The sequence below is a fragment of the Tubulanus polymorphus genome, chromosome 7 (assembly GCF_964204645.1).
Source record: "Tubulanus polymorphus chromosome 7, tnTubPoly1.2, whole genome shotgun sequence".
NCBI lineage: Eukaryota > Metazoa > Nemertea > Palaeonemertea > Tubulaniformes > Tubulanidae > Tubulanus > Tubulanus polymorphus.
In genome coordinates, this window is record NC_134031.1 from 16,019,685 (window position 1) to 16,142,028 (window position 122,344).

A 122,344-nucleotide genomic window follows, 5' to 3' on the forward strand; every position below is an offset into this window, starting at 1 on the left:
AATTCTAAAGCTTGTAAGTCTTAGATTGCGGTGTACTATACAACAAGCAGTTCTCTGTATAGGCTGTATAGCATTGTGTATTGGTTACCACAGGTTGAGCTTGTTATTCACTGTTCCATTTGGCCGAGGGTTCTGAAGGGAGAAGCGTTCATTGTACTCGGTTAATTGCGCCCGATATAAACGATGTTATATGTATGGAAAACACCGTGTAAAGTTTGAGTAAAAACTGCGAATTCGCGGATATTATCTAAACAAGTCTTTATAGCTTCCTGGATCAACGTGATCCGGTTGTTGGGAAGGTGAAATGTGCAAAATTAACTAAATCATTAAAAATTGATGGTAAATGGTCATTTTATAAAACTGAAATTAGTGCTTAAATTATTTAATAGGATGTAAAAGTAACTGTGAAATGTTAAACCGTTCTACAATGAAGAAGATTAGGCTTCCAGTCGGGTTGTTTTCTAATAGTTTGTAGTTTCTTAGGTAAAATTCCCCTTGACACCCTCGGCTAATGTATTATGCAGGCTGTGGCAGGTTTTTCATAGTTCAGAATATAGCAGCTGTCTTTCATTCTGGGCGACCTGCCAAATATCTAACACACAAGCTATATGCACGTTCGTTGGCATGCTATATCCTGTAGGCCTACACACTAGTGTTAGGTCTATGTGTGTGTGTTGTTCCCAGCGCACCATATTGTGTGCGGAACAAATATTTCAACCCTGTTTCTCTCTTCGATCTCCGTGTGTGTTTTTACCACTCGGAAAAATACCGGCATACATAAATCAATTAAAGACTGGCCGACATCATTTCTCAGGGCGTATTAGTCGGCATGCATGCTGTTCAAAAGCTCGATGTCGGAAATCCCGACGCGGTGTTACTTTTCTTTTTTTTTGTGTTGAATAGAACGTATCCCCTCATTATACTAGATATGATACACTAGATTGATATGATATGGATTGTTGGAATAGTTGTTGTATTGCATCATCCTGAGAACGCTCGCTCACTAGCTCGTTTGATATTGGCCCGATCTGTATTGATTAACATCTGATATGTATATAGTCTTTCTTCTCTGCGCCTGAAGGCTCGTTCCTTATTAGTAATGCGCGTCGTCGTCGCGGAGTTACTCTCATCGTGAATAAAGAGTTTATTACGGGTTTCCATCCAGCGCGTTGTGTGCGACGCATATATAGACGACGACTACCGATGCTTTCTCTGACTTGATTGAGTGTAACGCATCGCGCTGGTGTGCAACGACCAATAATCGCCATGTTTGTAGCCATTCGTCACGAACCGACGACGAGCAACGAGATGGAGTTTTCGGATTTGGTCGTAATAACGATGACGACTGGCTGGTAGCCATCGTGCCTCGTAAGAAAAACATTTTCGACCAATGCCGTATTCACGGCTGCTAGCGGAAATGCGCGACTTACGACGAGTATCGCGTTAGTCGTCGTATTCGGGTAGATCGTCGATTATGTTGATGACTTATGGTTCTCAGCAAATTGAATTCAGTAATACAAGTTGGAACTGAAAAATAGAGATGACTTATCAGATTACGACTTTTACCATACAACGCTGATATTGTATCAGATGATCTACATTTTGCAATTAAGATAGCTATTTTGATAATAATAGTCTCTACTTTGTAATGCATTAGAAATAAGTTGACCCCTGTAGACATTCGCTGCCTTCAGATAGGCATTTCAGATGGCTTTGTGTATCGTGTCTAGTTTAGCGAGGAGTTCCTCCTTCTCCGAGACATGACCTGGTTCGTTAGACAATGGCGTATTGTGTGCCCGAAATTCGAACAAAAGGTTGCTACGGGTACGTTTGGCCTCGAACAACCCTTGTTAGCAGACTGACTAGTTAGCTGACTATTTTTAGATGCCTTCATTCCCTTGTTTTCTTTTTTTTATTCCGAAGAAATCATCCTCGCTGCATGATTAGAAATTGATATCCACGAAATAGAAACCGAAGACGATGTTTTGAGTTGTGAAATCTGTGTAGGGTTCAGTTCAGGATCGATAGATAGCAAGACATATTTTGACGAGTATAAACATGAAACAACATGAAACACATAGTGTTTAAGTTTGAAGTTTAGTTTCTGAATGCTTGCTTATCGAATGCCTGTTGGTAAATTGTACGTATATGGAACTACTGAGAATCAAGCCGAGAAATGTTTAAAGAGATTTTCGCCAAGAACCTAACCCTGAGTAAAATATTGCACGCACCAAGTGTGTATGCTAGGATGTCATTGCTGTTATGTTATGTCATGTTTGCAATCTAAGATATTACTTTCTAAGATAATAGGTCAGGCCCTGAAGTTTCTTTGGTTCCATCAATTAACAGGGTAGCCACTTACCTCAAAGGATAGTCAGGGAAATTTTTTTTTCTTTAAATAAGTCAGGGGATAGTCAGGGAATTTTGTAAAAAGAAGCTAAAAAACAGGAAAGTTGGGGAAATTGGTGAGCTTGCCAGACGGTGCATAAAATCAATCAGTTTCCATCTATATCTTAAGTATTGACTGTGTTGATTTATTGGAATCTTAGCAGATAAAATCAGGGAAAATAACTGACATTCGGAAAATTCAGGAGAAAAAGTGTAATATAAGTCGCCGATGTGGTCATGTGTGTGGTCAGACCCGTCATTCCTTACAGAATTATCTTACTTGTTTTACAGATATGGTAAAATTCAAAGCGTGAAGTTGCGCAAAGATGCGGATGAGAATATCGCGGGCGCGCTCGTCGCGTTCACTGACATCAAATCGGCGTCGAAGGCCCACGGCGGCGAGAACGTTCTCGACGGTCACGTGCTCCACACCGAGTACAGCGAGCCGACCGCGACGACCGGCGGTAACATATCCCGACCGGCGATAGACCCGTCGTCGTACGCGCAGTCGCAACAACGAGGACGCACGGCAGCGCCACCGCCGCGTTATTCGTCGAGACCTGAAGGGTAAGTGCCCCCGGCCTCGGATCGCGCTATGAGGCGCGATGAATATATCCAAACACCTTAATACATATGATATAACGACCACTACATTTTTAAAAAATATCTAGTAGGCCTATATACACAATGCCTTTGATACAAGCGCTTAATAAATACAATGGTAATATTTATAATGATAAGTATAATAATAATAATAATTATAGTAATAATGATGATAATCATAATAATATATATGGTTAAATAATTTGTATATGATATGTTATCATTTCTATCCCGATCCCGTCTTGATTTAGGCCTAAAAAAACTTGAGAATAACTGTCCCCGATATTTTTCCATAAGTTTTATTACTGTTATGAAGTTGACCTCCTTCTTCTTCCGTAGCTGTTTTCATTTGTTTGTTTTGATGTTTCTAGCGCTACCACTACACTACCCGCCTGCCTGCTCTATACCTCAGTTTGATCCTTCGAACCTTTTCGGATTACCGAGACTGAGCGGGATTTATTCGGATTAAGAAACATATATATATGTAAAAAATATATATACGATTTTATTTGGATTATTATCCCTGTAATAAACTGGATGGTTGTGGATATCATATTATGTTTAATGTACACCTCACATGTTTTGTAGCTCGACTATAGCGCCTATACAATTCGACCATCCGATATATTTACCTTCGATGTTGTTTGTAAAATTTGATATTTTCTGTAATTAGTTCCGCGCGCTGTTGTTGTCGCTGGCCGCCCCGGGATTTAGAAAAAAAAAAACATTTTATAGCCGCGATTCTTTGTCGGATACTTTGTCGATAATAGGTGAATGACGATTTGACCTCGGATTATTGCGTGGAATTCGCCGACGCCCCGGATTACCGAGATCACACGGTTTATTGTTGATCTGATGATGTACGGATATGTATATATATGTATAAAGATATATATATATATATATGTATATTATACATTAAATTAGATCTTTCGGTCTCTTGCCAATAAAGACGGCTTGATTGAATTACGCTCGCCCGTTATTCCCTATAGACGTGTTCGGCGTGCTCGGATTATGGCGTTCATCTCGTTATAAACTCGTGGCGACTCGTAGGTCTATCGGATATATACAGATACAGGCGTACATATAGAGCAAGCGTAGACCGACGGTTGTTTCTGTCTCGGGAATTTTCGCGCGGCAGGGGGGGGGCATTTCGTTTTAGAAATATATGGCGAACAACGCGAAGATTATGAATTCGAATGATAGAATGTCAACTAGGTGAGCTGAGATACCGTGTGGTTTTCATTCTACTATACCCCCCCTAAACCTGCCCCGTTTATTCGAACAGGGAACGAAAATGCCTTGCTAGTTGCGTCTTGTTAGCGATATCGTTCCGTCCCCGCGAAATACGTCCCCGGCGCGCATGCGAATATGTTAACAATGCGTTTTGTGGGATTTTTTTTTCGGTATTTAAAAAAAAATGATTTATACATATTATTCTGTGACGCACACCCACTAGCCGCGTTTGATATCGACGTGTAGTCAGTGTATGCCAGGGTTTCATCACTTCAGGCGATACCGGTATTGTTTATATGTATATACATATATTATGAAAGCGTCGTCGTTGTCAGTTTGATATCGATTCCTCATGAAAATAGGCATAATTTGTATATCCTGAACATGATATATATGTCTATATACATTTATGTGTATTCTACATGAGGAGCCATGCAACCAACCACACCCGCTGAGTGACGTCAAAACAAGACAATTGAACTCGCTCTTCTAGAAGCGGCTTTTGTCTCATACACCATAGCTCCATCTCTTTACACATTGAAAGGTGTTAATGGCCACCCTTAGTTTATTGCTCATGCGCTTAGAGGCTGTATGATGCGAGTCCCTCCCTGTCTGTATAAATAAAATCATTTCATTTCGCTTTTATATTCGGTATTTCTATCATATAGGCGAGACGTTTTATTTTGGAGAGAGAGATGTAGGGAGAGATGTTCTATTTACTACAGGCTGCAGTCTATAATGAGGGTTGCTCACTGAAAGACTGGTTGTGTTGTTATTCTCTTTGTTTGGCCTTGGTACTCTCTGTTCGTAGTTCGTTTGCTATGTCTAATGTACACAACGCATTCACATGACTCATCATAGGTTCTCTTTATCCTGAAAATAACCCTCGCTCACGCTGCTTGCTATGTACCGAGCGTTGTTGTATTTTAGTATAGCTCGCTCGCTCGCTCGGCGCGCATTTATTTTCGGTTTACTTTGTGCGCGTTGTCCGACCTGACGCGCGGAGGAGAACCCGATGTAAAAACTACCAGCTGTTTCGTATCGGGCTAGGGTAGGACTGCAACGGCGTGGAAATGATATTGAACGTCGCCGGCTGCCATCAAAAACATGATTCGAGATATCAAAGAAAAATATGAGACGGAAACTATTTCAGAGCGAAGATCTCGCAGATCTCGCGTATATGCGAAATGCTAACAAAAATAGATTGGAAAACTAGAACATTTTGATCGCATTTCGCCGAATTCTGTATGAGATTAACACTATTTAAGTAATCAGTAGGGCCTTTTGAGCATGTGGATATATATAATTCATGTAGTTCTTATTTTGTTGTATGTTGGATGGATTCTCATGTTTGACCGCCACCAGAGAGAGAGAGAGCGCGCATTCATTATCAATGTATAGCAGGCTGTTCTCTCTCAGGTTTTAGTGTGGCGTGATAGTGGCTATTGCAGTGGCAACATGGCTGGGAAGAATGAAAGGGTCGTGTGCATAATATACGATTCGATCTGCGAGACATAACGCATTCAATAGAACCGGAACAACGCCGATGAATAGAAACTTGTCTTACAAAAATCCCGAAGCTCGAATACCGAGAAACGAAATACGACGTGTTTAAACCGGTTTATATTCCGTAGAAATCTGTGTACGGGCTTGTCCTCGATGGATTCTGGTTCCATGAGAAATGAAATAAAAATCGCGATCGGGTCTCGCGATTTCTGTTTTTGAATTAATCCGTACACACATGCGCACACACATGTTCATATATGTATGATTACCGATTTTTCTGTTGTTTTAGTAATGACTCATGTTCGGTAAACAGGATATCGAGTGCGCGCCGTGCTTTTTTCCGTTTCGTTACGTTGGGGGATTTTTTAGTGGCCACATCTGCGAGCTAGCTAGCTAGCCGTGTACACGTTTGTGTCGCTGGCTAACGTTTCGATTATTATTAATATGTTCGAGCTTATCTTGGTGAATGAATAAACGTACGACATCTGGCGATTTTGTATTTTAAATCCATACGCGGCGCGCACGCGGGCGCGAGGCCACGGCTGTTTTCTGCTTAGGCAAGCCGAATATGATGAAGAAGGATATTATGTATTATGATTATTATTCACGGATGACGTGACGTGATAATTCATCTTTAATACATGTTTTTCATCCGTTTTAACCCCCTAACATCTGTTCGTGATACGTGGAATATTTACGTCGCGAGTGGAATCCGGGTACATGTTTAGGGGAAATTCTGGCGTTCATCGTTGAAGAAATAAGATTACTGATGACAATTTTCTTAAGTTCTCCTGGGTGGCCCCTTCACAATTTCTTCTTTTTTTTTAAGTCGGGTAATAGTAAAGGAATTTTGTAAAAAAGTGTTTTAAGTCAGGAAAATTTGTTGAGATTGAAATCATACAGTTTCCTTTTTTATGTCTTACGTGTTTGAATGTTGTGTTAGAATAGATTGGATTCTTAACAGATCGAGTCGGGGAATGTCAGAGAATAGTCTGCGAAAAAGTGAAAGTGGAATTAAAGTGGCCATTCAAATTTATGAACTTCAAGGCTAACCAGTAAAAAAGGAAGGAAAATCTTCAGGGGCCTCGTAAACTGATCAGAAGCCGTGAAATGTCTCCTCCTCCATCTGATTTTCATTTTTTGGGGGGGGGGGGTCGGATACCTACTGGGACCCCTGACGAAAACTAAGTGCCTCATGACAGTTCCGCTTTTAAGAAATCGAATCCCCCAAAGATATGACCGGCGACAGCCTGGTGATATATTCGCGAACGAAAAGACTCGCGTTATATTAGAATTCGATTGATTGATTGTTTTCGCTGTATTTAGTTCCTGAGCTATCATCGGTAGTCGATATACACGTCATAATTAGATGAAAAGAACTGAACATAGTCTTTTACAAACGCGCGCACGCCCGTCGTCATACATCAATCGGTTGTTGCTATGGCGACGGGACTTCGTCGAGAGAACAGTACTTCGCTGTTGTATCGGTTAGGTTTTTTTTTTTCCTCGGAGCCGTGCGGCTCACTGCTCGCAGCTACTGCGAACTTCTTCTTTCTAAAATTATCGCGATCATATGCTGCTGCGTGTAGCGCGGCGGCCCTAGCATCGAAATCGAGCTACGGATCTACATAATACGCGGATGAAAAGCTTGTTATCGAACATGTCCCGCGGGAGTCCCCGTACGTAAATCAATTTCGTATTCGATAAAAGGATTTCCCCCGAAACTAGTCCCTGCAAGTCGTCGCGAGCGGCGGCGTACGCTGAGAACGTGACAGCTGAGCGATTTTTAATACGGCGCAATCCGAGTCAGAGTCAGAATCGAAAGATTCGTTCAATTATGTTCGCTTCATATCCTTGCATGGAAAATGAATGATTGTACGGGCACGCATATATATATATATATATATATATAACAATGACTAGCTCGCTGTACGTTTATTATTATCGAGTTTATCCAAAGATATTACTTCCCGCTTTCATTGTGCCCGCATAATACGCCATTTGTTGTTCGGGTGTCGTAGCGTTTCATCTGAACATAATAGCTGCTCTGGGGGCTATACTCATTGCTGTTCGTTGTATGTACTAGGCTATGCACGCATGCATGCATGCATGCTTTCCTGCGCGGCGCTCATTAAAATGCGCGTTGCACCACGACGCGCTGCAAAACCGGCTACCCTGGAACTTACGTACATGAATCATGCGCGCCGATCTATCTCGTGTATAATGATAATAATATGCATTACTTGCCTACGTGGCCACTCCATGTATCTACGATATTGATTCATCGATAAGGAAGAATGACAGTCGGGTGCCGTTAAGAAAATCAATTATTCAAATGGCAGTCTCGTGATAGCCGTGGCAACGGCTGCTGTTGTTTGCTGAATTCGGAGTCGTTGTTCGCCGAAAGATCTCCGCATTTGAAATAGGCCTAAGTTATCGTCACAGGATACGAAATGAAGTTCAATCAGTTATACATATAAACATATTATATGTATATATTTATATACTGGCAGCAGATATAGTACCCAGGTATAACTAGGCCATCGCTCCATGTACAATACTTAAACAAACGATAAGTTTTTAGATTGATATGACAATATCACAAGGTATATCGATTGATATCGCAATATGACAAGTTCAATATTACAGAATTCGCACTTCAATTATTCTTGAAGTTCGCACGAATTTAGAACGGCTCAGGCATTTGAGCAATGGGAAAGCACATTCCATTCTCTAGAACGTACGTACTATTTAGACCTTCCAAAAAAGACTGATCAAATCCAAATTCTAGATCAGACCATTTCTCTTATGCATGAATAGAAAATTTCGCAGTGTTTAACGTCCAGCTGGACCAGTGCGGCGTCTAGCTGGACCAGTGCTAACTGCTGATTTGAAAGCATGTGCGTACAGGCAGCATTGATTAGCACCTTCGAGGGTTCGAACCAAGTTTGATCGGATTAAGCGTGGATGCAGCTTGAACAATCCGACACCGCGTCCAGTTATATAGAGACTAAGATTTGATCGGTTACACGTTGAGCCTATTGCGCAGCGTAAAATGCCTGCGAAGTGCGCTCATAAGTTATTTTCAGAAGTGTTCTATGATGATCGGGAGAGAGACCGATAGAACAGCAGCAATCGTACGATGGTTTTTATGATTGAGATCTGTGATTGCCATCCATAACACCAGCAGCAGCAGCAGCAGCAGCAGCAGGCGTGTGCCGCACACGCGCTCGCTCTCCGAGTCTTTCTTCAGTCGTCATGGCGACGTTGTAATTCATTATAAATCAGTCGTATTGTTGCGTGTAGATTACCGGCGAGGACGACGATCCATCTTGCTAGGTCGAGAGCATCGTGATGATGATGATGCTGATGATGTAGTAGCGGGAGCTGCAGCCGGTTTCTCTCGATGATGATGATGATGATGAGAACATGTCAATTACGAATGATTCAACCGGTTGCCGCCGGTGCATACAACACAATGTCAGTCATCACGACGACGGCCACGATGGCAGTTATAAATGGAAATCTTTTTTTCCCGCGTCTCGTCTGTCGATGATAACCGCCTGAACGTTAATTAGAAACCTTTTGATTCGCGGTGATTAGATCATTCATTCAGCCGGTATCTATCAATCTACGCGTCGAATATGTGCGGAATGAAGAAATAATTAATTCGCCGTACAAACGTTGGGATTGGCCTCGCCCGAGAGGGGATGAAAAAATGAAAATGATTCCTTCTCTCTCCCCGTTAGAAAGGTACAAAAAATGAAAATAATTTGCCTAAAAAACATCCAAACTGCCCCGTCTCCATAGAAATGTACGAAATTCAAGATAATCCTCCCGAAAAATCTATTAGATTCCTGCAATCCCTCTCCCTCCCCCTTGAACGGAGCATAAGTGGAAATAAATCACTCGTATAAAACATCCAATCGCACTCTCTCTCCCTAGAACGGTACGAAATGAGTTTGCTATCAAACCATCCTATTCTTTCACTCGGCGTCCACCTATAAAAGGTGGACGAAAATGGAAATAATTTGCGGTTTTTAGTTATAATTCAGGACGATACTCTCTCGTATCGATATAATGTATAGGGAGCTATTTTCACCGTCGGTAAATAGACAAATGAACGGTGTACACACTTCCACGGATGGCGTTATTAATTATTACACACACACGTCCACCACTGCCACACCGCGAACCACCCTCGAAATGATTTCCTTTATTTCGCGTAATTATCCGCGTTTATCGGGCGGCGTTCTGTATTTAATAACACCGCCTCGCGTTCTATGTTTATATATTCGGTACAGTCGGTCATTATTCTGTCCCTCGTTCGCGCGTTTTAATGTTTTGCCGTCGGCATTGATGGCAATACGGCATTGATGGCAATACGGCATTGATGGCAATACCCAATTGCCGTCGCCGCCGAACTAATGCATGTCTCTCTCTATGCGCGTCGCGCTTCTTCTCGTTCTCCGGGTAATGGGCTTTTCGGTACTCGTCCGCTTTCATGCGAGCTCTTCCATCATCGAACTCCCCGATACGGCCTTATCATCCGGCGATACCATTAGTTACCATGGTAACTCGATTTTGCCGCCGCGCTGATAACCGGGGCGGGTGAACAGGACGACGTGGCGTACACGACAACGGCGCGCGATGTACTCCCCGAGCATAATTAGGTTTTATTATTTAATGCCGGTCGTATTGGAAGAGACTACGGCAGTCGTGTCGTGTATCCCGCATGCATAAAAACCCGGTTGGACGGCCATTAATGATTAAGCTCTCTCTCCTCTCGGCGGAGTTATTGATTCGGGCTCTCGTCGTGTTGTTGACTGTGACGTGGCCGTTTCCATTATCTCTTCATATGATAGGATATATATGTACTATTATATGTATATATATCTCCCTACATTAGACAGAGAATGAAATCAATAGTCATTCAGAGGATGAAACGTTTAGCCCTCCCCCTCGAAAGAGATCAATGAATTCATAGAAATCGCCGTGTCAGTCATGTCTATGGATCTTTGCTGAATTAAGAAGTCGAATTATTTATAGCCTTGAATCCGGCCGATAAATGGCTGTTCGGTTATAGCCGAATGTTTGGGGTATGAAAAAATTTTGGTTATTAAACTTATAGTTTTCGCGTGCGGGACTTATCTTTGTAATCATATTTTTCGTGGATAAGCACGCGTTTGATTTAAATCCAGTCGAAGTCTTCTCGGCGAATTGGAATCGGCTGAACTGAACCCGACAACAAAGAGAGCAGAGTAGAGTCTGATGATCGATTTAGAAAAAAGAAAGAAAAAAAAAACGATGACTACACGTTCTATCCACTACTGTAAGCATCGATTGTAGTCGAATCCCGTCGTCATTTCTGATTGAAGCACTGAAATGAAGTGCCCGAGTCGATAGCGCAGGTTCGCGTTGAAACTAATCCGTCTGGTCGTGTATACGTTCTGTCAATCGGGCAAGTTTAATGACGTACGTAAGCCGAACGTAGTCGGTGGAGTTGTTATGGATTGTTAATAAGCATATTTCGCTATTTCTCGTCGTGCGGAGATAATGAGAAAGATTTCGTCGCATAAAGCCGCCCGTCTAATGAGGTCTCGAAGCCAATTATACGGCGGTCGGCCATGTTTGCGATCAGACGTTGTTCGGCAGACGTATGAGACGACGACGACGACTCCTCGTAGCGCGCTGCTGTAATTGAATGCCAAATGTCAGCGTTGATTGTTATTATGAATCGTTAATATCAACTGCCATTCCGTCTGATCGAGTTTCTCGGCGCGGATCGATGATGAGGGTGGCGATCGCCCTTGATGTTAGTTCGAATATGAAATTCATTCCTCGGTGCGCGATATCATCGCTGTTCCATACATGTTGACTTACTGCCGGTTCCATATTACCGACTTATGTCCAAAAGTCTCAAAGTCTAAGATCATACTTAAAACTAAGATGGTCTTAAGTCTGAAGTTTAGTCTGAAGGTGGTTTTGAGTCTGAAGTCATGACTGTAGAAGCGGCCCTTTGACTTCGGACTATTTCAGGGTAGTTTCTACTCTTTCTAGGAGCTCAACTTGTCCCAAAAATGTCGAAATACTCGCCAAAATCAGAATCATTTCCAATTCATTATCCATTTAAACTACTATTTTTGATGTCGAATTAATCTCATTTTCTTTTGTGAAACTACTCCAATTAGAGATATCAGGTAGTCTGGTCTGCACAAGGGTTTTGATTTATAGGGGCAGTGGCTACCACCACCCTGTCATTTTCATATCCACCCCTCAGAGTACCCGGGTAATTCTTTCACTGAAGTTCTGAATTCGTGTTCTCATTTTATGTTTTGATTTTATTTTATCATTCGATGGCTTGATCGACGTTTTGAAATTCCGATTATTTTAACCGGTGTCGTGCGATTTGTGTATTTGTAGGTCGACGGACTTCGAGCGGCCCGGCGAATACTTCGGAAATCGGACCGCGTCGAGCGAGCAGTTCGACGGTCGACGCCAGTTGGAATACAACGATTCGGAGGAATATCAACAACAACAACAGCAACAACAACAACCACGCGGACGACAACGAGAACGGTATTCAGCGACCGCCGCGACTAATCGCAATACAGCCACTTATCCAGCTCCTCCGCCGCCTGCTAGAACATTCGAAAGGTACTTATGTCGGCCATCTTGTTTTTGCCATCTTCACCGGGCAAGGGATTCAAACCTGATGGCGTCGAGACTCACCACGGCACAAAACCCTGCCACACTAGACCGAGTGCGCAGCTACACACGCAACTTGGATGATGTCATTATTAGCCAATCGGCTATCCCGCTTTATTTTAGCCTGGGTTTTCCCGTTTATAGTTCTTCCATGAAATTTGCTTCAGCGATTATACAACGAGCAATCTGATCGGTGCTGCAAGTTTTCGCGCGGTAAACCTGCACATATTGTACCTGCGCACTCGGTCTAGTGTGGCAGGGTATTGTACGGTGGCTGAGTCTAGCGATGCCATCAGTTTTCGAATCCCTGCCCAGGGGGGTGGTTTTCGCGTGATTACCGCGTTTGAGTTTGATCCGAGAATTGAGACGATATGAAAGGCAGGTTTCGATTTTTGTCTCCACCGATTCCGGAATTCTCTTCCGGCGCGTTCGACCTATTCTGTACGAGCATAATCCGTATACCTGATAGAAACTGCCGGTAGAGAGTTAGTAATGCGGTTGTCCATTCTATTCTTTAAGGTTATTCTTTCAGTTCTTAATTGAAATCTGCAGTTTTTTGTCAGTAATAGAAACTGGATCGTTATACTCGTTACCCTCGCTGGTCGAATGGGATTACATATAGCATCAGTTCTAACGCGTCTTTCATCTTGAAATATTGCCCCTTTTTTGCGGAAGAACTCGAACTCCGGTTCATCTGCTCGTATCTGAATTATCGCCCGTTCGATTCAGCTGGAATATCTATCTCCGGCTATCAGCTATTCTGTGGTCTGCGTTGTCTGTTTTCGCTGATTTTCGATGTACTCGGCAGCGTTTATCTCTCTCTCTCTCTCTCTCTCTCTCTCTCTCTCTCTCTCTCTCTCTCTCTATTACTAAGACTCTAGTACTCGAAGATTACACACCTGGGCAAATGTTCATGTAAAAGGGGGAAACAATTCAGTGAATTTCTCATCGCGTTGCTATATTTCTGTGCATACGCACACATGTGTTAAGTATGTATGTTCGGTGCTCTCTCTTGTCAGTGTACTTATACCCGAGATAGGCTAGTTTATCTGAGTAATCCTACGGAGCTGGTGTACGAAAAGTTTTATCCTCTTTGCCAACAGTGGCGTGTTTGATTTTCCGCTTAGATTAACTCGTATTTGGATAAACCCCGAGAATTAAGCCTCTTCAACGATAAAGGCTCGAACCCCGATATCCCATTGTCTACAGTTCTGCAGATTATTTGTCGGGAGTTTATCGTTCTCTTTGTCTGTATTAAGCTCGGCAGCATCTGTGTTAGACCGAGATTCTTTTGTTTGCCGGATTCTTCGGGATAAGTAAACTATCCTATATTCAGCCTCTAGTAGTAGTAATAGTAAGTAGGGCAGACGTCTTCAGCGTACTGGGAAAAAACCCGAATCTATTGTTAGTACTAATCAATTGTGGGGGGCACCTCGTGATCGAATAAACATTGTTTACGAAAATTAGATCGTCATTTAGGTCAGACGCGTTCAAATATTTCCTAAACAATCGTGCGGTTGTGTTGGTGGAATTCCTCCATAATTAAGACATACCGGGTTTGCCATTTATTTTTTGGCGCCGGGTTTGCGACCTAGCTGCATACAAACTTTCCGTATATCGTGTTTAGTATTTCAGGGTCAGACATATAGCTGGTATTATTGTGTAATTGAAGAACATTGATAATAGGAGGAAATATGAAATGATTGACATTTTCAAAAATGACTGACATTTTCTCTCTTTATGCAGATAATCTTTCGCTGAATCTGAATCCCTCAAGTCGAGTATTGTTAGAATGTTAATTACAGGATTTTGAGATGTTGATAACTCTTCTTTTTTAGTCGGGACCAACCTAAAAGTACGATTGGCTATCAGCGATACGCCAGCGAAGAACAAGATGCCGAGAACGTGTCCGAACGCAGTAAACGACCGCAGTCGCAGGTCTACGCCGCGAAGAAGGGACAGAAATGGGGTCCTTCACCGTCGCAGAGTCGAAGTCGATCGTCCAGTTCGTCTAGTTCTCATTCGAGCAGCAGTTCGAGCAGCGGTTCTCATTCTCGAGCTCAGAGGTAAGATATCTACTGTATGGAACTGTGATCTATGGCCCAAATTAGGGCAGGGCTGCCAAATGGATCTGTAGAATAAAGGCCCGACCTGAAACGTCAAACCAGGCCCTTACCAAATTTAAGCGCGGGTCAAATTATTCCGCGTGTTAATTCTGGTTCTCTCGTTGTTTCTGGAACCAATCTGCAATCAGACGCAGAATAATATGACACGTGCTAAGATTTGATAAGATTCGATATGGATCCAATCCGCACCACTTTGATGCAAGCAAAATCGTCCGCGTGTGATCCTGGTTTATGTACGTGTCCCACAGTGACACAGTGTGTGAGCGGGTGGTAATTGTCGAATTGGTTTCGGGGCAAGATTCCAACGAGCAGGAAATTCATCATCGCGATTAATTCATATGTTCTGTCGGCCGTGGAAAAATTGCAATTGAATATCCGCGTATTTAGCATATGGGTGTATTGTTATTTTTCATTTGTTATTTTTCACACGTGTGTATATATATGTATGTATATATATACGCAGAAGGAAGTAATGAAAATTTTCATTAATTTCCGCCTAATATGACCTGCATACCACACTAGCTACCACAATATAGTTAATATCGTGTCTATATGAGCGGTTATGTTGTGCAGTGTTGTTTGTCTTTCATTATTTGGCCTCACGCGTTCCCGAGGGGTTCGATTTTCGACATACCAGACCTCCGTACGTACGTGTACATACGTTCGCATTGACGAATTCGATCGTACTTCAAACGTAATTTAATTCCAGTGTAACCTTTCCAGCATTAGCAGAGATTGGAATGCGTTATTATTATCGAACCTCGTCAATGACATATTCCATCCCATAGACGTGGCTATCGGTTATCAATATCGTGAACGTGGAGTAGAAATTTGAAATTTTCGCGTACCGGTTATCGGATGATTTTACTCGGAAGAATTCGCGAACAAATTCGACGGATGAATGTCGTATGATTTTTTTTTTCGGTTGTTGAGATGACGTTTAATGGATTTAATTTTTTTCCCTTATTCGCCGTAGTCGAAGCAGCAGTAACCAGAGACACGCGTCGCTCGTACAGAAAGTCGAAAGCGGCGAAGAAGAGAAAGGCCATCTCGGCATTCTGATCTCAAATCTTCCCATGCGTTCGTCGGATTCCAGTTTGCGCGACGGTCTTTTCCACGAATACAAGAAATTCGGAAAAGTGACGGCCGTGTCGATACAGGGTGAAGCAGATGGTCGCTTGGCTGTTATTAGTTTTAAAAAGTAAGTTGATATCCTATAAACAAATCCATCATTCTTAAAGCTTTCCATTCAAATAAGGTGAATGCACTATAGTGCATTTTATTCCTGATTTTCAGTATTTTGTTTCTGTTTGGCGCTGAATAATACTAACTTGATTTTTGTTACATACAGCTATGCGAAACATGTTACCGTGGGTTTTACCATTAATTCGAGCTATTTTCTTTTGAATTTCGATGAAATGTTCGTAAAAAAATGATTCGACTTGTTACACCGATGTTAGCTCTTTTAAGAAGTTGTCAGCCGTGGATATTAATATGATACAGTAAAGCTTTTATTTCGTTTTTTCAGACATGATGATGCTACGAAGGCATTGGAAGCTTCTCGAGATAAAACTTTCTTCGGTAAAAAGATCACCGCTCAAGCTCATGAAGGAATAGGTAATTTTGAACACACTGATATCATTATTATTATTATCATTAGGCCAAAAAAAAAAGATGTCTTGTTTCTCATGATTTTGAAATCCCGCCCGCATCGGAAAAATCATCGGCAAATTAGCGATAAAAATAAAGTCCGCCCTCCCGCATCATAGCTCGAAAATAAATTTGTTTTTCATAAAAATTAAAATCCGCCCACCCGCATTGATATAATACGCATATCATCATCTTTTTATCATTTTATTTCTCTACGAACGTATCGAGAAAAGTTGATCGTATAAATATCATCGGCACCACACTGGTGACTCGAACCCATATCAATGGAGTCGGTTACCGTAGGCCTAAATGTCAAATGCCAAGGTTGCTGTGGAGCTTGATTTCTGGCGTGATTCTTATTTCGAAGCGATTTCTCTTGGTAAAATGTGGTGCTAATAGCTTCCAAGATGTTGCTATCTGTTCAAATAATATTCCAAAAGGAGCCAATACTACGTTGGCCAATTCTACAAGTATCTCCAGAGTCAACAGTGATGGAACTTTTCGAAAATGCATTGGCCGGTTCTTACTCAAACTTGACAGTTAGTGAAGAAATGCGTGACGTTCACGAGAAGTATATAGAGTGTCCAGATTTACTGAAAGCCGATATTTCTAGGACCGTAGAAGGTGTTGCAATGGATTTTCAGGATTCACCAATCATTTTCAGGATTAAGCAGTGATTTTCCAGTAAAATAAAAATAAAAAACTACCTCCCGCATCTGAAGAAAATATGTCAGAGGGATATTTTTATTGATATAATAAAAAAAAAAAAGACACCTCCCGCATCTCCAAAAAAAATTCAAACAGTTCCTTTTATTTCTACTTTTTTTTTTTTAAAGTACATAAAAATAAAAACCGCCCGCCCTCGTCATAGTAAAAAAGAAAAGTGTGATGAGAAACAAGGCATCTTTTTTTTTGGCCTTAGGTATCATATTTTTTCCATTTTTCGTGATCTATTCAGTGTAAGACTCGGCTCTTAGCTACTAAACAACATTTTTAAAGTGTTTTTTTTTTCAAAAATCCAATTGATAAAAGTCAATTTATGGAAACCAAAATGCTAGAATATTAATATTATTATGACATTTTCAATATTTTTACATAAAACTTATTCCTGAGGCTCTAAGGCACTTTACAGATTATCAAGTTTCTCTGGATAAGCCATGTTCATCAATAAAACGTGAAGAGCAGTTTCCAAATCATAAGAATTTCTTATCAAAGAATTGTTGTCTTCTTGCCATCAAGGGATTGATACCGTTTTCTAACTGACCGTGTTTTTTCGTCCTTTAAAAACAGAGCCCGATGATTGTGAGTTCCGTCCACCAGAAGCAGAATTAGACGAGTACCATCCGAAAGCCACGCGCACGCTATTCGTCGGTAACCTTGAGAAAGACATTACGACTCAAGAGCTGCGTTCGATTTTCAAAGATTACGGAGATATTCTGGTACGTTGAAAAAACTATCTACCACGGGAATGATATAGAATACGGTAAAACTTGCCTAATTCGAACTTGTTAGGAAATACTGACAAATTGGTCATAGTCAAGCGAAAGTCTTCGGTTAAGGGGTTGGAAAATATGTTATGAAGTCGCAATGATTTTGTTTTTTGTCCGAGTTACTCAAAAGTCATCAGAGTTGGCCATGTCTGAGTTAGGCGAGATTTATTCCGCTAGATTTACTGAATTTCGACCGATTAGTTATATTTGGCAATTTCGCTTTTCGCAGGATGTTGATATCAAGAAACAGGGTGCCGTCTCCGCGTACGCGTTCGTACAATACACAGACATTACCAGCGTAGTGCGCGCGTTGCGAAAAATGGATGGGGAAAATATTGGTGCTAACAAAATTAAGGTGAGTTGCTAACGAACAGCTAGCGGCTAGCTACGCGTGTGATGTGTTTGTACATTAAGTAATTAACAGCTAGCTAGTGTGTTAATGTATGTGTAAGTAAAGCGATAACTAATCGCGTAGTATGCATTATACTTGATTAAGAATTGCATGTACTATCTTTGATGTACACGGCAGATATCGTTTCGCGTTTATGTCGAAAAGGCCAGACCACTCTCTCTGAAATTATGTCTGTTAACCTCATTTCGATGTATCTATTGTAATCAATTGCCTATTTCCATAGTTCATCTGCGTGTAGTTTAAACTGAGCGCGTGACTTATTGTCGAATGGTTGCGAACATATCCGGTATGATTGTGCCGCAAATCCTGATTCATGAAAAATGTATTCTGAACTATTCATGACTGGGCGTACAATGGTTGAAACGTTCAATATTCAGCTGTGAATTGCCATTCCTGTTTTTTCTAAACCAAAAGAGATGAAAATTTTCTGGAAAAAAAAAATGACGATATATGTTTTTTCAGTTGGGTTTTGGTAAGAGTATGCCTACCAATTGTATATGGCTGGACTGCGTGGCCGAGACGATCGTCGAGAAGTTTCTGATGCGTCATTTCGGTCGACACGGTCACGCGAGTCATTGCGTAATGGATCGCCACCTCGGACGGGCGCTGATTTTCTACGATTCGGTCGAATACGCGCAGTACGCTCTGAACGAAATGCGAGGACGCATACTCGGCGCCAAGAGAATTCAGGTAAGGCTCAAAGAGTCTGAAACATCTCTAAAAAAATCAGGAAATTTTGTAAAAAAAAAATCAGGGAATTCGGATGATGCTATTGATGCGTGTTTTTTATCAGTACATGATTCAATGAAAAATGAATGAATCGTAACATTTTAAATCTTGAGATTTCTCTGATTCGCTCTCAGGGAGTTTTGTTTAATCGTATGGAAAAATCAGGATTGTAAATTGGCAGAAAGTGGCCACCTTGACTTACCTCATTATATCTATTTATAAAATGATTAAAATAATAATGATGATAATAGTAATAATTAGTAATAATCTACTGCTTCCTAAATCTGTAACTTTGAAAAGTGAAGAATTTTCCCGACGATCTTGCCATTACAGATTGATTTCGCAAGTCGAGATTGTCAGACCGATTTCTACGATAAACTTGAAGCGACCGGACAGCTACGACCCGGCGATCGGCCCGAGGAGCGGCCACCAGCGGCGGGTAGCGTTAACCCTCCTGCGGCGGGCGGACGCTATAACCGCGCTCCTTCGGAACAGTAAGTTTTCGAAATGTGATACATTAAAATGTATCTCAATTGGTAGTGCTTAAACCTTTGATAGTTATTTCCAAATTTCGATGCTGGTTAAGGCTGGATGGAAAACTGTTGTAAGGTTTATAGGTGCCTAAATGTATTTTGCTTATTATGTACTCTACTGGTACTGTTTTATGTATCGGTTAGGTTTCTGTCTTGAAAAATGACCATAGCTCAAAAGCCCCTCAAATACCCCTGAAATTTCATATTGATGGTCGTGTAGGTACCGGAAAAACTGGAACTAAAAGATTTCCAATTTTGTTTATTTGACTGACCATCTAACCATCTGATTTCAAAATCAGACTCCCTTTTTCATTCTCAGCAGTTTTGGTGGGTTTGTAAGGAACTCCAAATCAAATCAATCAAATAGATAAGGGGTCAATCTCCTATTTCAAGATCATAAGCTAACCGACATCTATGGAACTGGTATGTCTGCCTGTCTTTTAATCACCTAATGTAATATTCCATTATAGATACGAGCCGCGGGGTTATCAGGCGTACGGTGATAATCGACCGAGTTATCGTAACAACGCGCAGAATCGGCCTGGACGCGCGCAGTTCCGAAACCGCGGTCGTAGTTTTTACAATTCCGAGTCGGGTTCGTATGATGACATCGGCGGTGAACGAAGGCGCAGGTAAGAATATCGAGTTACATCTTAAAAATGTTGAACGAACCGGGGGACATAAGTCATTCTGGATTAAACATTACGAAGAAATGGAGATTGAATTTACATGGTTTTGCATTGGCCTCCATCAATTTTTGGCGTAGATATCTTGAGCCTTGATAGACCCCTTCAATTTCACCCACTTATTTCATCAATTATGCTTTATGGAAAATATGAAGTGTATATTGTACGCCAGAAAATAGAAGGTATTTGTACTAACTAGCGTCTTTCCGAATGGTTGTTTTGCTTTGAAATCTGATGTCATTAGTTTTCCTCTTCCTTTTGCTTGTACTTTTCTGAAAATGCTGAACGCGTAAACGTTTTACATTTTCAGAAAAGTACAAACAATAAGAGAAAACAACCATAAGGCATCTATCTGTGAGATCAAATATTTTCGATTACAACATTTACAATATTTTCGATTACAACATTTACTATATATTTGTACGGATTTTAACCATTGATGAAACACTACATATAAAGAATCCCACGCTTATAAAACGAGAAAGATGAATTCCGAAAAGATTCCTTCAAGCTAATGATTTATTGATTCGACGTTTCGACTATAATCTAATAGTCATCTTTAGAAATACTGAAATATTGTACGGACTTCATTTCTCATTGTCTCGTCATGTCTGCTATTCACTGATCTAGTTTTGTGTGGTTGTATTTTTCAGACACTTCGATGAATTCAGTCAAGGGAGTAACACGTCGTTTATGAACGACGATTCATACGAACAGGAATTACGAGATTATAGTTTCGGACAGCGAGAACGACGCGATTTCGACGCGAGTCCGAGTCCGCCGCGGGAACGTCGTGTCGAGTCCCGCGACGGCAGCCCATTCCGTCGATTGCCGGCACAATACGAACAGTACGACCGCTACCCGGAGCGTTACGGCGAACGTTACCGCGACACGGACAGTCAGGGAGAGTTGGACAATGCGCGCGGTGGCGGCAGCGGCGGCGATCCGCGTCGCGATTTCCGCGATCGCTACGGCTTCGACGACAAACACGAACGAAAACCGCGGCACAGACGTTCGGAGTCGCTAGAAAGCGGCAGCAGCATGCGACGCAGTATGAGTCCGTCGGAACGACGCAAGGAGAAAGTGCGACGCGTCGCGCGAACTCTCGGCGAGCCGGTCGACGACTTCGCGCAGTCGCAGCGCTCGCACAGTCCGATGGACTTCGACGAAGCGTACCGGGAATACAAACACAAGGAACGGCGGATTAAAGAGAAAGAAGAGAGTGAACGGACGAAACATTCAACGGAATTACGCGGTAAAAAACTACGCGGCGTCGGCGGTGAGAATAACGCGGCGTCGTGGAAATCGGCGTACGATTCCGATTCATCGCGCAGCGACGCTTCGGACAGCGAACGCAAGTGGAGTACGGAGAAAGGCGGTGCCGCGAAGCGTCTGCGCGACGAGATACTCGAGGACAGCGAGGCGGCGTCGAATTGGAAATTATTACAACGTCAACATTCGTCGCGTAGTTTATCGAGTTCGGGCTCGCGCGGCAAAAAGGATATAGCCGCTACGGCCGCCGCTCCAGCGGAACCGATGGAGGCGTGTTCGTCGGCGGACGTCGTCGTCGTCGCCAGCGGTAAAACAGAACTGGATTTACACGAACGAACGCGTAAAGACGAAGCGGCGCGACGTCTTAAAGACGAGGACGAAGCGCTGAAAAACATACCTGCTGAATTCAGTCCGCCTAGTGATAATTCGGACCAAGACTCGGAGATCGACGAGTCGCAGCAGTCGAGCGTCGATCTGACGAAGTTGCAGAAGGAGAAGTTGCAGTTGTTGATGATGTTGAAGCAGCTCGACGACGGCGGCAGCGGCAGCGATAACGAACAGGGCGCCGGCGGCGACGACAAACGCGCGAATAAACGCGCGAAACTGGTCGAAGACGTTCTAGAGGATACGCGCAAATTCCAAAGGTAAGTCGTTATTGATTATTGTAAAATAGCCTCACTCGGACGTAGTGAGTAGATATTGGAATTCACTTATCTAAAAATAATCTAAAAGAATTAAAAACAATATATTTATCGAGAATTAATAGAGACTTAAAGGAGTCTTACATAGACTTTTGATTTCGATTGATTTCATTATTGTATTATCGGGTTGTATTGAAAACCCCAGCCCCGCCCCTCCTATCTGACCAGGCTGTCAGCAACGATGATTTGAATTATATTTATATCTAGTCCCGCGATGATAAGTCTTGATTAACAAATTTCGATCAATCAAAATATTGGAAAGTTCATTTTAGGCATTTTTAGCTTGTTTGATTTTTATACATTGTGGGTTTTGATCATTCTGATGATGATAATGATGAGGCTTATATAATGCAGCCTGTGCGCTCGGAGCGCTTGTCAGATATGTTTTTATTAATTGGTATCATTATTCCCCCAGCCTTTAACTCTAGCCATGTATCAATCATATCTCCCTGGGGAGAATTAACAACTCGAATTCAGTGCTACGAAGTCATCGGTCCAGGTATTCATTCACTCCTGGGTGGATAGGGGCAACAAGTATAAGTGTCTAACTCAGCAAATTACGAATTATTGATATTGCTAATTGGAAAGGAAAAATTGTATTAACATCTGTCGTAGGCTTTCTTCTCTTAAAAATCAATGGGTAATTGAAACGTTATTATGTGGCATGCGCGTCGTTTGCATATTATATCGGTAAATGGGTTTTTATAGGCTACGTGGTGAAATTGATAAAAAAATGTATACACATCAGGATATTATCGACCAGGAAGACTGGCTGCGCATAGACGACGCTTTATCATCGTCTCTTTAGAATAAACCTGAACAAACATTGATATCAATGATTTCGGAATAGATTCGCGATTTAGTTATTATTTTGTATCGCAATTGGGTTACGAGTCCATTGATCGCGGGGTGTCTTCTGCGAATTTCAGTCGAAAAGATTTACGGTCACCAAGTTCTTAACATGAACCAACCGGTTGTATTCATATGTATACATGTTTGCTCGATAAACCGCAGTATTTGGCTCTAGTTATTCTGCCCTCGTGCTATATTTAATGTATTTATATTTATGTGTACGTATGTAGCGAGACGTGTTTGTTGTGTATTAACATTTCTAAATATACCTGTGACAGGACGGTCATAATGAATGACTCATACATTGCTATCGTCGTCGACATTGCTAGACGCATTGCATTCAGCGATAACAACACCATATTTTATCAATGTTTGGAAAATTTTCCATTTTAATGTATTCATTAGGCCTATTTAGTGGCAGCTGTATGGAAAAAATTCTTGTAGGTTTAATTTGCGATGTGGGCGTACGGTGTATAATCAAAATTCACTATTTATGGGTGGAACAGTTTCATTTTTGCATTTCCGTTATTTTAATCTTTTTGTTTGGTTATAGACATGGTGACGATCACAAATCAGAGCAGAGCTACCGCAAACAGATGGAAGCTCGTCGCCATCAGATGGAAGAAGAGGTACGCGTTCTCAAGCAGAAGGCGAACAAGTTCGCGGCCGGAGATAAACACCGCGTCGACGTGGAAGAGGGCGAAATGGTTTCCGAAACGGAGCGCGACATCGCGCCCGATAATCTCGCGCGTAAAAAACGTAAATTCAGTGATATATCGCCGGACGTGAAGCCGAAACGTTCGTATCGGACTAAATCGAGTAGCGAAGGGATTATAAGCATGAGCGACGACGAGTTCGCGTCGCGTAACGCCGAACCGGACATGCACATATTCAAATCGCCGTCGGTGAACGAGGATCGTCCGACCGACATCCGAATCGAGGTCGGCGAGGACGGGAACTTGCGCCGGCCGGACGGCTCGTCGCGTAGTCCCGCGCGCGATCGTCGCCACCGCGATTTCGGCGACGATAAGCGAGAACTTTCGTTGCCGTTGCCGAAGTTCGCGTTGTTGCTGTGCAACATGTCCCCGCGTGTGCAGCAGCAACAGCAGCAGCAATCGTCCGAAAAACAGGCGTCGTCCCCGAAATTGATGTCGCCGCAGGTGCTCGTGTCGCCGGCGCCTTCGTCGACGGAGAAAACGACGCCGCAAGTGTCGCCCGATATTCCGAAACAAGACTCTGAAAACGACGAATCGCGCAAAGCGGATAGTACGGAAACCACGCCGAAAGCGCGGAGCAAAAAGAAACCGGATTCGCTGTCGTTGAGCGGTGCCGGTTTCGGCAGTCCGTTGACCGACGACAGTCTGTCGCCGAAATCACCATCTGAGATTTCGTTGGAGGAACGCATTCGTCGACTCGATGAGAAACTCAGTAAAACCGAGTCGGTACGCGCTCCGGTGGTCGAAACAGTCACGCCTCCCGCCCCGACGGCTGCCGTAACCACGCCGATAACGATCGATTACCAAAAATACAAAATCAAGAAACGACAAGACTCGACGAACTCGATGCCTCCGCCTCCGGAGAAGAAAGCCGAACCGTCGGATATCGTGAAGTCGTTACTGTCGCGCAGTAGTATATTCGACGAAGACGCCAAACGTCTCGAGCGGATTAACGAAAAATACGAACCGAAGGATTACACGAATCTGGAAGCCGATCGGTTGGGGTTTCGTCTGAGTACGACGGATCCTGAAAACAGCGACGACGTGATCGGCAACAATATCGATCACGTAACGGATTCGGTCGATCTGGAACAGGTGCCGGAGATAATCAGCAGCCACACGTCGGTTTCGCCAACGTCGATTTTGAAGAAATCTCCGATGAAAGAAAAGGATGTAGTCATGCCGAAGTTACCGCTTGTGGTACCAGCTAAAACGCAGGCTGTTGTGATGAATGTATTTGCGGATACACCGCCAGCAGCGGCGGCTGCATTGACTTCCGCAGCATCGTGTGAGATCGCTGCGTCTGAAAAAACTGATGACAATCTATTCGTGAAGCCAGAATCGCCGTTACTTCCTCCAAAAAAGTCTCCAGTCGCGCAGCCCCTTATAAAAAAGGAAGTTGTTTCACCTGTGAAACTGGAAACGGAGATCGAACGAAATATTCCGACGCCCGGGCTGAAAAAAGAAGTGGTAGAGTATTCAGAAACTGTAGAAGTGAAACAGGAAAATGTTGAAACTGTCGACGATGTAAATGTGAAAATTCCAGAACCACCAATTGAAGACTCAGATCAGCAAACAATGATTCACGACAATGCAGTAGAAGAGGCAATGGAAGTTCATGAAACTCCGCCTATTCCTGATGTTCCTTTAAAGCAAGAGACTAGGCCATCATTGCCGGAAGAAATTGTTAATGGCAATGATGATGCTCCGTCTCCACCAGTTGGGCGGGAGGTAAAAGAAGAAATACCTCCGCCTCCTCCTCCGCTGGAGTTACCAGTCGAGAAACCACCAGAACCTGCTGAATCTCCGGAACAAGAACGCACTCGCAAAACGACTCCCGACGATCCGGAGCCAAAAAACTTGCATGACATGGTCTCAGTTAAGAATGAGGAGAACAAAGACGTTTCCTTAGCTGAGGCCAGGCCTGACGAGGGCAAAAATCATTCTTCGAACAGTTCTCCTGTCAATTCAAAAAACCTTCAACTCCCGGTGGCAAAAAACGACGAAGCGCTACCGCCACCGAATACGGGAGGAGCGGTAGCGGCGATTACATCAAAGACCACCAGTGATTCTACAACTACAACAACAACGCCATCTGTGATATCAACTGCAATCGGTACCGGTAATACATCCACAATTCTCGGAAAACGAAAACATGAAGATAGCAACTCGCCGAAGGATTGCACAAAACCGAAGTCGTTCAAACCCGAACATCGACATACGAGCAGTTCGAATTCAAGTTCCAATTCAAAAACTGAGAAATCTGTTGATAAGCTCGCGCAGCAACACCAGCAGCAGTCCGATCACGACTTGAAAAAGTTGAAGAATTCCTCATCCGGTAGTGGTGGTAGTAATCATAGTCATTCGTCATCGTCCGTCGGATCAACTAGTAAAAACATGCCATCTGGGAATCACAGTAGCAAAGACAGAAAGGAATCATCGGCTTCAAAATCATCGTCATCTTCATCATCTACCTCCAGCAGTAGTAATAAATCTAGTCATCATAAAACTCATTCTAAGTCACCAGAGAAGAAAATAAAAACGCCTTCGACATCATCAACATCAGCGACGTCTTCCACATCTGTATCTTCTTCCAGTACAAAAGATAAGAATCGCGAAAATGAAAGGAAAGATATGTCGAAAAAAGATATCAGCAAATCATCATCATCGTCGTCGTCGTCATCATCATCGGCTACGAATTCACTTGAAAAGAAAGTTGACGATAAAGCCAAGATTGAAATGGAAAAAGAACGCAAACGGGAAGAAAATGATGTAAAGAAAGTCGACAAGAATAAACTCAAAGATAGTAGAATGGATAAGGTTAAAGTTGACAGTGGTAAATTTGTGAAAGATAAGAAGGATAGTAAATCCTCTGACGTGAAGAATGACAAAAAGCATGAAAAAGTAAAAAGTAATCGAATTGACATGGAAAAAAAGGAAATCAAAGTTAGTAAGCCAGTTGATCCACGGTGTAAAGATGATGATTCAAAAAAGGAAAAGAAATCGGAGTCTAAAAATTCTGAAGATGCCCAACAACACGGCAAGACCAAGTCTAACGAAGGAAAGATTAAAGAAGAAGAACCAAAGAAAAGTTCGAAAGATGATGAAATTAAGAAAAGCAAACCGGATTCAAAAATTGAGAAAAAGGATAGTAAAAATAAACTAAATGAGGCTAAGGGTAAGGAAGACCATTCAAAAAAGGAAGAAAAGAAGACAGATGTGAAGAAGCCTGTCACTTCATCTTCAAAAATCGAAAAAACGAATGATGAGCAGAAATTAAAGTTTTCAAAAACTGGAAATAAAGACAATAAACCTGACCAAAAAGAATCCGACTTGAAGAAAATTGCTGAAGAGAAGGATAAGAAAAAGAAGCAAGAAAAGGAAAAGAATGATAAGAAGGGTGATAAGAAAAAGGATTCAAAAAAGGACCGTAAGGATAAAGATCATGATGGTAAAGGTCCTGACGGATCGGGAAAGGATAAACCGAAAGATAATGATCACGACAAAGATAAAGAAAACCGAGAGAAAGATCGCGAAAAGAAAGATGATCGAAACGACGGCAGAGAACAAAAAGATAAAAGCAAGGATGAAACGAAAGATAAAGAGGCCGATAGTGGTAATAATAACAAAGAGGGTAAGAAAAAAATGAAAGATGACCGAAAAAAGAAAGAAAAAGAAAAGAAGGACGTGGTTGTAGACGACCCGACTAACGAGGACTGGCTCAAGAATATCCTTTTAGACGAACCGGAACAGTTCACGTCTATGTACGATAAAATCAAACGACGGTCGAGTAAAGAAGCTCCGAAAACAGGCAATGATAACGATGGGCATAAGTTCAAACAGCAGAAACGTAGCGGGAAGAATAACAACAAAAAGAGTAAGATGCCGGTGCGAATAGACTCCGACGATTCGGATTCAGAGAATTCCGATAATTCCATCGATGTCCCCAAGCGAAACAACAAAAAGAAAAAGATGGCGTTCGACTCCGATGAGTCGGATCTGGAGATATTTCGCGCGGCGCGACAAAAGAAGAAATCTACAATGAATAAATCAGCATTTCTGTCACAAGATTCCGACGAGTCGGACTTGGAAATAATACGCAATAAGAAGAAAAACAATGTGAAAACGATCATGCACGATTCCGATGCCTCGGACCTAGAGCTTTTTCGTGCAGCTCGCAATAAGAAGAAAATTTTGCATAAAACTGCCACGATAACCCGCGATTCCGACGATTCAGACCTCGAATTACTGAGAATGGCTCGTAAGAAGAAAAAGAACCTGCCAAAGACCCAAGCGAGTGCTAAGTTATTCATCAGTAGTACTTCAAGCAGTGACAGCGATGATGATCTCATCTTGCCGACGAAAAAGAAGCCCTTACCGCCTGTTGTTAATAAGAAGGAGAAGAAGGCTGATAACGCGATATACAGCAGTTCTGATTCCGAATCATTCACGCCGGTTAAATCTTCGAAATTGAAAGATCATAATAACAAGTCTGGCAAGAAGTCGATTTTGGCGAAATTAGACATGGAGTCGTCTTCGTCGGATGAAGATGATGATGATATTAAGCTGCCGCATCCTAAGAAGACCGTTACAGAATCTAAACCAAAAGTTCACAAGAAGGAAGTGAAACGAGACGAAAGTAAAGACAAATCTAAATTGATAAAAGAAAAGTCGCCGAATAAGTTGATAAAACTGGCCGATTTGGTGAAAGAAGAGAAATCACTCAATAAGAAAGACCTTTTGAAGAAAAAGGTTGTTCAGAAAGTACACCATGTTAGTAATGATTTACACCTAAAGTCGGATATGAAGAACAACAAAAAAGTCAAGAAAGACAAAAAGGAGTTTTCGGAAAATTCAGAGTGTACAGTCAAATCGGAGACAATCATGGATAAGAAGAAATCAAGTGAAACATTGCCCGATCATAGAAAACGTACCGAGTCCGGTGACCGTAAAACGAAAGATGATAAAATGCTAGGTCCACCCGTACTCGTAATGGAACCTAAAGACGATCAGAATAAACAACGCAAAGACGTGAAGAAAAAGAAGAAGGAAAAGAAACGCACGAAGAGCGTTGACGAGAAAGATAAGACGGAATCCGTGAAAGAGTCCTTGCCTCCTGAAATAAATGCGGAAATTATCTCGTCGAATGTTCGATTGGGTGGAGTGTCTAATCTGAATAATGACAATGATGATTCTGGAGTTCCATTCTTTTCGTCTTCGCTGATAGCTGACGATGACCTTTCACCACCTGATCTCACAAAAAGTGAAGAACCGACGGATAAATTAGAATGGATTCCGGCTGGTGTCACTAGTAGTAGCACGCACGATGTGTCCGATGATCTGAAAAAGTCGAATAAACATAAGAAGAAACAACATGTCGAAATCGATAAAACAAAGCACAGAAAGAAACCGAAGCCGGACGCCTTGAAGAAATTGGAAAGAGGTTTGCACGCTTCGGATACAGAGGGTGATATGTTTGAGAAGGTATCCATCTCGGAAAAGTCAGATGATCCGTTAGGAATTGACGATTCTTCGAATCTGGTCATAAGCGAAAAGGAAGAAACGGTAATCAGCGATTTTAACGTACCGTTCAGTGACATCGAAGCGTCGATGGCCGCGCCCGTGTTCTTAGTTAACAAGGTCGAACAAGAATCCGTTCAAGTCGACCACGTGATCCATTCGGTTGAAGAGACCGTGTCGACTACGTATCAAGAGCCGGAGGTCGACGCCGCGACTCAGTTGGCGCGCGCCGTGTCAGAATTACAGAAAGATGAACAGAAGCGTTACACGCCGGAGCCGCAGCTCATCGAAGAGGTGCCCGAATACCTGCACCTCGAACCGGTACCCGATCCCGAACAGTACCCGCAGGAGACGACCGTCTTCCAACAAGAAACCGACGACGCGGTCGCCGCTCTGATGGGTATGGAAACGACGATCGTTGACGCGACGCCTCCGATCGTGCCGGATACGCGTTTGCCGTTCAACGCGTCCGAGCAGCCGACTCCTGAGAAATCGTTCGCCGATCGATCGTACGACGGCGCCGATAAGTCATACGAAGTAACCGACGAACAACCGTATCTGATTGAAGAAGAAAAAGTGCCGGTTCCTCCGAGAACGCCCGAAGTAGTGATCGAAACGCCGAAGAAAACTGTCGTCGCTTCTTCTTCGTCGTCATCGTCACTGGCAGAATCGGCGATTATCACGAGTAGCGATATCGATACGAAACCGTTGGGCGGTACGGTGTTAGCTATACCAGAACACCCCGATGGAAAGGCGCAGAAGGCCCCAGCCGCCATCCCGCTGGCGACTGTGTGCGTGAAACCACCGGAACAAGAACAACAACAAGAGCCGACGACGGACCTCGATACGTCGTTCACAACGGATCAGTGGTCGGAACCGGAAACGCCTGCTAAACGAAAACGCAAAACCAAGCAACCCAAAGCCAGAAGTAGGAGGGATAGCAGACGCAGCTCAAGCAAAGAAGAACTGTTCCCTGAGCTTACTATTGAAGAAGGTAGATATCATAGATTTTCATTTGGTTCAATATTCGATCGTAGATATTGAATGAATTGTCATTATTTTATGCCTATTTTCTAGATACCGATCGTGTAAAAGACACCGAGGTCCAAGAAGAGCCAGCCTTGACGAATTACACGCCCCAGAAAGTTCATTCTACTGAATCGGAGAAAACGGGTACTCCTACTGCACCGCTGGAAAAAGATGACGCGCCATCAGCCGAATCAACTATCGTGGAGCCACACAAGTCAATGGCTCTTCCTTCAAAGCCAATTCCGAGTATCATGGATGATCCATGCGATGACTTTGAACCGGAATCTCCTGGTGCCTTGCACATCGATATGTCTGGTATTGAAGGTGACGAAAATGAAGCTCCAGATAATGATGATTCTGTCGCTGAAAGTTCTGAATTATCTCAGGTATGTTATATTCGACGAAGTCTGATGGTCTTATTGACGTCATCAGTTGTCAGGATGGCCATTGACCTGGGAAGGGAAACTCATAGAATCAGAAAAGCCTATGAAGAGTTTGGGAAAATTCAGGGAATTCGACAAATTTTGCAAAAGACCTGGAAAAATTACGGAATTTGGATATGTTTATTGACCGCATGTTTATTTATCCCATGTGATTCATTAGAAATGATAAATTGTAGAATTTTAAACCAAAAAATTCCTCTGATTTACGCCTCGGGAATTTTCTATTATAACATGGGAAAATTGGGGAATTTGTAAATTGGCGGAAAGTGACTACTCTGATTGTTCAAGTTTTCAATCTAATCGTTCTTGTTCTTACAGTTGTCCAATCAGCATACGCCGTCTGCCCGTCGTAAAGGCAAACGTAACAGACGTAACAACCAACGTAAAGATACTCGTCAGCGACCTGTTGCCGTCGTCGCACCGAATGAAATCGCTCCCACTCCCGAGAAAGTCGAAGAATTTCCCTCGAACATTCTGCAAGAAGAAAATCTCGAAAAAGACCCGAAGTTTTCCGAATCGAGTTCCGAAAGTTTTTACAGCGAGGAGAAAAGTCCGCGTATACTTTCAAAAGACAGTCCGCGTTCGGTGAGTCCGCGCGCCGGGCTGTTCCTCGATCGCGATAGCCCACGCCGTAAGAGCCCCGGACGTCAAGGTAACGTGACGCCGCCGATTTCGGATATAAAATCGCGATTGCGACCCGTCAGCAAACGTCGCCGGTCGCGCCGGTGTTCGTTCCCGGAGTACGACGATCGTGAGATCGTGCGCGACGCTCAAATACACGAAAAAGACGCGGACATCGACGCGATTGTCCGCGAAAAGAAACTCAGCGAGTACGACTTCCGAGACGACGACGAAGCTCTCGAGCCGACCGCATCGTTCAAAGAATTCGAAAGTAAAATGGAGCGATTCGAAAAGCTGGAGCCGTTCACCAAGTTGGAGATCAAGGAGGACTTCATGAACGAGAAAGACGATCAAGATATGGAGAAGTGGACGGAAGTTTCGTTGACGGATAACGGTATCAAACTGAAGCGCCATCGCAGGAATAAAGTACGCGTCGGTCGCGTGTTGGAGAATGTTCCACCGATCAGTAAAATGGATATCGCCGCCGATCTGGCCAATAAACTGCCGACCCCGCCATCCGAAAGCGGAAAAGAATTATTGCCACCGTACGTAAAACTCGAGAAGCTTCAGATCGTCGAGGAAAAATTGAAAAAGGAAGATCCGAAAACAAAAGAGGACGAGGAAGACCAGAAAATAGTCGCGGTCGAAGCGCAGGCCGATGCCGCTCCGGTGCCAGTCGAAGAAAGTAAAGTGGTCATACAGATGAAACCCGATGCTGCTGCAGCTGCGGTCGAGCAGTTGGCGCCGACGCTGTTATCGACACCTGTTTCGGCGCCGGTTGCCGCAGCCGGCGGGAAAGATCGTAAAAGCCGGCGCAATCGTAGAAAGAAGAGCTATCAGGGTGGCGCCGCGAGTCAAGCCGGCGGAGCCGACGAGCACAACGTCGATCTGTACGAATTCCGCGACGATTCCGAGTTGCAAGCGGAGGTTATCGAAATGGCGGCGCGAGCGGCGATCGAAGCCGCTGAGGATCATAAAGAAGGCGCACAAACCGGCAATGCGGTTCCTGCATCCGATGCGAAACCGGTCGCCGGAACTCCCGATCGCGAACTGATGCCGCCTCCTATCGGCACGTCGACCTCGATGACGATGTTGAAATCACCGCCGGCCGTTTCCAGCGCAGCGCATCAGACGAAATCTCCGCAACATATCAGCGGCCTCGATCAGGTTCTGATGGAAGAGGCGCGGTCGCCGTGTATTTCGTCGGACGGCAATCACTCGCAGGACGAACACGCTCTCGTCATCGATCGCGAACGACACGACAGCCACAGCAGCTCGGACCACGTCGAAGCGCACGTGCCGCCCGTGAAGGAGAAACGCCGACGAAAGAAAGAGAAGAAGGACAAGGAGAAGAAGGAAGGCGAAAGCGGCGAGACGTCGGTCGCGACGACGACCGCCGCGCCGCCGACCGCGAAAGAGAAAATGGACGAGGCGATGAAAAACGAGTTTCTCAGTAACATCGATCGGATCATCGAAGAAGTGTCGCGAGGGAACTTCGATAACAAGTCGATCGAAGACGACCCGGACGCGCCGCCTCGTAGACGCGGTTCACGGTCCAGTAGTAAACACGACATTCCACACGCGGAGAAACCGGTGGTTTCTAGTACACCAACAGCCGTAATACAACCTCTACACCAAGGTATTAATCACTCCATCTTGTTATCAGGGTTTTTACTGATCAGGGAAATCAGGGAATTCTGGATTTGTTATCTCCTGTACTTGGGGGGGGGGGGAAATCAGGGAATTCAGAAGGGATTTGAACTGAAGGACCCAGTTCCACAGTTGTGAGTTAAGATTTGTCTCGTGAGTTAACTTATTGAAATTGAACTAATTTTAACAGTTAACTCTAACTCAGAACTGTGGAACTGGATCAATGTGTCTTGTTCTTGCTGGTGATTTGTGGCACTAGGAAACTCTTATGAAGAAACAGCCCTCACTAAGGATATCTTACTATTTAACCAAGGAATTTTGGTTAAGGGTCAGGGAAATAGGGAATTTAGAATTCCTTGATCTGATCTGTAAGAACCACTTCTTATTCGAAAATTGCTGATTATTTATGAAAGAGTCTAATATCTTATACAATTACTTTCAGGTCCTCCTTTACCTCCTCAGAATCCATTGGTCGCTTTACAACAGCAAGGATTCTCGATACCTTCGATGGACGCGATGCAGGAGAAATCCGACGTTCCGGCGACATCGAAGTCCGACACGCACGGCGGTAATCAACCTTCGGTCGTTCACCAGTCGAACCATCGAAACGAACGAGAACGAGAGCGCGACACGTGTCGCCCGCCGTTTCCAGGGCATCATCCGCATTTACCGAATCAGCACGGAGACAAGAGCGTCATCTCGCCGATCACGCCGTCAACGCCGGTTTCGCAATATCAGGAGAGCATGAGTCGTATACAACACCAAGTAGCCGTGTCTCAAGCCGGTCAACCGGCGGCGATGAAGTCGCCGATCGGCGAACCGCAACACCCGCCCGTCGGCCAACCGTTCCCGCGTCCGGAGGAGTTAGGAAAGTTACCGCCGGGCGTCCCGGTGTCGTCGCATCAGTTGTTGCAGGACACGCACGCCGGCCGCCACCACATGATCGGCTACCCGTCGTCGGAACGTAGCGCCATCGAGAGACAAGTTCAAATGGAACGCTGCAATGACGAGCGTCGGTTGAGCGACCCGATGATGGATCGCGGACTGCCGCCCGGCGACCGTTTGACGCCGCAATCGGCTCACTACACGCAGTCGCAGTTCGGCGACCGCGTTCCGCCGCCGCACCACGGGCAGGAACGCGTGTTCAACTTTCAACACGACCGTCCTCCGCCGGGTAGTCTGTCGCGGCCGCCGCCCGAACGCTCGCCCGGCGGTCACCATCCGAACGACCGTTTGATGCCGCAGCAAGAGCGTCAACCGTCGAAATCGCCGACCGGTAAGATGTCGCCGCGTTCCGCGATGGGCGTGCACGTCGGCGTCGTGAAGGGACAGCCGTATCCCATCGGACAACGAGAGACGCTTCAAGGACAAGTGATCGAACGCGTTCCGAATCCGAACAATGGACAAGAACCGCCGAAACTACACAGTCCGAAAGGTGGAAATCAACCGTTACTGTCTCCAGACCAATGTAAGTATCAGATTGAACTTAGTTTGTTTATGTGCATTAATTTGCGACAAACGTGCATTAATTCGTGACATATTTTAACTTATTTCTTATGAAATCAAGGACCCAGTTCCACAGTTGATTTGACTCTGAATTAACTCGTTGAATATGAACTAGTTTTAACTCGGAGTTAACTCTAGCTGTTGAACTGGATCCAGTAATTTGTGATATTTTCTCGTCTTTTATTGGATTGCGTATTTTTTTGTAGTGAAACGCGATCAGCTTCACGCTCAACAGATGGCGTACGTGAAAAACAGCGAACTGCGCGCGATGTTGAGTCAGCCGTCGCGTCTCGCCGCGCAACACCAGCAACTCATACAACAACAACTACATCCGCCGAACGCCGAACATCACCGCCATTCGCCGAACACGGCGCAACATCGGATGCCATTCGCGATCCAGGACCGGCCATCGCACGCCGAGCCAAAGGGTCCGCTCGACCCGCGACACGCGCACGAAGCGAAACTGATGAACGACGTCGCTGTTCGTCATCCAGGCGTGAGCGCGTTCACGTCGCCCGACGTGCGCATGCCTCATCCGGATCATCATCCGAATCTACCGCCGGGTCATATCTTTCATCCGGAACTCGGTTTACAACATCCCGGTACGTTCTTACAGAATTTTGTTTGCAATAATTCATGACGATTCCGCTTCTGGGCGGCCACTGTCTGACCTGGAAAACCTGGAAAAAGTCAGGAATTGGAAAAAAATTATAGGAAATAATCAGGGAATTTGACAAATTTTACCAAAAACCTGTAAGACTGGAGGGAATTCTGGTAATGCTATTGACCCAATGTTTCTTTATCAATACATGATTCAATGAAAAGTTAATGAATTGTAACATTTGGAAACCTAAACATTTCTCAGATTCACTCAGGGAGTTTTGTGTAATCACTGGAAAACTCAGGGGAATTGTAAATGAAAAGTGGCGGCACCCTGCACTAAATGTTGTGGTTCAGCTCAAATGGATTTCTATATTTCGTCGTTTATTTCACAGGTATGCCGCCGTATCTCGGTGTTCCGCGAATGGGGATGGACCCGCGAATGATCTTCCCTCCCGGACAGCCACCGCCCGAGTATATCACTCACCAAGGGCAGCTGATGGTCGCGCCGCAGCAATACCTGCACCCGGATAACCGATTGACACCCGAAACGCGGCCACCATCGCGCCCGCTCTCAGCCCACGGGCCTCCACCCGGGCGTCCTCCGCTGCCAGAGCTTCCTAACCATCCAGACTCGCTGATGGTTTTACTGCAGGTTAGTATCCTTCGGTTAGCTTCACGAATAAACGCTAGAAAATTATAAGGAATACTCAAAAATCAGGAAAATCTTAACAAAATAAGGCATAACTGAGGGAATTTGACAAATTTTGTCAAAAACCTGGAAAATTCAGGGAATTTGTAAATGGTTGGGAAGTAGTTAGTTACCCTGTGTTACAACTGAAGTCGTCATTATTTAATTTGTCATTGAATGATTGTTTCAGAAATACCCAGTCATGTGGCAAGGCATCCTGGCGTTGAAGAACGATAACGCGGCCGTGCAAATGCACTTCGTCTCCGGGAACAGTACGTTAGTGAAACTATCGATGCCCGGTATCATCGAGGGTTTACCGGCTCCTCTACGAATAGCGCAACGAATGAGACTCGAGCCGACCCAACTGGACGGCGTTTCTAAACGAATGCAGGTTAGTGTTTGTAATGTTGCAGGGGTCAGGGGAATATCGCAGAATTTCGGATTCGCTGATTTGTATGAACCCTGAAATTCAACGTTTATCCTTAAACTCTTTCGATTTTTTTCGTACAACTGAAACTCATGCAAATATTCAAATTCGGTCTTGTCTTTTTAGAACGACGAGGATTATTGTATGTTATTGGCGTTACCGTGCGGCCGCGATCACATCGACGTGATGCAACAAACCAGACAGTTAACAATCGGATTTATCGACTACCTACGACAAAAACAGGCAGCCGGAATTGTCAACGTGCCAGGTCCCGGTTCCAATCAGGTATGTAATGATAGAAATACGTTTTCTATCTAACTTTTAGATTCTTTACTCGGACAATTTTGCGAGTCCCTGTTAGTTGAGTTAACTGTTGATGAATGAATCAATTATTTCGAAATTATGACTTTTCTAATCATAAATCGTATTCCTAACTCTGATTTTCTCTGTTTTTTTGCAGACGGCCTACGTCGTGCATATCTTCCCGCCGTGTGAGTTCTCGCGAGCGAATCTCGCGCAGCTAGCTCCCGACCTACTGCAGAGCGTCGCCGGCGTCACCGAGGTCGCTCACCTGCTCATAGTGATCGCGACCGTGTGAACGAAACGACCGGCACACGGGAGGATCCAGGAACGGAATAAAAATTCACGCGGGATAAAGTCGCGTATCGGAAATGACGACGAATCCCTGACCTATAGTACGCGCGTGCGTGCGCGCGCGCGCGACATAGTCGAATAATCGCGACTCTAAAGCCAGATTCATCCGCACCGGAATTATCGAAACGACTTTATTATCCGTGGAGATATTTATCGTTGAGAAAACAGGACGTATTTAAGCAGTGATAAAATAGAAGCACGTTATGATGCATGGATTACGTGTAATAATAGTTAAATGCTAGCGGAATAGTAAACATATTAACACAGACAAGAATATTGACGTATCGCGGATATATGTAATGTATCTAATGGTTGTGTGTATATATATATACATATATATATTGTTTGTTTAGATCACTAAATGTGTGCTGTTTTCGTGTCATCATCGGCGTCGATCGAAACGCGTTTCGGGGATTATAAAAAAGCGTTCGCGGTCGTTCCGCTTTGCGACCGGGGGGACGTGTTTCTCGATTTAAACGATGAAAAAAACATAAGTGTGCGTAAGTTGTTAGTGATATATTTGTATATATTATTCGTAAGGCGTTGTTTCATTAGCTCGCGCACCGCGTGTGTACACGCGTACGTGTCGCTTGCGCGCTGTAGTAGCCGGCACTGCCATCATTGTCACTCTTTTCGTTTCGATGACCGCCGAGGACGTTTTCATCGCCGATTCGTTCGGCTTACTCCGCGGAGAATTTGTAAATATTTCACAATCGAGCTGGGGTTTGGGTCACGTTAAGTAAACAATGGACCAGTTCGGGGGCGGGCGGTCGTACGTAAACGTGATTACGGGGGAAATTCAACAATTGCTGTACATAATTTTATCTCGAATGATTTTCGTATTTTGGGCCATATCTACTACGTACACTTCTAGCGAAAAAACGTAGTTCGTAAATTTTTTTTTTCTTTTTTGGTTAAGACTTATTCATTCAGATTCTTATATTTTTGCTAAAAGAAGGTTTGTGCATTTTCCTTAAAACACACGCACATACACGCGCATACACAAAATTTGTGCATAGTTTCATGTGAATATCATTAAGCTTGTGCATCCCCACTTTCTGCTACTAGAAATTAAGCAGTCGTCAATCGAGAGTGCCACCAGGGGGTGTGCAAATTAACGCCATCCGTCATCCTCATTATCATCGTCATTACGACCTTCATCTTCTCTTAAGGCAGCAGCAGATTTCGCTGTGTAAATAGTTAACCATATTATTGCTATTATTATTATCATTACCATTATCGATGATATTATTCGTGATCGATGAAATTTCTAGTTAGGATGTAATTTATTTCGTATCGGAAGAAAAGTGAAAGACCATTTGCGAATTTTCGATCACACCATTATTACGATTATTATTAGCATTATAAACTATGGCATCGAGGTAATTAGATGGCTAATTTATCATGCATACAAACACGCTGTATATAATTTATTATACTGAATTAGATGAAGAATAATAATAATAATGATAAAAGTTATTATTGTTATTATTATTACTATGGATAATGTGTTCAACATCATATAGTGTATATAGCTGGTACATACGAAAAACGCTAGTTTGTATAAAAAGTATATATGTATAATTTGTATATAGAGGTATATAAAGGATATATGTTCGAACATCAGCCGTTGGTGTGTATATCTGTGTACATAGAACGACGAAAACGGAAACGAAAAAACGGCTCGTCGCGAATTATCAGAGTTAATAAATTGATATTACGAAAAAAATGTGGGCTTTTTCTCCGCGCGGCGACCTCGCGCGTACGCCGTTCGAACTGTCGAGTAAAATCGGCGCCGAGAATTTTCAACGCGAAAGTACTTAAAAAACCGACCGCAGTCGGATATCCGGGCGGGCGGGCGAACTTACTCGCGAGGTCGCGTGCCGCACAATTATTTGTTATATTCCATGTGGCATAGCCTGTTCCCCCCCTCGAGGGCACCCTATTTCTTTTCATTAGTTCACGCCACACACCCATAGCAGCTTTCGCCTTCGGATAATGTTGAATATTTTGATTATTTTTCTTTTTTTTCCGGGTTTCGTAATCACATCGCTGAACGCTTCACTCCATTTGAAACTCCCCGAGTCTCGATAATCTAATTAATATATGATATATATGTAGCGTCTGTCCGTGTGCACGTTTCCATAGTTACCAGCTCGCTTCACACGCATTGATTATTGCGATAGATTTTTCCTTCCTTGTACACTCGCAAAATGATCAATTTGGTTTTTTAATCCTCTCGCAGTACGATGAACGTTTACGTATTTTTTCTTTTGCGCTACTGCTGCTGATTCTCGAGACAACGCGACGAAATTAGTGATTGAATTAATTAAATATCGCCGTAATAATAATAATCGCTATAGAATATTATCGAATTCGAAATACAAAAATGAGTGCAGTGTAAAATTAGTATAATATTGATTATCATGATATATATATACATATATATATATATATATATATATGTTAAAAATGAAAATGATCTCAGTTTTCTTTGTTCGGTTTATATAAAAATGAGTGTTTAGTGTGTATATTATGGGTGAATGATTAAATGATTGTTGTCGACACTGGTTGTCGTTTATCGGTGGTTTTACTGTGAGTAATTAGTACATTTAAAAAAAAAATGAACGAAATAGAAATATTCGAATCTACTGGTTTCAGGTGTGCAGGCTATGCTACATGTATGATTATTATTATTATTATTATTATTATGATTATGATAATTATATATTAAAACGTTTGGGTACGAACGACGCGTTGCGGAATGGCTGGGCCTCCCGAAACCGAGTCGTGGACACCAAAACCGACCGAGTCAAACGCTACAAGCTCAGAAACTTCGTAACTCGCTGTTCGTGCCCGAACGTATCTGTTAAAAACTATTATGTGTATGTACTAGTGTGTACAAGACCTTTCGTTGTCACCAGTCAGTACATAAACCGGCCGTAAGGTGGCAGCAGCTGTTCTCTCTATATATATATATATATATATGTTGAATCGGTGATGGAATCGAACGTAGAAAAGAATTCTCGACGTTCACGCTTCCGATACTCGAATCTTTCATCAGGGAGAATTTCCCACCTTTTATCCTAGATCATATACTCAAACGATAATTCTGAACGACACGCGGTCTCGTGTCCCCGGTTTAATACTCTTCGACGACGTCTTTTCGTTTTACCGCCGGAGTTTCTATTCGAAATCGCGAAATGTAATACCGAAACGTTTTCTTCGAGGACGCTGCTGCCAGCCGCACTTTTAACACCTTGCCACCCGATTCGTTGAAATCGTAGTACGGTTCTGTAGTACTAGTAATATAACCAACCCTCGGATGTTAAATCTTTGGTGCTAATGTATAAACATTGTAGTTCGTAGTTTCAGAAAATTATTACTATTATTATTATAGTTATGAATTAACTTTTGTGTCTTCTTTAATTATTATGTGTAAAATACGCAGCCTACAATTCACAGATTTGGATTTTGAGTTTTGTTTCGTTTTTTCGTATTTTTGAAGTTTTTCTTGAATTTGCTTTTCGCCAGATGTTTTTTTCTTCTTCATTCGTTCGGAATCCAGATGAAATAAACAAGACAGATTCTTATAGTGTTTGTAGCACTCGTGTGTATTATAGACGTATGAACATCTCGGCGTGTGTAGTTCTTCTGATGTATTAGTGTCATTCTGTGCTGACTGGTGGCGCCACATGTGTAGAATGTACGTACATGTAATTTGTGCAGTTTTTGTACAATACAACCGAATCTATATTTGTATTAAATAAAGTCTATTTTGACGCCGGGAACGAGTGCGAGTCGATGGCGTCGAATCTTAGAAAAATAAGACAGAAGAGAATAAAAAATTTATAAAACTATAAAAAAAGTTATCACGTTTATTTAGTTTGCTGAAGGATGCATTGTGCCTTCGCGGAGTTTGTCTTCACAGTTTGGAGTAATCATCTGAATTAAGGTCTAGTAATGGACGAGAATAGACGCAACAGCCACAGGAGTATGGGCAACTGGATCACATATTATTCAACTATCCGTCAACAGAAATAGCATGCATATATGCCCTGAATAATTTAGTCTCTACAAAATGTTCATTATCAACCTTTTTGATTACACCTGAAATGGTGAGGCTTGCCCTCGATACCTGTATTTTGACGAAATGAATTGGTCAAAGTTTGCATCTTGCCCCAATCCAAACAGATGGTACTGCTCCCGACTCAAAAGAGCATGCAGATTTTTGCTCCCGAATCCAAATGAAATATTTTCAAGCCCCCAAATTGAGGCTAAAGCACTTTTCAGCACATCTAGTGTGGGAAAAAGTTGCACTTTTCTAGTGAATTGCGCCCATGGTTGAAATCATGGTTGTCATGATTTGTGCGCAGGGGCTTGTATTATGTATTGTAATTAGTAGAAGGTAATCATTTTGGATCTAAGCAGCTAGTCTCCCAAACTAAAAATACGAGCTGTAACCCTCACTGGACAGACTGACCCTTTGACGAAAATCATAAGTCATATAAAACAAATTGAGGATCATTTATATTCATAAGTGGCTCCAGACTCTTAATCAACTGAGAGAATAATTTCATTAAGATATCGTTGTTCTTCGCCCGCCACAGTAAGATCAGCGATAATAGCATTTCAACTATCTAGTGCTGCCCCAATGTATAACGATAGCGGGGAAATCGTAAACTAACACAATACTCGCTTGCCATATGCTTTGAGCGTCGACAACTGTGGCAATTTTTTGATGATAGAATTATTCTGTAATACAGTAAATTTGTATCGGGGGTATTTCTATTTTTGTTTGGGAGGGGGCGAAGGGTGTTTTTTATTCAATGTTTTTGGATGGAAGTTCATTCAAAGATTTTAATGAATTTCAATGAATGATAATTCATTCTGTATATAAATACTAATTTATTGCGAGTTTTGCAAGGAATAACTTGTTCACGCTCAAACCCTACTCTAAATCTCCAATTCGATTAAAAAAAATAAGTTTAACAAGGTCGTGAACAAGTTATAAAATGGTAAGAGGGCGTGGGGAGAATATGAAATCCACTCCTAGAATGAATCAAAACTATCAACATATATATTTTGTAAGTGTTTTATTTCTGCACTTAATACACGTAACATGATTAAGACTGTCATGGTACAAATCCAGCTTAGTTATTCATAAGTTAACATAAGCTATTAATCTACTTATTACTGTTGCCATGATGATGATAATGATTCAGACGTTAGTTCAAAAATTCTACATTTTAGACAATTTTCATCAACAACCTAGGTACAAGTGTATTTCTTGATGATAAGCCTCAACTAAACTGGTTGTATATGCATTTATTATTGCTGGCTTTACACTATATACAACCACATCTTATGATACAGGATCGCCACTCTACTTAGCAAATTAAGTACCACAGTCTGTTTTTGGTCATTGGAAATTAAGAGATTAAACGATATAATATGTATATAACCAACCAGGTCAACGTGGTGACTTGGTAATGGTGAATTAATTGGGTACGTATATTTCTGTAGATTCCCTTTGTCACTCTGATACTCAAGTAATGCTTATTTCTATAAAACAATCATTGAGGAATTTATGTTATAGTTTATGATCTTAGAGATCTTTGAAATTCAAATTCACTAGAACTACTGCTAGAGACTGCTAATGAAATCAATGGGTAGCTATCTTAATCATCACGAAGAGACGATATGCCAGCATTGTTGTTTTGATATTTTGGGCCCTGATCAAGAAAACGACCCTTTGATTCCGTCAAACATAGCAAGACTTACCTAGTAATAGCCAACTAATGGTCTTACAACAAATTGACGACAAAAGGTTTTTAGAACTCTCAGAAGCTCAGACAGTAGCAGATGAAAATACATTTGCTACTCTATGGGCATTTGAAGGTCAGGTCGGTGCAAGGGGTTAAACAGGGGGTCATAAGGGGGATAACAACATTATGGGGCGGGGTGTGGTTGGGGATGTGCGTTACGACAATTAAAGCGTTTTTTTTTCGGTGAGTGTGAAGTGCAAACTGTAGATAGATAATTAGATAGAAATGCTAATTTAATACTGCGTGTGGTACAACGAATAGTGATACGAACGAAGCCGTGATTTACAAAGCGTTTTACAACATTACGGGGGACAGTTGGCAGAGATATAGACGAGAATACAACGAATAAAGTCAATACAACATGAAGGCATAAACTAAACTACGTATGATGATAGAGAATAGAAAGAGAGGTATCCAGGAGGATCGATTTTCTATGTTTTCAATCATTTATTCCACCCATGCGTCTATTTTTCAAAAGACTCTCCACTTTTCCACTTTTCTGACCTCTAAAAAGCCTATTTCTTGATACTTGCAGATTTGAGACTGAATTTTAATGATAAAACATCGATGAATGCGAGAACGAATGTTTTTTTTTTCATTGAGAATATTAATTTCTTTATCCGTGGTGCCTGGACCCATCCCAGAAAAAGGGGGGTAGGAAAGAGAACATGTAGAGGGTTGACCGACAACGTGCGAGACGACAGCGCATACCTAAAACACCTTAATTAACAAACTCCACTAATTGACTTTTACTGATAAATCCTGCCCTCTATTTAGTAGTCATGTGTCTAACTAATATCAGGGAACTGTCGCAAACAGCAAATGCTACGCATCGATTTACTTTTAGTGTTTCGAACAAGTACAAGCTCAAGATTATTATGTGGATACATTGATTTTTACCAGTCAGTACTGATACACTTAGCAATCTAAGTTGAAAACTAAAAGACACCACTCTCCAGTGAAAGCAAGCAATTTTCCGTTATCTGATTATTTACACCCTATATTAAAGTGGCATTGAATTCTTATAAAACATAATATGACCATACAATAAATATATAACAGACATAATCCACAGAAACGCAAATATCTCATGATGATAATGGTAATCATAATCATACGTTTTAAAAGATTTTAATAGAGCAATACATGTATATTCTATTGAAATGTATGTTAGTTACTGATAATGATTGAGATATAAAACGCTAGTTCGATCTTTTCGAAAGTCTTGGTTGAACGCTTTTAACGAGATTGTTACACAGGACACGAGATTCAGATTTATACTGGTTCGTAGCCAGTATTTCTTCGTACCAAAAAGGGAAAGTTTCCACCATAAAGACAAAAGGTCGAAATATAGTACTATTCACAGCTCTCCCAAGCTGCAACCTAGGAGCTGCAACACAGGACGCGAATCCTAGAGATCAGACAAGACTTTTAAACGTGGCATGCTAAAGACTTGGAGTGGCAGGCGAAGTTTGTCTGGTCAGTGTGGCGACCACTTAGCTATAAGGTGACGAGTCAATCTCGGCGACGTCACAAGCTCGCAGAGTTTTTAGCTGAACTGGACTTTTAACGGCGGTTCGTACGAACGAAAAAACGAATCCCCCATGGCTACGAGCCTGATGTAAAAGGCTTTATTTCGAAAAGCCTAGAAATGCCCCAATACGTACACTTACAACATTGGAATGATGGATTTAAATATATAATTATTGTGATAAGCGTGTAAAGAATTTTTCATATTGTCGATGTAAATCATCGATTCATATCTCCGCTGTTGTATTTGCTGAAAGGGGTCGATGTTAAAGGAGAATAAATGTTCAAATAGGGCCCGGCTGACCATATAGATGTGGATGACACTGTAAGAGCATTATAAAGATCAAGATGTTGTTCAATTCATCTTGATTGGTACCATTGCCGTGACATAAGCGTTTACGTTTAAGGTTTGCGCATTTTAATGTACAACATTTCTTAATATTAATAATCCCGCTTTGTTCCTGAATTTCTAAGGAAATATCATGATTCTCCCCCTCTTTCTAAATCGTTAATCTCTTAAACCTCATTCTTATTGACCATTCGAATGTCCACGGCTTTTTCATCGCCGGGTCAAATATGCAATACAATTCTAATGCTATATATAATATTTTTGATTTATTCCACAATGCAGCAAGAAGCCTACATCGTAAATGCATATTTCTCTTTATTTGCCACAACCACAACACAAACAATTTAGACAAACTAACAGCAAGTCGAATCCTTGAAAAAAAGATATTTTCAAGGAGACAGTTTCACAGGACGTCAAACTTCACAATTGGCCAGGTTTGTAAAGCAAGGTCCGGTAACTGGACGACAGATCCACGGGGAACTTAAGAATTTCTCTGGGGTTTTGTACACAAATAATAAATTTTTTTTACTTCTTAGATTAGCCACGACATTATGCTATAATTGATTATTATCATATATATTTATTATCACATTCAGCTCAAAATATCGCCCACAACGGCTGCATATGTGCCGCAATTGGAAAACTGTATTTTTTCTTCGAGTTCCCAGTCTCCTAGTTCGACGATTCATCCTCCTAAGTGTGCCGGTGTGTCACCACGTTGTGGACCAGTGAATATATTTGAACCTGAAATAAAAACAACGCAAGTCTTTAATATTTCAACGAAGGATAAAGTCGAGTATAGATTCTAGCGGACCTTACTTTTTACTTCTGTCAATTGAAATTTGGCAATTTGAAAGGCTTTAGAATACATTGTTATATTCTGAGATGTATGCTTTAATTCGTTTTGTTTTTAAGAAGATTTTGGCTGAAAAGGTTGTGAAATTAATGTCATAATTTGCCACAGAGAGTCTTTAAGTCGAAATTTTTCTTTTTTTAATGTCAGATTTCTTGTGCAGAATGTGCATAAATGGTTAAATTTCTATTTCAACCAGACAACACCGAATCAATGAGTGCAATAATCTAGCGAATTGTACCTGCAATCTGTATTTCTAGACTGAGTGAATGTTGCTATTGTTCACAGACAAATCACAAGACAAGACAACTATATATTCATGTAAATTAAGTCATATGTTTTTGGTTTAGTTTTCGAGTTTTGAAATCAATTGAATCAAATCAAATTCATCAAAACAGTTTTAAAACTTCGAACTAGTTTCTAAAAAAAATCCGCATAATTTTACATATCTTATTAGACGCCGATTATTCAAGATGATTTAAGAATTATTTAGAGTAGATTTGTCTCTAGCTGAATGATTCTCTTCGAAAAAAGGCCAAAAGACAATGAGATATAAAAGAAGCTGTTTGAATGTATATATGTAGAAGCTACTGACACAAATCACGGACACAATATCGAAATCCACTTTTTTGTGGATGAAGTTTACCGACGCTCCATCGCGTATCAATATGTATTACTCATAGAAAGAAGTTCTACACTAATTCATCATGATAATTATAGAAACACCTTAATTGATCGTAGTCGATCAATCTTAAGAACAACAGATGAATTTCTTACTATACGCCCTCTGCAGTTCTTCCCAACATATTGTTAATGTAGTCTATTTATTCATCTGCTATTCTCAATCAGCCAATTCAGAAACATCTTCATACAATTACAATGATCAGACAATTATTTTATTCAAACACATTTACCTCCTGCGAAAATGAAAAATAGATAATCCCCTCATACGACTGAGCACGGAAGTATATTACATCTTTTTTTCGTGCTCCGATTAAAAGAAAAATCAACCGAAATATTGAATAGTCGAAGTACGATTGGCCAAGATGAAAAAAGAACTCAGGCTATACCCTATTTTCTCTGGCTTGATGGATGACAAGGGATTTAAAAAAATCAAGTAAATGGTCAGCAAGTGAAAAGGGTTCATGCGTGGCTGCTCTACTTACTGTTTTGTGGATGTTTTATGTGATTTAGGTGTCGCTTGGGATGAAGTTGAAATTCTTCGGATTCGAGATCAAGAGATTCTTCGGGGGAAAATGAAATAAAAAACAACATCAAAATTCGCACGATAAACAAAATTCAAAAAAAAATCTAACTGAAAACATCGATGGGCTGTAATAGAAATATGAAAATGAATTACGTTTTTTATTTCAAAAGCGCCCTAGACATCGGGCATTCGTTTTGGAAACTAGAAAAATCAAGCAAATTGAAATGATCGTCTATCACCTAAGGGACGGATGGAGCGATAAGAAATTTACACGATTTCATGGTGGAAAACGGAGACAGTAAAGACAGACACAAGATTCCAAGGGAGCAACGATAGATACCATATCATCTTTAAAACTGAGGGAAAAGTGAAGTAATTTCAAACCCAATCCCAATTAACAGTTAGTTTTCGAATATATATATATATATAAGTAAAGATGATTGCAAAAGGCATATCAATATCACGATCCCTTGGAAATAGATATTTTATTGAACTGCAAGGAAAACGGGGAAGCTGAAAGTTGAAATCTCCAGCAATATTAAAAGTTAAGATTGTCATATAGGTTCAATGTGCTATATTTAAAGTGCAGTAGAATGGTTAAGTGCGTATGATACTTGAAAGCATGCTTCATTTGTGCAAAGGACAATAAATCACGACGACAGAGTTTTAGAATTAAAAAAAAACACATTTTCTCCTTCATTCTTCACCGGTGGTTACCTCGTAGAGAGAAATAGTTATCCTGACCGCGTCCGTTTTCAGTTAGGCTTAGCAGAAGAGACAGATATCAGTAGATTTTTAAAGCGGACAGTCAACAAGTAACGGGTCTGCATTCACGCCATCGCATGCTAGGTTTGGGCGTTCCAATGTGTCTGAAGCATATTAGCCGGTTTACAAAATGCATTTTCGCTTCTCTCATACTGAAGATCAAATATATTTTTGCTTCCCTCATGTGCGTACTGTCAAATACTGTCAAAATCAGCTCCAAAATGTTTAGAGTTTTCACGCTATTGTACATACATACAGTATGAGAGACATTCGAAAAATTTGAAGGCCAGGTATTCTAAGTAACAAACTTTGATGGGATGAAGGTGTTTACGAAGCAATATTAAGATTCCTTGCAGTTTTGATATTCATAAACATAGACTAGGACGCTGACCTACTATACATACATTTACATATAAAAGACTTGCACTGATTCACATGCGAAAAGTATTCAGTTTAGAACTGAATTCAAACTTCATGAACCAGTACAAGTACGAGTAATCGATCAATGTAGCAAAGGAGGGGAGGGTTAACATTAATTGATATGACCTTTCGTTAGTAAATTGGCCAGAAAATGTTAGTTGCAAAAACTTGCATCATTCACACACGTCGGCGAAAATGTTAAAAAAGATATTTGAAAACAAACAGCTGAAAAGGAATTTTGTCATTCACATCTTTATGCGTGGTTCGAGCAATGGAATTTTGTATTACCTTCTTTGGTTTGGCATTGCGCGCCGATCCAGCCCTCTTTACACTTACAGGCGCCCGTAACGGAATCACAGCCAGAACTGTTCTCGCAGTCGCAAGTGAATGTACAATTAGGGCCGTACCTCGCTCTCGGGCAATCTACAGAATATACAACAAGTCTTCATTCATTATTACCTTCAAATCGGCGTGGACACTGGATCAAATATTGCACGAGATCACAGATACGAACCTTTGAGACATTTATTACCCATTTTACCAGACGGGCAATCGCAGTCACCTGTGATAGGATTGCAAACGGCCACATTTCCTTCACATTTACATTTCTTCTTGCATTTTGGACCCCATTTACCATCTTTGCAGACTATAAACGACACGGGAATAGTGAAACGAACGGTAATTTACGTATGAAGTCTACGTTGAAAAATACTAAATTATATTTCGATTGATAACACACTCTATCCGTGTTGTGACGATAATGTAGAAAGAGTCCCACAATAATAACGAAAGAAGTTTACAATGTTTCCTGGAGCTAGTAGTTTATTCAACGTTTCCACTGTATTCTAATAGTCATCTTCAGGAATACTCAGTAATACAGGAATACAGTACTCCTGAAGATGACTATTAGGATATAGTCGAAACGTCGAATAAACTACTTGCTCCGGTAACATTTCTGTCTGTTTTTCGTTATTATTGTGGGATTCTCTCTACACTAAATTCTACTAATTTTTCAATATTTTACTGACCTTTTTCACATCTATTCCCACGATATCCATCTTTGCATATGCATTGTCCAGTTTCCGAGTCGCATACCGCGCCGTTTACGCAATCACAGCGTTTGCTACAAGACTCTCCGTACAATCCAGGCGGACAACCTTAAAGTGTGATTGAAAATGCTTGAATTTAACGATTAACTGAATTTCCATTGCACTGGACGTTTTGGGAAGTGTTTTCTTTTATAACTTACTGAATTCACACTGTTGCCCGTAAAATCCTGGTTTACAATTACAACAGCCAGAGAATCTACCGCAAGATGCGCCGTTCTGGCACTGGCAGTTCTGGGTGCAGTTGGGACCGAACAATCCATCTGGGCAGGGTTCTGTACACGCAGGACCCATCCAACCTATACCACAAGTGCACATGCCAGTCTCGGGATCGCAAAAACCGCTGTTCTTACATTGGCAAATACCGCTACAATCTGGTCCAAATGTGTTATCGGGGCAAGCTGAAAATATCAAAATTGATATAGGGAACAATAGTAAGTAAAATCCATAGGTGAACAACCTAATTTACTTAGCAACTTAGCTTTACCTCGATCGCAATTCTTTCCATAGTATCCCGACTGGCAGCCACACTGTCCTGTTACATGGTCACACGTGGCATCGTTCTCACACTTGCATTTCTTAGAGCACAAATGGCCGTAACTACCTTTCGGGCACTTGTGCTTGCACGTCGGCCCGACGAAGCCCACTGGGCAGACGCACTGACCGGTGACAATATCACACGACGCTCCGTTTTGGCATTTGCATTTCGACAGACAATCCGGTCCGTACATATTCACTTTACAACCTGGAAGAAGTATTCGTATATAGATAACGAATTCGTGAATAGATAATGTGTGATACTTCGGGCAGATCTTCAGGATCCAGGGCCCGGTTCCACAGTTGTGAGTTAGAGTTAACTACGAGTTAAAAAATCAGTTCATTTTCGATGTTTTAACTCTAGAGTCAGATTTAACTCAGAACTGTGGAACTGGATCCAGTTTAACAGTCGTGAGTTAGAGTTAACTCTTGGGTTAAAAATCAGTTCATCTTCAATGAACTAACTCCGAGTCAAATCTTAACTCACAACTGTGGAATTGGGTCCAGTAATTTACCTCTGTTACAATGTTTGCCTCTATGACCAGATCTACAGATGCAGTCGCCACTGATCGGGTCGCACATGTAGTTACGCCCGCACTTGCACTCATTACGACAATTCGGACCCCATTTATCTTTAGAGCAACCTGCAATAAACGCACGCAATCAGTATCAATGTCTTCAGATCTTAAGATAAGAAGAAAATGTTCGCATCTTACGTCTATCGCACGCGAGGCCGGTGAAACCAGCTGGACAATCACACTCTCCGCTGATATGATCACACGGTTCGCCTTGCGGGCAGCGACATTTCTGTTTACAATTCAGACCATAATAACCCGGTAAACAAGCTGCAAATCGAAAATAAACAACACATGATAGTCGTACGCAGGAACTAGAAAACAGCCATCCAACGATTTATACCTTTTTCGCAGAAGTGTCCTCTCCATCCAGCGCGGCAATGACAGTTACCAGTTTCAGAGTGACACTTCGCTTTATTCTGGCACATACATTTCTCCTGACAATCCTGACCATAGTAACCTTTCTTACATTCTACAATAACACGAATTAAAATGACTAACCTAACGCACGTGAACATGGGGTTTATGAAAGTTTACAAGTTTTTATGCAACATATCATAAGACAAGAGACAATTAGGACGTACTAGCATTGCATTTTTCTCCACCAAAGCCAGGGCGGCAGTGACACTGTCCAGTGAATCGATTGCAGGAGAGACCATTTACACATTCACATCGTTCAGTACAATTAGATCCATATCTCCCTTCACTGCAAGCTAGAATTTCGAAAATTTCGAAATCATTATGAGTCTTGTTTTCATTCGACGTACCAACCAAAAGGTCGTATAACTTACATAATTCACAAGCCATTCCTGTCCAACCGGCCGGGCAATTACACTCTCCTGATACAGGATGACAAACACCACTATTTACACAGATACAAGGTCTTGCGCAACCCTGTCCATGATAACCACTTGGGCAAGCTATGGAAATAAACCAGATTTAACTTTGGGTTCAAACCGTCAAATTTTAGAAGATGATTGCAGAGATCTAAGCTGCGCGCCTACCTTGTTCGCATTGTAATCCCCTCCAACCAGGTTTACATACGCACTGTCCTGTAATCGGGTCGCATGCCGCGCCGTTTTTGCACTTGCATTTATGTCTACAATCTCGACCCCATGTACTGGCCGGGCATCGTCGAAGACATCCTGAAAATTTAATCCTTCAACAGTAATTTGGATACGTTCATAGGAGCTTATATCGTCATCATGCGAGCGTTTGAATCTTCATCTTGTAATCGATGTTCGAATTGATATAATTTATACCTGTTCCAATCCAACCTGCCGCACAACTACACTGTCCGTCAACCGGACTACATCGGGCCCCGTTCTCGCAATTACAAACGTCTTTGCAATCGATGCCGAAAAATCCATCGGGACAAGGCTTTTCACAGTGAGTATCTCGCCAGCCGGGTCCACATCGACAAGCCCCGCTGATGTGGTCGCAATGGGCCCCATTCGCGCATTTACAAATACGCTTACAACCGGGTCCATATGTGCCGTTGTCGCATTCTGGTCAAAGCATAACGAGACTTATTATGAAATAATGAATTCAAACATCTTAGGGATGCATCTGGATGAATTGGGTCCCAAACTTACTTTCGTTGCAGCCAAGTCCGTGCCAGCCAGGAGCGCATATGCAATCTCCAGTTTGCGGGTCGCATTCAGCGCTATTTGAACAGTTACATCGCTGTTTACAATTGCGTCCGAAAGTTCCAGCCGGACAAGCTAAAATTTTACAAAACTTGTTATAAAATCGCGATATATGAAAATCTCATAATATACTGTCTTCAATCAGCGCTTTCATTCTTATATATAGTTTTAGGCATAGGTTTTATTTAAGTTTTAAGTCTCCGTCTAAATTTTTTCAATTTCAAAATTAGTTTCAGGAAAAATTAAAATCTTCGGTTAAAACACTTTATATTCATTCATATCATTGTTAAATGATTGGAATCATGATGTTTTTCGTTTTCGTTAAACCTCAAAAGAATTAGTCGATGAAAAGAGATGGAAATTCTAAAAAAAGATTATGCTAAAAGAAGTTTCTTTTGATTTGAGGTAAAATGATTTCAATTATTGGTTTAATCAACTTTTGCGACGATACAATCAAAAGATGAATCATTAAACGAAAGCCATGCAAAGTTTTGCCCAGTTAGGAAGAGAGTATGAAATAAGAGAAAATAGTAAAGCTATTTCTACGAAGTTTTATCTAAAAGAGACATTTACGTTTATAACAAATAATCGCATTTATCAAATCACAGTTACATTTAGCATTCACAAAAATACAAGAATCTGACGCCACAACTACGTAACATGAAGCGCAGGTTTTTCCTTTTAAAACTTATTGAATGTAAAAAAAATCTTTTTAAGATTTCTTTTCAAATCTTCAAACTTTATTCATACGAGATATTTTAGATAAAGATTGAATTAAAACCGAGAAAAACCAAGAAATTAATGAGATAAATTGAATAAAATTAAATCAAAAATATCGTTTTCTTAATCGATTTCACTGAGTTTGGTGAGATTCGTTAGCAAACTATCAGAATACGCAGTTTAAACACATTTTTAAACGATTTTAGAAATATAATTCCTATCAGATATTGAGCATTTCCACAGTTTTTTCAAGCATGTATCTCAACATTATATACATGACGTGTATAATAGACGGACAGTATACATTGTAACAATATCAACTGCTCTGGTCTCTAACAGTTCCGTACCTCCCGGCCCTGGCCGTGCTTCATTACATGAAAATTTCAGAGAACATACAATGAAAAATCGTCTTACCATCACCTCGGACATATATACAGAGCTTAGATTCTTGTTTCCATGGAAATCATGATACCAAGAAACACATGAATATACAATTTTCAAACGAAATAGAATTTGAAAAGTATATTTAGCTACAAGGCGAAAATGTATATGATATAAATATTTTTGAATTAACTTGAGACATCACGACATCGAGATTTCGCCAAAAAGGAATCGTCCAAAGTGAGGGGTCCACCCACCAATATCATTGTCAGTTAGCGGTGCCGCGGTTAAACCTGGTGTTTGTTCAGATTGTTGATGCATACCCCTATCGCATAGCTGACCAGTCCAACCGTTCGTGCAATTACATTTCCCCGACACCGGGTCGCACGTTCCTCCATTCTCGCAAAGACACCTCAACAAACACTGTGATCCATAGCGTCCCGGTGGACAACCTGAATTTGACGGAAAGCGTTGTTTTCAACGTAAAACTATCCCATACATTTCGAGGAATTATGATGTGACGCTGATGGAATTTCGTTGTTCCGACTCACCTTCTGAACAATGTTGTCCAAACCATCCCGGTTTGCAGACACATTCTCCGGTCTCGGGATTACACGTGGCACCGTTTTCACAACTACATTCATTCGCGCAGTTGATTCCCCATTTACCGGCAGCGCATTCTGCAAAACAAACCTCAAATCTGAATAGGTAATAAATGACATTTGATATCATCGAAAACCTGAATTCATCGTCCACTGATAATCAGTGATAGAAAAGAAGCTCTTCGTTTCAACAGGAAAATGCAATTTTCAATTTAAGATTATCTAGATTTCATTGATCGAAACAAATTCAAAAGATACAAGGAACAAGTAATTAGACTATCAAATACGGTTAAGTTAATTTTACAATTAGCAATACAGTATACATAATGCGTGTACAGAAATCGCGCGGAGTCCTGTATACGCAAGTTCATGAGGCTGCGTTCATGTGTAAAAGCAGAATTCGTAAGCAAACAGGGATCGATGAGAAAAAAGCAATCAAAATCTTCTAAAAATAGATAGAGAGATAGAGAAAAAATGGGATGGGTTGGGCACATTCAATGTGGATGGAATAAAGAACTATAGCGAAAATTACCTGCGCTTTCATCCGGGTCATCGACCGTCTGAAATGTACCTCTACACAACTACGTCATGAAATCGTCTACGATTTCACGCTAAACAATTATAAATCTGGTGGTAGTTTGTCACAGTTTGGTCAGTCACACGGTGACGGTATAGGTATATAAATATATATAGACATATATATATATATATATAGATACGGTTAGTTTGGATGTTGTTTGATATAATATGCAGTAGGAGTGAAAACTCTACGACCTACAGCGTTATATATACAGAATCTGAGACCACATGAAATCGTTCGATTCTCATAATTTCGGCAATGAATTTTTTCTTCGGAAATGTCCGCAGCATATTTCATTCGCTATGCATATAGGTTTACATTCGTTCGTTCGAAGTGAAAATCAACGACAGTTCAAGATCCATCGGTAAAAACGTTTGTTGGCAATATGATTACGAACTATATAGTTCAGACGATTCTGTTTCGGTCTCATTCTACAGAAGTTTTCTCCTTTCGACGGAGCGCTTCCGTATAATATCTTATGAGAATGAAAGCAAATTCAGTGCGGTCTTATCTACATACCAATATTCATATAACGTTCCTCTTCTTATATTTTTGTGAAATCAATATATATATACAGAGAGAAACTGAATTTAAATCTGATCTAATCATGTCAGATTACATCAGTATCAATTATCAAACCAATTTTGTTATGAATTGGTTTATTCATGTAAATAGAATGCATTTCATTCCACAAGCAGATTTAGGTATTTTTGTAAATTTACTTCTTGTCATGTACGTAGCATGTTAGTATTCTACAAAAAGCCATATAATGGAATATAGAATACGGAACGTGAATATAACGTCTAGAAATGTTTGTTTTTTCCATTATAAGTCTTTATTGTTTTGAGGAGACCATGATTAGTACTGCATGAAGCATATTTTCTGATAGAGCATATCATAACATATTCGCGGCGCGCACCCATGTGGTTAAAATAACATACTTCGCTATGCGGCGGGCTGTGAGGTAAAAGATAGGTGGGAAGACCGGGCAATCAGATCAATATTCTGGGCCCGGAATCATCGAAATTTGATGAGATCATGCTTGGCAAATCAAAATTTAAGTCCCTATGCGAATGAACCAGTCACATTTCGGCAGAACTGGAAATTTTTGATGTAATTTGCCCAGAATTTGTCGAAGTAATCAAATCTTAAACATCGTTTGGCTTTGTGGACCAGATTAGATAAAATTTACCGGTCTATCCCAATTATCCTTACGTGATCTGTGATGTGCTTTATATTTATTCACGTTATTCTATTGTTTTATTTATTTACCTTGTTTGCAGTGCGGGCCCGTGTGTCCGGCCTCGCATATACATTCACCCGTTTCTGGGTCACAGCCGCTCCCCTCGCAACGACAATCCTGGAGACAGTTCAAGCCCCAGCGACCCTTGATACACGCTGGACCGAACGAAAAGAGATTCAGTACACAACAATCAACATGAAAATGGATGGCTGAGGAAAATGGGAAAGCGCTGATGATATTTGGGAATCCAGAAGCAACTGTCTTGTTTTTTTATGTCCTGTTTTTTTCGTGTTTCTTTCTGTTTTTTTTTCTTTTTATTCGTAGTATAACAAGTGCAATGTCTGTGAGATGGTCGAGGCAAGTTTTGTATTCTATTGCCGACTTGATATTGCTGTATATCGGAAGGTGGATTCAGGTCGCTACGAAAGCTCTAGACACAAGCATGCAGACGATAATACAACATGGAAAAATTGTACGGAAGACAAAACAAAGACAAAGACGAAATAGCCTGCTACATCTGCACTAATGCCGGGGTTAATCGAAATGAATAGAATTCTAGATTTGGCGAGGTGATTTATCATCTATTCTGAAAGTTATTTCTTCAAACTAGTTATATATATTTCGAATTGAATTCATTCACCAGTTTTATACTGAATTTTATTTATAGGAAGGATGAAAAGTAATCGGATTTTGAATAGGGTAGACACACAATGGTGGTTTTAGATTACAAGCAGCAACAGTTGAAATACGGAGGAAAACAGTTAACTTATATTTCAAGCTTTTAAAGGTTGAGTTATATGAATTTCTTCTGTTTTATTCAAGGCTGTAAGACATTCGGCGAAAAGTCTTAGGGGTCGCTTTAAAAAAAAAGAATTCTTAAGTTGCCAGCGTTGAATTTCGATAGAATCACAAAAACACTAAAGGTTTTTATACATTCGGCGGCTAAAACCTACATTTTCTATAATGTGTTAAACAGACACTGCACTTATTTTTCTCTCGATATTTTCTTATTATTTATTCGCTTTTAGAGGACCTCGCATGCAGAAGGAAAACCATCATGCAGGTTTCATATCGCGGGAATTGGGTTCAGCGAAAAGTTTTAAACAAGACATTCTTTTTTGTTGGACCGTTTATGTCAGGAATTGGCAAAATGTTTATGGAAAGTGGCGAATATCACTGCTGGAATGAGGTTTTGATAGTTAGATCCGGATTAGGAGTCATCAGCAATGAATTCGTATTCATTGGACAATGCTACAATGAGCATTTTTAAAGTTTAATATTTATCTATTAATATGGAGCATTTTTGCATTGTCCAATGAACGTGAAATGATACATGAATCTGAAAACAAGAAATATATAGTTTATGAAATTTATAGAAATTTGATAACGCACCTTTAATCAATCAATAACTTTAATCATATATTTAGATGTTTTTAACTATGACATCGATGGCTTTTTGAGATAGATGCGCAATTAAGAAAATATTAAGTCATGGCCAAATTTCTTTTTATGGATTTTTTGATAGCAAATGTTGGAAAATTGAAGAAAGAATGATTAACAGCTCTTCACAACGGGCAAAATCAAAACAGTCATGTTTTCGTATAGGATTCCAAGAATACAAAAAGGACGAAGCAAAATGACCACGCATTTTCGCTGAGACTTTGCTTGGATTTTACCCGTTCGGTGTTGAAATACTGTTACGAAGAGAAAAAGCCAGAACGAGCAAAAAGATGAAAAAATTGGTAAGTCATAGGTCCCCTAAAAGTACCATTAACCTACACATGATAGTCCAGGCATGCCTACATGGCAGGCAGATCTCTTTTCAGAATAAAACCATCACCTAATTGTTTTCTACACTATTCGGGAGGGGACGCATGTCAAATATCATCAGAGCCAACTACCAAATATGCCTGATAACGATGCCTATCGCCTGACGCTAAACAAAGCTCGTGAAGCGTGTCTGGTTTGTACAAATTTGAAATCATCTTTCGTAGTTGACTCTGGTATAAAAATCGGATGCTAAAAGATCTCTAGAATCGTGGGAGTGATCGAAATAAAGAATCGAAAGTTCGCGTAGTAAGATATCGTCGACTTACGCTGATCGCAACGATCGCCGACCCATCCTATCGGACAATCCTGCATACATTGTCCAGTCTCGTGATCGCAGACGGTTCGCGAGCTACACTGGCACAATTTCGAACATCCTAAACCGTAGTAGCCATTACGGCATTTGCTGTTGCATCGGGCGCCTTCGTAACCTTTCTTGCATTTACAATCACCGGTCTGCAATTGATAATTTCAAACAATTTCGATTACGGAACTGATACTTTCCTAAACCACCCGGGCAAAGTCGGTACCACGTAACGCCAGGTTTTTTGTATGTTATACCTCAGCATCACAGCCGGTAGACCTCTCCTGGTTACATTTACACTGCTTAACGCAATTCGGCCCGTAGGTGTTTTTCGGGCACGGCAGGTTGCACTGAGGTCCGAAGAGTCCCGGGGCGCACTCGCAGTAACCGTACTTGCGATTACAATGGCCGCTAGCGCACGTCTGCGGGCAAGTCTTGTCGCAACTCGCTCCGTACTTTCCAGGCGGGCAGCCGTCCTCACAACTAGAGCCCTTCACCCCGGGAGGACATCGACACGCACCGGTAGCGGGGTCACATCTACCACCGTTTTGACAGGAACAGATTTGGTTGCACCCTTCGCCATACATTCCCTAGAAATACAGATTACCAGAAATTCCGCCAATGCCTGAGAAAATTCAGTTTCTACGTACGTACATGTTAACAGCAAATTATGAAAAGAAATTCTTTTCTTCATCTTAAAATTCTTGAATAGAATTCCACTTCAGGCGTTGAAACTTACCGTTGGACATGTATTATTGCACAGTTCCCCCATCCATCCAGGCTTACATTCGCAACCGTCCAGGGCTGCGTTACACATGCCACCATTAGCGCAGTCGCTACAACTGTATGTGCAATCCACACCAAACGTACCCGGTACACAAACTGCAATCACAGATTAAAACGATACCGAAATGAACGACCAAAAATGAACAAACACTTAATCGTTTGCCAGTATTACCTGGACAACTCGATTCATTCCCTTTTCGGGTGACATGAACAAAAGTGGATAGATAGGTGGGTGGGGAACAGAGGACTCTGGTTAGTTTTATGAAAGATTTTGATTAGTAGGAACAAATCAGGTTTTCAATGCAACATGCACCGTTCATATAAGCAATCATATCGTTATTCTAAACAATAAAATCTAAGTTTGGTTATAGAACCATTTTCCCAGAACACGGGCAACATTGTAAGTCTAGGATGTGAGTTATCCATTCATGCAGCGTACAAGCATCTATCTATTTGAATTCACCGAGAAATGTGTCTTTATTGTCAATTATTAAGTGTATTCATGTGCGCGATACAAAACAAAGTTTATTTCTAACTATGAGGCAAAAGCGGTGAATAGAACTTATAGATATAAGTCTATCTAGATTTCGATATTTAGAAATAAATCGAAAAAGAAACTTTTTTGTTTGTAACATAAATATAAAGGGTTTAAGCATTGCACCTGACTTCAACGATGGACTTTTGCGCGGTCCTTTTCTCTGAAAGAAAATCCCTTTGTATTCGATGTATATAAATAATGGTGCACGATTATAGAAAAACGCTCGAATAATGAAGAAAAAAAGAAGAAAATGAAACTGTGCATTTTGTGAGACGAATGATGCTTTAGTGTTTGAGGTTTACCTCGGTTCACTTTTATTCCTACTCGGCAACATTTATATAGCAGCCACGGCAGCAGCAGCAGCAGCAGCAGTAGTAAAGAAGAACATTGATATTAACATTGAAGGGTGTTGGAATATTGAGGCTATGAAAACTAACAATGATCGTGGTGTGGATTCTAGGTAAGGATAAACGATAACATGATGAAAGGTTTTTTGAATATTGGATCTTTTGAGAAAGCGGAGTTCGAGATTTTAATATGTTATGTTGAAATGTAGAGTTAAATGACGTAGACAAGTTCTATGCCTGAAAAAATCGGTTCAAAGTTATTAGAAGTGATATCATTTGCACGAAGAGACTTTGTATTTTCAATCGTCATTTCATGCGTGGAACGCGATCATGCAAAAATAGATATCATTTTGGGAGACTTCTTATTCTGATGGATGTTTTTGAAAAAAGATAAAAGAGTTTCATTCATTCCATTTATTTCAGTCATTGAAAAATGGGAAGAGAAAAACATTCGGTGCAAGAAGACAAACATGGTGAGATTGATCGGGAAAAGCTTGTGCTGAAAGCAGATTGTCCTCGCGGCTGGATTCATGCATGGACATAATATAGACGAAATGTCTTCATTTCACTGCGCGTTACGTTCGTCCAAAGCGCAGTTATAGAATGAATAAATCGTATACATCTTAATGCTGAAAACGTCACGATGCATGCACAAAAACATGACACAAACAACAAACGACCAAAACGTTAACAATGAAGGAGAAAAGACGAAGAAATCTATGACGTTAAATGACATGAAATTTTCAGGAAACAGGTGATTGCGGAATACCATCACGATACAGGCATAACCTTTATACCTCTATAGAGGTACAGTTTCTTCAAGTGAAATATTTGGAAGCTTCATATACTGATAACCATTTGTTCTTAAAGTTAATATCTTCTTCGATTCATTTTCTTAAACAGGTAAAACCCTTGGCATACTAATGACACTCTGTATGTGTACTATACCTTTGATTTTAATTCCTACATTTAGAAAGCGTAAAATGTACAGAAAGTCTAAATGATATATACTGATTAATATTGCCATCTTTTGTTATTGTATTATAAGTTCATTTCAAGAGAAATGATGACACTGTCTGTGTTACTAATATCAACTCTAAAAATGTCCCAAATGCAAAATCAAGTTTTAAACGCACAAATCCTTTGGAAATCCGGGGAATCATTTGAATCCGGTGCCAACGTTCTAGTTCCATATTTCTCACGGTGGAATTAAGAAGTATTCAAAACTATTGAACTGATTCTGAAAACCTTGCATTTGAAGCATTTTATCTGTTTTTTTTAAGCCATGCATATAAATTGCCAAAATTACTACATTTTAGATCTTCCGGAGACAACCGTTCCTTTTTCTGCACGGTATGGACATTTATATAGATAATACGCAATGATTCAACAACTAGAACGCTTGAAATTAAAACGCGTGCTTTCTAAATCTTGAGAAAATATTTGATAATGAACGAAAATATCGCATTGCTGGTGGTGGTTGTAGTGTACTTTCGGAAAAAGCAGGGGACTGTTTGATAATTTTAGATCCCAATTTGACTCAAGATTCAAAATCACACAACGTTTACATACGTTTGGAAAAATATGTGACACCAAATATCTGTTATAGATCCTGAACTAGAACATCGTGAATCCATTTATAATATCAGGACCGACTTCTCAACTGCGTGAACTTACCGACTTGAGTTGCCGGCTGCATCAACTCTTCGTGTAGATCGAGATTTTCGGTCATCGGAATGATAGCAGGCGGTGTCGTTTGGTATCGAATAGTGCCGGGTAACAGATCACCACGTACCGGTTCATTTTCATTACCTTTCAGAGAAGGAGCGGCTGAAATGGAAAATGAGTGTCGTTAAAGATACAAGGTCTACGTTTAGAAAACTTCGTTTTAACGTGTTCAGACATATCCCTCATTTCGTACGCATACCGATACATCGTTTTCCATCCTCAGCAATGATATAACCCGCGCTACATATACACTGATACGAGCCTTCAGAGTTGACACATTTCTGTTCACAACCGGCGCGATTATCTTCACATTCATTTATATCTGAATAAAAAATAACAAGAAATATCAATATTTGTATAGACGATGTTCTTTGTGAGATTGACGCCTCTTTTACTGAAAAATCTGGTAAAAACACGAGCATAATTCCTATCTATCATTACACGCACCTTCACAGCCGCAGCCATCTGAAGCCAAACGAAATCCTGGTTTACAACTACAACTGTATCGACCGACTGAATTATGACATAGTTGACTGCAGCAATCTGTCCCCTTGTTACATTCGTCAATGTCTGAAACAATCAAACATTCAAAATCCATATGATGACGTGAGTGAAGAAAATCGAGTTAGGAATAAAGAGACGCGAGATTAGATTATTCTCTATTGCTCCAAATTATACATAATTCTTTTTAGCACAAAGAAAGATAAGTATACCTTTGCACGTTTTCCCATCAGCTTGTAACATGTATCCCTTGTAACAGGAACAGATCGGGCCGCCAGCTCCGTGTTTACAAACGTGGTCACAATCGCCATTGTCGGTTTTACAGTCGTCGACCACTTCCACCTCAATTCCTGCGGATTAACAAAATACGTACAGATCTAAGATGCCATTTCTCGAAATCGTTTTATTTCGAGTATAATCGTACATATACGTAGTAATCGTTTACGGGACTTAAACCCCTCTATTTCTAGACATCTTACCTTGGGGTTTGTGATCTATTTTTATGCAGCGATAAAAATTCAAGAACAATTTGCATGTTTGATTATAACATGTATCGATGATAAATTACGAAACCTAGTCGCACAGCCGTGTATTAAATGCATATTACTTAGAATTTGAATTGACAGCTGCGGAACTTTACTAACTCGACTAATTGAACGTGCAAAGAAACAAGATATCTTAGGAAGTTTCTAATGCCTGATATTGTCATCAAGCAGTTAGGATTTACCAAGGCGATTACTGTGTTTTTTTCAGTTTTTATTTCAAATGTGATCGATCTACAAAAGCGTGAAATGATAGTGAAAATCGACATGCAATGAAAGCCTACATACCTGGCAGTTTTTTAGGTTTAGCTAAGTGCGGCAAAGGGCAAGACAAAAACAAGTGCATCTATCATTAGTAACTTGTTCTAAATGACGTTTAAAATGTTTTCGTTGTTAGCGAATTTCGTATAGGCGGGTTATACAAAATGCGGACGACACGGCTATTGATTTCTACATTCTAGCAGGATTTATGGTCGCCTGGTGATAACCACACATATCTACGTTAGGATGATGAGATTTTGATTTTTAAACAATTATGCATCTTCGGTTAAATGATTAGGGAGTTAGTTGGACAGGAATAGTCTTATGGCACCCTATCATGGAAAGGCGTGATTTCTTATTCTGATTTCAACATGGATACTTCGAAAGTGTTATAAATGCAAAATATGTGCAGTCAAAGCTCGTTATAACGCCAGTCCTGGGACTGTTAAAATTTTGGCGGTATAACGAGCTTTGACTGTATGCGTGTGCAAAAAAGCTTAATCACAACGCCAGGCCATGGTGAAGTTCCATTGAGAGTAATGAAAGACCAAACAGGCGCATACCACCATTTTTTGCGATGAATAATATCTCACGCTGAAATGCTCGTTTTCAGCATAACTTACGGTAACATTTTCCATCCATTCCAGGACTGAAGCCTGGCAAACACGTACAAGCGAAACTACCCTGAGTGTTTGCGCAGGCCTGGCTGCATCCACCATTAGCTGCTGCGCATTCATCTATATCTATTGAACCCAAACAAGGACAACCAGATTGAATAAAACGAAATGACAAAAATAGAAATTATATACCAATAAAAGAAGGAAACTTAACCGAACTCACTCGCTGGAGCAGAAAATCCAAAAATAGAGTAGGATTTCGAATTTTGACATACCGCTGCCAGTTTGAAATTTGGGAATTTACATTTGACTCTTGAGTTAGATATACTCTTACTCAGCTTCGGAGTCGAAATGTAACTAAAAATGTGGAACCTGGTTCGAAACCAGCTACAACTACTCCTGGACAAAATCAAACTAATATAAGGAGAAAGATAGGTAAAATAGTAGATGAACTATAGCAGCCACTATATCATCGCCTACCTTCACACGTTTTTTTATCTTGTCTCAGTCTGTACCCTTTATAACATTGACACCGAGCTTTTCCCGCGTAGTTGACACATTTCTGTTCGCAACCGGCGTTATTAACTTTACAAGGATTCACTTCTGTAAATAAGCGTTCGAAAAAAAGAACTCAGATAAAAAACTATAAGCTTAAGATTATATCGAACCCTTCATCTTCAAGAGTTCATTCACTAGGTCTTTTCTTTGGTTTCTCGTCAATTGACTTAATGTATGATTCAAGATTCGGAATGATTTAGATCCTGAAGTGTTTATGCAATCTTCCAAAAGATTCTAAGTAATCTGCTTCATATGAAACGGCGTAATTATAATGTCATAATATCATCACCGATTACTTACGTATATTAGCATTTACATCAGCAACTTTTAGTGTAAATACTTTTGAAACAACATTCCGTGGATAACAAATGACGCAATTCGAATGCAAATTCAAAAAGCAACGTACGATATTCAAAAGAAATTGGTGCAAAAATAAATGAATGAAAGGGACTCTTTTATATACACCTACCCTCACAGGACTTAGCGTCGGCAGCTAGTTGATAGCCCTGATTGCAGCCACATTGAAAATGTCCATTAAAGCCGGGCATGCAAAGCTGCTTGCATCCGCCGTTGTCAACGTGGCAACCACCATCCGCTAGATAACGAGGAAAACAGAAATAAAAGGGTGGAAATAAAACAAAAACAAGGGGAGAGGGTGGGTTCGAGCGAGAGAGAGAGAAATTACTGAAAATTCTGCGAGGGCAAAAGAATGGCACTAAGACTACACTCCGTAACTATTGATAGGAAGGCAACAGCTATTGGAACTATTGACACGAAGGGAAGTGAGCATTATAATAAACTACTGAATTTAGCTTGTTCTTTTCTTATTTTCGACGGAGCAATTACATCCCTTTATACATAATTGAGTTTGCTTGCTGTATTGGCGTTAAGGGTCGGTTTCCTATTCAACTGTGTTAACGCGGGAATTGGGCGATTCACGATAATTTGATTAATTAATGAAATGGGACTTATAGCCATCGTGGCGCGGTCAGATATACCGATTGATTTCTTTCCCTAGGGGGAAATAACTGATCGGACCGAAAGTTTAAACAGTGACCAGAAAATTCTTGTCTCATATGTTAATGGCTGAGCGTCTCCCGAGTAGCAACTGTTCGAAATCTGTAAGCATCTTTTGGGACATGTTTATTCATAAGTTGTCAAAGATTTCGTCTGTTGGCAAATATGACCTTTCGCATGTGGGGGAGGCTGTAGAAAATTCATATCGACCAGATATTCCTTCGTTTCTATATAGTATGATTAATGAAACATGGGAAATATATTCATTGGTAAATGTAGGCAAGACACTTCAAATCCGCACCCATTATTATCGAGATAGCAGGCGCGCCGAGCCGAAGTATTTTAAGAAGTCTATTAAAAGCGAAAATGCGTAAATCGACTTAATGGCTTTTGCTGTAAAACTGATGCTGTACTCGGTCGATTTTTCAGACTGGCGAATTAAAGACGAAATCCCGTCGTGACCGACACAATAGCCACGACTCGAGGCAAAATCTGCCGAAATTGCTTCCAACGTCACGAGTATGTATGCTATTCGAACAAACAACGAACGTCGATCATTCATCCGATTGGATTAGATCGGGAGATCCGTTGACATGGCTATTTGGATTAGTGTCGCAGAGATCAGTGAAACAGTCAACTAACGACGGATACACGCTTCACTTTGAAGTAGCCCATAGAACGACAATAGTTCCGCGTCCTGTTATACTAAAAAAACGTATACCAAGAAATACGAGCGGGCTTCGATGAGAACTCGTGCGAACTACTATTGAACAAAACTACAGACTCCGAACCACTTCGCTGCTGAAATCGTTGGTGAACCCGAAACACGGCAAATTAGAGAAATCAAGGACAAAAAGAGCGGCACTAAATATAAATGCTCTCTTTTTTCTCACACTTTTCACAGGGATATAGCAAATTATCAACTGCTGATATGAATTCTGATACATTATCTCTATACGCAGTGCAATAATTAACCGTTTTGTATCTCGTCTGTGACATAGAATCATCAAACGCGCGCGACATACACTGCGGTCAGCATGACGCCAGTCATCCGAACAAATCGATGCCGCATAGATTTTTTAGACAGTCAGATCGACTGATAAACTTCCGGTTACATTTGCAGCGTCAAAAAATGTTTGACATCACGCGATTTGATCGCCTAAAGCCGGGGCTTCATGAATAGCGGCAGTGAAACTCTCTGCCGCTATGAGCCACGGAAAACTGAACTTAGAATCATATTACCGCCGTATCTTATTCTTTTTTCTTTTCTCTTTTTTTAACACCCTCAACCTGCTAAGCGCCACGAAGGACATTATGAGTGGGTTTCTTTTTCCCAATGGGGAGAGACCAGAGAAGAACCTTCGACCAAGAAACTCTGTCGCCACCAGGGTTTGAATATCTTTTTCTTTCCGCCAGTTCCTTATTTATCATTTAAAAAAGCGATCCTAAATTTCAAGTATATCCAAGTTCATCGATTTCGATATGGGATTTTGCGCCTCAACTTTCGAAAAAGTAAACAGCCCGATACTATAAAGGCGGGTGACGCGAAGCGATTGCCGACAGTTGTAAGGCCGACTTACAACCGTCTCAATGCTTATCATCGTGGTATTTCATATAATTAGTTTTCCGGTTTATCATCATTACATGCGTTATCTATGTAGATTTTCTTTAATTCATCGTTAAAGCTTATAGTACTTAATACTAGAATACTTTTCGCCGAAAACTGTTTATCAAATATCACAGGGTCTTCGCCCGATCGATATTCTCTATCGAATTTGATTTCGAGTTCGATTTCTCTTTAATCGGCGCATTAAAATCTCACGTCATCTTTCCGACGACAAAAACGGTCGATAAATTTAATCATTGTTTGGCAACGCATCTTCCAATTACTGATACGAAACGACGACGGAAAATCTGTGACGTTTTCTTTCGATCCGTCGGCGTTATTGTTGACATCGGTGGCCAATCAGATTATAGGGTTTCGCAGACGCCGAATAAATCCAATACCGGGATACAGCGCCGAGGATCCTCCAGATTAATGGATAGCTACGTTGAACAAACAACGATTAAAACTGGCTATAATTGCGTTTTAGCCCAGACGATGACAAAAATATCAACCAGCTCATTAGACTTTGTTCGTTGGAACTTTTCAAAATGCGAAGAGCCTTTCGAGATATTCGCGCTTCATATCATACTGTAATTGTGAACATCGCGTGCAGCGTTTTTATGACCCAAAATCGATACATATTCGAAATATAAATGGAAGCAATAATGTTGTCTTTTACGAGCTATGTTCGTATAAAAGGCGCTGACGTGAAGAGGTTCTTGAATCCGTCATACGAATTGTGTAACATGACATTATTTCGGAATAAATTCGATCGAATGCGTTATTCTGATATATCACTATAATACAAAACAAGACCGTCTGGGGAAAATGATTTTCAGAGAATGTATACATGAACATGAACTGTATTTCGACTGGTAATATCCGGGATGCCGAAACTTATGCTATATATTTGAAGCAATCTATGACCAAGTTTGAGCTCAGAGAAGTTTTCTTTAAAGATAAGCTTAGGTCTGCCTCTAATGGCCACCAAAGAACCACCGAAGTCGGCTTACGTCTGGCTTTAAAGATGGAAAAATGTCCGCACAATCTTCAACGAATATCCTATTCAAAGATAATCAATCAACACGATATTAGACAACGAATCGAAAAGAACATCACCGCAACCGCCTGCGAACCATTGAAAATAAAGAGATTTCACGGCGTATCGGCCTCATGGACTTGTAACTTGACAACGGTCGCTTCGATTTATAATATAAAGTCAAATAGCGGCGATAGAATTAATTTCATCGTATACTAATACATCGTACTGGGAATAAATATCGACTTGTGATTCGCGTATAATTCGATCAAGTAGTTCCTCCGATGCGGAGGGATGAGCGCATCAATTGTATCCGCTGCGGCTGCGACAAATTCCGGCGCCCGATCAGTAAATGCTCGAATCGATATCCCCGCCGCCATGGTTATTCGTCATTCGCTGTTGTCGATATGAAAGTTAGAAAAAAAGCCTAGCAAAATCCTGACATTTCTGTATATGTATTTCTAATTCGCGTTTTGGAATGCATCGATAAGTTGTGTACTAGAGAAATGAATGTCATTACAGGGGCGGATCTAGGGTATGATTCAGGGAGGGGCGCACCCCCAAAATAGGGCATATCATATGATTAAAATAAAAGGGCATTGGAAAACATTAACTCGTTTTTTTGGAGATACAGAGAAGAAGTTATAATTAATGAATTTAAACTTATTTAGTGTAATGTTTCAATGTTTAATGTCAATTTAATGTTTTTGTTTTCCCGTAAAATTAAGGGCAACTTGATATTTTGACCCGCATCTGCATTCAAGTAGGTACATGGTTACTAAGCTCAGGGGCCCTTCAAAAGTTGGTTAAAGTAAACCATCCTTACAGTGGAGTTTTGTGTCAGTTTGTTTGTTAACTTCAACTTGTTATCTTCTAACTTATTTTTTCAAAAACTGCAGCTCCTGGGCTTTCTGGGTGAGCGCATCCATCCATGAAATCATTTACGATTCAGTGATGATCAATTTAAGATGAAATTCTCATGAATCTGATGAATCTACTCATTATCACGTTACAGATATCTGAGCAAACCCAGCGTTGATGATATAATTAACCAGTTGAGTAGCGTTGCTTCATTTCACAAGTATTTCATATCATTGGACTGCGAGCTTTACTGCTGCTGGGATCAAATGATAGTCGTACTATGCGATAATCCCATTCAGGGTTTCTCAAACGTATCATTGATAATCATTTCTGCCTAGGTTTCCAGAGAGCGAGGCACTGATTGGTCTATATCGAGAAATGAATCTTCTGATTGGTTAATGAGACTGTTGATTATTGGTTGAAGCTAATCCCTGATTGGTTGTTATCGACTGGTCTCGTCGGGGGCTATCGAGAATTCAGAGGTGAAAACTGAGTCATAACTTGTTATGCAGAGTGATCTAGGGGGTTTGTTGATATGTTTTTCTTGAGATTGTGTCAGTAAATAACACTGTCTGCAAACCTCGACCGCGAGATACTGTAAAAAAAATCGCCTGAAATCACGATTTATGGGACGGGTTTATTGATGAGTCGAGACTCAAACGCAGACGAACTTTCTTCATCTCTTTCACAATCGATATCAACCAGTTTGATAACTTTACGACCGCCGCGAGATCGCGCAGAGAAAATCATACGCGCTCTGATTTTTCATTTCTCAGAAAAATATTTTCCTTTCTTTGATCCCGTTCATTCGCATTGATTAATGGTGGCCATTACTGTGCGAAAACTGCGAATGAAAGAATTATTGCTGAATTTGAAAAAATCCATTTCGTAACAATTTTTCTGAATCATAGAACGCTAATAAAGATTTTTTCGAAAAGCATCTATTTAGCAGGGCTTTTAATTTTCGAAAACGATTTGGTAAATATTGAATCGATCGGAGCAGAAAGAAATTATATGAAATGATGAATTTCAATGAGCGTAATTTAAAAAAGATCCGTTCTTACGGTAACCCGTCAAAACGTGGCAGAAATGTTCGACTTGCCGCGAATGGATTAATGTTTGCTGATCATTATATTCTCGAGAGATGCTCGATCGTGATTGGTTGACACCGACGTTGTTTAATCAGACGAGATTGGATTAACCTGACTTTATGGGACAAGAGTAATCTCCCTTATCTCGTCACAGAGACCGTAAAAATAACCGCCGAGTAACCCCCTAATTTATCAACGCGGCTATATCCACAATCGGACACGAAAATGACAGCGTATTTCTCAAAGATACGATCACAATTCTAATGAAGTGCGGGATGAAATAAGATAGGTATCCCCATTAGTGGAGTCCTTGAAGAGACAAGCGATGCAATATTACTTACTACATGTCATTCGTTACATTAGATGTCCACGTCGACGCGAATGCAGCATTTTGACAGACGATTCATGAGAAATATTCCGCAAGCTCTTAAACGGTCCCCAGCTATTTATCGCCGCAATTTAATATTCACGAAACAAGATCCTTGGTGGAGGCCTATTTGCAGCTGGTTGGCTCTAGAACTTAATTTTTCATATTTTCAATGGTATAAGTAAGTATAGGGCCTGTATTTTGTATTTTGTAATTGATGTCAGAAGACCTACGTATATGAGGTGTATGAAAAGTAAGACAGAACAAAAAAGCGAAACGCACTTATTTTCAATCGACTGTATACGCGCTGATTGAGTTTGACAACTTCGGATGTAATAGAATAACGTTATCAGTTGATATTAGAGAAGTCAGCGGTGAAATAGAAACACAATACAAGCTACTGTTTCAAAAACAACAAATGACGCCAACGCATTAACAGCAACATATATAGCGACTTCAAAATAAAACCCGCTCTGTTTACAAGTATGGAACATTTTTACGATCATCGAAAACATTAAAAGCTGGTGAACATTGCCTTAGGAGGAAAACATGTTTCAAGATCGCAACTGTCTCTTGGCCACCCACAGAGAAACACTTAGTTCGTAGTTTGTATAGGTTTAGTCAGGGCCATCGACGACACGATCTTCATAATCGAAGAAATTGAAGACCTCTGATGAAATTTTAAGGACATTAACGTAACATCGAGGGGATTGACCCTGATTCATTAACCACCGAAGGACGGACATAACTGGCCGAATTCTGCGTAATCAATAATTTAGGTAACTAGGTTTGTTGTGTGCCTAATCAAAACGTTTCTAATCTACGAATCAATCGGTGTTAGTTGATACGAAACGTTCGCCATTCGTATCACACCTTGTTAAACGTTATTTGACAACGATTTTGATTTCGACGCCGATTACAAGACCAATATCGAACATCGGTAGTTCGTATTTCAAAAGTTTCAGCAAATGTTTATGTTTGACACTAAACTGTTTGATATCATATTCGTGTAAATATTTTCGTATGGCTCATTGTTGTTATTTGACTTCCTTATTACGAGTTCATTAAGGCTAGGATTGGAGACCTGGGCCTCGCGTTAAATTTATACAGCCAGAAATTGCAGATCTCAATATGATTAAATCAAATTATGTATTTCTGACAGATTCAATCTAATATACCGATTATTCTGGAACAATTTTCAATGTTATCTATTTTCAATTGTTATGTAACTTGGTAGTATCATGAATGGGGTGTAATGTGTATGGATGTGAGTGTGTGGCCGATTGGGCCTTCTAGGTCATAAGTTTCTTTTAACTTCACCAGTCGCCCAACGTCTTTTTACAATATTTTGTATAATCTTTGCCACTTCCTATTGTAATTTAATTTGTGAGTAAACATTATCATTATTACAACTCTCAATGAAAAAAAGTTAATGATAGAATATTTTTAGATACTATCCATCGCTTATTGAACTCTAACTTGTTATTGTTCGTTTATTTAACAAGAACCTGTACATTCCATAAATGAAGAGAACAAATAAATACATCCATCAAAAAGCCAATACCACGAAGTATTGAAATGATACGTACATTGAGAAAATAAACGCTTATATGTATTCAGCATATAAGAAATTCAAGAAATCGAACAGATTTTGTTGAGAACGAAAGTCGGAGAAAGGCTTAGATTTTCATATCGAATAGGCATCTAGATAGGAGAACCTATGGATCTATAGGTTTGGGATAGGTTATTGCTAAAAAAAGGTAAAGAGGAGCAAAGGAACGAAATAAATTCTAACTTACGGACACAGGATCTTCTGTCTGGACCGAGTCGTTGTCCAGCCGGACACTCACATCTGTAACCACCGTGAGTGTTCACACACCTACCCTGACATCCTCCATTCGCTTTGGCACACTCGTCAACATCTGGAAGTAAAACTCAATACGATAATACCATAAATATTGATATGAGAATCGTCTTGGTGAAGATAAAATTTCTTTAGACTTTCTGAATTTTGAATGCCCAAGTCAAATATGGATGCGAAAAGTGGGATATGCCATTACTGGATAACTAGGATATTGGGAGAGATATTTTGCATAATAGTTCTTAGATTAAAGATGTTCTGGGTCATCCATGCATATAGTAAAGAAGCTGAAAACCATAAATGATAAATGATACATTTTTTCAGCTTCATTGGACATGCTGGCTTACGATGGAATGATACGTTGATATCATAAAGACTATATAGGAATTATTTGTTTTTATAGTCTATCATAATACTTTTGTTCGGTGACAAGACAGTGATAGCTGTGTCAGATATTTCTGAGAAATGTTAGTTCCAACACCACGGACGAGTATAGTAACATGATGGAGCCATTACCAGAAATACAGGTCTGCTAGTGAGAGGTAAGTCCTCAAATGTGATACTAGTGATTCTCGAGTCGACTGATTACAGATACAATCTACGACATCTTTTCAACTATATCAGTCAACTCTTTGGCCCTAAGCCCCCACTGCATTTTTGGAAATGGCTCCACATTTCATTAACACAGGGAACACGGCACTCAGCGGACATTTTAGAATCACGGCAAACAAGGTTAGTTTTTACTTTTCGTTTAGCGATGCGATACCTTTACAATGAAAGCCATCCTCGGCCAATAATAACCCGGTCGGGCATTTACAAACGAATGACCCGACCGTGTTATGACACGTTATTTCGCAGCCTGCGTTATTCTCAGCACATTCGTTTACGTCTAAAATAGTAAATTTTTACAATCATTGAAATAATGACACGTGATGAACCATACGGAAGCCCATGTCTAAAGCCACGCGCTGCTTAGTCAGTTTTCGAATTGAAACAGTTTGAACTTTGATAAGGCGCTATAAAAATTTTCGAAACAGTTCAGACTGTCTAGAGGTTCAAATTTCTTTCACTACTCGGGACAATGATGGGCTCATCAAAATTATATGTGCAGCAGTATCGCTAAATCAGGTTTTCGAGTTCGATTTTTTTTCAAATTTTTGCTGATTCCAAATACCTCTCTACTGGCCGTTAATCGAGCAATTTCAGACACTGCGCCATTCATAGCGGCCTTATCAATCTCGGATGTAGTAAATTTGAAAACTGACTTTTTATATGAAGGCATCTGAATACATCGTAGCATTTTTGCAGCAGCAATGGTTAGCGCAGCCATGCAGCGAACCAGCGCCCGCTGGTCGAGGCAGTCAGTCAAGACAACGTACACAGGATTCGGGCGCGGGCTGGATACCTTTGCAATGGATACCGTCGTAAGCTAATACGAGACCAGCTGGACATTTACAGTAAAATGAACCGATTGTATTACAACAGTTCACTTCACAGCCGCCGTTGTTTTCAGCGCATTCATTTTTATCTAAAAACAACCAAACGGGAAAAACAACAAAAAGACACGACAACATCTTTTAAACAGAAAATGTTTTCTTTTTTCATACAGGATTTTCGTTGCTTCACAAATATTTTGGACACTTACCTTATGATATTCGGGGTTTGGGTGCGTATTTTTATTATCAATGGGGAATGATTTGGAAATTTATCCTAAATTGTGCACATCAAGCATAGTCATCTTTTATCTATATAATTTATGACATAACAAACTCTGGTTGATATAAAATCTTCAGAATCTTCGGAAAAAAATACCGCTGATTGTTTACTGATAGCCAAAGCACACGCTTTCATTTGGAACATTTTCAAGTATTTCGCGAAGAAAAAGTGGACGTTCTAAATTTAGCGAATGAATGTTACTGTTTACAAGTTTATGAAATAGATTCATTCTACCTGAAGTTGACTAACGCCTAGTATATGTAAAAACGAAAGTTCTTAAAAAGTTTCTTTAACTGTATATAAAAGTTCAATCGAAAAGTCTGCTAGATAGAACGTTCACTCATGCGTAATCTGGGTGTTTTAGTGGAGCATCCAATTCTGAATAAAATAAATGCGAACCTTAATATGTTAATAATGGGACTCGCTCTCTCTGAAGTGGATATGTATTTTCTAGGTATTTTAATGATTTTTCCTCCATACTGCGGCTAATTAGCATCGTTTAGCATAGAAATATTTCACCTGACCAGCACAAAAGCTTTGCCGCAGCATTCAGGAGAAAATAAGTCGCCTAATGATAACGTGTAGAGTAAACCTAGTTGAGAAGTCCATAATTCAGTCCCGGAATCCAGCGTACATTACAGTTTTATTCTGGCGTTGAATGATGCAACGAACTATGTTGATGTTAGCTTCGTCTGTACGGCTCTAATATAGAATCACTGACAAATATCATGATGTCAGTTTTGGTCTCGTTATGAGAATTGCAAGCAGGAATACACTCTCGTGAACCCGCATGGACACTCCTTATTAAGTGTAAAAGTGATATAAAGAAGCCGTATAATCCAGAGTGGTCTCATACAGATGAACGATCGTCTTAACAGTCCACTTCAACGCGATTGTTGGTCGATGTATATATACCCTGAGTAATGTCACCGTTTCTGTCGGCGTTGACTGTTAAAAGTATATCGACAAAAAATATCGATTTATGCACGAGCGTCTACTTTTCGAAAAAGATACGATTTATCAACTAAAAGCTTTTTCAAGTTGACACAAGTATGATGATTCATAAAACGAATCGGCAGAAAGGCCAATGAGGTCAAAGCTTCGATTGGGTAATTGCGCAATGTCGCGCTATTTCTGTTGATATTTCCCGAACGGAAATCCATCAACATTCTGTGATCAATTCATTGATGCACTTTAAATTCCTAATAGACATCTCGTGAACTGCGTTTTCCTGTCGGTGTTGCGGCAACAGGCGCCGTCGGTATCGTGTCAGTCAGATTATATAGTTCAGATTTTACGGAGGGTAGGAAATTATTGGTATCACAAACAATAAGCATAAGGAAGCAAACTGGTCTACAACTCATTTGAAGAAGAAACCACACAGAAAACTTCAAAAGTTTCGAAAATGGCTCTTGGCATTATAGGTCGAAACGTCAATACGTCAACCCTCTATTAGTTTATCTTCATAATTATGGGTTTTTCCAAGGGTCGAAAAGGAGTGCAAGGAACGTTTTCAATTTACAATTTGTGTCGATGTTGATTCACAGTTTTCACGGAAAATGGGAAAGTCCGTAAATATTTACTGGCTCAAATCTTATAACGGCTCGGCTAAGTGTTGTGTTGATATTTACTGATTAATACAACATTGTATATCACACAATAACACATACACAATCAAATTCAAAACCACGATAATTTCAGTAACTAAACATTTTGATATATAAGACCAGTCTGAGCCCGATCGGGTTCGACGAGAGCGTATAGAAAAGGCTACGGGAAGTTCAAGGCACTTGACTCGGCTGGACCATAACTTCCTCCGAGTTCAATCAGCGCTGATATGCGGCAAATGTTAAATCCCCATAACCTGATTAACTGTATATGTTAGAAATTCGATCAGTCATAACACTATATGATATCCAAAATCAGGGCCGCGGAGAAACTCTAGAATTCTGGTGGCTGTATTTAGAATGTAGAGGACCTCCAAAAGTATATCCGTAGGAACATCACTTTACAAACTATTTACCGGTGCATCAGATGTTTATACGATGGAGACAGTTATATTTTATATGATGCATTAAGAAAGCACGAAGAATGTACAACTTCAGGTTTCAAAACCAATGTTACTTTCATCGTGTAAACATTTTGCGGAACAAAAGTGATCCTCAAGGGCGATCAATCAGTCAGTAAAAAGTCTAGGTTTTGCCAGGTTTATCACATCAAATCCTTTTTAGCGAGCGGCTTACCGACGCGTTTACAAGTAAACATTTACACAATGCTCGGTAATCTTTCTACAATCAATCAAAAATACATCAGAATTAACATTTTATTGTGACAACAACGCTAGGAATACGTTTTTAACACCGGTAGAAATACAATTCAGTCTCTCAGGAAGGTTCTTTATTGGTTTGTGTTAATCTGTGACCGGCAATTTTGTTCCTATTCACAAAATCGTCGTTTTTGTTAGTCTTCTTTCCGCATAGACGTAAACACAAGTTTAAAAACACACGCAAGAAACAAACGAAGTCATAAATATGAAATCTACGCGTCTTGATGATGACGGAGGAACTATTTACGCAGGGTTTTAGTGGCGTGAAGTAGCGAGAAGTTACAAAAATAGAACATCTTGAACCTGTCCTATTAGTTACGCGTGTTGCGTAAGTGTCACTTTTACAACTTTTCCGCCGCGAAGAAATAAACCGGGTTTTCTGTAAGTTTGTATACTTTCCAGCGATAACTTCGCAATAACGTTAAGAATATATAATATGCGCATTTAATAACCACTTTGAACAAGGAGAAAACGCGAATGAGTTTCTGATCATAGTACGTAGGTTTTTCCTTAAAAAGAAACTGAGCTAGCTGCGTGCCAACTTTCAATAACATGGGAACCTTTTTCTAAAGAAATCTGGCGACATTATCGGTGATTCATTGCACATTTGTCCGGTTTTGAATGAATAGGAAACACCGCGTACGCTATTGTGACACTAGTCTGGTCAGCTCAGCAAGTTATTCATGTCACATGACGTACACACGCAACCGGTTTAGAAGTGGCCATTATCAAACCTGCGATATATATCCACTGCAGGTTGCTGTACCGCGCTACGCACGAACAGACTGACCGGACACCACCGTCAAATGACCAACCATACTTCGAATATTGATACAAACTCTACTTCAAACGATGAAAAGGGATAGGGCTTGAATAGTACGAATTATGCTAAGATATGTTTCCAATATTCTCTCCTGTTTCCAGACCTCATCCAAGGCCTCTCGTGTGTGATTTTTTCCCACCTGACGATGGTGTTCAGGAAGCGTTTGTAGTATCAGTCAACTTTTATGTAAAGATTACTGTCATTTCATGTTCAGATTTTATCTCGAATTTGTATCGTCTAATTTGATAGATCTACTTAATCACGTAACAACAACTTGAAGGAGGTGAGATATATTACTGAAGGTAATGGACCGAAAAGCATCCTGTCGACGATTGTTAGTAAACAACGATAAATTTGTAATATTTCATGGAAATGTATTTTACAATGAGTGACTTCTGTATAGACAGAAGAATATACAGAAATGGATAAAAAGGCTTTCAGCGCCAGTCGCAGTGGAAATAGGGAAAACAGAAAAAACTAAATCAACATGTACAAAGAAGCAATGAAAGAAAGTGATGGTGGCTGATTCGTATAGCAGGGATTTCTGGGACCTTTGTCATAAAAAAAAGGAAAATTGAAAACAACGGAATTACGATTCACAATAGTAAATGTTGAAATGAAAAGAAATTCATATCGCTTACCATATTGACACCTGGGTCCTTTGAATCCGGGGGCACATTGACACGGGTTATTCTGGTCGGCTGTACAGGTACCGCCATTAAAACATCGACTACTATCACAAATTTCTGCAAACAAGAAACCAACAAAATTCGTGATTAATGTTGATGCGAGCTCATTTACAATGTTAATGGTCTTGAACTTGAAAATCCGAGTGCGAACGGATTTTTGCTTTCAGACGAGGTAGATAAGGTATCGCTTAAAAAAATATAATTGCTTTGCTCTTCATAATTTCATTAATACAGCTTCATAAAAAGTTGGCCGTGCGAAACACGAGGATGATGAATGGGGTAAGCTTTAAGGTAATGTATAAAGGATGAAAAAAGACAATGGCAACGTTACATAAAACCATACACAAAAGCAACTCATGTACACAAGGTATACGGAATACAATCATAAAGTCATAACATATAACAGGTTATTACGTAAACCTTTTGTGTGAATTGCGCTAAAAATATGATACATGCCACATTAAAAACTACCATTCGTGCTGACAAATATCTCAAAGGTTTTTCCCGTAGACTTTTCCTAGTAATACGCACAGAAATATGTTTTGTCTGTCGGTCTTTTTTTCTACAAGAAATGTAGGGAAATTCTACCCGAAGTCTTCATAAAAACATTGATAGACTTCGTACTCATTTCTTCGATGTAAGTCTTCATTATCTTAGACAAAAACAGATGGCCCATTATCTATTTTCATAGAGTCTTTTGTAAAGCAAAAGATCCTGTTTTTGATAAGTTCATTTTAATTTCCCCCGCAACGCAGAAATTTGAAATTTAAAATCCAAACAGGTGAAGATGTTCCATCAAATGAAAGCCAGTACAAACTGTATCAGCGTATACAGAAACTCGGGAATACCGCATGACCTTGAGATACAAAATCGGTCAGATATACACCTTAAATCGATTCAGATCTCCTCACATCTTCTTACGCATCATTGATGTAAAAAAAACTCTCCGAGTTCAGGTATAAAAGATCCCGCGTTTCACACACTTGTTTTACAAGTTAACACCAAGTACTTTCCCCCTTTAAACATATACAACATCCAACAAGTAGCTCTCATAGTTCGCCGCACTGAAGGTGATGAAGTTTTTATCTCGGATCAAAGTGAAACTATTAAGTCATCGGAAGGACGAGTGTTTACATAAACTGTAGAAAACTGGTTTTCAGTTTTGAGTCGGTGGCGAATCGTGAGTTAGGTGTAAAAGTCTCAGTTAACTTTACACTAAATAACTCACCGACCATCGACCTACGAATCTATGTACCGGTAAATCGAAACGGATTCATTCAATGGAAAAGGAAATCGTTGAAAAATAGTTATCATATACACGGAAACGAAAAGGATCAGAAATCGGTGCAGAGCGTTGCACTGGCCCATATATACATAATACGATGGCAAATGAACCTCGATCTGTTGAATCGCGATTTATTTTAAGAACGGAATTTTCAAAAATAAAACACGTGATAACTCAAGACGCTATATCAAAAATAAAACATGTGTTGTTATACTGTGAACGTAAGGGAAGGTAAAACTATATAATGTCTGATCAAACATTACCCGCTATTTCTACTATCTAAGTCTGGATGTGAAAGAAACCGAAAAAACTTTACTACTTGCTTTTTAGATGATATTTCATACTTCAATCAGCGTTTTATACGAAAATGATACCAACATTATATAGTAACGTAGCTTGAGAAATTTTGAAAATTGTAGGAGTTGTTTAGGGGAGGGCATTTTTAATTCTGCGAGCACGTGTTTGCAATCGCGCGTATTTTTTCGACAGCTAATTGGCTTGTGGTGGAATCTTTACCTTCGACACACCTCGTTTGCCTGAAAAATTTGCCTAATTATGAGTAAATCTATTAGTATCATCGAAAATAAACTCATGGTTACCCGCATATAGACAGATAGGGCAGACACGTGCGGTAAGAAATAGTTGCTAACTACGAGGAAATAGAAAAATAATTCGCCTGCTAAATTGCTATGTAATCCCGCAGATTTCGGAGTTGTAAATGTTGCGCGAGACCCCCGTAGCGTAGGCGAATTTTTGAAATTATCGGTATGAACGTTGTGTCTGCCAATGGATAACAATATTGTTTTCATGGTTTAGAAAATGAAGCATATTGGAAAATTCTCGTGAATGAATTTAATTTGATAAATGTTGGTGTAAATGATATAAATAGAATTTTTAATGATATAGGTTGTCAATCGGAATTGGTAAATTTGGGGAAGTATATCCAATCGGGATTTGGATATTATATTTAATTTGATGCCTGTAGTTACAGTTTGTGCAGTACGGTGCTTGTCTCGTGCACTTTTTCTTTTAAATACTTTTGTAACTCTGGTATTGTATATATGTATATATTGTTTTCTTTTTCTACTGTTTCGGTGTTCATTGGCGATCATGTCATTTGATTATGTTGAAAAAACTAACTTGTAACTTGTAACTTGTGATAAAATGGAAATAGTCACGACAGTGTTTAAGGACATCTCCGTAAAAGTTATTTACTGCAGAATAACGCCTTCACTTTTGCTTATTTGGACCCATCCCGTCGAATCTCATGTCGCGCGTGAACAAGTTGACAAATTTACTTCAATATCGGCCACTTCAGAATCACATATAAATATATCGCTATGGCAACGGCATTGATTCGGCAGGCAATTCGGACTCATCTCTCATCGACAACTCATCTCGGGAATGAGAAAGTTTCGTGGGACATCTAGAATATCGAGTCAATAAAACTGTCGAGCGATATTCATATATTGGTTTATCACGCTCGATGCGCGGGATCAAGAAGAAAAGTTGCGCGGTTGATTTTGAAATGGCTGCCGTGCTGTCTGATCGATATATTGCCACTGGAGTCATTCAGTGATGGATGGGGATTGAAGTTAGATTCCAATAACTTTGTTCTAGTGGTTGCAACGAGCTCGTTTCGCATAAAATTCAGTATCTACGATATGTTTTATGTTTCACAAGATAAGAATTGCCACCACGTAAGATCATTTTTTAAATATATATTTTCAATTTCGGTTTCATAAAGAAGTTTGCTTGAAAGATATTCGCTCTAATTACTCGCGATTTCGCTGTGAGTTTCAAAAATGCTAGAAAACTTAGTTAGATAAACTGATTGAATTGTCTACTACTTAGTTTAAAAAAGAATCAACAGCGATAAGAATCTAGATGAATCTTATACCAGGAAACATTTGACGACATTGGCAAATCTAATGTGCGAAGAAACGGCCCTGCCTCCGTATTCACATCCAGATATCCCACGGCCTCTGAGTGAGAAGTGAACTGCAATTTTGACCAGAGAAAAATCTACAGTAACAACCTCCCGCGGGTCAAATATCAAGCCGTTTTGGATGGTTTTTTGTGTAATGTATATGACAGTTGTCTCGTACGACAAGCAACAACCACGCAGAGCACACGCAGTACGAAGTCAATCAAATTAAGTCTCAGAGTGCCCAATCAGACAAACCCATCAGACACTTTGTCTACCAATAACACCAAGACATAAAGTCACTCGATATCGAATCATTTTGAGAAATTGCTACATCAGAGGGACCCATTGTATCGACATGTAACGAACTAATGGCGCGCGGTATATACGATCATTCAGAGTTTATGCATCGATTCCTAATAACATCAGAAAATGATTTGTCTCTCTTGCAGCGAAGAAAGAAATTAACTTCTTACGACAAATTCGGCTTAGATCGTTCTCGAGTAGTGTTTCATACAGATACATAAACATACATATACGTATAAATTCATGATTAGTCGGTATTCAACTATATCAGTAATCTGAATCACGGACGAACGAGCGTATATCTGCTAAAGGGACATTTCTATCTCACAACGATCCATTTGCGAATGAGCCTTTCAAGTGAAACTGCCAGTAACCAGCCGAAGAAGTTAAGATACGTTCCGGGCTCGGGGTTTAACTGTTACTTACATATGGTTGATAAACTGAAATTATCTCGAAAGGAAGACCATGCAGGGGCGGATCCAGCTTATCGCTATTACCTCTTGAGCCGTACTCACGAATGTAGAAGTGCCCTTCTATTTTTCAAGTTCTGGTAGAAGTAATTTAAAATGGCCAATTTGAATACCGGTAATTGAAAATGGGTAAACTTCTTACTTTTTATGAATGATTTCTCTTAAATGGGTCAAAATATCATATTTTGTGGATGCAGAGAAGGATTTAATGCCCCAAATCGATTCAGATAGAATCTCAGAGCTCTGCAAATTCAAAACTTTCTGTGATATAGGTGCCCTTCCATAGAACTGAGCAGTATTTAAAAACCTAAGCTAGATCCACCCGTGCCATTGATTCTAAAATGGCGAAATTTAATAAAGTATTGCCGATTAGAAATGACAGTTTCTTCGGGCAAGCTCGCGGATCGACGGGTCAGAAGGTCGGAGTTTGCTGTGGTGTAGTTAACACCGTTATTAGTAACGGTCTGTTTCGATTTACAGTGTCACAACAGGGTCATTTAAACCGGGTGACTGTCGTGGTATGTTACGTAATTGCATGAAACGTTGATCAGTAAAGTTGATGCGTACTTTAGTGGCCAGAAATAAACCCCGGGATTCCCTCACAATGACAAAAACTGAAGAAAAAAAGGACATCACGTTTATTTTCTAAAAAATTTCTATCTAATTTTTAGGCTTAGAAATGATACTTGTCAGATGTATTGTTTGCAATTACAGGAGGGTGGAATTGTCAAGTAATTGCGCCCGGAAATAGTTCAATATTGATTGATATAGCGATAATTATGTCACTGATATATCGCCGTCATAATATCTATACACAAATCAAAAATGAGTTCTCTGTAATGATGAGTAAATACGCATTTTACAGCGAAGATCAAAACGGAAACCGTAATTATGTGGCATATATCACCTTTTTACAACAGAAAACTGTAGATATCGCATATGATCAAGATAAATCCCAGAATTTAGTGAATTTGGAAAGTTACAAATGGATTCAAGGTTAAACGACTTAATTTTTTGGACAAACGGACATAATTTTATGAGATATAAATCTCTACCCAGAACAAAGTTCATACCTTTCACCGAGAGACTCTTTGATAAGTTGATTGATAACTTTTTTTATGTACCGTTTTGAATTATGATATATTGTGCAGTAGTAATACATATACATATACAAAAAAAGATGGAGGTACGCATGAAGAAACCTAGGGTTTACAAGAGGATAGACTGAGGATCTTGAGAGTGATAAAAGACTGATAAACTAACGGCTGATATGAAATTGTGTACTGATTGACTGATCGGACTTCGTGTGAATATTTTCATCGCGCAGGATTAAACCATTCACATAAAACATTTATCGCTAGCGATCGAAATTCATTACATCTATACATCTATCATAGACACACAATTACGTCCGTCATCATCACAACGACTGAACCTTTTTAAATATAACGGCTGTCACTGGGACGAGTTCTAATTGACAGTGTATATGTATACGCAACCAGTCAGTCGTCGGTCTTCAAAACCGATTCACTGAGCAAACAACCGGCTAATCGAATTAAACGGTAATCCCGACACTGCGTATCGCGGGTTCGGACCGCGGCGGTTCGAGACGCGTTATTATAACGCGATCGGCGAGGTTGATTGATCGAACCGTCGTGCGATACGATCGAAAATGTCGATCTAATGGGAATAGATCACCGGATAAACTTAGATTACAAAGATGACTTCTCTGAATTATATATATATATATACATTGCAGCTGATCGAAGACACAGAAAAGTTTCCCTGCGTACCATTTAGTAAAAAACCAGAGACTTTAGAAAAAGTAGTTTATGGTAACACTGTATTCGTTTTGGGCTGGTTTTATAGATTGTGCTGACTTACACCCGAGGCGAACTCGATTCATACTCATATTCAGTCAAGTTGATTCTTGTCTATAAAACTGGCCCAAATTTTAATTTCGTTTCGATTAAAACTAGAATCTTTGATGTCTCCAAAGAAAATTGATACCTTGTTTCTCATTTCTGCTGAGGTTTAAAAGTTGACCCAGCCGGCCGCCTATCTACCCTGTACATTACTTTTTTTTAAAATCATGATAAGGCTAACATAGTTACAGACTCGGCAGCTATAGAAATGAACTGATCACATATTTTATTACAGTTTACTAAAGCGACCCGGCCGGAGAAACAATGTATCATTTATCTAAAGCCTATAAGGTCAATTCCTCGCGGAAAAATCCTAGTTATTTTTGTCTCTCACGGACCTGCACTCTTGACAACTCAATTCACATTTTTTCACAATATGACGCATGCATAGAAAAAAATATTTCGGGATATCAAAGCGGCAATCAAAAAACTGCGAGTACGATAAAACATGATGAAAAGGTTATATACAGGGCAGCGGTGTACTTCTGATATAAATATTATGACTAGTCATCATATAGGCAGATAGATAAATGATATTATTTGGTCCTGCAAACAATGAGTATCTAATTTTGTACCGAACGAACGATAAACAAAAAGATGCCGAACAAATGAAATCTTTTTTCACACAGAAAGAAAAACCTTTCCTCCAGTTTTCTGAGGTTCGCATTGTAAAGACTTGTATTACGAATGTGGTTTATATGTTGTAATTGGGCCATATTGAAAGTAGGGGGTCGAGCATGAATCAAGTCTTTCGCGTAAAGGGATATACGTATCTATCATTATTATTATTTAGTCCGCAGGTGGGAGAAGGATGAATAAAATAAGCAGAATTCTAGAACTCAGTTCGCGACAAAATTCGGTGACACGTATTACTTCCATGAATGCAAAAACGAAGATCCCTGCGTCGTTTTGGAGATTTTTTTTCAAAGCAAGGAGTCGACGAAGAACAAATACTGGCTATACTTTTCCCGAACCTCTACGCGAAATTTCCCCCGAAAGCTCGCGCGATAGAAATATGATAATCATTTCCGAGCGAATTTGTGAAATCAGAAGAGGTTTATTCGCAGCGAGGTCAAATATTTCGATAAGGGGTTGCAGAATTAGCCTACCGAACGTGACTTTATGGTATTCGTTTAATCGCCGTTTATTTGCACTCGTGTAAACCCGAGAATCTCTCTGCACTGAAAGCCGACATTTCCTGATGACACGTAACAAATACCTTATTTCATATCTTCATTCGCCCGAGTATAAAATCTTATTGTTCCGAAATTACATTCTTTTAATGAGTATAAAGTACCGCGAAAAGTAAAGATGACGATAAACATCAAGATGAAAGGTTAATAGTAGCAAACCAGTTTTCGTTTTTTAATGTCAGCTAGATTTAGCCATTTGCCATACTTTTATTTTGTCATTAAGTATATCCTGAAACTGATTCAAATTTTTTACAAAATATTGACATAGGTTATGTCGGCATATTTACATAAAGGATTTACTTGACTATTGGTTGGATATTGATTTTCCAAAATTTGGGATCAATGTCTCCAGTTATTGTATCGTGTGAAGGATAAGCCTTTATGATGTAATAGATAATTTATATCGATTCGTATCAATCCCGAATAAATATTCTGACTCGATATCGGTGTAAAGGTTAAACATAAATCTGAAAGCTAAATAAGATAGAAAGAGATGGCAGTTTAAACCTGGGCTTTCTCTATTCGACATGATATAGCTATTGGGGAATTTTAATGGGCATAAGCTATTGTATCTTAATGATTAAGATCTTTGAAAACTAATACAAAAGAACACTCTCAGGCAGCTCAGAATGGCTGACGAAAGGGCAGCATTTACTAAAGTGAAAATTGATTCAAATCCAACATTAGACCAATATCGCGTTTGAAGTATTCAATAAATCATGATTATGAATAAAAGGTTCAAAAGAGAGGGGTTTGAGTTTGTTTACAAGTTCGAGGGTATAGTTTGCTTTCATTTTGAGAAGGCCCGCGCGTACTTAATACTGCATTCTGCTTATAGAGAAAATAGAGCATATGACCAGAGAAAATGAATCGCGATTGCATATTCAATGTTTCTTTATTCGAAACGTAACAGTCGCTCACACTGGGAACCTGAAATCCTGAAGCTGTTTGTCACAAATAGCACGACATTCATCAGCGATCCAAGCCTCAATTATAAGGACACCACGCTACCGGTGCTTTGTGACAATAAAAAAAAAAACTGTTTTTCTATAATCGGTGAAAGGACGGTGCACAGTTGATTAGGCACTGTATACATAGGCAAGAATACAACCAGTCTTCCTACTATCATTTCACAAACACGTTTAACGCAGTAATTTCTCTTCAAAGGAATTTTTAGATTACGGTGTCTCTAATGCCTTGTTTACTTGTTTTCGTATGAACATTTCGTGCTTGAGCATAGTAAAAAGAAAAATAAGCAATAGTAAAAGAAAAATCTTATTAAGGCCGTGGAGATTTAGTTGGTGGAGAAATGAATGTCTAATCGCTAAGTCAATCTTCAGGTCATTTATACGAAATACATTTACATATACCGATTGCAGCTTAATTAGCACCTGAATTAGCGCTGGTGCGGGCATTATTCGAATTCATCAATATTTCATTTCAAGAGATGTGACACTAGAAGTAATTTTGACTTGGATTCTCACCGCAGATATATATGTCAATAGGTGATACATAAGAGCAGTACTTAAAATACTTCCTTCGGTGTCATATTTTAAGTGCACTAAAGAAATAGAACATATTATTTATTGTTCAATTTTATATAGACGATATCGAAGTATAAATAGCCGTGTTAACTGTACCGTGGCAGAACGTGAGTTTTCTGTAACGAAAAATTACGACGCCAATATCATTAACTTCAAAGACCTTAGGTCTTTCTGGGAAAGTCAGAAATATTTCTTGCCTTATTCGATTGTTTTAAATATTGTCTTATTGTTCTGATTAAAACCCCCAAGAGGCAAATTCCGTCTGCAAGAACAAGGGAAGTAGTATTATTATGTATATGTGATTCCTAAGAAGGTATAAAAAGGGGTGCGATTCCTGTGGGGAAGGTATCTCTGCGTAAAGATCTTTTTTCGCACGCTTTTTCGCACCCTTTTTCGCGTAAACCCCTTCTTATGAATCGTACATATCACGGACACTACTTTCAGGCGCAGATTTTTGGAATACCTTCTCAGGAAACGCGTATATGATACTACTAAGAGATGATAGAAGATTGGAAATTTTGTCAAACTGATTCCAACCATGGACTCTAAAACGAAGGCTTGTCGAATGACTGCGCACACAGATACTTTATCTACAGCTGATGCTTACGTCATTAATTCATTGGCGAAATTTGATTAATTAAGATTGGATCGATTGATTAATTGTTCGCCGTAAACGCGGATGAATTAAAAGTTTATCTCACGTGTAGTACCCTTGATACACCCCTTGATACACAGCGCATCATCAATGAATAATGACGTAACACTTCACGAACGTGCGAAGCTTCTAGTAAAGCATAGTACCAGATATAGCAGAAATTGTCATCTACAATTACAGATATTGTAACAAAAACTGACGGAAAAAAGCTAAAACTATAAGGAGTGATATGATGCGAAAAAAATAAGTCAAAATTTTGAATAATTCATTGCTTAAATGGAACGCGAGTAACTAATAAGTGTGTTTCGAAAAATGGGGTATAACGTAATGGATCCCACGGTCGAGTAGCAGATGAGACAATGATGAATATCTAATTTCTGAACAGGCTACAACATTTAAACATCGGTGACAACATCCTCTTACCCTTATTCTTCGGAGGGTTTTTCGGCGAGGTTTCCGTCGTTCCTGTTTTTTTTTTATGTGGTAGCGATTAAAAAGTTGAAACAAATGGTGTTGTTGACTTCGATTCGAAATATGTCGAGATCAGATCTCACGAGTTAGTTGGGGGTAACCGACGGTTTTATTCATTTTTTATTTCTTACTTACGTTGAAAACAGCCGCTATCGCCGTCTCTTTGTTTCCATGTCTCGCAGCATTTATACTTAGTAACGTACGTCCTGTGGAAGGTTTGTCGGTACGTCGTGTAGTATCGTGTCCTGAAAATAGCAGTCGAATAAAACATACCGATACTCGAATCCGCGTGAAAATGTAGATCAAATGATGTCCCGCTATTCGAATTTTATACGATGGAATTTATCAAAATGAAACCACAACGATTTGGTTGTATTTTGTATCGTGATTTTCGATAAGTTGGTGAACTTTGTCGAGAAAATTGTTGTCCAGATTTCTGGTTACATTATCTCGGTAGCTTACCGTGATTCCACCTGATGACGGCCGTTAGTCAACAACCGAAACGTTGTGGTTTCAATTTGATAAATTCTATCGTATGAAATTCGAAATGTAACAATTTGAAAATTTGACGACAGGACGTATATATTTCGACTGAGCTCTTTGCATTTTTGGGTTTTAGTAATTGGATTGGGAGACCGGAGAAGTATTTGGCGTGTGCGACCTTGCCATTTGCGCGAGCGATTCATACATCAAAGAAAAAAGGTTTCGATATCAACATCATCCGGTACAGATACGAGGGAACGGATAATATTAAAAAAATACTAGTCCGAACGCACATTAACGAGCTATATCCTGTACAGTTAACAGGAAAGAATGTACATCAATTTAATTGAGAGCTACTCGAAATAATGATGATTACTCATAATATTTTCATCATATGGATTTTGCATTCGTACTCCGCACTAGAGCTGAAGCATATATAGAAAAGCTCCATATATAATAGCAGTTACGGTAACTCCGATTTGTCGGGGTAGGGTTTGCGGTGCCCGAAGAGATAATTTGAACCCAGTTCCACGGTGAGAACGAAAATCAAAAAGTGATTTGCAGTTACTAAAAAATGAAATCTCGGAAAATACCCAATATATGTATATAAATGTGTATTTATATGGATATTTCAGTATTTTAGTGCTGTGAACGGTTCTGTTTAATATCAATTATTCAGTTGTTGACGAAGTAGTAAATTTGATATATGTGATAATTTTCATGTCAACAACACTAATAGATCAAGATAATACGCGCCAGTAGTTAAATGTTTATAGTTAGAGCTCTGTAAATATGGGAGGTGATTGTTTGTTAAACCCGGGTTCCGCGAGGTTGTCAATTATCGACATTTTTTGGGGATTTAAAGATTGTCTTTAGGTTATTTCATCGATAACCATGTTTGGTTTATCATATAACTTACCTTCTTTCGTATCCGACACACCAGTTTCTCATATATCCGCAGTTTGGTTTCCATACTTTGACTAGTTGTGTAAATGCCCGCACACACGGGCGCCGGACTCCCAACATCTCCACCTCCTGATACGGGCAAACATTTGGCCTGAAAAAAACCCGAATTAATAGAGCAACTTTTAAAAAACCGATAAATTAACGACCAGAATTATTTATGAGTTTAAAAACGATATCGTATTTAGGGCCTATTCAGAAATTAAGGTTTTTGAACATTTTTGCACCCATGAGACATGAAATGTGTATCATACAATAAACGACTCCTAACTAAGTTCTATTTTGCGATCCCCGACATTGCAGCATCAATATTGACTATTAGTAATAAAGAAGTCAATTATCTGATCAACGAAAGTCGACGTAGCTGCATCAATGAACCACATTCTCATTAGTCAATCATACTGGTGATTCGAGAGTAGCTGAGTTCATGGCGTGGGGCATTTTTTTACGAAACAGTTGTAAATTGATGTAATTCATCGGCTGTAACGAGAGTTACTACAGCGCGAAAACTCGGGCAGCCGAGCATCAATCAATCAGACAACGCTGTATCTCATCATGCCGATGAACTAATATCACTCAATTCAACTACAATGCAATTAATCTTTATTCTCTAGTGCCAGAATCAGATTTCTGTGAGATTGTTGACGCTGTTATGCTTTGAAATCGGAGAAAATTGTATGTCTAGGATGAATGTATGTAACTTTTAATAGAAATGTGATCATGCAGGCTAATGCGGGTAATGTTTAGATGTTGAACTGAAGGCATTGGCTAATAATAGACGATATGATTCAAATACGATTTAGGATTCAAAAGATTATACTTTCTCTATAGAACCAAGAACCTAGAGAGTCTATGACTATGTATAAATCAACTATGATTCAAACACAATTTAAGATTCAAAAGGTTACAGATTTCTCTAGAACCAAGCATTTCTACTAGAGAGTCTATAACTATGTATACATTTGCTGAGTCTAACGTCCCATAACCCTCCGTGACATCTCCGCGAACCCGAGCCCTCATCAGTTACATCGGGCTCTCATTTACAACACGGATAGAAAATATGATTTTCTCCTGGCGGTGGTCGTGATGAGGTGGTTTGGCAAGAAATTCTTAACGAATTAGCATCGTCATACAAATGAATCACAGCGCACGCATATAGGGGCCAGTTTACTGAAACTTCCACCGACAATGAGAATAGAGTCGGTTAAATTCATTACAGCCGATACAAATTCCGACAATTATTGGTCAACCCGTTGGAAGCAACAGTTCTCGCCGCAATCGGGCGAAATTCGATTACGGAAATAGACCGAAAGCAAGTCATTCATTACTAACAACTCCGAAAGTCAATAATAGCGGTTGAAGATGAGGAATGGAAGAGGGCTAAAATTCATCATCTGATTTAATGCAATTTTCACCACGCTCCCAAATTATCGATTTATACCTATGAATCACGAAGGTTTCGTGAGCGGCGATGTCGGGGAATGACCAGATCCCCCGATAACCCCTCAAATGAAAAGAAATACCGTTACCATTCGAATCTATCTCTCATGGGGCAATAAAATATCGTGTTAACGCGAAGTAAAAGAAGAGGGAAATGGGAACACATGACGAAATAACAAATCAAACAAAACAGCGTTTCTGATGTAAGCATGTTTGTCTTATCATCGATTAGATGGAGTGAGACTTATACAACTACCAGTACTAATCTTGCGAATAAAAACTTTTATTGGATTTTAGGCTTGAAGTTGGCTGGCTGGTGGAATGCCAATGAACCATTATTTCACCGGGCAAAGCTGATAACAGGTACTTTTCTTAATTTTCACGTATATACAAATCAAACCATCGTATTCATTTTTGTGAATGTTGTATTTTTCGAAAAAAGCGCCCTGGGTCTGTTTTTATTACCAATGCTTGCAAACACGATGATAAATTATCATTAATTGATTGGAGCCGAGGCGATTACGGGCGATTGACCCGTCGATCGTCGCGAGTGGTTTTGCGCGGTGGATTTTGACAGTAAAATTACCTCGGTACAAACGAATACGCGTATAGACATAACCATTAACGTAAATGGTTGGCAATATATATGTATATATTTATATACATATATACATTAAATGATCAAGTCAACGAGGACAAAATAAATATCGCTAAAAATTCCCGCTAGCAGGGATTTGTTTCGGGCATCTGACCAATATTCAACATTATTCGAATGAAATTGTTTCTTGTGTACTTAGCGGCTAGACACTATGTACATACTCAAAAAGCTCTTCCTCGGTGGCCTGGTACAAGGAAACACACTTTAGATGAAACGTTATATCACAATGGACCAAACACGTTCTCTGGTCATCCTTGGTCACAGATGATCTCTAATAGCAAAATTATAGTGGCTAGATTTGCATGGTCATTAAGGACCAACCCGAGTCCGCCCGAAGCCTGGGGGATATACACTTCATCAATGCAGAATGAGATCCTTGATTAATGGATCACACATCTGTTAGTATTGCCCATGGGCAGCAATGAAACTGACCATAGATCTATCATAGGCTAATACACCTTCTGAAGCGTGGCATCCTCTTAATTGGAATTGAATAAGAAATACCCAGAAAACATCCAAATACTTTGGCGCAGAATAGAATATGTTTGAATATAGATTGGTGTGTATAAAGTACTCTAGTCTTGGTAATTTTGACCACACATTCCTCCGAACGACCGAACTATCAAAATCACAAGCAAATGTCCAATTTGACACTTAACCGTGAACAAACCGTGAATGTTAAAAACTAATTTACTCATGGACGGGCCTCTGACTTCAATTGGCTTCACATTACATGCCTGGTTGCCGGTTTCATGGATTTAATACAATACGTATTCTCCATAAATACAAACACCGCTTATTATGAATAAACAATAGTGAAGCATTATATATATTTAGTCTTCTACGGTGGATAGTGTTAGTAAAAGTACCTTGCCATATCCAGAAATTTTGAAGTCATATCTATTTAGTTGCACAACCAGAAAACAACAATTTCGATGAGAAACAGTTTCCCCAACAACAGAAATACTTGTTTTAACTTCTTTTCGATAGGGTTCGTTAGGAAATCAGGATATTGACTCTCGACCCGTGCATGAAGAGGTAGGCGCAATAAAAGTCGGTTAGAAAGACGAATCTAGACAGTGTACAGATTTAAAGTTCATAAACTTCCAAAAAAGCCCCGGATCGGTAAACATATAAACTGCTCATTGGAATTGTAAATATTGAACTAATTGATTTAGGAAGGATTATCCCTTAAAGTATTTGGCCATCGGTGACACGGGAAAATACAGACGATTAAAAATTCTGGAGCACTTGCTACCTACAGTTTGTTCCATGCAGGGCAAAATTCTTTGACAATTAAGTAATCGCAGTTGGATAATAGAATGTTGATAAGAAGGGAATTTGATCAAGATTTTTGTCATTTTATCTAATAGGTTCGGACTGGAATATGTCGAACAACGAAATCGCCGTTGAGTCAGTTTGAAAATGTAAAGATTGGAATTTTTTCATACAATATCGCATTGCCAGTTTTAATATTCATTTGATCATGTAGTCAAAGAAATTTGATCATACTTAATAAAAACAGGGCATTCGGTGCGTTGTATGATTTGACGGTTTCGGAATCTTACGGGCAAATAATTGCCTATAGACCACCTGCTTGTTTCAACAAAACGATTTGACATTTGAAATGATTCAACTGAAATTTCCTTCAGTCATACAAAAGTTCCTGGTAAGGAGACCTGGAGAGTTCAAGGGATCCGCGGTCAAGTTACATCGACGTCGAAGTTTTTATGCACACTTACTGCGGGCCAGGGCAACTTTCTAATGATTTTTTTCTATCGAATACAAATATTATAAACGTTGTTAAATACACATGATGAAGAAAATGAAATCTTGTATTCACAACAGTAAAACGATGCCAAACCGCTAATTTCGTAAATTGATTTGTTTGTATTGCTTTTCTGCGGTGCCATTACATGTGACATAATTTGAAATCTGAGCACATAATAGAAAATACCATGTCAACAGTTAAACTCATCAAATTATAAACTCGTATGTGTCATAAGCCAATGCGCAAACCTAATAAACGTGATTTCATTCTCGAGCCCCTAGGTGTAAGTCAGGCCAAGTTAAAAACAATTATTTCGCTCGAATACGAAGACATTTCTGCACCACCCACGTTCAGCGATGTCTTCGCGATAAATATTACGTGATTTTCCTGTGGTCAGTGCATCTCAATCGCGGAGCTCAAAACTATATTCAAAAGTTTTATTCATTATAGAAGAATAAAGGAGGTCCCTCTATTTAGTCGGCTGGTTAATAATTCCCCCAATGATTCCGGGGTCACAGAATTCACAATGATGAGGCATACATCATTAATCAAAGTCCAATAAATCCATTGCTTTATCGAGGAAATTACAAGCTGCGGGTTACAATAGAAAATGAAACATTATCATGCGAGCTTATTGTCCATATCCACAGTAAGTTCAGATTCGATAAAGCCCGGTTTTCACAAGGAGAGCATTGCTTGAATGTCACGAAAAAGAATTTAAATTTTACGATCTTCGTGCAAATTGTAATATTTTGTCTGCCCGTGTTGATTACGGGCCAATTAGTTTATGTCACACTCCAAGATAAACCTCGTACCTCAAGTTTTTTTTTAAGTAAGACTTTTGATAAGACTTCTACAAAATTCTACGACTTTCTGGAACTCCTCAAGTATAATGAACATTGAATCAGTTTTATGGAAATTACTGTCATATAAATTAAGGTAGGGCGCTTTTTGCGGTCGCATAGCCCATTATACTCTTCAATTCTAGGAAAACACTTAGCAAACTCGTACAAAATCACTTTATGAAATACAAAATATACAGGAAGCAGATTCTCTTTCTATTAGATCGCGCTTTAAAAGTGAGTTTGACGCTCAAAGATACTATGTTATTGGCTTTATATGAAAGGTTCAAGTTTATCTATCTGTTTTTATACTTACATTCCTGCTTTTAATTCGACGGCCGAATTCCATTTTAATTTCAATAGATAAATTAATAAAAAGTTCTGTAATATCCTATTTATCCAATGCGTAATCGACGTCATTTTTGAAGTAGAAATAAAACACGCGCTGATAAATACTTCGTCAGTAGTTTTTTCTGAAGGAAGGATGAATAAGAAAGCGCTCGCTATCAATTGACTATCTGACGGGCGACTTATATTCTAAGTCGTAAAAAGAGTAATCAACTTTTATTCCGAAATCGGACGCTAGTCCGTAGTTGACACAAAACTTCACTAAACTCCATTTAGGATACTGGCGCTCTGTGGAAATGATGCGGTGTCGATGATATCTCGATATCTCTGGCGGCTTTACCGCGACCGAGCGCTCGAGTGTTGTTATCTGTTCGCGTAATATCAACACAAGCACGTGGGACGTCCCGAGGTCAGAGTTAACTGCGAACAATAAATAATCGAATTTGAATTGAATATGATTCACTCTCCGGTTAGAGAGCGAACGTAGCTGTTTCGGCACGCGATCGTTCAAGGTCAGGTAGAGCAGCGGCACGAACACTTCCTGGTTCGAAAATATTGCAAAAATCGGTAAAAATCATGGCGTAAAAGACAGGAAATGGGAAACAGAAGATATTCATTGAATGAAGATAATCAAGATAATGAATATGACATTGTTTATAGCGTCACTAAATTATTGGATAAACATGTGAGGCTAATCAAGGCAAGTTGTTGTTGTTGTTGTTGTTGATTTAACGCTTTGGCTACTCTACTCGTACGGACCCGTACGGATTACTCTGGAGACTATTCGTACGGGACTAGGATCTGTACGCTAATAACTGTCGCTGATTGGCCGATTAACGCCGCGCATGCGTACAGAGGTGCACGACTTAGAAAATTCAAGGAAAGTGTGGAGAATAGAGTTAGAGAAAAATAGCGGATAGAGCGAGACTCGAACCCGGGCCAATAAATTACTAGCACAGCAGATGACCACAGAGTTTACAAGATGGATCCTCCACTAGACCACCGAGCTCGTTGACAGTCGGTCGAATGTTTTAACTACATATAACCTCACCTTACCCTAACCCTATCCCTTCCCGTACACATAATTCCAGAGTTATCCGACGGGTGCGTACGAATAGCCTACGGAATTATTCGTATACGAGTAGCCACTTCGTTGATTTAATGCCTGCAGCTGCATTGGCCATCACGTAAATCCTCCTATTCCTTTCTTTGATGATTTTAATACGAGTGGTCCACGTATTGTCTTGGTTGGTCATGAGGGACATCCGTCCATGGCGGATTGCTGTCAAAATCTCTGGCTTCTTGCAAATTCCTACATTCATAAATCACATGCTGCAAAGTCTCCTCTTGATGACCACAGAGTTTACAAGATGGATCCTCCACTATACCAAACTTGTGAAGGTAGCTCTCCGTCGGAAAGCAGTAGTAAGTTTCAAGGCAAGTTTCAGGGTTAGAGGGTCCCTGACCCTGCGCCCCGATTCTCTGTATATCATCAATCAGACAGGATATGCAGTGGCAGATCCAGGGCCCTATCCATCTGATCTGAGGTGTACTCCTTTCTTCCATCCTGAATTTGTCCCCTGACTTACTAACCAGTAAGTAGATTAAAGGTTATTCAGTACCTGTCAGTGTAGTTTCACAATTGGATATTTTCACAAACAAGCCCATCCGATTATAAGATCTTCCCACCAACGATTAGGACACTAACTATTTCAATGTGGACTATTTATGTAATTGTTTACTGTATTTCAGTGGTTTTGTTATGGAGTTGGCGTGGTTGGTGTTGTAGTTATTGTAAAGAATGTTTATATGGTTAGTTCTAGTATTATCCAATATACATAATCATTGGACGTGAAAAGATCTACAAAAGTATATTTTCCGACATCCTATTTTTTTGCAGTTCAATCAGTTCGCTCATGCCACTGAGATTCCTGCTAGATTCATTCAACGTAATGTCCGTCTCCGTGGCACGGTTCATAGTATCTCAGCTGATGGGATTCTTCAAGTTAAGCATATTCCGATAGCTACATTAAAATGGTTGAAATACTTCAAACCAGGTTCGCTAATTGAAATATAATTACCGTTGTCTCATTTCAGAAATGAATTTGTATTCAAATACATGTATTAAAAACCTTGAAATGCAGAAATTTTGCAACTAAAGTAATCTCAGGAGACCATTCATCTTCAATTTCAGCGAAAACTGGATTACTGCCAGTTAAGTTGGCGGCTGTGAATCTCACCGAATCGGCGTATCCTTGGATACACGATACACTAACGTCGAAGCATATCTGGTTTAGACTGATACATCGTCCTGATAGCGCAGAGACTGTACACTGTATTGTGACTACTGATAAGGTTTGTTAATATGATTAATAATATGAAATCCCACACTAAAGCTAAGCTCAGGTCGACTTAGCCGAGCTGCTTACGATGAAGACTCCGGAATGTTTTTGTGGCTTAATGATTTATTCGAAGTTTCGACTCAAGCCTTTCAGTTATCTTCACTGAATATACTTGAATTGTTTATTTTGTAGAGTTTTTGGAGCGCAATCAAAGTTAACGAAAACTTGGTCCGAAATGGTTTGGCAAATGTTCACGACGTATCTGAATACCCGAATGAAAATAAACTTGTTCTAAGATTTATAGATAAACTTCACAAAGCAGAATCGTACGCGAAACGCAAAGGAAAAGGCGTCTGGAAGCGGCCATCGTTGAAAGAGAGAGTTTCTGAGAGGATTTCCGATTATAAAGACGATATTCGAGATTGGTTTCACGGAAAATTGCAAACCATACGAAGCTTGTTCCCATGGAAGAGTAAATAACGATTGCATACTCGTGTACACACACTCTTGTTTTGTTGAAATAAATTTTCAGTTTTAAGATATTATAGGAAAGTGTCATCTCTGCCATTGGGATCATCCAGATTTGTAATCAGGAGATTGAATTCGGTTAACTTACAAAATCTTCATAGCTGCAATGGAGGTTTTACCAGTATTGGTCCAGGTTCATTCGAATATGGAGCAACAACAAATTAACAAATACTCCGCATTTGATTTTCAAAAATGCATTTGTATATTCTTCATTATCATATAAATTATTTGGAATAACAATTAGCACATAAAACGTATACATTTGAGTAGACACACTTTTTACTGCAATTACGACGTATTATCGAATAAATCTCTTCTTGATTGCGTACTGATTATAATAATTATCTCTTTAACATCCTAACAACCGAAGTACTTCTCTACGAGTACAAGTCATGAAAACACAGCATTATGCGAGTGTCGAACCAATGCAAGAGAAGTGTCCACGTGAGCGTGTACTACAGTCAACTACCGATTATGGCGGTTAATGGATCATCTTTCAAATGACAACGAACTAAATTTTTGCAATCCGATCGGGGATTGAAAATTTGGGAGGTAAAGTAACCAAGGGGGCAGCGCATAATCGATGGTTGACTGTAAAAGGAAACTTAATTAAAGAAACGTTTTTGATTAAAAATAGGATGAAACCAATGTTTTACCACGTGTACCGAACTATGGAATATAAGGCCGCATGTACACATAGTGACCCGGTATCTTATATGTGAGTTCTGAGCTGATGTGCGGCAGTAAATATAAAAATGTTTTTTGATCATCACAGTTCGAATGTGGACGACTTTTACAGCATTGATCGGACACTCTTTATATCCTATGCTGAGTACGTAGAGGCGGAAACGTTTCCTCCCTTGCCCGTCCAGTTAGTGTGTACGAACTGACCCGGATTACTGAGCAACTCGTACGTATGAGCACCGAAGTAATCGCGTTGAGCCTGAAATAGAAAATGTAACGTAGCAGTGAAAAGTTAACAGGGAACGAGTTCATAGGCTGAGTATCAAAGTTACCCCTAGGGGATCATTCATTTATTACGTACGCGTAAAATTCGAATTTTCCAACCCCCCTCCCCCTCAGTACGCAAAATCGGCCATTTTTTCATATACATTAAGCATTACAGTACGCAATTGCACTGACCCCTCCCCCTCCCCTAATGCGAATGTAATAAATGAATGGCCCCTAGAGGTAACTCCTCAACTTGGAAATAACTGACAAATTTCAAAATGTTTCCAGGGATTACTTTGCCCCCACATTCAAATAATATGCAACACCTAGGTGAAAACAGGTACGTCTGAAAAATTATTAGGATTCTGAACAAAAGTTTGTAGCAATCGAAGTTTAGAATATTAAAAAAGCAGACTTAGAAATAATAATAACCTGAATGAGATTAGCCGGAAGACGTTCAGATCGATATCCGTCGTAAAAAGCCAAAGCACAACTAAACGCCGGCGTCGGGATTCCTAGCATTACGGATGAAGAAACGACTTTCCTCCAGGACTCCTAGAAAATATGTATAATTAACCATAATGAATTTTCTTTCCGAAAAAAATATGAAAGAACGAAAGGGTCAAATTCCTACTTGCCTGGCAGTTATGAATTGCTTGCTTGAAGAAATCATCCATTAGTAAATTGTTCAAATCCGGGTTTTTATCAAAAGCCTCTTTGATATTCCCTAAGAAATCGCTGAAACATAAAAAAACAAATCACCGGAATTAAAATCAATTATACTGATTTTCCATTGTGGTATAGTTAAGAGAGAGATATTAATAGTTAGCTACCTTCTAATGATGCAACCCCCTCGCCACATCAGCGCGATACCACCGTAGTTCAGTTTCCAGCTAAATACTTTCGCCGCCTCGCGTAACAGCATAAATCCCTGAGCGTACGACACGATCTTCGATGCATAGAGCGCCTACAATCCATACAAATAAACACTCGAAATCAAGATCTTCGATTAGTTTCAAAACCTACGTCAAGAACGGAGACATTCTCTACGGTTACGCACCAGTCTGATTTGTTCGATAAATTCCGTTTTGTCGCCGGTATATTTCGACGTTTTCGGCCCGTTCAACGTTTTGCTAGCTTCGATGCGTTCCGCTTGAAGCGACGAAAGACACCGCGCGAACACCGCTTCCGCTGAAATATCGAGAAATTATTTTATAGGAACTGAAAATTTGACGATAAGATATATTGCAGAACCGCTTACAAATCAGCGTAGCTGGAACTCCGTATTCTAGAGCTGATATCCCTGTCCATTTACCAGTTCCTTTCTGAAATAAAAAACACAGATTTCTGGTGTGATTTGTTTAACATGGAATTTCACATACGGTATCCATTTTTTCCATTTTCAGATTCACACACATGCATATATCCTTCTGAGGTTAAAACAAAAATAACATTCTGCAGGAAAGCACATTGAAATTCTATGCAAACTAAATTCTGAAACATTTCACACATTCTTTTTACAGAAATTTCTTAAATTTTTCAAATTCAAATTTAGTTGCTATCAATCCCTTAACAAGTGCTTCGGAAAAGGTTTTGTTCTCACCTGGCCGGCGCTATCTCGTATTTTTTCTACCAGCGGACTGCCATCTGTGTCCTTGTAAGCCAGGATTGCGGCCGTAATTTCAATCAGGAATGACGATAGTTCACTCTTGTTCCATTCGTTGAATACCTAAATGAAAACAGCCTCTTCAACTCTGAGCCGTAATGACTACTGGAATCTATCAGTTATCTGAATCTATCAGTTACCTTGCTCATCTCATCGGGCTTCATTCCTAACGCATCTTTCATTACGTGATAAGCTTCGCAAATCAGCTGCATGTCTCCGTATTCGATACCGTTGTGTACCATTTTAACGAAGTGTCCAGCGCCCTCGGACCCGACCCAGTCGCAACAAGGTTCGCCGTTCACTTTGGCGCTAATACCCTGGAATATATCCTTCACGTGAGGCCAGGCTTCCTCGGCACCCCCGGGCATGATACTCGGCCCGTAACGAGCCCCTTCTTCGCCTCCGCTTACACCGGTGCCGATAAACAGTAAACCCTTCTCCTTTAATGATTGACATCTCCTCTGAAAAGAAAGGACTTTAACTTGAATTTCAGAATAATAAATTATTCATATGATAGATGAAAGGCGCCTCATATCCTCATTTCATTGACGCCGATCCTTCTCAGTAAGACAATCTACTAGTTCAATTGTATTTCATGCCATCTTATTCATACAACTTACATTGGAATCGAGATATTCGGAGTTTCCTCCATCTATGATTATGTCACCGGCTTCCAACAATGGAACCTGGAAATGTCACAAATATTCATTCTTAGACAACATTATATTGTGTCAATCACTGACTATGATATACAGTAGTACTCAAAAGAAATGAATGTGAACTTTATCTAAGCTTAAATTCACTTACAATTCGATCAATGAACTGATCGACTGGTTTACCAGCTTTCACCATTAACATCACCCGTCGTGGTTTCTTTAATTTGGCGACCATATCCTCGAATGAGCTGGCGCCGATAATCTTCGTACCTTTCGCTTCATTCGCGAGGAACGCGTCAACCTTTTCGACGGTCCTGTTAAACGCACAAACCTGAAATTCAATAAAACGTTTTCATGTTATTTATTCAAATTAAATCAGATAGTAGTTTACAACTTTACACGATTGTTATTATTCATGGTAACACAACCTGTTACATTTTTCATACAAGTGAATGCAATAATTTTGTTACTTTAAGAAACAGGCAAAATATACAGAAACTTTAGTTAATTCAGAAACTATAGATTGATAAATCATTTTCTTATCTAAGGTCAGATGGTCACAAGTCGAGGTTATAGGTTATCTCAAGTGTGAGGCTATCATATCTTGTCTAGTCTCAGAGATAGCGATAAGTAAAATCATACCTATACTAACTAATACTCTTGTAAGAGATCTTAGACGCCTTAATAAATTTATCAATTATTCTCTAACCCTTACAATACCCTTAAACCCTCCAATACCAGTAATTGTGCAACTGGAGTATCCATATTTACCACAAAACCATGATCATTCATATTTAAAATGAGGTTTTGGCCCATTACGGCCAATCCTATAACGGCAATGTCTGCTTGTGCTCTGAAATTATAGAAAAAATTTCATTTTAAAAGATAAATGCAATAATAACTTAATTTCTAGCCTAATTTTCATAACGTTCGAAAGTCGGAGCGCTCCACTTCCATTACCACCACCAGTGTTTCAGATGTTTTATAAGGATTATCCAATTTCATCATCTTTGATCTCATAAAATGCCAGAAACCAATAAAATTATGATTTCATCTACTTCATTATAACTTTCATAAGCCATGTCACACTCGATAAATGAGGCAAAATTGCAAAAAATACTGCAGAGAATCTGAAATGTCAAACTTACTCGGCCATTTTCACTCGTAGAAACAAACGCTAGGTGGCAGCAGCAGCCGGTGACGTGTTCCATAAGAACTAAGCCGGTCGTTTAGGTTCGAATCCCATCGACGTCTATTTTAAACTTCGAATTAAACTATTTACTGGCAATAGAGCTAGGGAATTACGGTAAAAGTGCAGATCCGCACCTCTCCGCGTAAACGGTTCAATCAATTACATTAAATATCAATGTTTCAGATTCAAAATTCAGTACATCGCCATTGGTTGATTTAAGATATCTTCACTAGAAAGATTTTATCCTGGATTCTGTCATTCAGCAGATTGCGTCAATCACGAGATGTGCGGATCTGCACTTTTACCGGAATTACTAACTAAATTCGTCAAGAAAGATAATTTAAGACAGATACAGATCATACAAAGACAGATTTTTTATTCTTAAATAAAAATTAATAATCTTACAAGGGACTCATCGGACACACTTAAGCGGAAATCACAATTATTGATAAATCCAGTTGTTCTTAGAAAGACTAATTGTCTCATACTCGAAACGAATGTTCATTTTTTGCGACGAATCATCATACTAAAGCTTCAGTCTATGATTTGGCAGCGGCTTTAGCCTGCGCCTGTTGAAATTGATGTTGTAATTTGTTCAAGTTTTCGCGGTGAGTTTCCTGCTTTTTGTCCAAGTCTTTAAGAGTTCCTTCTTGGCGTTTTCTGAAAGAAATGAAAGTATTCAAAATTATAGAAATACGCTGGGATCAGTTCATTCATTGAGTTTACAACCTCTCATGCTAGGATACAAACCCGATGGTACCCCTACCCTGGTATAGTCTATCATTGTGGTGTTCCGGTTAGGTTTAAATAGAGATGACCAAGACCAGGTCTATAAACTTACATTTCACCATTGATATAATCTATTCGTTTTTGAACATTCTGTTTTGCTTCTTCTAAATCTTGTTTGATGAGAACTGGACCGGTTAATTTATACACGTTGTTTTCACTGTTCAAAAGATCCAATTCCTGTGAAAAAAAATTGAATGTGAGAAAACAAAGAAATAGTCTGAGATGACCTTCAGAAAAAAAGAATGTAGATAAGTTGATAGGCATTCTTCAGTCAGAGGCTCGAGCCGAGGGAGGGGTCAGGTGTAGTGATCGAAACCCCTTAAATTGTCTAACCCCCTAGGTTGCCCTTCAGTCAGTGTAAAAAATTTAGGTCATAATTTTGCGACAAATGGTTTGTGAATATTTCCCAATTTTCAAGTTTTTTTTGGAAAATGAAAAGCAATCCGTTCTCAAATGATTTATTCAGGCTACAGGCACTTCATATTTTAAATGCGTCCTTTTTCAATTGAAATAGAACTGCCACTCAGCTCGGCCTGAATCATATTGCGATATTATTGGTTATCACCTCTTTAACTAGGGTATTTTCATTTAACTGAGCGTCAAGTTGTTGTCGTGCTGTTAAACATTTCTGATAATCTGAAATAGAACGAATAATGTAATCTAATTAAGACTATGTCTTGATTGATTTGTATATTTTGTACTATTGATTTGATTGATGATAGCGATTTTTCTCCTAGACCGAGATGAGTCTCTGGCTATATTCATAGAGCTCAATCAATTAAGAAAATTAATTTAACCTTTTTGGACAGCTTTGAATTTCTCCAGTTCCGTCTGTAATTTCTTTTGCATGCCTTCACTCATGATTTACGAAGAATTTACTGGAAGTCTTTACTTAAATTTACTTCTTAGGAAAAGCCGAGTTATTAATGGCCGTCACTATTGCTGGTGGTTCGAATCCCACAATGATAACGATTTATTGCGCAATCTTGCACCAATTAAATCTTATTAATATAAGCTCCTTCTGATCCTTATGATCTTCTGAAATTCAAACATTTCGTTCGTACATCAAATATCTAAATAGATGATAGATTCTCTTTATTTTCAAATTTTCAATGAATTGACAAGTCGACATTGTACATTTCGCAAATCTCTCACACGCACCTGAGCGGAACGAAGTTCGACCAATCACCGTGCTCGTAACATTACGACAAGCGACGCCATCTTGAATTATTGAAGCGGTGAATTGTACAAAAAATCGCTATTTTCGGCGAATTATCATTGATTTTTACGTTAGATCGGTGATTAGCCTCTGAGGTATGTATCGGGGATAGTTGCGGTAATTTGTTTCTAATCATGGGAGGCGTTTTTGTGTCAAAATAGAGCTTATAAAACGAGTCGTGTGATGTGCATGTAGAAAACCTGTCGTCGACTATCCCCAACCAACAGGTGGCGCTTCAAATCGTCCCACGTTTTCCCTATCATCCAGTGTATTCCACTCATTTTGATATGCTTCATTGCACTGAACGGTAACGTAGTCACATCAGCAAGATGAAGGCCTTTTTCTTATGAAGCTGAAGCAGGGGCAGATCTAGGCCGGGGATCTAGACCTTAACTTTGAAAATGAAGTGCCCTCAAAAATGTCACCGCAAAATTTTTTTGACCAAGGTTTTCTACCTATAATATTTTTTCAACGCATGAAATGACTGAAGCACCCCCTAGAATGTTGATGAAGTATCCGGAGTACGTGGTGTTTCGTAAAAAGTGACCTTTTTTCTCATTGGACACCCCCCCCATGGAACATCCTAGATCCGCCCCTGTTAAGAAGAGTAAAAAAAGGATAGAGTGACTTTGCATCCATGATAATCGCATGCCATCGGTGTTAACAAAATACGCTGTGGCTTCAGTTACAGGAGTCGTTAAACGGAGTGCAATAGCTGCGGTTATGGGAGTACACTAGATACACTAGAATTCTGACTTGCAATATTGGGATTGGAAACCGAAGCAAAAATTTCTAGCAATAGTCAAGTGCTTTACCCACTGAGCCACAGCACACAACTAGAAGTCATGCTGAAAGTTAATCTATGTAAAGCCTCACCTTACCTTACGCAGATATAGTACAGACTCGCGTAACCGTAGACAGTTTGTTCAAAATAACGGCAAAACTAATGTGTTTCTAATCTGAATTTCAGCTTAAGCTTAAAAATGGACTTCAACTCTTTACACATGATGACGAAACAGTTCCAGAATCAGGCGATGCAACAGATGCAGAATCAGATGATGGGCATGGGAGGCGGAATGCCGATGTTAAACCCGTTAGGCGCGATGATGGCTGCGGCAAACATGAGACGTATGTATCAATCGTTCGATCTAATCCGATCATGGTTTAGGTGTTTGATCATTGCCCAATTATCTATCATTAGTTATTAAGTCCTAAAACAGACAGATAGGCTATACGGGCAATTATGCCTTATAAAGTCTTAACCCATTTATGTCTTTATGTCTGCACCTGTCAAACAGGTCTAATTCTGGTTTTAAGTCATTTAAAGCACAATTCTTTGAAGCTAATAAATCAAACTGGTGTATCCAAAACTTCTACAGCAGACAGATTACTCCCATTTCACGTTTCCATTTCACCTTCATTCTACCTAATTTCATTAAATTTTGATCTTTTTTTCTGGGTGCTCGGATCCCTACGGGACACAGCCTCCATTGGCTTTCCAAGCATCCAGCCGTGTATGTATGTTAATTGTTTATAATCTATACATCATTTATACTGCATATGTACATGGCGAAATAAATATTATTATGTTATTAACAAGTGAAATCTTGGTAACTAACAATAAGTAATGAATAATAGTAACCACACTGCACTTTGATAAGATGCAATTAAAAGCGATATACGGATCATAAGGGTGGAATTTTTCGAATGTTCATATTAACTCCAGCACTAGAGGGGTTTAGCAGAAGAAAAATCATAATCTGCCACGTTTCTTAATAAAAAACCTTTACATTTACTTGGGGAATATTGTCCTTGAAATGGGATGTATCTGGTTCAGAAATGAAAAAGTGGTCGCCCCAACCCTGAAAGAAAGGTATTTAACACATTCAATAACCCGATGTATTTTGATTCAGATATGACTCAAGGAGGCCCGCGAGTTCCTAGAAGAAGTGACCGGCCGATGCGTCCGAGTCGTGGTGGACCGATTCGCAACAGCGACCGTCGTTATAACAGCGGAGGACGTCATTTCTCGCCCCATCGCGAGGTAGGACAGTTTAAACCGTATATATCTTGTGGGCTAGCTGAGAATAACTTACCATCATATAATCTCAGACATGACAATGACTATTCGTTCGAAGTTAACAACTGTTTTTAAGAGCAAAAAAATCAAAATACTCTATAAATCGCAATCAATTCTTCTATTTATGATGTCAAATTACTCAATTTTTGGTGAAAACTGCTACACTTAGGTATAGTTTGAGTCCGGTTTCATAGTCGAGACTTCAGTGCATAGTGGTTTTAAATCTTAAAGACTGGTCTTGAGTTGTTGGACCGACTTAGATGGTTGTAGACTGGTCTTAAGTTGTGTAAGCCATGACTATGGAACCAGTCCCCGGTCTGTAATCTAGGAATTTGGTCGATTGGCTATATTGAAAATAGCTCGGTAGCCTTAGCGGGTTTCGATGATTCGGGAAGGGGCAGTTGGTAAAAAAATGGCTGATTAAATGGATTTCTGATCTAACCATACTTGTGTATTTCCCTATTGAAGCGCAGTGGCGGAATTAGGAGATCTCCGAATCGTCATAGCAGCGGTCGCGGCGGCCGACCGTCGCCGCGGCAACATTCGGACCGTAGTCGACCGACGTCGAGTCGCGGCGGACGAGACCATTACCGCAGCACGAGCGGTCGCAGCACGAAGACGGGAACGTCGTCAAGTCATCATCACCACCACCGCAGCAGCAGCAGGAGCGGCAGTCGACACGGCTCGACGTCGACGAGTCACCGCGCGTCGTCTGGGCCGAGGAGGCACCACGACTCGGCGTCGCTGACGGACAAGCAACGCGACGACCTACGACGCAAACGTCAGGAAGAATGGAAGAAGAAGAGAGCGGTCGAGCTGAAGGCCGAGAAGAACCCGAACAGTTTGAAGGCGGCGGCGCACAAGGCGTTCGAGGAGTTGGAAACGACGGAACGATCGGCCGCGTCTGTTACGTCTCCGATAGGTAAAACAACCGCTAGGTCACACTGCCAACAACGGCGGCCATTGATCAAATGTTTATTTTCAATAGGACCTTCGTCGACAGATGAGTGTCGTGTATTTACTGCTCATATAGGACGTTATATTCACCATCAGGTTCAGCAGTCGTTATTACGAGGACTCTTCTACTTCTACTACTCGAACAAACCACAAAAAAAAGATTATCAAAATTATGTCTGTTTCTGCGTTTCTTTGCCAACGACGAGTGCCGACGATCGAGGCTACAGGACTTTGCGGAAACACGTAGCCGGCTGTTTTATTTATCCGTGTTTTTAGCGCCAGCTCCGGCGGCGAGATCGCTGTACACACACACGTACGCACGCATGCATGCAACTGAAAATAAGGACTTGAAAAAAATCGTCAGCCTATTACTGCTCTAAATGCACTCAAATCGTACAGCGCTGCTTTGCTCGTAAAAAAAAAAAATCATCAGCGGGTTTATGCGTGGAGACAGTTGAGATGAGATTGCAACGTCTGAATTGATCGATTGATTCTGGAAGATGGTGGTGGTACTCTCGGGACTGTTCGTTGCGATAAATATTACCACCACGCAGTATAATCAGTTACCGTAGTCGAAGGCAACACCTTAGACGTAGTCTGCCCGTTGAAAACTAGAGACTAATTAGAAAAATTGTCAGATTCTTTAAATTTTAGACAGCTCTCCTAACTAACTAATCGTATATATTTTCGCAATTAGTTACGAACGACGAGTTTAGCCGAACCCTCGCTCGAACCTTAATTCGTGAACTTGTTGTTGATTTACGCGTTTGTATTTATTGTAGAAGATGACGTGCCTAAGTGGCGAAGAATGGGAGTATTCAAAAGGGTACGTATGACCTGTAACTAGAGTTCGAATAAATGTTGTGTTTAAATTATGTTACGCCGTTATCTCCGAACGGTAGTACCTGCTGAATCGGGATCATTTCGCATGGAGAAATTGATTCTAGTTTATGAGAAATCCGGATTAGAAATTATATTTTGCGTATCTATGTCTACATGTATAGTTGGACTCAAAACCATATCTTGAAATCTGGATTAAACTGATTCGGATGAAAGGGGAACTGCAGTGACGAAACTATAATTGGCCATTCATTAAGCTCTAGTCGATGTTTAACATAATGCTAGTTGAAATTTCCAGTTCTCCCTTATTAACTCATAAATAACAATTTTAATACTGTTATCTGCAGAATTTACGGCAGATGAGATAAAGGTTTCAAATGCATATAAGATACAAAAAAAAGTTTTCACTGCAGTTCCCCTTTAAGCAGGTTTGACTGTAGTTCGAATATTTGAAAATGTTTGAAAACGGAATCTGATGAGTGATATTGTGTTGTCGATTGTTCCTGTTGAATAGATGTTATCGAATTTGTGATTTTTTTGCGGATTTTAATTTTCATTTATTCGTCCAAATTATGCACCATTGATATACTGGGAATAATTTGATGATGAAAAGCCATAGGGGGATTCTCATTAAAAATCACTAATCAGATCTGTTGTTGTTCTATTCGACAGAGAGACAGAGTGGTGAAACCGATAAGGCGTCCTTTGAAAAATTTCAAAGTTTTTCCCAAGGTAATTCTCGCAAACGACCGATCATTATTATTTTCGCTGAGAACGTGTCTCAGTATATCAGTGGTTTGAATACCTTCTTAAGCGCTTCATTTTGTAAGGAAATATTGTTATGAAATTGTAATGAGAAAAAAATGAATATCATATGTGATTTATCCTATCTTCTTCAATGTCGATCGTGTTTACGTACGGCTATAATCCACGCACTTGAAGTTCGACCATTTTGCCACGCGATAATTCTCGTTAATATCTTGCGATCATTTCGTTTGTTTCTTCGTAGAAATTTATTCCGAAGGAAATCGTCGAGAAGCAGAAACAGAAGTTGTTGTCGACCCCGAATCTTTTGTCCGACAGGGTTACGACCAGATTGTTAGCCTCGGTCAAAACAAGGTACAAACGTGTGTTTCATACTGCGGCTATTGCAGGGCGGGCACTGACTTAAATGCCTGGGAAACTCAGGGAATCAAAAATTTGGAAAACAAATCCGGGAAAACAGGGATTTAACAAATTTTGCCAAAAAAACCTGGAAAACTCTGGATTTGGATTGTTGCTGACAATGCTTTTCTTTATCAATACGTGATTCGTAAAATATGTAATAAAATATGTATAAATTTTAATCCAAGAAATTCTTCACATTTACTCGGGGAATTTTGTGTTCTTACGTTGAGAAAATCTTGACAGAAAGTGGCCGCCCTGTATTGTGAAATGTTAAGAAGTTTTGCCCCGTATCAAATCTTGCTCTCATTTCTCAAATTCTCTTCATCCGTTTTTAGGACGATGAATTATTGTATCGTTTGTAAGAAGAATTTCTACGGAACGCGAGAAATTCATTCTCGATCAGAGGCCCATAAGGTAAGTGTTCATATCATAGAATAAGGTCTTCGTTGACCTTTGATTATTACGCAATATTTTTTAACGCCTCGTTGAGATTTTTATCGACGCAATGTTTTTCCCTCGTGTCTCTAGACTCAACTGAAAAATCGTATCAAGAATCTGGGTTTGAATAAACGCTTGAAGACGCGACGGGAAATCGAAAAAGAGAAGAAAGCGAAGGAGGAGGCTGAGAAGGCAAAGGAAGCCAAGCAGCAGGAAGAAGAGGAAGAGGATGACGAGGATTTCATTTTCCCCGATAATTTGGACGACCTCGTCGTTATGGATGAAGTCGGCGAATCGGATGATGAAACTAAGAAAAAGGTATCGTATTCATTTATCATAACTTGTACAGGGTCTCGTTGATTCTGTAAAAACTGAAAATGATGCTTTTAAAGGTGCTTGAAATTCTTTAGATTTTATCTAGCAAAATACCCAAAACTCAATTTGAGAAATAGGCAATTGGTCTTGTTTGTAGTGCTACAGTAAACTAAGCCAAAATCGGTACAGTAGGACCAGGATTCTTTCCAATTAGGTGGTTACCAAATTTAAACCTAGTTAAGGTAGTTTTTAAGGATACAAATTTCCTTATAAAACCACTGAATTAACTGTTTACCGAGATAACAGCAGGGATCATTCATTTATTACGTACGCATAAAATTTGAAATTTTTAAATCGGCCATTCTTTCATATACATTAAGCATTACAGTACGCAATTGCACTGACCCCTCCCCCTCCCCTAATGCGTACGTAATAAAATGAATGACCCCTTACCGATTTCGGAGAAGTCTACAGTAATTAGGACATCAAAGTGATGCAGACGCTTCTTTGAAATTGTCTCCTTTAAAACTCCTTACATCCAGGAATGCACGATCTGTAAGGACCCTGTTATAGCTTAAATAAATGCTTAAAATAAGCAATTCTGAAAATCCTTACTTCAGGAATCTCCGAGCAAAAGTCGCCGCGACGATCGCCATCGCCACGACCGTCGTCACGACAACAGTAGCAGCAGCAGACGGCACCACGACTCGCACCGTCGGGACTCGCATCGCAGCGGGGGTTATCACAGTTCGTCGCGACACGGCGACTCGTCTCGGTATCATCGGAGCAGAGACGATCGCAGTCGCCGCGGCGGTCATCATACGGATAAAAAAACCACAAATAAGGAATCGGAACACATGACGATGGAACAGGATCCGAACGGTGAGATCTTTTAAGTCGATAGGTCAAGGACGTTATTACAATTCCAGGGGCTAGTGGAAACTGACCCGACTGTGAAGTTGGTTGATAAAAAGGACACATTTTCATCGGTAACAGGGTGGCCACTTACCTGAAAATCAGGGAAAAGATGGGAAAACTTCTTTCTTTAAAAAAAAAAATCAGGGAATTTTGTAAAACAGTTGAAAATCAGGGAAATTTGTTGAGATTGCTATTGGATTCTGAGCAGATAAAGTCAGGAAAAACAATATGCAAGTCGGGGAATCGTCAGGGGAAAAGTCAAATTAAAGTGGCCAGTCAGATTGTTTTGAAAACTCCCAACTGTGAATTTTGTTACTATCGATTACTTATTCATTATACAGGGTTTGAATATATTCTACCAGTGTCGGGATTCTTTTGTAAGTTGTGCACGAAGTTCTATCACACTGAAAGTGCCGCCAAGAAAAACCACGCGCGTTCGAAACCTCATCAAGAGAAACTACTGGTAAATCAGAATCAGCGAATCAAACATTTTGCAAATGTATTTGAATTTAGAGTGAGTAGTACGTTGTTTTAATTGTTTTATAGGCGGCTCGGGAAGAAATTGCCAAAGCCAAACTGGAAAAGGGCAAAAAAGAGAAAGAGGAACGCGAGAAAAGGGAACAAGAAGAAAAGCAGAAGAAAGAAGCAGAAGAAAAGAAAGAAGTCAAGCCCGAAGAGAATAAAGTATGGATTGGAAAAGTTTGACTCAACTGGATCTAGCTCCACGTCGATTCCTTACTGAAATGAGAAACGGTTGTTCGTTTGTTTTCAGGTTGACGGAGAAAAAGCCGATGACGAGAAAACCACTGAAGTGAAAGACGAAGAAATGACCGAATCGGAAGCCGTTGTCAAAGTCGAGGAGACGGCTACTACGGAAGAAAATGAGGACAGTTCGGCAACTGAAGCGAAAACAGAAATTAAAACAGATGAGTGTATGTATTCGATACAAATACTTCGATAAGTCAGGGTGGCCACTTATCTGGATATCAGGGGAATTTTCTTAAAGAAAGTTAGGGAATAGTCAGGGAATTTTGTAAATAAGCTGAGAATCAGGAAAAGTAAGGGAAATTAGTTAAGACAGCTTAATCACAAGTAAAATCAAAGTTTCCGTATATGTCTTACATATTTGACTGCGTTAATTGATTGGATTCTTAGCAGATCAAAGCGGAATATGACGTGCATGTCGGGGAATAGTCAGGGAAAAAGCAAGTCAAATTTAAGTTGCCATCCTGTCAGCTATTCAGAAGAAGTAGATTGTTCTTCTTTTAATTCATACCATGTATGTGAGATTGCAGCAATCTCTATTCCAGCGGCAGCAGTGGAAACAGTCGAGAACGAATCGGAAGAAACCCCGGTCACATCTACAGCTGATGAGACGAAGATGGACGCGGAAATAAAAATTCGACCGGAGTTTAACGACGAAACCGATGAGAAGTGCGACGAAAACAGCGATAAAGAGGTCGAAGAGGAGATCATTGATGCTGATGAGGATACAGAGGAACTGATTGTTCAGGTAAATGTAGGTTGATATCCAGCTAAACAAACCTGATTTAATAGTTTCGAATTAATTTTGATTGGGTACATGAATTGGGTACTGGCTACTAATTCCACCTGAAAGTGCCAGGCTCGCTAGTGTAACGCTTCTTCAGGTCAATTAAGATTTAAGAAAAGAATTTCTCAAATTCTTTGGACAACGAATGAAAAGCCCGCAATATAATGAAAAACTAGAGATGAGAATTTGACAGCCTAATTCAGTGGGCCATTTCCTGAACTATGGAACCCACAGAATTAGGCCGAAATGTCAAATTTTCATCTAAGTCTCATGAATTCTATGATTAATCAGAGTTTATCTAGTTAGCTAATTTTTGGATTTGAAAACTGAAAATTATTGAAAATCAACTGATTTTGATCGAGCATGTCCGATATCTTTGCGTCGCGATCTGAACGGGATAGGGACGGTGTATCAGTGCCCTAATTTGTAAACGTCGTCGTTTATTTCCAGGAATGTGAAGACGAATTGTTGGACGACGATTTGCTCGATATCGACGATACTCAAATCGAATCGTAAAAACGTAACCTACTTAACTTAAAACATAGTAAAGCACAATTTAGGTGTAGTGAAATTTGCGGATGTATATAAGACAATAGTTGTATAATACCAGGGGTATCCAGTTTCTCGGGATTGTTGCTCAAATTTATGTTCGTTGTAAATAGAAGCAAATTTCCGTTCAGCGGATTTTTATCAAAAATAGAAATGTATGTAAATAGATATATATGGAAATATTTGATTGAATAAGTTGCAGATGAGATGTATATTTCGACATTGTGTTTGTCAGTTGATCAGGGGACGTCGTAGTCTTAACGAATGATATGATGATAAATTTCTCTTGTAAATAATCAATTTTAAGCTGCAGACAAATTGTGTTGCATTTAAAATGAAATAGTAATCACACCTCGCCTCAACAATCCATTAGCTAATTATTATGAGCGGATTTGTAATCCGTATTGTATATAACGAAATCTCTTTGGTAACCGGTCTGAACGCTATAAGATTGTGTGTATAAGTTTAATGATTGCCATGTATTTTTTTGTCAGATTAGATTATTCATGTATTGTGCCAGTGAGACCTTGAACATCTCTATAGTGTGGGGGTTTACTGCAAAACCATCAAACACATAACAGTCATATAGACACATTTGACCTTAGGCAATTTATTGGAAGAATACTAAATTATCTTCTTGTTTTCTGTAAGTTTAAGTATTTCATCAGGACCAATAATAGCCGATTATTCTGCTGTCTCTCGCGTTTAATTTATAAACTTATATGTAATCTCGATAAGATCTGTAGAAAAATATGTTGCAGTAAAAATCCTCACAATAAACATTTCATATGAAAAATATCTTCAGTTTTGACTTGAGTGATGGCTTGGCAAATGGGAATTGGATTTGGTTCACTAGTTCAACTCCGGTTTCGTTGTGTCCTCCGAGGATTCATATTCATAAGAGGAATGCACGATTATCTGAGACTTCATATCAACAAGGCTAACGTCATTTCAGCCCTCTAAAGCCTAGCGCACATCGACACTGCGATTGGAGACAACTAGTTGCAAGGCAGTTTTCGGCGCATGAGAGGAACTGGCTGGATACGATCAGTTGCTTGAATGTGTCGATTTGAGCGAGCTTACGATTGGTAAGCGTCGATCGATCTCCAGTTCCAGCCAGTTGCCCATGTTCTACTTTTGAGCAACTGGTTGTACTCAATCGCAGTCATATCTGTCGATGTGCGCGCTCTGGATCTCGACGATCGACACACGCCATGTAGTTGCTGCTACTGACCGGTTGTAACTAGATTTCGATGTGCGCGGGGTTATCGTTCGGTAGCAACTAGTTGTCTCCAATCGCAGTGTCGATGTGCGCTAGGCTTAAGGGATCATACATTTATTATGTACGCATAAAATTAGAATTTTCCAACCCCCCTCCCCCTGTACGCAGAATCGGCCATATTTTCATATACATTAAGCATTACAGTATGCAATTGCGCTGACCCCTCCCCTAATGCCTACGTAATAAATGAATAATCCCAGAGCTATACATGAAATCAGGAGCCATTTTTTAAAAATATCGAAGACAAGTTCACCGCGTTTTGCCTCGAGTCAAAGGAAAGTTTTATTTTCTAGCAATCTTATGTACATTGTCATGTGTTTCAGTAATGGAATGTTGACATTATGACATAATAGAATTCTATTTCAAGATAGTTAAATTAGAAAGATTAGCTTAACTAAAAATATGAATCGACCAACATCTCAAGTAGATACATCGAATTAAGTACCTAACATATGATTTAGGACATTTTTCATAAAATTGGGACTTTTCAAACATCCATACAATTTACTTTTTTATTTCATTAAAAAACAATCAAGACAAACATAATAGTAAAACGGTGTAATAAATAAGTCGATTAGAATATCGTGTATGCTTGAGTATAAGACAATCTTATCAAAATTTACAAATTACCGGTATATATATGTGAAGAAATATATTTTTGATCTGCAATTGGACCTAATCTGCTACTTCACGCGCATATCATTCTCAATGCGGCGTTATTTTGAATCGTGATTTGATGTTTCGATCTTCATCCGAATACGGATACCACGTGATGTAATTCGTGCTCCACGCATTGTTGTAGATATTATACGCCACTCCGGTTACGTTTGAAATCGGACGCATATCTATAGGCAGAGCGTTCTGCGACATTTTCGACGTTATGGGCGAAACGAGAATCAAGTCAGAAGACGTGATTCTCAATCCGTGAGAAGAATCTCCGTAATAGAAACCTTTATCGCTTCCTATGATAAAGAAATATAAATTTCAGTAAGAAATTTCTCAAAACGTGATTAAGGACTGTTCAAATGCAAATACCACCAATTTTTACAAAGAAGTGATTTTTCTACCCTTCCCTCCTCAAAATACATACATTTTGAATACTATCTTACTTAGATTATAACAGAATTTGCTTAATTTAGATTTTTTAATTGGACGAAATATTTGGTCCATTTAACCTGGAACCGTGTAAACTATGATTCAAAATTCGGATTTTACTTATTTCAGAGAAATCTGGGCAGTCCCTATTCATCAGAATTAAGCAAGTTCTATTTACTTCTAAAATGCATAGAAACATTACAGTAGAATTTGCTTAATTCAAATTTTTCAATCGGACGAAATATTTGGTCTATTCAGCCTGTAACCATGTAAACTATTATTCACAATTCGGATTTTACTTAATTCGGAGAAATCCCTAGTCACCAGAATTAAGCGAGTTCTACTTTACTTAGTCGGATAAAATGTATAGAAACATCAAAAGAACACAAGGATGTATATCGACATACCGTGTTGATGTTGACTTCCGTTCATCATGACGTTTGCCATATCTATCGGTAATCCAAGCTTGTACAACGTCCACTTAAAACGAGGTTGAGGACGGGGCTTAAACACTACCCACAATGCTTCGGCCAATCTTGTCGTCGTTTTGTCCATCGTAAGATACTCGACTTCAACATCTGTTTAACAAATACTCGGATTAAATGAACTGCGAGAATCATTTCAATACAAGGTCCTTACAGGTCAGGGAATCAAAATTTTCCAGATATTTTCCTGATTATTGTCCAAAACTTTTCTGATTGAATCATTAGATACTCTCTCAGTGGGGATTGATTCTTATCAAGAGGTTCCATGTGCCACCCTGATCACCAGCAATCCACAATACCCTGATTTCCTGGACCTGTCAGAACTGTGTCAAAAGCTACCGGTATATTAATCTTGTATGATTCTTACCATTGTTGACAACTTTGTATTTAATCCACAAATGGTTCGGGGCTCCGTACCAGAAATGTGGCCACTCTTCGTCGGGTATGGCTCTCACTATTACATCACATGAGGTTTCTGGTGAAACAAAATGCGAAACATTAGTAAATAACATCCGATGATAGTTGGTTACAAAAGGAATCAGAATTAAACAAGCGATTGTCAGATATTAACGAAGTAAAAATCCACAATATAACGAAAAACTAAATGAGAATTTGACGGCTCAATTCTATTAGCCATTTCCTATGGAACCCACAGAATTGAACCATGGGCCAGTTGCTCAAAGGTTGGTTTGAGTTAACCAGTGGATAGTTGACATAGTGACAATTAAAAGTTCTTTGTTACTATGGTATCTATCCACTGGTTATCTTCAACCAACTTTTGAGCAACTGACCCCATAACGTCAAATTCTCATCTAGTTTTTCATAAAATTGTGCGTCTTCACTTCATCGGAATTAAAGTCTAGACTTACGCGTGTTCATATAAGCATCGGTAACGTGAATCATCCAATCTCTACTTTCTGGATGAGCTAACGTCTTATCGGAGTTCACTTTACCGAATGGAATTCCGTGAAGAAGCGGATAGTAGTTGAAATTATCGGCCATTATCCTAAAATCGGTTTGATTGTAGGTCGTATACACGAACTTAGCTAACGGATATTCCTCAGATGCCCATTCAACCTGGAAATCGAAATACAGGCGAATCTCATTACAAACAAACTTCATTGCGCTAAAATATCTCATCGAACATGACTAATTTTCTCACGCGATTATTAGGTGTATAAAGTCTATTGATGGCACCGTCTTTACCAATACTAAATATGATACCACTTTTACATTTCATATTCGAAACATCGGCAACTCTAGCGTAATCTACACGGATAAATATAGAAAATGCTTTTATTGATCGTGCTTATTCAACGTGAAACCTGGGAATCTCTACGTGGGCACTCCAGGGGCCAGTTGCGCTGTCGAGGCTTATAATTTAAGACCAGCTCGGTTCTGACTGGAAGTCTGATATTTAATCTCAGTATTTAGAGCTAACAAGTAAAAGCCCGCATTCGATGTTTAACAACTGTATTTCTTAATTACTGTAATTCATTATTATATGATTTTGGTTTCTTTGATGATGGAGTTTAGAACTCCGAAACTGTCAGACAATAAACGCTTTATTATCAATCAACTGTGGGTTTTTTACTTGTCAACTTGGTTCTATAGCCCAACTAACCAACCAACTTTAAAGACAAGTCTTAAGATTGAAATCCATATTTGGAGTTAATTCACGACAGTGCAACTGGCCTCCAGCAGTTTTTTTTTTCAAATAAGGAGCATAAGAATTCATAAGCAGTCAGGATTACATAAAATCATACCAGTTAAATCTGGAGCTGAAGCCTTCGTTTTGTAGATTTCATCTTTGATGTAAGGATAAACGGGATGGGCCTGCAGTATATCGACTCCGAAGTTGAAACATTCTCGTTGACCATGCCAAGTTTTCTCAACCATTTGATATATTTTGGCTGAAATAAGATCATTCGAATCCTCGTAAAAATTCATCGCTCAACGTTTCTTAAGAGTAGAATATCGTAAATATTTGCAGACATACTTACTCGTTCTGACCTTCTCAAACTGCTGATTGCTCCAGTTGACCAAGTCTGAAACTCCACCCGAACCCCATGTGTGTTCCATCGGTTTAATCAAAAACCTCATAGCATTGACAATAACCGGATCATCCATCGAGCACATTCCTAAAATCACAAATGTTTCAAATCCATTAATTTTCAAGTACAGCAGTCTCTTAATCACTTTAAACAAGATTTTCATTGAAATCACAGGGGCTAGTCACAATCAAGCGGGGGTCTAAAATAAATGCTAAAGCATCCTAAGAACCACCTAGGCTATTACGAATAAGAAATAGGTGGTAACTACGAAAGCTACCACCCCAAGCTTAATAATAATAATGATATATTTCCTTATATAGCACATATCTATACAACAATCGATGCGCTTCACAATATAGGCCTAAAACACAGTACAGAGAAATTGTTAAAATGACCAAGTATACATGCATAATAAAACAATACAGAGGTTTTTTTTTAAAAAAAACATTCATTTTAAAAAATGAAACAGAAGCCTCAGAGTCAATTTCTTTTTGATTTCACAATCAAGTCTCACCTGATTGTACACATTGCTCCATCACTCTCATTACGGCGCAATATTCAGCTGTTTTGCGAGGATCTGATGAAATACCAGTTATCCAAACGTCGCCGATTTCTTCGGTCGCAATAGGCAACAACGATTTGTACGGAGCCAACGCTGCAAAGAAATCGCCCATGGTTGACGCAACGATTTTCGCGTTTGGAAATTCTGCACGCAAAATCTCGTGGTACCCCAAAATCTCCTGAAATAACAAAAGTTGAGAAGTTTCAGGGATCTACAGATCAGTCATTCCAGGATAAAAGGAGTTTTCAAGTTTTAAAGGAGAAAATTTCAAGGTGAGTCAACATTACTTTAATTCATATCCCAATTACTGTAGATTCCTCCAAAATCAGTACTGTTTATCTCAGTGAACCACTAATTCAGTGGTTTTGTAAGCAATCTTTTATCCTTTACGCTAGGTCTACCTAAACTCAGTTTCTAATTCTGTAACCGCCTAATTGGGTAAAAAGATGTATCGATTCAGGGGAAGTCCATTTTACAACTACAAACACAAATTTTTAATTGCCTATTTCTAACAATTTTAAGGAGTTTCAGGCATTTTGTTCGAATCAAAGGTGTATCAAGCAATTCAAAGGCATTCTCCATTTTCAATGAGTTTTTAAGGAATCAAGGAGTCGTACTAGGGACCCTGTATTTTTAGAACCCGAAAATATGTTCAAATGCATCGATGAAATCGCTCTATGATCTCATAAACTCACAGCCACACTCCCTGGTGGTCCACTGTTGTCCGTTCTAAAGGCAAAACAGAGAGCTTCAGGAAAACCATCGACCCAGTGACAATCATCCACTGATAACCCAGAAGGCGCAGCGGGATAAGGTCCAGGATTATTTGGATAACCACCTACAAATGAAAGCAGATAAGAATGAAAAAACTTTAATAGAACAATAGCTAATTTCACACTATTCTTTAGTGAAAAGCAGTTTTTATTAAATAATGTATATGTAACTGTTTGAGAAATGCTCTATTGCCTTTGGTCTTAAGTTATCTGGAGACTTTTTCCGGAATCCCTACATGTATTTCTATTTGCTTACCTTTGTGAATGACCGCTAATATTTCAGCACCGTTGTACCTCCAGATAAATGGAGTCGGTCCTGCGAAGTCGGTCGGCGGAGAACCGGGATTTATACCGATCGAAATAGCTTGAATATCGCTCTTTACCAGGTATGGAATGACCGCTTTCGTCGTACCTGAACCAAAAACGATACGCAGATTTTAAAATCAAATCAAAACTTCTCTCGGAAATTCTTGGGAAAAACTTCTTAGAGGCAAACACTACCTGGGACATCGCGTTGACTGACGGCGCGTGCTTTCCTACGAATTCCGAACCGGTCGTCCAAACGTCTGCTGACGTTCAAAGCCGATTCCACGAATAAACCATTACCATTCTCAAACTGCATATTCATCGGGCCGGCGTGCCAGGTAATAGCACCCTCTCTGATCGCATTCTCAAAGCTTTTCACCTGCGTCGCATTTGGGCACTGTAGAAACATTATAAAACGCTAATTTTCAGAATATAAGAATCAATCAGCAGTAATTAAAACGACAACCCAAATAAAATGGTGTTAGCTAAATCAAGCATAAATTGTAGTTTCACTTATGCCCTCATCCACAAATGCACTGGAGCCCTGCAGCAGATTGTGGCTGGGTTGGGTTTAGCGTCGCTCAAGGTCCTTGTCATGAAAAAAATTATGACAAGCCCCTGTGTGGGTATGAGCCTCATCTTTTGTTTATGACATGCTAACTATCAAGCAGTGCGTGGCAATCGAGGATTCCACTTATGGCAGGTGAGGATCCACCAGGTGCGCTAGTGGTTACTCGGTTACCGCGCTGCAATTTCTTCGACATCTGCATTAAATTCGAATCAACTTTTCTCATCGACCAATCAATTTTCAGTAAAACTATACCATACACTCATTGGGGACGCCTATTTTTTGATGATGACTTGTTTTACAAAATTTCCATTTGGGAGCCAAAAAGTCCAGTTGAAAGTTCATTGATAATGAACTAATTTTCACTACGTATAAATGAGTGTATTATTACGCTATCTGGTGTGCGCCGGTACCCCATTATTCTAAGAAGCATGATGGTGGATTATACCTTTATATCAATTCCTGATATGGTCAGATCTTTCGGGCAGTCTAAATATAAACTGACGAGCCATGGGTGAGTGGTGTAAGTGAATTTCTCCACGTAACCTTGTTTTATCAAGAGATCGTGAGTGCTGATCGCGCGAGGAAAGTAGACGGAGAAATAACCGTTGACTACTTCGAGCAGGTATCCGAATCCACCAGGAATCCAATAACCAACATCTGAAATCAAGGATAGCAAATTATACACATAATCTGGCAATTGTCAAGGAATTTTTATGATCGAATTATGAAGCTATTCTCTTCTTACCTAAGTGGTTCATGTAGATCAAATGGACTTTCGTTACATGGTTGTGAAGTTGTTGCTGGTTTGAATCAACCTAAAAAATTTGAAATTTGATTACATTATCCAAACAATTATCAGTCCCCACTAGATTTTAATGATCTAATTAGAAACATTTCTGTAGAATATGAATTTGATATGAGTAATTACGACATTAAATGAAAACGGCAACCCAAATAAAATGGTGTTAGCTAAACCAAGGTATTAATTGTACAGTTTCACTTAAGCCCACATCTACGAATGCACTGGAGCCCTGCGGCAGATTTTGGCTGGGTTGGGTTTAGTGTCGCCCAAGGTCCTTGCCATGTGGGAATGAGCCCCATCCATCTTTTGTTTAGAGGTGCCAAACTAGAAGACCATTCTTGCCCTTGTTTGTGTGTTGGTTACCAATCTCCACAAAAATGTCAGTCAGGTCAAAAAGTTGCAATAATCTTTTTTTAGTTCGTTCTTCTTCCTCTGGGGATTTTTGGGTACCCCTGGTCCCTGTCTCAAATAATAATCAAAGATTGCAGCGTTTACCTGAGAAAAACAGAACAAAACGACAAAAATTTGGACAAGAATCTGTTTGTTGGTTCCTGCCATTTTCTGAGATCATATGATTTTATAATGATAACATAAACATTGCGCAATGCACAGGAAGTTCACCACACGACCTTGACTCTTATTTCGGTGACACCTATCCACATTTTGACATTTACTTCCTGATTGTGGAAATACTGCATATGAGTTAAACTGCAGCGTCCCGTGAGAGGACCCGGGCCTGTGACGGGACATGGGTCCTCTCACGGGACAAATGTAGAATTCTTACATGAAACGTCGATTCCAATGCTAGCGGTTTCGAGTCCCAATATTCTTATGTATTCTGCCTATAACGATTATGAATAAATAAATTCAACTATCGATTGTAATTATTACATTTTCCATTTTGATTTCATTTATAAATACATAAAGGCCTACCGAAAAATTCTAATTTACTGCAGGGCCAGGGGGACAATAGGGGATGTGAATGCACGTTTTTCACGCAGGATTTTACAACGGAACCCGCGATTCAAGTTACCGTCCCGTGAGAGGTCCCGATTCAAGACAATGTCCCGTGAGAGGACCCGATTTTAAATACTGTCCCGTGAGAGGACCCGGTTCAACACACTGTCCCGTGAGAGGACCCGATTTTAAATACTGTCCCGTGAGAGGACCCGGTTCAACACACTGTCCCGTGAGAGGACCCGATTTTAAATACTGTCCCGTGAGAGGACCCGGTTCAACACACTGTCCCGTGAGAGGACCCGATTTTAAATACTGTCCCGTGAGAGGACCCGATTCAACACATTGTCCCGTGAGAGGACCCGGTTCAACACACTGTCCCGTGAGAGCACCCGATTTTAAATACTGTCCCGTGAGAGGACCCGATTCAACACACTGTCCCGTGAGAGGACCCGATTTTAAATACTGTCCCGTGAGAGGACCCGGTTCAACACACTGTCCCGTGAGAGGACCCGATTCAACACACTGTCCCGTGAGAGGACCCGATTTTAAATACTGTCCCGTGAGAGGACCCGGTTCAACACACTGTCCCGTGAGAGGACCCGATTTTAAATACTGTCCTGTGAGAGGACCCGATTCAACACACTGTCCCGTGAGAGGACCCGATTCAACACACTGTCCCGTGAGAGGACCCGATTCAACACACTGTCCCGTGAGAGGACCCGATTTTAAATACTGTCCCGTGAGAGGACCCGATTCTAAATACTGTCCCGTGAGAGGACCCGATTTTAAATACTGTCCCGTGAGAGGACCCGGTTCAACACACTGTCCCGTGAGAGGACCCGATTTTAAATACTGTCCCGTGAGAGGACCCGATTTTAAATACTGTCCCGTGAGAGGACCCGAATCAACACACTGTCCCGTGAGAGGACCCGATTTTAAATACTGTCCCGTGAGAGGACCCGATTCAACACACTGTCCCGTGAGAGGACCCGATTCAACACACTGTCCCGTGAGAGGACCCGATTCAACACATTGTCCCGTGAGAGGACCCGATTTTAAATACTGTCCCGTCTATCCGGAATTGGGAAACATTGCGGAAGAGTAAAAGGGGAAATATGAAAGAATTGATGATAACCTTTTTTACCGTGTAAAGTAATAATTGATAATTAAATGATAAGAAATAATTTAGTTTGGCGACAAAGATTAAGTAACCTAAAATGCTAAATTGATTTCGAATTCCAACGTATGTTGTTTATGTTCAAATATGAATAATATAGTCTTCGAATGTAATATGGTTTACAGATTTTGATAAATAAATAACTGAACATAATTTCACATATATACGATTTGTTTTATGTTTTAAGGGGACATAGCCAATTTGGCTTTTAGTACGTACATCCAGCCATCATTGTACGCATATTGTTGAAATAATAATTTCTTGTTGTAATTTTTATACATGGCAAAAATACATTATCATTATGAACATGGGACTCAACATTGACAAAGTGGACAATTTCATTAGGTCTACCAATCGTAGATCAGTGGATCCAGCCAACGGACGGCGAAGGACTCAAGTAACTAAATCGGGGCCGGGTAGAAACCTGTCCTCTCACGGGACAGTATTTAAAATCGGGTCTTCTCACGAGACAGTATTTAAAATCGGGTCTTCTCACGGGACAGTATTTAAAATCGGGTCCTCTCACGGGACAGTGTGTTGAACCGGGTCCTCTCACGGGAGAGTGTGTTGAATCGGGTCCTCTCACGGGACAGTGTGTTGAATCGGGCCCTCTCACGGGACAGTGTGTTGAACCGGGTCCTCTCACGGGACAGTATTTAAAATCGGGTTCCTTCGCGGGACAGTATTTAAAATAGGGTCCTCTCACGGGAGAGTGTGTTGAACCGTCTCCTCTCACGGGACAGTGTGTTGAACCGGGTCCTCTCACGTGACAGCAAGTTGATTCGGGTCCTCTCACGAGACATTATTTGAAACCGGGTCCTCTCACGGGACATTATTCAAAATCGGGTCTTTTCACGGGACAGTAAGTTGAATCGGTTCCTCCCACGGGACAGTGTGTTGAACCGGGTCCTCTCACGGGACGGCAAGTTGATTCGGGTCCTCTCACGAGACATTATTTGAAACCGGTCCCTCTCACAGGACAGTATTGAAAATCGGGTCCTCTCACGGGACAGTGTGTTGAATCGGGCCCTCTCACGGGACATTATTTGAAACCAGGCCCTCTCACGGGACAGCAAGTTGAATCGGGTCCTCTCACAGGACAGTATTTAAAATCGGGTCCTCTGACGGGACAGTGTGTTGAATCGGGCCCTCTCACGAGACATTATTTGAAACCGGGCCTTCTCACGGGACAGTATTCAAAATCGGGTCCTCTCACGGGACAGTATTCAAAATCGGGTCCTCTCACGGCACAGTATTTAAAATCGGGTCCTCTCACGGGACAGTATGTGAAATCGGGTCCTCTCACGGGACAGCGTGTTGAATCGGGTCCTCTCACGG

The 122,344-nt window shown here is 40.0% G+C and overlaps 7 protein-coding genes across 15 annotated transcripts; 3 read left to right on the forward strand and 4 right to left on the reverse strand.

The window, feature by feature from the left end:
* Nucleotides 1–18,765: 18,765 nt before the first annotated feature.
* On the forward strand, nucleotides 18,766–39,196 carry LOC141909355 (uncharacterized). Of its 2 annotated transcripts, XM_074799779.1 has the most exons (13): nucleotides 18,766–18,809; nucleotides 19,182–19,342; nucleotides 19,852–20,013; nucleotides 20,721–21,983; nucleotides 23,446–30,122; nucleotides 30,206–30,543; nucleotides 30,919–32,860; nucleotides 33,314–34,339; nucleotides 34,584–34,979; nucleotides 35,373–35,632; nucleotides 35,859–36,059; nucleotides 36,222–36,380; nucleotides 36,556–39,196. In XM_074799779.1, the coding sequence occupies exons 1-13, from the start codon at nucleotides 18,774–18,776 to the stop codon at nucleotides 36,691–36,693; spliced, it is 12,759 nt and encodes a 4,252-aa protein (XP_074655880.1). In that variant the 5' UTR covers nucleotides 18,766–18,773; the 3' UTR covers nucleotides 36,694–39,196. The 2 variants fall into 2 exon arrangements, with proteins under 2 accessions (XP_074655880.1, XP_074655881.1); XM_074799780.1 differs by lacking the exons at nucleotides 18,766–18,809; nucleotides 19,182–19,342; nucleotides 19,852–20,013; nucleotides 20,721–21,983 and adding an exon at nucleotides 23,236–23,332.
* Nucleotides 39,197–41,861: 2,665 nt separating this feature from the next.
* LOC141909356 (uncharacterized) lies at nucleotides 41,862–93,141 on the reverse strand. 6 transcript variants are annotated; one of them, XM_074799785.1, is made up of 37 exons: nucleotides 92,749–93,141; nucleotides 87,678–87,815; nucleotides 86,411–86,520; nucleotides 86,228–86,269; nucleotides 76,452–76,556; nucleotides 72,351–72,473; nucleotides 70,884–71,006; nucleotides 63,573–63,698; nucleotides 63,026–63,148; nucleotides 61,956–61,976; nucleotides 61,605–61,619; nucleotides 61,338–61,475; nucleotides 61,072–61,194; nucleotides 60,824–60,946; nucleotides 60,574–60,726; nucleotides 57,965–58,107; nucleotides 57,483–57,815; nucleotides 57,191–57,377; nucleotides 55,124–55,249; nucleotides 54,371–54,394; nucleotides 53,221–53,349; nucleotides 52,993–53,121; nucleotides 51,515–51,643; nucleotides 51,182–51,427; nucleotides 50,924–51,064; nucleotides 50,711–50,839; nucleotides 50,504–50,632; nucleotides 50,263–50,391; nucleotides 50,061–50,189; nucleotides 49,860–49,988; nucleotides 49,295–49,552; nucleotides 48,951–49,208; nucleotides 48,730–48,858; nucleotides 48,216–48,347; nucleotides 47,990–48,124; nucleotides 46,476–46,553; nucleotides 41,862–45,200 (listed from the first exon to the last, which is right to left on the reverse strand). In XM_074799785.1, exons 1-37 carry the CDS (start codon nucleotides 92,850–92,852, stop codon nucleotides 45,142–45,144), a joined length of 4,848 nt encoding a protein of 1,615 aa, XP_074655886.1. In that variant the 5' UTR covers nucleotides 92,853–93,141; the 3' UTR covers nucleotides 41,862–45,141. The 6 variants fall into 6 exon arrangements, with proteins under 6 accessions (XP_074655886.1, XP_074655883.1, XP_074655885.1 ...); XM_074799782.1 differs by lacking the exons at nucleotides 61,605–61,619; nucleotides 61,956–61,976 and adding an exon at nucleotides 62,552–62,671; XM_074799784.1 differs by lacking the exons at nucleotides 61,605–61,619; nucleotides 61,956–61,976; nucleotides 86,228–86,269 and adding an exon at nucleotides 62,552–62,671.
* LOC141909357 (protein C3orf33 homolog) lies at nucleotides 92,606–95,667 on the forward strand. 3 transcript variants are annotated; one of them, XM_074799790.1, is made up of 6 exons: nucleotides 92,606–92,669; nucleotides 93,057–93,480; nucleotides 94,533–94,592; nucleotides 94,681–94,837; nucleotides 94,975–95,135; nucleotides 95,315–95,667. In XM_074799790.1, exons 2-6 carry the CDS (start codon nucleotides 93,376–93,378, stop codon nucleotides 95,600–95,602), a joined length of 771 nt encoding a protein of 256 aa, XP_074655891.1. In that variant the 5' UTR covers nucleotides 92,606–92,669; nucleotides 93,057–93,375; the 3' UTR covers nucleotides 95,603–95,667. The 3 variants fall into 3 exon arrangements, with proteins under 3 accessions (XP_074655891.1, XP_074655889.1, XP_074655890.1); XM_074799788.1 differs by lacking the exons at nucleotides 92,606–92,669; nucleotides 93,057–93,480 and adding an exon at nucleotides 93,491–94,217; XM_074799789.1 differs by lacking the exons at nucleotides 92,606–92,669; nucleotides 93,057–93,480 and adding an exon at nucleotides 93,491–94,205.
* A 208-nt stretch (nucleotides 95,668–95,875) lies between these two features.
* LOC141909354 (6-phosphogluconate dehydrogenase, decarboxylating-like) lies at nucleotides 95,876–100,085 on the reverse strand. The gene is made up of 12 exons (XM_074799778.1): nucleotides 100,072–100,085; nucleotides 99,695–99,776; nucleotides 99,075–99,254; nucleotides 98,888–98,953; nucleotides 98,408–98,728; nucleotides 98,205–98,330; nucleotides 97,863–97,926; nucleotides 97,662–97,792; nucleotides 97,435–97,568; nucleotides 97,240–97,339; nucleotides 97,034–97,156; nucleotides 95,876–96,593 (listed from the first exon to the last, which is right to left on the reverse strand). Exons 1-12 carry the CDS (start codon nucleotides 100,077–100,079, stop codon nucleotides 96,474–96,476), a joined length of 1,455 nt encoding a protein of 484 aa, XP_074655879.1. The 5' UTR covers nucleotides 100,080–100,085; the 3' UTR covers nucleotides 95,876–96,473.
* Nucleotides 100,086–100,498: 413 nt separating this feature from the next.
* LOC141908835 (prefoldin subunit 6-like) lies at nucleotides 100,499–101,860 on the reverse strand. The gene is made up of 4 exons (XM_074799058.1): nucleotides 101,702–101,860; nucleotides 101,470–101,540; nucleotides 100,957–101,081; nucleotides 100,499–100,775 (listed from the first exon to the last, which is right to left on the reverse strand). Exons 1-4 carry the CDS (start codon nucleotides 101,763–101,765, stop codon nucleotides 100,655–100,657), a joined length of 381 nt encoding a protein of 126 aa, XP_074655159.1. The 5' UTR covers nucleotides 101,766–101,860; the 3' UTR covers nucleotides 100,499–100,654.
* A 244-nt stretch (nucleotides 101,861–102,104) lies between these two features.
* Nucleotides 102,105–111,712, forward strand: LOC141908611 (uncharacterized). Its single transcript, XM_074798714.1, has 15 exons — nucleotides 102,105–102,218; nucleotides 103,094–103,251; nucleotides 104,037–104,167; nucleotides 104,672–105,125; nucleotides 105,943–105,986; nucleotides 106,673–106,732; nucleotides 107,010–107,119; nucleotides 107,503–107,581; nucleotides 107,696–107,923; nucleotides 108,541–108,802; nucleotides 109,180–109,301; nucleotides 109,385–109,522; nucleotides 109,611–109,770; nucleotides 110,149–110,351; nucleotides 110,841–111,712. Exons 2-15 carry the CDS (start codon nucleotides 103,107–103,109, stop codon nucleotides 110,904–110,906), a joined length of 2,202 nt encoding a protein of 733 aa, XP_074654815.1. The 5' UTR covers nucleotides 102,105–102,218; nucleotides 103,094–103,106; the 3' UTR covers nucleotides 110,907–111,712.
* A 776-nt stretch (nucleotides 111,713–112,488) lies between these two features.
* Nucleotides 112,489–119,433, reverse strand: LOC141908277 (uncharacterized). Its single transcript, XM_074798248.1, has 14 exons — nucleotides 119,365–119,433; nucleotides 118,813–118,882; nucleotides 118,513–118,724; nucleotides 117,692–117,893; nucleotides 117,447–117,602; nucleotides 117,113–117,255; nucleotides 116,370–116,595; nucleotides 115,805–115,942; nucleotides 115,568–115,714; nucleotides 114,964–115,070; nucleotides 114,671–114,878; nucleotides 114,169–114,276; nucleotides 113,724–113,894; nucleotides 112,489–113,183 (listed from the first exon to the last, which is right to left on the reverse strand). The coding sequence occupies exons 1-14, from the start codon at nucleotides 119,425–119,427 to the stop codon at nucleotides 112,927–112,929; spliced, it is 2,208 nt and encodes a 735-aa protein (XP_074654349.1). The 5' UTR covers nucleotides 119,428–119,433; the 3' UTR covers nucleotides 112,489–112,926.
* Between the last annotated feature and the right edge of the window lie 2,911 nt (nucleotides 119,434–122,344).

Coding starts and splice junctions, on each gene's coding strand:
- LOC141909355 (XM_074799779.1), top strand. CDS start 18,774: ATGCGAGGACGCATACTCGGCGCCAAGAGAATTCAG. Junction 19,343..19,851: donor AACCGCGCTCCTTCGGAACA/GTAAGTTTTCGA, acceptor ATTCCATTATAG/ATACGAGCCGCGGGGTTATC. Junction 35,633..35,858: donor CGCTGATGGTTTTACTGCAG/GTTAGTATCCTT, acceptor TGATTGTTTCAG/AAATACCCAGTCATGTGGCA.
- LOC141909356 (XM_074799782.1), bottom strand. CDS start 92,852: ATGACGTCGATTACGCATTGGATAAATAGGATATTACAGAACTTTTTA. Junction 50,633..50,710: donor AGGAATGGCTTGTGAATTAT/GTAAGTTATACG, acceptor TCGAAATTCTAG/CTTGCAGTGAAGGGAGATAT. Junction 49,209..49,294: donor TGGAAAGAATTGCGATCGAG/GTAAAGCTAAGT, acceptor TGATATTTTCAG/CTTGCCCCGATAACACATTT.
- LOC141909357 (XM_074799788.1), top strand. CDS start 93,993: ATGATTTTAATACGAGTGGTCCACGTATTGTCTTGGTTGGTCATGAGG. Junction 94,218..94,532: donor AAGCAGTAGTAAGTTTCAAG/GCAAGTTTCAGG, acceptor ACTGTATTTCAG/TGGTTTTGTTATGGAGTTGG. Junction 95,136..95,314: donor GTATTGTGACTACTGATAAG/GTTTGTTAATAT, acceptor TTTATTTTGTAG/AGTTTTTGGAGCGCAATCAA.
- LOC141909354 (XM_074799778.1), bottom strand. Junction 97,569..97,661: donor TTATCGAACAAATCAGACTG/GTGCGTAACCGT, acceptor TATGGATTGTAG/GCGCTCTATGCATCGAAGAT. Junction 97,157..97,239: donor AAGCAATTCATAACTGCCAG/GCAAGTAGGAAT, acceptor CATATTTTCTAG/GAGTCCTGGAGGAAAGTCGT.
- LOC141908835 (XM_074799058.1), bottom strand. CDS start 101,765: ATGAGTGAAGGCATGCAAAAGAAATTACAGACGGAACTGGAGAAATTC. Junction 101,082..101,469: donor AAAATACCCTAGTTAAAGAG/GTGATAACCAAT, acceptor TTTTTTTCACAG/GAATTGGATCTTTTGAACAG. Junction 100,776..100,956: donor GATTATATCAATGGTGAAAT/GTAAGTTTATAG, acceptor CATTTCTTTCAG/AAAACGCCAAGAAGGAACTC.
- LOC141908611 (XM_074798714.1), top strand. CDS start 103,107: ATGGACTTCAACTCTTTACACATGATGACGAAACAGTTCCAGAATCAG. Junction 104,168..104,671: donor ATTTCTCGCCCCATCGCGAG/GTAGGACAGTTT, acceptor TCCCTATTGAAG/CGCAGTGGCGGAATTAGGAG. Junction 108,803..109,179: donor GATGGAACAGGATCCGAACG/GTGAGATCTTTT, acceptor TTCATTATACAG/GGTTTGAATATATTCTACCA.
- LOC141908277 (XM_074798248.1), bottom strand. CDS start 119,427: ATGGCAGGAACCAACAAACAGATTCTTGTCCAAATTTTTGTCGTTTTG. Junction 115,943..116,369: donor GGAGCAATGTGTACAATCAG/GTGAGACTTGAT, acceptor TTGTGATTTTAG/GAATGTGCTCGATGGATGAT. Junction 113,895..114,168: donor ATACAAAGTTGTCAACAATG/GTAAGAATCATA, acceptor TTTGTTAAACAG/ATGTTGAAGTCGAGTATCTT.